We start from the raw sequence: 144,179 nt of genomic DNA on the forward strand, positions 1-144,179 counted from the left end.
GCGAGCTTGGGATTGGTAGTGTTTGAACACACACACACACACACTTGGGCAGGGAAGGCAAGCAGCCAATCGAGCATGATTTCGAGCAGCCAAGTATGTCGAGTAGAGAAAAGCCAGTGATGATCGAGCAAGACAGTCGGCAATTGGAGCTTTGGAACAGTTGGGCATGGGGGCTTGGGGCTCTACACAAAATCATGTGATGGTGTGTACACACACACACACACACACAGTGTGCTTGCAGCTTTTTGGCTAGTGCTGGGAGCAAAGTGGCAAGGCATTTCGAGCATAGACAGTGTCGAGCATAGCGAGTTGCAATCGGGTGCACGACATAACTCGGCTACAACACCGGGCAACAATTGGGCAATTAGCGAGCTTGCATACACACACACACACACACACACACACACACACACACACACATACACACACACACACACACACACACTAAATTGCAACCTCGGGCAATCGGGGCAGTATAAAGTGATTGCAAAGCTTCGAAATCAGGGAGCGACAGCGGAGACAGGCAATTTCGAGCAGCTTGCAGTTGAAAGCATGGCAAGGAATGAGCGGGTAGCGCTGCAATGCAGAGTCGAAAGCCAAGCAAATACGATGTGGTGGTGGTGTTGAGCGCACACACACACACTCGCCTGGTCGGCCCTCTACAATCGACATGTTTTCGCCAGAAGACAGAATCGACAAAAGTTTTTTAAAAAAACTTTACACAGTGACTTTGTGTGGCCCCCCAAGGGAGTTGTCCCACCGAGCCTTTCAACGCGGCGACTAAGCCCGGACATCACTCGACATCGGCCCATTTCTTCGGCATTTCTCGCCATCGGAGCCACTTCCGCTCGGCGGCGAAAAGCGACATCGGCATCGACACCGCTCATGCGCACCGGCTCGACTCGACACTACTTATTCGGAGGATCTCCGACATCCGACCTAGACACCGGGCGCTTTCCCACACGAGCGCGTTCCCACGATCGACGACCGTGCTTGCGACATGCACGGGTGAGGTACCTCTATCATAGAGGAGTGACACCCGGCATCGGCACCGAGCGCCCTACACGACACAATTTACGGATACGACACCTTTGGCGGCTATTCGACTAGCATATTTCTGCCCGACGGCAGAAATTGGCACATAGCGACACTGACACGCAGGTTAAAGGCTACAGGGGGGTTTCTCAGCCCATTCACTCACAGATTCTCCAGGTTACCAGACATAGCGCTTTCACAGGCGATTTGGCAGTCATTTTGACAGTAGATTCTCTGCAGACACATACGTTGACATATGCATTTTGTTGTGAGCACACATAGTGCTACTGAGCTCTTTTGAGAGCAGATATCCCCGCAGGGATCACTTACACTGCATGCAGCAGTTCTTGGCGCCTGTTTGAGCGCGATTTTACTCATGTACGTTGAGTTGCGGACACTGCCCACTGTACTATGTGTGGAGCCATTTTTGGCTATTTTGGCAGTTTTTCCCGGCCGTTTCTGAGACTCGGACCGGAAGAGCCCTTTCTGAGACTATGGCTAGTCCATTTGTGTCTGCATTAGCCTTTTGGAGGGTCGATAGCGTGATGTTTTCTTTGAGCTGGGGTGTGCTCGAATGTTGAGACACCTTCGGTGATACAGGTAGCTGGAGTTCCCCTTTACGGTACCCTCGCCATAGGATATGTATCTGGACGGTTATTTATGCTTTTGACACCGAGTTGGCACTCACATAGCAGTTGTTTTGTGCAGCAGATGCCCAGTTAGTGCAATTGGCACATTTATATGCATTTTGAGTTGAGTTTTGACTCCTCATACAAAGGAGACTTTGCCGGATTTACTTCCCGCGAGTCGTACCTTCCATAGTTGGCACTTTTGAGTCTATTTCGGTTGAGATTTTACTCCCGATACAAAGGTTACTCTGCCCAAATTTCTACAGCATCACGCCATAGTTTGGCACCTCTCAAACCCTCTTATCAAGGATGGCTTCTTCTTCAGAAAAGGAGGAGTATTTCATTCGGAAGTTCGATGGCAACAACTTCACCATGTGGAAAGAGCACATGAAAGATGTTTTGATAAACAAAGGCCTCTCAGAACCGTTGAAAGAGCGCGCAGAGGATGATGATTATACACAAGCTCAATGGGAGCTTTTAGATGCAAAAGCCATGGCTACAATACGTCTACATCTAGCCGAGTCAGTCTTCTTCACTATCATTGGGAAGAAAACAACCAAGGAACTTTGGGATAGCTTATGTTCAGCATGGGAGAGCAAAAGTGCATCCAACAAAGTTTTTCTCATGAAAAAGCTTATGAAGCTCAACATGAAAGAAGGTAGCACAGTTTCCAGTCATTTAAATGAGTTCAACTCCTTGTTCAGTCAGCTGCCATCTCAGGGCTTTAAGGAGTTTGACGATGAACTCAAGTCTATCTTCTTATTATGCTCTCTACCCAGTTCATGGGATATCTTTTGCACATCCATTAGCAATTCGGCTCCGAATGGCAAGTTAGAATTCAATGCTGTCACAGATGCGTTGCTCACTGAAGAGATTAGTTGTAAATATCTCGATAATGCTAGTCATGGAGATGCATATATGGCTGGCAGTTCAACAAAGCCAAGAGGCCGTGACAGGAACAAATACAAAAGCAAAAGTAGAGAGCGGAATCCTCGTAGTCCTAGCAGACACAGGAACCAAAGTAAAGACCGCAATGCCAAAAATGTCGAGTGTTACTATTGCCACAAGAAGGGTCATTACAAAAAGGATTGTCGCAGTTTCCTAAGAGATCAGAAAAACATGCAAAAGGATAATTCTGGAAAAGGAAAAAGTACAGCAGTAGAGGAGGCTCCTCCTCCAGTGATGCTCATTATGCCCACAAAGATTCATGCCGAGGTGACAACAGATGCCTCAGATGTTCTCATTTTCACTTCAGATCTCACCCCAGATGCTTTGGTTGCACAGGATGAGGGTTATGCACAGAATTGGATCCTTGATTCTGGTGCAAGTTTTCATGTCACACCGCATAGAGAGTGGTTTTCCTCTTATGCATCCATGCATGTAATTGTTAAGCTTGGTAATTCCTATGAGCTTGACATTATTGGCATTGGTGATGTGAAACTTCACATGCATAATGGCACTACTTTTGTGCTACAAAATGTCAGACATGTGCCCAAACTTACGAAAAGCTTGCTTTCTATAGGGCAATTGGATGACATTGGCTACACTACAGTTTTTGGTAATCGTTCTTGGATGATCCGCAAGAACAACCTTATCATGATGAAAGGCAATAAAAACGGATCCCTGTACTCTTTGTTTTTTTCGAGTGTCAACGAACACTCTATCTATGTTGCCGAGCTGTCGTCTCCTGAGTTGTGGCATAGCCGGCTAGGGCATATTAGCCTAAAGGGAATGAAAACACTTCAGCGTTTTGGCTACTTACCTGTGTTAGATTACACGGACTTTCCATTGTATGAGCATTGTCTGTATGGCAAACAGATTAGATTGACAACTTCGCCATTGAATAAGAAACTAGGCGAACCTCTAGACTTGGTGCACAGTGATTTGTGTGGTCCAATGCCACATAAAACTCTAGGGGGGGCAAACTACTTTCTCACGTTCATAGATGATTCTACCAGAAAGGTGTGGGTGTATCTCCCTGAGCGTAAGGAAGAAGTTTTTTCAACATTCCAAAAATTCCTCGCCATGGTTGAGAACCAATCAAGAACAAATCTCAAAGCTTTTTGCACGGACAATGGTGGAGAATACGTCTCCACAGAGTTCAAGGATTTTTGCAATAGAAGAGGCATTAGGCGGCAGTTTACTGCTCCATACACACCTGCACAAAATGGGATAGCTGAAAGAATGAATCGTACGATTCAAGAGCGAGTTGTCTCTATGATGTCTATGGCGAAGCTTACTCCCGAATTTTGGGGGGAAGTTGTTCTGACAGCAGTGCACATCATCAACAGGTCACCTAGTTCTCCTTTGAATTTCAAAATTCCAGAGGAATTATGGACTGGCAAAAGGCCAAGCTATGAGCATTTACGTGTATTTGGATGTGAAGCATATGCACATGTGCCCAAAGAACTTCGTCGGAAGTTTGATCCCAGATCACACAAATGCATCTTTATTGGCTATGGTGCAAACGGAGAGATGGGATATCGTCTCTGGCACCCAGAATCAAACAAAGTCATTCGTAGCTCACATGTGATTTTCAATGAATCAAAAATGCACAAGAAGCCCATCAAAGATGTTGAGTACAGACGTGTTCGTTTTGAGGATGTAGCCTCCGAACCAACTCAGTTCAGTAGTGTTGCACCCACTCCTCAAGTGCAAGATACTACTATTGCTCCGGAGAGAGCGGAGTCCAGAAGTCAGGCACTGAGACGCTCTGAGAGAGTATCACGTGCGCCCGAGCGGTTTGAGCCGGGTATACACCACATTTTGGTCACTGACAGTGGAGAGCCAACCTGCTATAAAGAAGCTATACAAATGTAGGATAGAGTTAAGTGGGAGCAGGCTATGCAATCAGAATACAATTCGATTGTGGCTAATGAGACATGGGATTTGGTTGAATTACCAAAAAGCAAAAATGCTTTACCTTGCAAGTGGGTATACAAAAAGAAGTATACAACGGAAGATCCCGAGCCTAGATACAAGGCTCGTCTAGTTGCCAAGGGTTTCAAGCAGCAAAAAGGTGTGGATTTTGATGAGATTTTCTCTCCAGTAGTCAAGATGACTACACTTCGCACCGTGCTTGGTTTGGTTGCTATCCAGGACATGGAACTTGTCCAAATGGATGTGAACACAGCATTTCTTCACGGGAATCTAGATGAAGATGTCTACATGAAACAACCAGAGGGCTTCGTATGTGAAACCCAAAAACCCGCGAGGACAGAATTGGTTTGTAGACTGAAAAAGGCACTCTATGGCCTCAAGCAAGGTTCAAGGCAATGGTATTGAAAATTCGACAAATTCATGCAGTCTCAGGGTTACATTAGAAGTCAAGAGGATCACTGCTTATACACAAAAAGGTTGAACGATGTATCTTTAATCATCTTGATCTTGTATGTAGATGATATGCTTATCGCACGCAAATCAATTGATGAAATCAATCAGTTGAAAAAGATGCTAAGCACTCAGTTTTCCATGAAGGATTTGGGAGATGCCAATCACTTTCTTGGTATGCACATCAAGAGAGACAGGCAACGTGGAATTCTTGAATTATCTCAAGAAAAGTACATTCACAAAGTCTTGCAACGTTTTAGTATGCAGGGGGGGAAGTCATTGAGTACCCCAATGCAAGCATACTCCAAACTTAGCAAGGAAGACTCTCCCAAGACAGTGGCTGAAAAAGAGGAAATGGCGAAAGTACCATATTCTTCAGCAGTTGGCAATTTGATGTACGCTATGGTAGCCACAAGACCAGACATTGCACATGCAGTGGGAGTGGTTAGTAGGTACATGGAAAACCCTAGCAAGAAGCATTGGGAAGCAGTGAAGAAAATCCTCAGATATTTGAAAGGTATAGCTAGCAAGTGTTTACGCTTCGCAAACAGTGATGCATCTATTGTAGGTTACATGGATGCGGATTATGCGGGTTGCGTGGATCGTAGAAGATCCACATCTGGCTATGTGTTCATGTTTGTTGGAGCAGCTATCTCTTGGAGATCGTGTCTCCAAGATTGCACGTCTTCATCTACCACTGAGGCAGAATATGTTGCTGCGTCTGACGCTAGCAAGGAAGCCATATGGTTGGCTCGTCTAGTGGGAGATTTGGACATTCACGAGGTTCCAGTACAACATTGTGATAGTCAGAGAGCCATTGCTTTGGCAAAGAATCCAGTGTTTCACTCAAAGTCGAAACACATAGAGGTCAGATACCATGTCATACGAGATGCATTGGCTGGCAAGCGTATCGAGCTTGTCAAGGTTCACACTGACGACAACCCCGCAGATTCTCTCACAAAGAGCCTAGCTTCGGAGCGATTTACACATTGTATAGAACTTATGGGTGTAGGATGAAGCCTCGGCAATGCTTCATCAATTTTGTATAGACTAACTATACTAATGTCAGTATTGGCCACCATGACCTTCAAGTGGGAGGTTGTTGGGGTGTAGGCCAGGTGGCCGTGGGAAACCACCCTTGTACACTTGATTTCCCCTATTCAATATAGGGAGAGAAAGAGGAAGTGTTGACCCTCTCTTTCTTCTCCACTAACCTACACAGTGGCTGCCTGTGTATCTTCCCCTTCCCCATTTTCTCTTCTTCCACTCTCTTGCACACACTGTGTACACGCACACGCGCACTCATCAGCCGCTGTCTGCTCATCCTCCCTGATATGCAGCCACGTCTCGTGTGGGATGCCCGAAGGCTTCGGCGAGCCGGTCCTGAAAGCCTTCCGAGCTGCATCTCGTCGATGTTTCAAGGTGTCCCGTGCAACACCCTTGATCCACCGCACCGGAACAACGGAAGAACCCGGAGCAGGCTGGTACTCTCTCAGGATGGTCTCCACTATGTAAGTGACTTTTTCCTTTTCTTGCTGATCCCAAGACGTCAGAATGCTGGTCAAAAATTACAGCTCCATGAGCTGGTGAATCCGCTGTCGCATCTCAGTCCCGACTCTATCCATGTCAACAGAACCATCTCCCCGTACAGTATAGAGCTTGGAGACACTAGGATCGTGTGCCCCCCAAGGTGTCCGAGGTGTGCCAAGAGGTGTGTCGAGAGGTGTGCCTGGGTAGGACGAGGGTCGTGAGCGAGGAGGGGTCAAAGCATCTGTGGACCCTCCTCCACAACAACCACCACCTCCACCTGATGATCGCCGAGATCGGCGAGTGCGCCTGTGCTGCGAAGATGAGGACGTACCCGCCTCTGCCCCACCCCTAGGTGTCGAAGCGGCCGTGATGGGAGAAGAAGGCGTTGTACCCATAGGCATCCTGAACCCCTTAGGCGTCCCCCCCCTAGGCGTCGGACCCTCGGGTGTGAAGCCCGGAGGCGTAGTACCTGTGCCTCTGGCTACCCAGTACTGAGAAGCCTCTACCATCTGAGCAGGCATCATCTGTGTAACGAAGCCCATGAATGCATCTGCACTCATGGAAGCGGGATCTGGAATCTCGTCTGCCATACTAAAGTCCTGCACAAAGAAAGTAAAAGAAAGCGTCAGAACACAGTTGTTTAAATTAACTTTAAGCTTAATTTTAAATCAAAGTCTTCACACAAACACTTACAGGCCTAGGCCTCGACGAGTGAGGTATCATCGATAAGATCTTGTACCGTATCATCGTCTATCTCTAATTGCAAACATAACTCTGCCCCAACTCGTTCTGGCAGATTGTCTTCATCCATTGCATCTTCATCTACAAGTGTCAATTCTGGCTCGTCTGCGTCATCCCTCGTATATTTGTTAGCTTCCTCTACCATACCTTCGTCCATCTCATCTAATGTCACAGTAGTATGGACGTCGTCTGTCTGACTTTCCTCCAGGAGATCTTGTCCTTCAAATACTTGTTTATTTCTTGGAGCAACCTGAACCACAAACCACCATTGTCTCTCTCGAGGGTCCGGTACAAAGACCACTTGCTCGCAATGTTTGGGGAGAGCAAATGTGTGGCTCGCATCTGTCCAAATCTTTGTAGAATCTATTTGCACAAGTTTGTTTCCATCTCTGCATACCGTTGCATTGCGACCAGAAGTAATCACCTTGAACCACTTCACATCCAACAAAAACATCTCAAACCACCTGAAGCTTACTTTCAGGATATCTGACACCAGACCACAGTAATCCAGGTTGCTAGTGCTCTCATTCGTGTCTCTAGCACTGGCCCTGCTCTTCTGCATGAAACTAACCATTACCCCACTGTCAAATGTGTTTCTTCTGCTGTCAATTTGTTGTGTTCTGAAATGCTTTCCATGCGACCACAGTGCCATGTATGTATGATACTTCCAGTCACATCCAATAGCCAGCTCTTCCTCTTCTAGAGATATGGGTTCTCCGATCTGTTGAGCTGCTCTCACTGTCTTGTCCAACCATGCCATTGTAGGGAATTCAGGTAGAGGAGCGAGATAGTCTGGCAAGGGTAAGCCTCTAGTCGTTCGACTTCGCCTGAAATCCTGTCGCTCTAGATTGCGTCTCTCTTTCTCTTCTTCGTACCTTTCAAGCCATTTTTGCATCGGTGCTGAATTTCGTATACAGAACTTCATGATCTTTTCTCGCATGGCCAGGTTCATTTTCTTCGGCACCCCTTGCCCTTGCGGCTCCTCTCCCACCAGTCTTGCATCCTCCTCATCGCTCCACAGTCGAGGCATTTCTGGGTCAGAAACGGATAGAAATTCAGTCGTCAATACAAGAGACTCTTGCACCAGCCATCCTTTTGCCATGCTCCCCTCTGGACGCGCTTTTTGGCGAACAAAACCCTTAAGTGTTTTCATGAACCGCTCTAGAAAGAACAAACGGTTGTGGACTGTACCTGCCAATGCAACCTCATCTACTACATGGACGAGCAAGTGCATTTGGATAGTTAGGCAGCTCGTGGGTAGATACTTCTCAATCATGCAAAGTGCCTCAATGGAGTTAGCCCTTGCGACTGCAATAGATTCCTCTCGTATCTCCTTGGAAGAGATCCACCGCACTAGCTCTGAAATCTTGTATATGCAGGTCCACACTTCCTCCGTTAAACACCCCTTGATCGCAATTGGAAGAATGAATTGCAAGAACTTATGCCAGTCGTGCGATTTCAACCCTGACAGTTGATCGTCACGGGTGAATGCTGTCTTGAGACATCGCATATATCCTGTTGGCGTCCTGAACTCTGAAATTACCCTTTTCACTTGTCGCTCTTCGTTTTTTAGCAATACCCATGGCGCTCTTGGAAGTTTTGTTTGACCAGCTGCATTGGTGAAAGGCCACAGCTATGGCATCTTTCCAACCGTCTGCAAATCATCTCGTGAAGCTCGATTGTCTTTCATTCCCATGATTGTCTTCCAGAGGAGCTCTCCCACATTCTTGAATATATGCATTGGATCCAGCAAATGGTTAATTAGTAGATCACCCCAGTACGGCAACGTATGGAGAATGGACAAACGTTTCATTCCTGGAACAGGTTGCCCCTCATGTTACTCCCATCGGCGACGCCACTCTTGTACATGCATAGGATGACATTCGACGCGACCAAGCTGGCCTTCGCGCAAGTGATGGCCATCTGGAAGATAACGGTGGTGGCCTTGATAAATTGTCTTTCGAAGAGAGGTAGAATAGCGCACATCCAAAGACTGCCCGCAAATTGGACATGCATTGTATCCCGAAGTTGTTAGTCCTGCATATATCAAAGCATGAATCAGGCCAAGGCAAAGGGCTTACGAATAGCGAGAATTTTGTAAATCAATAACCATTACCAGAAGCTTCTCCGTATCCTGGCCAATCATGCATAGTCCACATAAGAAGTCCATGGATCCTTGCATACTATTGTCCTACTGGTTCAACCGCATCTGCTATGTCGATCCCATGCCATAACTCCTGGAGCTCGTCAACTAGTGGAGATAGATAAACATCCATGTTTTTTGCCTTGAACTTACCAGGTACAATCAAGCTTAAAATCAAATGACCCTTCTTGATAGCAAGCCACGGCGGGAGGTTGTAATTGATAAGGCACACAGGCCAAGTGCTCCATGACGAGCTTCTCAAGCCAAATGGATTGACTCCATCCATTGCCATGCCCAAACGCAAATTGCGTGGTTCACTCTTAAAATGTGGCCAGGTATCTTCAATGTGCCTCCAAGACTTTGAATCAGCAGGCACCCTAAATGTTGCGCCAGTGGATCTATTCGTAGAATGCCACCGCATCAACTTTGCAATGGAACCACAACGAAACATGTTTTTTATCCTAGGAATAATAGGGAAATGCCGCAACACTTTAGCTGGCACTGTCTCGCCAACTGCATCTTGTTTGTAGCGCATTGCTCCGCACTTAGGATACGACAGACAATCTGCGAATTCATTGTGAAAAAGAATGCAATCATTTGGACATGCATGAATCTTGTTGTAGTCCAAGCCAACTGAGGTCAGAAGTTTCTTTGCGTCTGGCCTGGAGGGGGGCATTTCATTGCCAGCCGGGAGAAGTTGCTCCCGCAATAACCTGTTTAAGCCACATTAAATTAAAAAGCTCTCCGAGCACTTCACCGTTGCAATCGGAAAATCTCTTTTGTAAATTACGTACCTAAACAAAGCAGTGACGCTTGCATCTGACCACCCGTACACTGACTGAAGATTCAAAAACTCCAGACAAGCATGAAGCACAGATATTTTGGCGCCTTCATAGATTGGTTGACGTGCCAACTTCCTTAACATGTCTTCAGGAGATAAGCGCACGGCTTCTGGTGCTGCTTCGTTCGCGTTCTCCTCGCTTGTCTGGAAGAAGGCATCCAGCATCTCCTCCATGCCGTCGTCTTCTATCTGTAAGCCCTTTTCTGCTTCCATCCGTGGCTCTATATTGGTCGGACCTTCACGCATAATCTTTTTTCTCTCTCTCTCAGATGTAGGTGCTATGTCGCGGAAATCAATGCCCGTTCCGTAGGAGTCGTATTGTAGATTCTGTACCGTTTCTCTAGCAAACTCTCCATACTTGTGCACATGCTCATTACATATCCTACGCTTGCGTAGGATTTGATACTTGCAGAGCGTGCACGAGCATGCAATCTTTTCCTCCATGTTAGTTGATGACGTTGCCATCTACAATGATTATGAATGTTTTTTTAATATATATATATATATATATATATACTCCTCACAATGTAAACTACCTCGCATTCTCTAGTCTTGCCCAATCTCCGTACACCTCGGTCCAGAGGTATACGGAGATCAGGACCACCGGGTCAAAATCTCGTCTTTATTGGTCAAATCCTATATGGGTAGACACATACGTGCACTCCCAGGTGTACATGGCAATGCATGTAGCAGGCAAAACCCCTTGCCTCTTTTAGTTCCATAGTTTCTTCTCTGTCTACGTACCCTATCTCTCGTTCTTTCTCTCTCGATCTCGCTCTCGCTATCTCTCTTTCTCTCTCTCTCTCTCGATCTCGCTCTCGCTATCTCTCTTTCTCTCTCTATTTTCCTATTTCTCTGCCATAACTCCTGGAGCTCCACTTCTCTATCTCTCTCTCTCTCTCTCTCTCTCTCTCTCTCTCTCTCTCTCTATATATATATATATATATATATATATAACTCTCTTTCTCTATCTCTCTCTCTCTCTCTCTCTCTCTCTCTCTCTCTCTCTCTCTCTCTCTCTACTTCCCTATCTCTCTAATGATCGAATGAGCGACTGATCTAGGGAGATCTAGACGCCCACGACTACGGAGGACTACACAACATCGACAGAGGCTGCATCAGAGGATCTAGCTAGGTCACTTTGGCTCGACATGCACAACGCCCGATCAGAGTACTGACCATGGAGGAGATCTACCTATCCCAACTAGCTCGTTTAGCCGTTTAGTCCACACCCAGCAGTTTAGGATTTCATAATATTTTATTTTGTCATCTTCTTACTTTAACTTTGTATCAGATCCATCACATTGTAACTTTCTTGTCTCATGTCTCATAGGTCACTTTGGCCTTTTGAAGACGTTAATATAACATTTCATTTCATTTCTCTCTTTAATTTTTTTTCTTTAATTTTAATTTTCTAAGCATACATTAATTCTCTCTCTCTCTCTTTCTCTCTCTCTCTCTCTCTCTCTCTCTTTCCTACACACACACACCTCTCTCTCTCTCTCTCTTTCCTACACACACACACACCGCTCTCTCTCTCTCTCTCTCTCTCTCTCTCTCTCTCTCTCTCTCTCTCTCTCTCTCTCTCTCTCTCTCTCTCTTTCCTATACACACACACACACACGATGTAGAGGTAGAGAGAGAGAGAGAGAGAGAGGGGTTGGGGAGGGTGGAGATGGACATAATACCTGCGCAGCAGGTTTCGGCCAAGACCCGAGCAGGTGAAAATGGCCCCTGCGCGGGTTTCGCTTTTTTCCCCCAATTTTTTTTGCGTCGCTATATGCGCGGCAAATAAAAGCCTTTCCACGCGTATATTGACGTACACTACGACGTGTATAGCGACGCCCGCTAATGTCGTCGATATACGCGTGAAAAAGCATGGCCGTCGATATATACGCGTCGATATCTTCATTTAGTGTTGTAGTGATTCAATGCAGCTTACATCATCACTAGAACTTGAAATGTCACAAGCTGTCAAATGTGATAGATTTTGAAGCTTTTGACACCACCAATGCGTCCGAAACGCCAAAATACCCTCGAAACGAATGTCTACTTGTCTCGTTCCGACATCCGGAGAGGTAAAAAATATCAAAAAACCCCAAAAAATGGGCTTTTTACTTAAGGCGCGCGAGGAGACATTCTAAAATTCTAGAATGCCCCCCTATGTGCCGTTAGTACAAAGCTTCTTTTAGTGGTTTTTGAACACTTATCTTTCAAGAAAGCCCCTTTTCAGAGGTTTTTTGACATTTTTCTCTCAAAAAGCTCCCTAAAAAGAGGAGAAAAGAGGCTTTTTACTAACGGTGCGCGAGGAGGCATTCCAAAATTTTGGAATGCCCCCTCGCGCGCCGTTAGTAAAATGTTGTTTTAGAGGTTTTTGATATTTTTTGCCTCTTTGGATGTCGGAGCGAGGCAATTAGACATTCATTTTTAGGATATTTGGGCGTTCCAGATGCATTAACATTATCAAAAGTTTCAAAATCTTCCACCACTTGATAGTTTTGTGACTTTTTGAGTTCCAGTGATGACGTAAGCCGTATTAAATGCACCGCATCTACCTTCTGAAAAAGGTGCTCGCATTAAATGAAAGAGAGTGATCGTCTTCAAGGACCACTAGATTATTAAATGAGGAGAGGGACACCTTTTATATTTTTGTTAATATCAATCTATTTTTCTACGTAACGTAGGCTCTTCTCTCATTGGAGGAGCTTATTTTCCTCTCTCTTCCAAAAGACCCTCCAAAAGACCTCTGAAATCTCCTAATGAATTGGATAGTGGTACTACTCGCTCGGTATTGATCCATGTCTTTGCTGCAGTCGTCAAGTTTTTCTTTATAATGGCTCACTACCGTTAAGACATGGGTCAATACCAAGCGAGTCAGTGGCGGATGGAATTCGATAGCTGCCCCACTCGCTCGGTATTGACTCACGGGTTTGTGGCAGTGATGACAGCCCGCTGAAATACCTCAAGTTTAATCTGTGCCATTTATTTATGTTAGCTACGCTGTCTCGCTTCTGCCCCCTGAGGTTCAAGACAAAGTATACGTAATAGATCCGCTGATATCGCCTTATCTGCAGAACAACTCAGTTTCCTTTTTGAGTCTGATGAACTGGTTTACCAGAGTCAACTTTGATCTAGCGCGCTTTCTAGTCACTGCATACAATCAATCGTGAGTTTTTTCTTGCCTTGTAAAAAACATGTTGCATTTAGAATCTCTCATCATCTTTGATGGTGTCTTTGTAGTGATCATTGGAGTCTAATGTTATTTGACATGGAAGCTAAGATTGTTTACTATGCAAACTCCGAGCAAAGCAGGGCGTTTCACGATCGTGTAAACACATAAGGCCCATTTGGGTACATTTGGAAAGCAGTGTCTCTTTGTAATGTGTTGCTGACTCAAGTGGTTATGTATGTAGTGCCGCGAAAAAACTTGTATGCTGTGTAGAGCATGTTTTGTTAGAACATGATTTAGGAAATACCGTCCGACACGAACGGGTAACCGTGCCCACGCAGACTGATACTATAGCTGTGGCTGGCAAACCTGTTTGAATGCCCTGTTGCTCCTCAGTCAAATTATGGATGTAGCGAATGTAAGTAATCGTGATGTTTCATTGTTTGCTGCAACGTTTGTATGAAGCAACAAATATATCACGCTTCTACAGGAACTTTGATTATATAACTACACCCCCAATGATGTGCAACATTTTTCTGTAATGGCCATCCAGCATATTATAATCTCGGTAAACAGACACACAAGAGAGGAAGCGGCAAGAGCTGAGGAGTTCGAAGAGGCTCGCATTAACGAAATGACGCAACGCCACAATCAGACTCAAGAAGAAGTTTGAAATATGCAAGAAGCAATAAATCAATATTATGCGGACGCCGCAGAAGTAGAGGAATGGGCTACACGTCGACGGCAAGAGGAAGAACAGAGGGAAGCTTCACAGGTGCAAGAAGCATGGGAAGCCATGCAAGAGGCCCATGATTTCGAGCGACGCGAAAGGATGCCTGAGACCAGCGTCCCCAGAGGTAGAAGTAGCAGCAACCGGAGCAGAGGGCAGGGGAGCAACCGGAGCAGAGGGCAAGGGACGAGTGGCACAAACTGGGGGAGAGGACAGGGGACGAGTGGCACAAACCGGGGGAGAGGACAGTAGCAGGGAAAGGAAGCAATTTACTTGTATAAATCTTGATAGAAACAACACAATATGTAAAGTTTTGAAACAATGAAAATTTACATTTTTGAAACATTGTTTGACTGCCACAAAATGTCTCTGCATTAGTCATTTTGAAGAGTACATCATGGTTTGCATGGTATCAAAGCTCTTTGCGTGCACAAGGTATGTGACTTAGCTTCCGGTGGAAGCAATTAAGTGAAGTGTATTTGTTAGTGACTCCTTGCACAATGTTGTTTTCTCCTTGCATCTTGGAATCTAAAAAGAAGAAAAAGTTAGATTATGTCTTAATGTATTAAAAACAATCAAAATTTATTGATTTAGTAAGCACCTCTCTATTGTTGAGACTGAATGCATACAATTCCGGCAAAAGTGGAAGTTCTTCACATGTAATATCTACCCTGAGCTATGCAAGAGTTGTGCTTGACATTGTCTCCATCACAGTAAGTAGGCTGTCTCAAAAGTAGAGCTCCATTGATAAAGGTTTGTTCTCGAGGATGTCCTCTGTATCTTGGTCGAGTGGAATAAGCTGCCCACTAAGAAGATGATATCTAATATAGTAAAACGATACTAAGAAATTTTGAGAGCTTATAATGAACTTGCAAATTATGGACTTCTTTTGCAAAATATAGATTTTGTTCTGTGATTGTTTCCTATCCTAATTATCATCTAAAAAGTCCAAACAGCTCTCATACTTGCAAATGAACATTGTTGCGGTAGTTCTTATTTGCTCATTGAAGAAAAAATCTACAAACACTTCAAGAGCATAAATAGTGCAAGCCGAACTATTTTTGTGGCAATTGAATACTTGAGGGACTTTTGTATATCCTGAAACAACTTATTCCTAAAGCTTTCACTAGTTTGCGAAGCTGGCAAGGACCAATCCTTGCTGTCAAAGGATGGAAGTGACAAAGCAGCTACACGACCCCAACCAATGGAAGTTTTCGGTTCCACATATGACATATCATAAAAGAAAATTCCATTGTCTGCAAGTTCCTTGTGTTGTCTTCCTCGGTACATTTGCTCACCAATAAACGCATGGAAAGCATCAAAAATCCCAACTATACTCTCAATTGGTTGCCAATTTTTCCTATTCGATGGATAAATATCTGATACATACCAAAGATGATATCCACCACTTAACCTTGAATATAATTATGCACTAAGCGAGATGCTGAAAATAACTTACATTGGGTCGATGCCTTGGAAAACTTGGAGGAGATGTTTGCAACCTTAAGTCTACATGCTGGAAAGCATGTTGTATGAGGACCTCTTTCACCCGCTTGCTTTGTGCACACACTTTAAACTCTTAAACTTGTCCCTTGAAAGCCTCCACGAAATCATTGCGTTGCCTCCTCTTCCTCCTCCTAGTTTGCAGTAGAACCCAACTTCCGATAGTTATTCAAGATGGTATCCATGCTTGATCGTCTGTAGTATAACTGTTAAAAATGCTAACAGAGTCAATGGTAGTACTCGGCCTTCGAGAAGTAGACATGGTGTGCAGTAGAATACACAAAAAGGTTAGTGCAAATATGAAAAAGGGAAGAAGTTTTGAGAGGGAAGTAGAGCTACTCAAAGTCATATTTGGGCGGGAACAAAGATACTAGATAGAGTCTTCAATGAAAGTTCTGAAATTCCTCGGTACAAAGTTAGTACGACTTACGGCATTTATGCTTTGAAAGAGTGAAATTGTGTAATTTGATGAACAAAAATAATATTTCCTCCATTTTTAAAAAAGAGCTTGACTCCAAAATGTCGATTTTCAATGTAACGTTAGCCTCTTCCTCATTGGTCGAGCGCCACTCTCTCTCTAGAACTGAAAGGCCCAAAAGTGAGTCCAGCTTTCTCCTAATGTAGCAAGGCATTGAGTGCCATCCTTAGTGAATATTTACTCACTCTTAATGCCAAAAAATGCATCCAAGGGGATCACGAGGCTGCCCTATACGTCTTTGCATGCATGCACCCTAGGTCCGTCTTATCCCATTGTGTCCCAAGCTTAAGTCAAGGGGTGAACAACTCTACAAAAATTATAAAAACCCTTAGCATGAGCCTTGCATTTTGTTCCCTCTAGCTAGTGTAATTCACAAAGTGATACACACTCCCTGATGTAATTGCAACTACAAAATAAATAATTTTGTGGTGTATTATCTTGCTTCATCTTGTACTATATATTTTTCAAATTTTTAATAGAGTGGTTTGTACGAACACATGCAAGAGTGAGTGGGCCAAGAAAGGACGTTCTTAAAAACTTTCAACCGCAATGGTCAAGTCTATGTATTGGGACGGCCCGATGGGCCATTATTTGTTGAAATCAAGCCACGGGGGGCCATGCGACAAGGATAGGGACCGAGTGGGCCATGTGACACTCGAAAATAGCTTGGAAATCTTGGTGATGGCCATACAAGAGACTCCATCATAAAATACATGAACCAAAATGTCCTCCACCACATCCTGCAAAGCCATTAGTGCAATGCCTTGTATTCTCGTCATTGTATTGCTATATTTTTCCATTATTTGTCCTAAACCCTTCTTTCCTCTTCCTCCCTACCCCTCTTCATCTGGAGCTCTTCTTCTATTTAAAGTATATAAGAGGGGGAAGGCCGGGGACGGGGGGGGGGGGGGGGGGGGGGGGGGGGGGGGGGGGGGGACGGGGGGCGTAGCGGTGAGAGAGATTTTTTGGTCTCTATTCTTCTATTGGTGGAGGTGGTGGGACTTCAAGAGCTTGTTCTCAAAGAGGTGGAGGCTACGGGTCCTCTATTGTAGATTCCACATGAGGTGGAGGTTGTGGGGCTTCTGGGGGTTCTTCTCAATTGGTGGTAGTTATTGGCTCTTTGAGGTGGATTCCACTTAAGGTAGAGGTTATGTATTGTCGATGGATTTTACATGCGATAAAGGTTGTGGTTTTTTTTGTTGTGGATTGCATACGAAATGGTGGTTGTGGAATTTTGGTGGTATGGTGGGTGGAAATGCCATCGGTGTGTGTATTACTTTGGTGCTCTATGTTGGCCATGGTGTGCAAGACATGAGTGCATGCTGGTACATGCTTGAGAGGATGGCTTAGAACTCACTTGTCATTCTAAACTCACAAATGACAAATGAAATAAAAGCTAATAGTTTTGACTTATATAGCACATAAAACATTCTCAAACGTAAAACTATTAAACATCCAAAAAACTTAGAAAAAACAAAGCTTCATGCACAAAACCACAACTTGTGTCACAAAAAGATTTCTTGGTATTACTATGTATGTTTACAATAGAGATGACAAAGTTGCCAAAAATTTGTCACTTTTTTCACCCAACGCTTGTCATTTTGTTAGCTAATTTCCAACCACTATCGGAGATGATCTTTTGCATTTGAGGCTTGATACATTGTGATCGCTTCATGTTTATTACTTTAGTGATCTTGTATCTAAAAGTTATTTTGACCCAACTTCTTCCTCTCTCTTCCCGCTAAAACTCTACGAGCAATTGAACATCTCATGTAGGGTATTGCTCCTTTTCCTCCCACCTCTTGGATGTGTATTCTTAAAACAGACTGCTTTTGTTGGATAGTGTGAGTGCTCCATTCCTTGGCTAGTCCAAATGCCCAATGAATCATATGTGTCAAGGACGAATGCACCGTGTGCAATGAGTATGTACCGCAAATATATAGAGGCGCCTTTAGTTCAAATCCACAAACAATTCCACTATAAAGAATAGGTGTTATGTCCACCATGTAATGTGTTATGTGTGTTTCCCCTAGGCATCAACTATTTGGGCTATGAAAGTGTTGATTGCAAACTTCAAGTGGAGAGCTCATCAAAGGTCAGTTTTGCTTTTTCAAGAAACCTAACTAATTTGTTAACAAATTGCCACACGTAAGCACACTTAAGTCCAAGGGCTACTTCGTTATCTTTGTAAGTGGTTATGTCACACAGCTTTTTTATAACTAAAATTCAAGGGGATTTTGAGAGTCATAATAGTTTGAAAGCAAATGCTTTGCTTTACTCCACCCCTACAAATTTTATTGGACCTATCTTGTGTACTTCTTAATGCCTTTTTATCCTTTGTTAGTTCAACAACATCGCCATGGAGATCGACACTTTATAGGATGTCTTCAAGTTCTCTTATGCACTCTTCTTTTCTTCTGCAGGCTCCATATTTCAAGAATAATTAAATGTGGAGCATTAGCAACTTGTCAAGAATTTTTGAACATGCATAAAGGGTGCACACCACATTTATATTGGCTAGTGAAATTTTGTACAATAGGATCCCAATAAGGTCTTCCATATCTTGATTGGGGGTATACTTTGGTCACAACTAAGGATATCTTAAAACCATTGTTGTAGTGATTTACTCATTGTTTGCATAGTGGGCACACATTTCACTAAGCTGGCTCTACCTTTGCCACCCTTTCCCTTTCTCGCCCACTTTCCATCCTTTGACTTGCTATCCCTTGCACCCTTGCCTTCAATGGTCGTTGTTGACACTTTATTGTGGCAAAAATAAATGCATGGTAAGAGGGTCATAACACCTCTTTTGCACCCTAACTATAAGTCCATGGGCTAGTATGAAACCAGGCTCGGGGTTGCCTATAAAAGAGGTAGAGGGAAGACGTGGTCCCTGCTTGCTTGCATGTTCATGCAAACCGTGGAGAAGATGGTGGGGTTTATTGGTAGTAGAGTGGGTATGATCCCTTGTTGAAGGGGGAGGGCAGAATTGACATGTGGCAAAACACACGCTCTTTTCCTCTTTGCACTCGTGCGGACCTTTGGAGCAATTCACGTCACAAGAACTCGTCTGGGCGAGCTCTGTGTTGGGTGCTCCGTCTCTCTCTCTCTCTCTCTCTCTCTCTCTCCCTCTGCCTTCATGACGCCATAGCTTGTTGAAGCTCTTAATACACACCAAGGCACCCAAGGGTTGGGCATCTTGACCAAAAAATTAACCCCTAAGGTTGCATGCACACCCAAGGGTCTTTGATTGATTGAGTGGGCATACGAGGAAGGGCTTCTCCGTCTCTATGTACCGACCATCACGGGGCGATAAGTTGATGGCAAGTTTTGCAAATTCTGTAGATCCTCCGACAAGGCCTACTGGTATTCAACAACTTTATTTCAAAAAAAATTTCAAGTACGACAATTTGATAAACGTCTTGCCACAACTCAAGTTACTACAAATTATCCACCAACCTCTTCTCCTTATCCTACAAAAATCAATAGCTAGCGGATTTCAAAAGCCCTAACTGACGTTAAAAGCAAGTTCAACAAGCTATCTGAAGGTTTTGGTGGGAAGCAATTTTGTTTTGGGCATTCATACTTGTCATCGGCAATTTCCATTGAACTTGCAGCTTCGATTTGGGCATTTATAATCGTCATTGGCAATTTCCATTGAACTTGCAGCTTCTATTTGGTATGACTAATCGATATCGCTTTGGTGGTTGTTTATTGGCAATTATTCTAGCAATTTGGAAAGGATTAGCAAGGTGGTTTTTGTTCAAGGTATTTATTTATTTATTTTTAGCCCAACATGCACTACTTCATGAACTCTGTGTTTAGCTCGCTAAACATTGATCTTCCTGAAAATCAAGTTTTTGATTTTGAGCTCTCTCCATGGATATACATTCTTTCCCCCCAAAGTGTGTTGGATATTCTCGAGGATGACAATAAGAGGAATTTCAAACTCTGAGCAAAACTTTTCGAGCAATCATAAAACCGAGCGAGCGAAACCTAACAAAATGCATATAAATAACAAACCATAAAAGGTAACACCTAGCATATCAAACATATTGATTATATATCATTGTCCTTAAACACGTCTAGCATTCCTCTTCAACACCTCAAGCGTCATCTCATATGTTAAATACCTATTTTGTCTGAAGGTTATGTCTAAAGAGGGAGGGAGGGATGGAGGCAATAAGAATCTCTTAGTGCACACTATCATGGCAAGTGCATATAGGAAGAGCCCGCTACTCTTTTAATTATTTTTGGCTACTCTCTTAATTATTTTTTGGCAAAGAATGCCTAATTTTGGAAGGAGGGAGAAGAAATAGATTTTGCATTGAGCCTATCGTTAGGTTGGATTCAACATAAACATTGTGTTGGCCTTCATGATCTTTGATTTTGAATTGAGAATACCTCCCCCCCCCCCCCCCCCCCCCCCCCCCCTCTCTCTCTCTCTCTCTCTCTCTCTCTCTCCCCGCCCCCCCAACCCCAAATAGTAAGAATTTAAAAAGTTAAATAGCATGATATAAGGTAATTCCATGTCAATTGCCCACCATTTTTAATCAATCTGAGGTATCTCTAGCAGCGTCATGTAGCCATCTTTGCACCCACTCTGCTTAGTCATCCCACCTCTAATTTGTTCCACTCAGTTTGCCTTTGTTATTCTGCTCAAGAGTTGCTCTTGGATCACCATCCACGATCATGATCACTAGTTTAACTGGTAGTAGTGGTGGCTCACTAGACACCGATGATCTCAAAAACTTTGATCGAACTTGCACTAGCACCTCAATGACCTCTCGTTTTGCATGGCTTTTCCTAACATGGCTATGGATCCAGCCCTTGTCATGTCTAGTGCTTTATTCAACATTGAGTTCACTAAGTAGTCCTAGGTCCCGTCCAATGGAAATATGTGTAAAGAGAATCTATCGCAAGCCCAAGTTAGACCTATTGGCAGTAGCACACTAGGTAGGGCAACCATTGAAAGAGAAGAGTGGGTTGGTGATGAGCATCAAGATGGCAAGCAGCTTAGTGAGCATGACGAAAGCGGAGGAGAAGGCTGGGAAGAAGGCATCATGTGACCACCCTTTCTGCATAACCTTTGAAAGGTCCACGTAGCACACTCGTACTGTGATTGGTAACGTCCGTCAATAACGCGTATGCATCACCTTCAACAATGTGAACGACAGAATTGGTTTTACGCCAAATTCTTGCTAACATATAATACAGATTAATGTGGTATATATGCAGAATGATGCGCCTGTTTGAATTAAAAGGCTTGTTGTAGACGTAGTCCAAAAAATAATAATTCTAACAAAACCACTCTAAACCAGTCTGCGCCGGCATGAACTGGTTCAAACAAGATTTAGGAGGGTCAGAAGGTTTGGCAATGAGTAGCGAGATGGCAAGCTTCGTAGTTCAAGGTGCGATATGTGAGACCCAAGTTAGGCAACCATTGAAAGAGAATAGTGGGTTGGTGATTAGCAGCAAGATTGCAAGCAGCTTGTCTGATCATGTCGTAGTATACAAAACCACTCTAAACCAGTCTACACCGGCGCATACTGGTTTAGACAGGGTTTAGAAGGGTGATCTCTAAGGTCTTTTTGATGCGCGGGGCCTAGAGAGAGAGAGAGAGAGAGAGAGAGATCCTTTTTGGCGACTTTGTGAGCCGAGATGGGCACGTGTACAGGAAGCTTTGGTAAGAGCAGGAACATGTCGCACACACTGTGCTGCAGATGTGGGCGCACCAGCTTCCATATCCAGAAGAGTTGGTGTGCTCCTCGTGCCTATCCTGCCAAGCACAATTGTCATTATAACTGGAGTGTAAAAGCAATTAGGAGAAAACCCAGAAGAATTGGAAGGATGCACCATTTACGACATCTATCATAGTTTTTTAAAAACAGCTTTAGAGAGGGGACGATCGCTTAGGAGTGTTTGATGTCATTGAGGAAGATGAACAGAGATCCTTTATCCGGGGAGGTGCATTCGAGCTAAACCTTCTTGAGAGGATAGAATGCCATCAGAATTTCTACCTTTGCAGCTATGGAACGTGTTTGTTTTAATTGGCCTCTTGTTATTAAGATGGTAAATTTTGAGTTTTCTACAAGCCAAGTTTTGTTATTAGCAAGCTCTAGTGGTGGTTTCTAAGTGTATTAAGTGACGATGTAGATGTCTATTGTGATCTTTGTCAGCTTCTTATGTATTTTCTTGGGTGACTCTTTAGAGAGAGAGAGAGAGAGAGAGAGAGAGAGATCAGATAAGTAATTTTTTTGGCCATGTCAAGTGAACGAAAGCACTAGTGAAGTAGTTTCTTTGTAACACCATGTTGCATGGTCCATTGTGTGTTCTACAAATTATCTTTTCGAGGTCACTTGTAGTGCAAAAAAAAAAACTAGGTTTAGTGTAGTCCTACCTACAAATTTTGGATTTATCTCTACATTTTAAATGAGAAAAACCCACAAAATTTAGAGACATTTAGTGTAAAAATCTTCAACATTAGTCAATTTACCTCTCCAATTTCTCATATGCAGGTTTGCCAAGTTTTTCGGAAAAAAAAAGTTCAAGTACTGGATTGAGCCTAACGATATTCCAATATTAAACTCTATAGTGGAGACTGTGACGTCAAAGCATGGTCTTTTGCTAATGATGGTGTTGATCAGTGTGCATAATTCACTCGGATAAGTTTGCTTGGTTTTGGGTTTGCTCGGATAACTTTGCTCGTTGTTTCGTAGAACTCGACAATAATTTGTTTGAAGCAAAGGACTATGTTACACGACATGATTTTCAAAATATTGAAGACCGTTTTTGTAAGTTGGCAGTACATGTCTAATTACTAGCCACTCAAGCAGACACTTACTGAGTTATTAAAATATTTTACCCCAAAGGAGGCACCAAATACTATATTGCATGTTACCCAAGGGGTCATGTTCTCCAACATACAATCCACTCTAGTGATGAAGCAACGAGCAGAAATGGTCTTTGCCAATGTGGCCAAGAAGAAACTATTGACCACAGTTTTCAAAGAGCAAAGTGCAAAAAATTGTTACCATATATGTGGTAGTGATGTGTGTGAACACACTTATGACCGTTGGGGTATCTTTTTCCTCAAAGGTTTTTCCCCCATTGCATTGTATATATGCCAATCATTCTAGGGCTAACTTATCTTTCTATTGTGCAGAAAGCAATATACTCTCTGTTGTGTTCCTTGAGCTTCTTCATCTTCTCCAAGGTGTGTGTGCATCCCTGCAACCCTAATTCCAACAATTGGTACCAAAGCAAGTTGCATCCTCTCGAGCATATTCGCCAGCATTGCCAACACCCACCTCCTCACTTTCTCCAATTTTGGTGAGCTTTGATGACCTCAGAATTTTGATTCGGACTCATTTTGGCCTCCATTTCCACTGCATGTAGTACTGCACATGCAAGTACGTTCTTTTATGCAGAATTTTTGTGAGTACAATTTTGTCTAGAACAAGTTCCTTGCAATACTCTTTGGGTTGGGCTATAAAGTGCATGTGAGTCCTACTTTGTTTTCCTCTTTTCGGGAAATCTTCACAATAGGTGAAGTCACTCGCCATGGCTGGCAAAAACGCAAATGTTTTCAAGATATTCACTCCCAAGGATAAACTAGATGGGGATAAATACCCAATCTTCACATTAGGTGAAGTCACTCGCCATGGCTGGCAACAACACAAATGTTTTCAAGATATTCACTCCCAAGGATAAACTAGATGGGGATAAATACCCAATGTGGGATTACATGATGACACGTGTTCTTGTGTCAAAGGGTGTTTGGAATGTTGTGTAGGGCATTGATGTACGTCTGACTTCTATGGATACATGCTCTGTTGAGGATGTTGCAGGTTCTAGTAGGTCTATTGTTTGCAGCTAAAGTTGCTTTACCTACGGCTAAGCATTCTCGTTGGGATGTTAGAGATGCACATACTCATGCCTTGATTGCATTATCCTATGAATTGCATCATTACTCCTCACATTCACTTAGCAGAATCAGCAAAACAGGCTTGGGATACTCTGGCTAATCTTTATGCAAGTTGAAATGAGGCTAAAATTGCATTGATGTATAAAGATCTGGAGTCAAAGATTATGCAAGAGGAAGATGACATAGACACTTTCCTTCCTGGTATTAAGGATATTAATGAGCAACTCATTTTCGTAGGGGGTCATTTTTTAGATTTCACTTGTGCAAATTATTCTCGATGCATTGCTAGACTCTTACTAGACTTTTGCTAGTACTTTGAGATTTATGACCTAAGGAAACACTCAAGGTATCAAGTTTGATGCATTATGCACATTGATGTTGCAAAAAAGAATAGGGCTAAATAGCGTGTCTTTCAACAGGCTTTTGGTGATGTTCAAAGAAAATGTGATAGTAGAAATGTAGCAACTTCTCATGGTCCTTTAGTGAGTAGTAGATCACATGTTTCTAATGCTTCTATTGATAGCACCTCATTTGGAAATTCTAGTAAAAAAGTCAAGAAGATGATGTTTTGCCATTATTGCAAGGCTAATGATCACTTGTCGATAAATCAATGTCCTAAGTTGAAGGCAAAATAGGCCAAGAAGAAAGAGGTTGGATCCACTATTGTAGAATCTTCTAGGAATGGAGATTGTGATGCTGATGTAGATGTAGAGTGGGCATTTAGTGTAGAGTGTACTTATGATCCTTTTGTCCATGATGCATGTATGTCAGTTGTTGTGGATTCATATGTGTGGTATTTTAATATTGGTGCTACAAAGCACATTACTTCACATCGTGACTTGTTTACCTCTCTTGAGTTTGTCGAGTCCTACCGAATGGCGAACAAATATTTTTGAGCAAGGCAATAACCAAGCAAGTTCCTCCAAAACAAGGTCAACATACCCTCTCCCAATGTTTGGAAAAAATTAAATGGCCAAGAATCTTCTATATTCACAACAGTCACCTTGGGTATCAGATGAGTGAAACCTTGGACTGTTGTGTAACAACATCATTTTGTATAATTCACTAACGTAGTCGGGAAGCATTGCTGATTCGGGGCCCCATACACCGTTACATCGCGTTCTCTCCCCCACTTGCCTCTTGTCTTTGTAGGAGCTAGCCGGTAGACCACGACTCTCACAATTGACCAGTCACATGTGAAATAAAGACATATACACACCAACTTTTTGGAAAAAACACCTGTCTTCAGCGTGCTTACTCTCCCTCTCTTTGGCCTATTTTGTTGCTATGCATGGTCACGACTTGTTGGTCGTGCTCGTTGTTGTTGAACCCACCCAAGCACCAACCACCTATCACTATGGTTCCCCACCTTCACCGGTATCACAATCCACTTGTTGATTCACTCACTTTGTAGCCACGGAAGTCGAGCCTACTATTGTATCTTGGCCATGCCCACCATCCTTGTGTTATCAACGACCTATGAGATACTCATTATGACTCCCCAGCTTCCCAGGCTGCTCACTTGACTAGTTGACCCCACTTGTGTGACGGCCTTAGCCCATACAACTCCTCACTCTCTAGTGGTAGGCTCTTACTTTACCTCGTCAAACAAACGTTGAGCGATCGCCGAGAGAGAGAGAGAGAGAGAGAGAGAGAGAGAGAGAGAGAGAGAGAGAGATATCAACTAAGATTTCTAGCACAGGGAAAGACTCTAGCCTCTTTAACTACCTGTAGCCATCCGCATTTAGGAAATCTGGCAAGCTATAGGCAATATTCAAGGGGCTCCCATGCACACAATGTTCATGTGTCTAATAATAGCATGTAGCCATGTATTCGTTGTACTACACTTGTTTGAAGGAGTTTTACACGGGACTTGGTTATGGTTAACTAGCAACCTTCCCCCCGCCCCCCCAAATTCAAGACCCGTACCACTTTTGTGTTTGTCCCCCGCCATTTGACTAGAAATTTTAGGTTTTCAAACCGCCATGTGTAAGCTAGCTAGGTACGATTGCAAACTCATCAGTGGGAGGTGTGGGAGTTGCCTCCGAGCTATACACTGCTTCATAGTGCAAGCCGTAGCGTGGCATTAGCGTAGCAACACCAAGAGAGAAATGCTCACCATAGAATGGCTGTGGCGTGTAGCAGTACATGTAGCCACGCGGTGATCATAGTGGTGACCATGGAAATGCTTATGCAGTGCAGAGGCTATACAACTGCAGCGTGGGGCATTTGAAGCGCCGTGGTTGCGTATGCAGCTGAAACAAAGTATGTGCATACTTCCAGGCAAAGGCAACTACGTTAGTTTCCTTGTGATTGGTTACTAGAGTCATGATCAACGGCACGGTTGAGGGGCTTGGTTGCTGGGCCCTGAGCATCCTCAAACGGTATGGTAAGCTAAACTCCGGCGCGAAACACACATTGACAAACATTGGCGCCGCAACAGGAAGAAAGCAAGCTGCCTTGCAACAGCTCAAATCCAGATACTTAGCAGAGATTGAAGAGTGGGAAAAAGATTTTTCAAAAGCTAGATAAGCCCTCTGAAAGTAAGGGTTTTCAAAAGGAGTTTTCAAACTTCATAGTCGCAGAAAGCCCAATTGTGGATTTGTCAAAACAGAGGTTCAAAAATATGGTTGAGAAGATGTCTTACCAGGTGATACAGTTGGAAAAGGTCTTGGAGGACCTAAGGATCCTGTGCTCTGATGTTGAAGCGGCCAGATGGTTACAAGGAGTTGATTAAAAGCTCTCGAGTGCTTGTAGATGGCCTTAACGCTTCTCCTGACGCGCCTTGTGATGAAGAACAACACTCTCTCTGAGATTTTGCTGGTTCTTTTGTGGCTCTTTCCCCTGCTTGTTACTGGCGCCTCATTGTCTTGCCTCGTTTGTCCCCCTGTTCAATGGCCTCTGCATCGCATCAACTGAGATTCCCGTTTCCAAGCCAAACTAAAAATACCACTTGGGTAATAACAAAGTCAATGTGGGGTCAATTAATGGGTGGCTAGTTAAAGTGTGTTGTGCCCAATTATTCTTGCATGCAACAACAGGGGTCCTCATGTGTGGATTTTTGAAATCTTCAAATCAATTGGTGTTGAGCGAGTTAACATGACTAAAATAACCCTTGACAAAACGAAACCCAAAACAAAGTGAAACCAAAATATTTATGTGTGGATTCTTTATGTGGACCTTTTTAAATCTTTGCACCAAACCCTAGATCCGCCATTTTGTCTATTGTAAGCTATAATTGTTGTACGTATGGAGAGCAATGTGTATCGGATTGATGTCTATGAACCTTACCATGGTCGGAAGCTTGTGTTTATCTTGGTAGCATGTCCTTATATTTTTCTCTTTGTTGGCTCAGATTATTGTTTGCTTGGAAATGTTCGCTCAAGGATCAGGATCCCTCAAGTTTGTCCCTCATGGGAATACAGTCACTTATGCCAACAATGTCTCTTATCCGGTCAAGGGAGTTAGAAAGATTGTGCTAACTACTGCGAATGGGAGTTCTTTCACACTTGTTAATACACTTTATGTACCAAGTATAAAAAAGAACCTTTTGTTTGTATCTGCACTTGCAAGACTTGGTCTTGTTGTCAAATTTGTGGATGACAAATATACAGTTCATGATCTCAGTTTTGGTGATGAAAAAGTTGCATTTAGCATTTTGTGTTGTGGGTTATGTAAGATCGCTTTGTATGACAAGTGTGGGTAGAATTTAGCAAACGCAATTGTGGATTCAAAGGCTGTTTCAGATGCAAAACTTTGGCATGCACGTTTTGGGCATCTAGATTTTGCTAGTTTGCTGCGTTTGCGAAAATCTCATATGGTTGCTTCTTTGCCACCTCTTGAAGCAACTTGTAAGCATGTTTCTGAAGGCTGTATTTGGAATAAGATACAGCATTCGAGGTTTCCAAAGGATGGCTCATTAAGGGCTACATGAAGGTTGCAACTTGTGCATAGTGATGTTTGTGGGTCTATGCAAACTCCATCCTTAGACAATTATCTATACTTCATGATTTCCATTGATGATTACTCCGGGCATACATGGGTGTATTCGCTTAAAGCTCTAAAGGGTTCATGTGCTTCAAGAAATTTTTGGCTATGACTAAAAATGTCTCAAAATGTAATATGGGTATCCTCCGCTCAAATCAAGGGGGGTAGTATATGTCTCATGCATTCAATCATTTCTAGCTAATCGTGGGATAAAACACCAATGAATTTCTCATGATTTTAATGCATTTTTGGCTAATCATGGGATAAAACACCAATGTATAGTGCCATCTACACCTTAACAAAATGGTGTTGCTAAAAAAGAAAAAATAGGCTGCTTACAGAGATGGCATGATGTATGGTCAAGAGTCAAGCTTTTCCACATTTGTTTTGGCTTGAGGCTATTATGTATGCTACTTGTATACTTAACAAGTGTCCTACCAAATCCTTGCAGTCTATGACTCCATGTGAAGCACGGCATGATAAAAAGCCATATATTGATCACATGTGCGTTTTTTGTTGTTTACCTTATTCTTTAGTGTCAAACATGGAGCATGGAAAATTGGAAGACAAGGTTGTTAAATACATTCTTTTTTGTTACATTACTAAAAGCAAAGGTTACATGTTATACCATCCACACAAAAATGTATCTTGGTTGCACAAGATGTTGTGTTTGTGGAAGATTATATTCAACCTTTGTTATCATGTACCATAGGCAATAATGTAAGCTCAGATGACATTTTTGACAATTTCTTGCATGTTTTTAATGGTGGAAACTTGAATGTAAATTCCAATGAGGCACATGTACAGCCTATGGGGGTTTCTAAAAATGTTACGGACCAGCCAATTATTGATGCAGATGGACATGATGTACTTGACATGGAAAGGGTTGAGAATCAGGAGGCTAGAGGAAGCCAAAACGAGTGGTGCATATTTTTCGTGATAGATGCACCTATGTCTACTTTTATTCCTTTAGGTTCTGGCCATGCATCTTATACATCGGATTGTTATGTTTTGGTTGTTTTTAGTTTATGTGATGAGGAGGAATCTCTTTCTTTTGATGAAGCACAGAATTCAAAAAATTGGATAGCTACCATGCAATCAAAATATGCTGCACTTTAGAAAATGACACTTGAAATTTATGTGATTTGCCTCCTTGCAAAAGGCCATTGGTGGTGCAACATTGTTGTCCAAATGATTTTTGATGCAACTGATCTCGCTACATGGTAGCAGTTATGGGGAAAGTTAAGAAGGTGGCAGATTTGTTCCTATCCTTTAGGGAATGTATGGGTCCACTCTATGTATTTTATACTCTTTCATGGCTACCTCTATTATGACGGTCATAGGCCTCCAAGGTCATGATCGTTTTTTGGCACATGTTTTTAGTCACAAGGTGTACAACATGGTTTAAGAACTCATGGATTTTGGTTTATCCAGTGCGGAGCAAGGGTTATGAGGGTCCCTCTCACTCATGTGGCCGAATGTTTCTAGTTATCTCCATACACAGATACATCTTGGATGTCATTTTTTTTAACATCATTATATGAAACATATTCAACATGTGGAGAATACGAGTCTCTAGGACTAACATTGGCACTTGTTTCTCCAATTATGTGTTGTACACAGTCCCTAGGTGCTAGTCAAATCTGTTTATTAGATCATTTTGAGCACGTAGTATCATGAACAATTTTAGTGGCTAGAAATTGTTGAATACCCAGTAAGACTTGTTAAGGTTACAAATAATGCATGGTTGGTTATGCATATAGCTAGGCTATGTCCTATTGATGAAAATGTTTTATTGTTTGTACTTAGATGTGATTTACTTTTCACATTCTATAATGGTCCAAATGTTTTAGCAAGGCTTTTAAGTAATTGAAGTGGGAAGTACTTAGTTTTCTTTCATAGAGCTATTTACACATTTTATTCCCTCCTCTTCCATGTGTGCTATGAGCATAACATCTGTCATAAGCATTGGCAACTCTAGTCATGAAAATGCAAGTTCACATTAGTTTTGCTAAATGCATGTACACTAGGTGTTATGAGCACTAGTGTTTAGCAAAGGCATATTTGGAACGACATGAAAATTTATGAATTTGATAGCTTATGAAGATTTCCGCACCACAAGTGCAATATCTCTATGGGATTTATTGTGGGTCTACCAACCACGTACCATATGAGCTAGTGGCTCGGTATGGATCTGTAGATATACTGTTTAAACTTTGTAAGTTTATTCCAATCAAGTCCACTTTGTAACCAAGTTGGTTGTTCGCAATCTATAACACAAATTCATATATGTACTCTCAATCATCCAGAGGTAGATGGGCAGCTTGCAAGTGTTAATCTAGTGCTAGAGGATATATTGAGATGTGTCTTGCAAGTGTTAATCTAGTGCTAGAGGATATACTGAGATGTGTCTTGCACATGCTAATCTAGTGCTATAGGATATGCTAAGAGCATACATTAGCAAAAAAGCAATCTGATTGGGAAGATCATCTCCCTATTCTAGAGTTTTTTTTATAATAGTGCAGAGCATGTGACGATTGGATTTAGCCCTTTCATGTTCATGTATGGTTTTTAACCTAGATCACTAGTTATGGTGGGTTGGTAATTGAAAAATTGAAGCAGGTCAAGGATTTTCTCCAAGATCATATGGATATGATGAAACTTGCTCATCAAAATATTTGACAAGCACAAGATAGATACAAAAAGTATGCTAATGAGAAATGTTGGCAAGTAACCTTCATGGAAGGGATAGAGGTATTTTTATGTGTGCTAGAATATTCCGAAATTCTAAACATTGGGCCAACACCTTAATTATTTATGAGCTATTGTGGGCCTTTTAAGATACTCAAGTGACCTCGAGATATGGATTACAAACTCTCTTTACCTGCACACTCTCGATCATTCGATTTTCCATGTAAGTCTTTTACATAAACACTTACAAGGACAACATTGCTATTGAACAATAGATTTTGGTCGATATTTGGTCGATTTCATTGAACCTCCAACCCAGTCACATAAACCCAAGCACATTTTAGACTATAATGATTTACGTACTAATTATCATGCACGTCATCAAGCATTAGTTAAGTGGAAAAACCGATATGAAAACGGCGACACTTGGAAAAACATTAGTATTCTTAAGCATAAATTTTTCACTTTGGTTTTTGAGGATTAATGTAAGACCATGGACTAGTTTGAAACTACGATCTCTCACTTATGAATGTATACAAAGGCAAGATCTTGAAGATAAATTATTTCATTCTGCACACATAGAATCTGCACCGACAACCAATCAAAACAAAATTAGGAGAAAAGCCTTCACTTTCAAGGATTTTGATGGCACTAAAGATGCTACCATGGTTCTAACATGGTTTAGTCAATTAGATGACTATTTTCATGATGAAGACTTTCCTGAACGTGAAATATTAAAGTGTGCAGCAAATCATCTCACCAGTAGCGTTGCATTGTGGTGGAACACCATCAAACAGCATGGTAAAAGACCACGTACCTGGCATGCATTCAAAAATTTGTTTTTACCTCAATTTTTTGCCCACACAATATAAAGCTAAAGCATGATGCTAGTGGGATTTAATTCGACAAGGTCAAAATGAAGATGTACATGGCTACACTGATCATTTTTGGAACTCTTTAATTTAATTGCAAGCTATTGAACATGTCACTCGCAAGAAATTAAAGCGTAAGTATATCTCTGGCTTAGCACTACAAATGGGTGCTGAGGTAGATATGTTTAAACTGGATTCACTTTCAAAGGCTATTAATTTGGCCCTTAATGTGGAGAAGAAGAAAGGTGTACAACCCTCTCACACCAAAAAAACTGCTAATACTAACCGTAACAAGAGAGCTTCTTTCTCTCCTAACTTTGATAGGAACAAACGTCAAAGCCATACCTTTTTCAAGAGATGCAGTTTTGACAACTCTACTACAACTTTTCAACGTTATGGCAACAACAATAGCAACACACAACAGCGGGGCAACCAAAATTCTTCCAATCAATGTCCTGCTCAAAACTCTAATGGTAATAAAAATATGAAGCGTTTCAAATATGGTCACTATGCAAATAAGTTCCCAAAGGTCCTGCTAAGAGTAATGGCCAACCAATGGCCAAACTCATGGAGTCACCTGAAATCCAAACCAAAGACCCTTCAACAACAACTGCCCCAACCGTGCTACTGTTAACCTCATCGAAGATGCTAATCCCAATGACATTGAAGTGGAAGCTAATTACGGTGAGGGATATGATCCTGAGTATGATCACAATGACAACTCATCTTCAAATACTCCTATATCTCCTCACACTTTGTTTAAAGTGCAAGGCATAGTCAAGGATGAAAGTGTCACCATTCTTTTAGATGACGACAGTAGCCATGATTTTATTTCTGCACGGTTGGCACAACAACTCTCTCTCTCTGAAATTTCTTCACCTCACAAAGTTAAAATTGTTTTTTATAATCAATTTTTTAATTGAAAAACCCAAGTCACTGCTGAAGTTTACATTGGTGAATTTACACAACCACGTACATTTTTGGTAGCACCATTGCTTGTCTTGGTATGATTTTGGGAATGCCCTTCCATCATGAATTTGATCTGTTGATTAATTATAGAACACGTACCATGTCTCTCACTCATAATAATCAAAATTTCTCCATCCAAGCAATACTAGCACATCAAAAATTTCCACTTCTCTCTCACACTCAAGCCAAAAGATCAATTTGAAAACAAGGGAAAACATATGTGGTGCTGGTAAATCAAATCTCCGTTGAAACCAAAACCTCACATAACTCCTCACATGATGATTTCCTTTCACAATTTAAGAATTGTTTCATGCATGCTCTACCACCTGGAATTCCACCTTCACGCCTAGAAGACCACAAAATAGATATTATATCGGGTAGTGAACCTCCTTGTAGAGCACCTTACTGTGTAAATTCGACTACACACAAGGAGATACAAACTCAAATCACTGACTTGCTTGATCAGGACTTATAAGGCCTAGTGGTTCACTTTATGGAGCTCCAATACTTCTTGTTAAGATGAAAAGTGAAACTTTTCGCATGTGTATTGACTATAGGGCTTTAAACAAGATCACCATCAAGAACATATCTTTAGCAAAATTGACCTCAAATCAAGGTATCACCAAGTAAAAATGTTTGACCAAGATGTCTACAAAACTTCTTTTAGAACACAAATGGGACATTATGAATTTCTTGTCATGCCATTTGGTCTAACAAATGTACCACCCACATTCATACGCATGATGAATAGTATTTTCAATGACCATCAGGATTTTGTGATCGTATTCTCTGATGACATTCTTGTATTAAGTAAATTTAAACAAGAACATAAAGAGCACTTAACATGTGTATTTGAACTGCTTGCACACGACCACTTGTATCTGAATCCTAAAAAGAGTTCATTTTTCCAATCTAAAATTGAATATTTGGGACACATTGTATCGGGCAAGGGAATACATGTAGACCCCAAGAAAATTAAAGCCATTCAGTCATGGTCTAGACCCAAAAATTTGCATGAACTTCATTCTTTTATTGTTCTATGCAGTTATCACAAGAAGTTTGTACGTAACTTTGCTTACAAATCTCATTACCTCACTCTCCTGTTAAAGAAAAATTCTCCTTATATATGATCTGATTTGCAAGAAAGTTCCTTTAATGCACTCAAGAATGCTTTGCTAAATGCATTAGTATTGCAATTGCCTGATTTTGATAGACCATTCTTTGTCGTAGACTGATGCTAGTGGAAAAGGTATCCGTATAGTCCTTATGCAAGATAACCATCCACTCAAATTTGAAAGTCGTAAGTTTAAACCGTTTGAAGTAAAATTTAGTACATATGACAAAGAGTTGATTGTTGTTGTACATGCTTTAAAAATTTGGAAACACTATTTAATGGGTGTTGATTTAGTCATTAAAATTGATCAACAAAGTATCAAGTACTTACTGACTCAACCTTTAATAGATATAGACATATTAAGTGGGCTACCTTCATTTAAAGTTTTCAACCCAACACTCAATACCAACCTGGTTAAGAAAATGTTGTTAGCTAATTCTTTGAGTCGAAGACCCTCTCTTCATAATCTATCAACCATTACGGGTACTTCATATGTCTGACACTTATGCACAAGATGATGATTTCAAAACCACACGGTTGCATATGATTGAGAATTTTGTGCACACATTTTTGGAATACACTATTCAAGAAAACTTTCTTTATTTGAAACAAAAATTGTGTGTAACTAAACTTCTATTAGCCTACTATGAAAACTGATGTTAAACAATATGTTTTAACTTGTTTGATTTGTCAAACGGTCAAAAATTTACCATGAAAGAAATTGGGACTTTCACACCCTCTCCCTATTCCTGAAAAGCCTTGGGAGCATATTTCAATGGATTTTGTTACTGGATTTTCACTCACTGTTCACAAGCATGATATGGTTTGGATTGTAATTGATCATTTTTCTAAACGATCAAGCATACTTCATTCCTTGTAAGAAAACACTCACAACACATCAAGCTGCACTTCTATTTCTTAAAGTTGTCTTTCCACATCATGGTTTGCCTAAAGTCATAATATCTAACCGCAATTCTAAATTTTGCAGTGCTTTTTGGACTACCGTTTTTGAAAATCTTGGAACTACACTTGATTTTACTTTCACATTTCATCATGAGTTTAGTGGTCGAATGGAAGTTACTAATCGCACTATCATTGACTTGTTATGTTTCTTCTCAACCCAAATGGGATGATTACCTGCATATTCTACACTTTTCATATAACAACACCACTCACACTGCCACATATAAATCTCCATTTGAAGTCGGTATGGTCATTCTCTGCCTACTCCTACTTCACATCTTTCTAATATTGTGCCTGTCGTTGATGATTTTACTGCTAATTTTCATGATATTTATGCAACTATGCATTCTGCCATTAAACACTCATAAGAACTTTACACTAAGCATGCTAATAAGCACTCCAAAGGCACACCATTTTAAGAAAGTGATTATGTTATGCTTCGCATTCAAAAATGAAGGATCAAAGTGTTTTGATACTAATGTTTTTGTTAAACTTGCTCTTCATTTTTACGGCCCATTTAAAATTTCCATTGTGATCAATGATGTTTCATTTTGTTTAAACTTACCTTCACATTGGCACATTCACAATAAATTCCACATTAGTTTTTTAAGACCTTTCAAAGGACCCCTACCTACACATCACATTTATGAAGACCCACCTTCACTTGTGGGCCAAGAAGAACAACTCATTCCTACACAAATAGTTGATCATGAGACCACCACCACACGCACTAGCATGGTTTATAACCGCTATCTTTTGACCTTTAAAGGACACCCTAGAGAGGATACCAAATGGATGCCTAAAAAGTTGTTCTGAAACTTCCCAAACCTTCTCCACACTTTCCATCACTCATGGTCTAGTTGATTCTCTACTGAGAAACTGAGGACAGTTGCTATCCCTGGTGGGAGGGATGTTACGAGACTGGGCACCCTCATGTTGCATGTGGTCAACTGCAATTGGGATAGCTAGCTTGATGGTTAATTATGTGATGTCTATTTGATTTTACTAACAGTGAGTGCATGATGATTTGTAAATTGAAATTTTGGGAGTTGAGAAGGAGGCACCAGCAAATATTAATCCTCTCGGTCATCTTATTGTTGCACAGTATTTTAGATCTTTTATTAATAATCCACTATGGGTGCTTTGTAAATAATACAGTAAAAACTCACCCTAAGAGGGTCATGCAATAAGTAATGTGTTCCACTCATAACTAAAGTGGAGCTAAAGTGTAAAAGAAGAGCCTCCAATTTTTGGCACCAACAATAATATCAAATATCAAATACCAAACTCCACAAGAGGTGCCGTGGAGTTTGGGGTTGCAATCTTTAGGCCTTTCTTGTGTAGATGCCCTAAATTTTCCCTTTCGTGTCTTATATACGAAGCTATGTTATTCAGTGTACTCCATGATTATGTCTACATCTCTTACAATCCCTCTTACACTCTCTTACACTCTTTCCTTGTCAATTATTCTCTTGTGTGTGTGTGTGTGTGTGTGATGTCATAGTCTAGGTGTGTGTGTGTGTGTGTGTGATGTCATAGTCTAGGTGTGTGTGTGTGTGTGTGTGTGTACTTGGAAAATTGGAAGAGACGGTGAAAGGTTGACAAGCAGGTGTGCAAGAAAGATTGCAAATTGGAAGCAGCCATTCTCCCCATCTCCCTTTCAACAGGCGCAAAACTTTGGCCATGCTAGCATTGGATAGATCACCTAATAGATCCAAAAACTCCTTTGGCTTAACAATGTGCTACAATAGTGTATGTCATTTGGCTTGAAGATCGCAATCAATTCCATCATTATCTGTACCAAATGCTTGCAAGTTATTATAAATTTTATCAATAGTGTGAAAAAAACAATAGTGTACATGTTGAAAGCGTGCAACCACTGCCCATACCTAATTTCTTGGATATGTTTCTTTTGCCCTTCACCACCTGTAGATATAGTGTAGATAGCACTAACATCACTTGTCTCTTTGCATTTGTGTACATGTAAGCCAAGGGGAATGTGTGGGGGATGATCGATTGGACACCTCATATTACCTACATTGTATTGAAGTTGAATGTAGTTGTCCAAACGCTTCTCTTACTCCTGCTTTTGCTACTTTAATTTCTCTGTGAGCTTTGCCATTTCAACATTGAGCTACTTGGACTTCTCATTGGCATCTTCATGGCCTCTTTAAATGTCATTGACATACTTCTCATAGAGAGAAGAGTGCACAACAAAGAGTTTCTTTCTTGCTTTCATTTCATTGAAGAATATTGAATACAATCTCCTCCAATAACCAAGTAGGCCTTCTTGTCCATCTGCTACAAAATGCAATAGCTTAGTGATATTTCAAAAAAGTGGTGATGCATTGGTTAGTGGATTTATCAAGTAAATACGACCATCAATTCATAGATTGATGGCTTTGCACCCAATGCTCCATAGTTGATTAGTAGCATTGGGATTGGATGTACTGCCTCACATGGTTATATAATTTTGCTCGAAATTAGCATTAACATGATACCATTTTGGCTCGTTGTTGGTAATGTCTTAAAATGGAAGCGGATTGGATGACATTTAGAGTGCTCTTAATCACACAAAGAGATCTTTCAAGCTAATGAGAGAGACAAGGTGTAATGGTGATTCACAATGCAGCAGCTCACTACTAGAAGCGTTTGTACATAGGGACACTTTAAAGTGTTGCTTGATGTAAAAGCATCGCTATAGGAACATTGCATAAGTTATGCCTTTAGTGGTGCAAATGCATTGCATAAGAAACGAATAAAGCGTCGCTTAAGCGATGCCCGTCATTGCATATGTGATGGCTAAAATTTCAATTTAAAGAGTGATGCCTCAAAAAATGATGTTGCTTAAGTGATGATAATTCCTTTTTAGGGGGAGCTCTCGATCGTGGGAGCTCCTCAACTGTATAAGTTCTCTCTCTATCTACAGACATAAGGCTCCTCTCTCTCTCTCTCTCTCTCTCTCTCTCTCTCTCTCTCTCTCTTCACAATCTCTCTCCTGCGCGCACAATTGAAACACATTCTACACACATCATACATGCATACAATACATACACATATATATTGCTCATAGGTAGATACATGCACACACATAAATCATGCACAACAATGATTGGAAGTGGATAGTGTACACTTGGAAGCATTCTACATACACTATAACAAAAGAAAATCGATGACCAAAGTGTTTATGTGCAAACAAGATCGAAAGTATGGATGATCACCATATGTTTTCTTTTAAAGAACTTGACACCATGTGAATAGACAAAAACAATTGAAACAAACTAAATATGTATGACCAAATCTTAAATAAACTTGACGCTATACAAATAGATAAGAATTAACTGAAGCTGACTGAATATATAGATCTACATTGTATGTATATATATAGTGTCAATGTTGTACTTGACCAGTCTGTCAAAAATACAACAAAATGCTACTATCAACTATACATCAATTTTAACCCACCATCATGTTGTCTCTTAGTACGTGGAGGTGTCTACTATGAGGGTGCATTGCATGTATGCTCCTGACAAGGTTGAGATCTCTCTTGTTGTGTGCCTCTTGCATTAATAAGAGTTGGGTTAGATTGATCAACAATTTAAAGATATTTCAAGAATTATTTAGCTTGAAAAGATAACTCGGTCAGTACAATACTCACAAAAGTATATGCCGATGAAGTGTACTTCGTAGGGCTCTATATCATTGGTAGGTGGCTATCTCAATCTCTACTATTGTCAGGGCCCGACTGTAATTTTTGGTATGTACAAAAAAAGACCCAAAGTTTTAGGTCTCATCATCTTAGATTGAATGCTATGAGAAGTTGTAAGTATATACTTACAAATGTGGCTATGAAGACGTGACTATCGACGGGACCCAAGTGAAACATGTGGTCGCTTCCCACCCTTGCTTCTGTTGGAACCTAAATCAAATTCGTTGAAAATAAAATGATATTAAAGTTTATTAGATGCGAATACATATGAGTGATTTAATATGAGAATCAAGCTATACAATAAGTCATTGGAGCAACAAAAAACCTTCTTTTTACTGCCATTTGTAACCGCAACTTGCATCAAAAGTGAGTCTATGACTCATGGAATTTTGTATGTCTCTTATTTTTAGGACCATATCATAGTTGTTGTTTGTGTTCACAACAAGAAGAAACAATGTAATATATTAGTTTTATATTAATTAACATATGTTTTATATTAATAAGAAGAAATAATATACTAGGTTGGTTTTATATTACTCAATAATTTACATTGTTTACTCAACTCAACTTTGATCTCTTTTTTTTAGTGTGCGATGAGACATAGAGAAGAGCCATTTGCACCTCTAGAATGTGTCAACTCATGTGAATGTGAGCCTTCATATTATGAGGAGAAGAAGATTCCATGTTGGTGCTATAGATGTCGAGGCTTACATCAAAGGCCACAATGCCAGTGTCGTTCACATGAGTCGGGTTTGGGTGTTTATGCTCATGCACCAATGCCCACACACTGAGATCAACGTATGGTTAGTGTTCTTTATTTCAATCTTTATTTCTTTGATTTTTATAGATGGTATGTCAATAGTATAACTAATGTTTCACACATAGGGATACACTAGTTGATGATGGGGATACCATCTATGGGTCAATTGCTTGTAATTCTCACACATGGTACGATCATGAAATCCAAGAGCTATAAATAGATTTCTTGATAATCTTTGCCTCTCGGCCTTGAGAGAAAAACTCGTGTGGTGATTGTGCATTGCCCTATCATCTATAGTCTCTAGTGCAAACATATAATCGCAGACACTATGGAGCATGGGATGAACGATCTCTTCTTAAAGATGAAGAGGTTTTAGCTTTAAGGTGCTTGTTATATGATAGCTCGTTCTAGTTTGTCGAAGGGAGGAGGTGGCCTATTCATTACACAGCCTACAAGTCCCACCACATCTAGAGGTGACCCTTATGTGCTTTTGTGAACTCATATATGAATGGGGGTCCCTAGCATTAGCTAGCACGCTATATCCATAGCATGACCACTTATGGTTTGCATCTCAAAGTAACTTCCCTTTCACAGAGAGGCATTACTCATGTGGAGAGCCAAAGATTTTGTAGAAGGTATGCCATAAACACGAAAACATGCTAGGCTCAATTAATAGTAGTCAAAGAAGGAGCACGGGAACTAATTGCACATTTGTGGAATGCAAAAATGGCCATGAATTACGATATATGAGTAAAGATGTTTTAAAATACATTCTTGTAAATGTCATTAAATTATTACATGTCGATGATGAACTATTAGTGAAATACGAATTTTGTAGACTAAGAAATAGCACCTTCACCCTTGAAGTGCAATTTCCCATGTTCTTTTCTCTCAGGATGGTCTTATTTTAGAACGTTCTAGATATGTAAACATGAAATGTGCACATTTAGATTATCTATCAAATTTCTAAAACTTAAATCTATATCTAACGATAACTAGTTCTTTGTTTAAGTATTTGTTACAAACTATTGAGTTTGTTTCTTGCATGTTTAATAATTATAATCATGCCAACGTGATAGGTTTCAAATTACAATATTGAGAACGATGTGTGTCTATCCTCTTATGGAATCTCTCGTATGCCAATTGAGAATATGGCCTCCTTCACAAGAGTGATCCAAGAAATTTTGACATATTAAAGAAACAATATGATTTGCATTTTGACAAAAAAAATAATTTCTTTGATGGCAATGATGGTATGTATGATTTTATTAACGATTGGCTTGAAGAAAGTGATGCTTGTGATAAAGAAATTCTTAGAGTTGAAGTGCTTGGAGAAAATCTACAAAGGCTCAAATTTGTCACGGTTAAGCGCGAGTTTACTTATTCTAAATCTTCAAAATTGTTATGCTTGGAGTAATGTACCTATTTTGGCACTAGTAAAGCAAGTGAATTTTTGATTGTCAATGTTAATTGCATTATTTTCAAACGTTTTGATAATCCACATGTGGTGTTTGCTCAAAATGTTGTAGCCTACTATCGCAAAAGTTTTTACTTTCAAATAACGTTCTTTCTACATTAAGAGATGAGGTGAAGAAGATGTTGAGTGAGCTTAAATTAGACTACAACACAATACACGCATGTTCCAACGATTGTATTTTGTATAGAGGTGAATACGAGAGCAAAAAGAGATGCCTAATATGTAAAATATTTTGTTATAATGATATAAGAGAAAAGATCTCTCGTAAGCTGTTCCATTGGCTCTTTGTATACTACATATATTTCAGACCCTTGATTTAGCAAGACTTATGGACTGGGGAACAAAGAATGCAGTACAAATTGAATTATGAGATTGTTTTGTTTTCAAGCATATCACTGCAAAATTGTAAGAGCCATGCCACATTAAGAAGGGCGTTGGCTTGGATGGTGTGAATCCATTTTCTATGCACTCAAGTAAATGGTCTACTTGGCCAATAGTTCTAGTTAACTATAACCTGCCACTCTTTATTTGTTTTAAGAAAGTGCACTTAATTTTGTCTCTCATGATCTCAAGAAAGCACCATGTTAAAAACATTAACGTATATTTAGAACCTCTAATTGATGATCCCCAAGAGTTGTGGAGAGGCATGGATGTGCTTGATATGTCAAGACCGAAAGATAAAAAAAGATATGAAAGATTGTTTTTGGCTACTCAAGTTAGAAGCAATGTAGATATGTAAGGGCACACAGTTTCAAACTGAGGGATGTAAGTGCAGTTCTTGTGCAACCATGATTAGACACAGTGCAACATCCATCATATTAAAGTTAACCTTGATCATATCTAAGATCATGTTTGGCTACTCAAGTTTGAAGCAATATACATCCGTACATGCACATAGTTTTATATTGAGGGATGTAGGTACAGTTCTTGTGCAAACATGATTAGGCACACTGCAACATCCATCAGATTGTGGAGCTAAGAAGAATCAGTGATCCCATTACATTATGCCGAGATACCTCATAGAAGGCTCTTTTTTTTAAACAAATAATATCATTAGTTTGGGATTTACTTTACATGTGGAGGGTAAATGTACCCATGGACTTAAACACAAGGTACAAACCTTTTGTTATGTGTCATAGGCAAGTCCAAATGCTCATCAATCACATTAGTAAGAAGCATTCTAGGTTTCAAAATAAATTTTTAAAGAGAAATGAGCAATAAGTTCTAAGTCCATTCTTGTAAACCTTGAACAAATAACTCCCAAATATCATTACAACCTTTTTGAGTTTACACCAAACTTGAAGCAATAAACAAGACCATTAACAAGTAAAACTCACGTCTTTGGTTGGGATGACTCAAATTGAAGAAATCATGACAAAAACACAAAAAATTATCTCTCTTCAAGGCTCATTTGCATAGCACCAAAGAGGCAAATGGTCTCAGAGCTGATAGTAGCTTTGAGAAGCACACTCGTGGCGATGACTGATGATGAGAGGACATAGGGAATGACATCTAAATGTCCACCCATTCAACACCTATGTAGCCCCTTCTATCATAGGTGCCCTGCCATGCCATGTGGACTCACAACCCCTTGCCCTTGCCCTGCCCAGGAGCCTTGTCCTCGCACTATATTGTTTAAAAAGAGAGTGTCATAATGATTCTCCTAGAGCAAGAGTGATTAGCATTTTAGGACCCATTTTGACACATATATAAATATGGCGCCCAGTTCATACTCTATGAGAACTTATACTCTCCACATGTGGAATATGTCTCAAATTGATGTTGATCCCTCAACCATCCATGTCACTCTCCTTTGCAACTCTCCTTTGCAAAAATGAATTTGTTTTTATTTGGCTAAACCAAACTGCGTGAGATCCTAGACCATGTTATACCTCATTGTGATTGATGACAAATGCCACGGAAAAGATCGCTACCAGTGTAGTCATAAGACCTTTCATAATCCAATTTTGCTTTTAAGATTTTGGAAACATAAAAGTGTCAATTGTTCACTTGGTTACTACTTTTGTAGCTATGCTTGACATTGTCATAAATAAAAAACCTCCCTTAATGAACCTGAGAGCCAAAACCGTATGAGCCTTGCTATATTTGTAGCTATGTCTAACATTTTCATTTATGATATCATAAATGAAAAAGCATCCTTTATGTGAGACCTTAATGGAGCAAAAACTGTAGGACCTTGTCCCTAGGTTTTGTCATCTTAACAACTTAAATAATTTTATGATGAGTTGAAATCCTTGTGACTTACCAAGACCCTTGTCCTTAATGTCAATCATTAACATTTGGTATGTCATTACTTTATTGAGATACATGCCATGCACGTGACATATAGCATCCTAGCCTTGAGAGAGTATCGTGTGTTGTAATGGAAGTGTAAAAAAGTTTTCTTGTGCATATTTTTACATTGACTGTGGTTGTGTGCTTTGTTTGAGCCATGCTCAAACTTGTAAGCCCAATGGTCTTTCAATTTTCATTGCCCCTTGTATTCATCATATCAGTTTGCACCACTGTGGTTAGATACATGCCCCCTTGTCTAAGTCTTGGATTTGGAGACATGCCTTACATGTAAATCAAGAATTAAAAAAAGATGCCTCTGTGAATATATATATATGTCTTTAAAGCAAAATCCTTAGAGAAATGACCATCCAAAAATAGATGTATGTCAAATATATGCTCCTTGAGCAAGTCAATTGGCTAAAACTTAATAGAAGTGTAAGTGAGTCTTACTCACACTTGGAAAGACGTTCGCTGTATGGCGAGAAACCTTTAGGTAGAATCATTGGCTTGCTTGAATAACCAACTTGGTTGTTGGAGCCTACCATAAATTGGAGCCATGCTCCTTAAAATGGATGTAATTTTCGTGAAATATATGGCTATCTTATTTACTTAGATTTTTTTTGTCAAATATAGGGCCTTGCTCCTTTAAATGAGCACAAAAGAAGAGCCTTAGAGGCTAAGCTTGCTATGATAGATCCTATAAGTCAGGCACATGGGCATGCGTGCAAGAGATCTAGGGGTCGTACCTCAAGTGGGAACCTCTTCTTAAAGTTTGAATGAGGTTAGGGATGATCTATTGTTGAACCCTTGCCCATGCAGATATGTCGCCTACCCACTAGCTTTGAGAAAGGGGTGACGAGGTGCTCTTGGTGTGTGTGTGTGTGTGTGGGGGGGGGGGGGGGGGGGGGGGAGCTTCAAAGCTCTACATAGCCTTGCTTCCATTACATTGGTATTAGAGCCCTTTGCTCTTGGGCTCACCCCAGCTTGAAAGCTTACCGTTGCTTACCACTTCATGCTCCCTATCTCTCTCTTGCACAATTCGAAGCTTCATGTTGTTGTGTGCTACTTAGGTTGCCATCCTCACTTCAAGTTTTTATGGCACTAGCCCATTAATTTTTAGCAAGGTGAGGATTATATATGGGTTTGATGACTTTCTACCCCAATAACCCTCTTGCGTTGTTGCCCAATAAGGTTATTGACAACTTGTAGTTGCTGACAAATTGTTGACGTCAAGGAATTTCCCACATTAGCTATCATCAACACTTGAAAATTGGCAGCGTATGAAAGGCAGCCCTGTGATTTTCTTGCCTTGAGCTTGTCAACTAGCACTCCGGTACCAGTAGTAGCATTAGGAGCCCTTGTTCCCCCCGTGCCCCTCCAAAGCACTGGTTGTAAGATTCTTGGACTAGGTCTCTTTGCATAGAGTCATCAATTAAGCAGACTATTGTGTATTCTTCATATTAGTAGTGGTGTTTCACACCTACCCAACCTTTACACCAATCCCCCTTATATGTTTCACTCCCATGGCATGTACAAGTTAGAGAAGCCCCAAAAGCTATTGTTTGGAATGATAAAGCATAAAAGGAAGATGAGTTGGCAATCAAAGTAAAACATTAAATTTTCTATGAAGGCAAGTAGCCATTTTCATCAAGGACATGACAGCATCACTCGTCTTTGGCATCAAATCTTTCAAGAAAGTTTAGGTACATTGTGTAATACTTTGAATCTTAGGTTTATGTTTTTTTTCAAGCTTCAATGAGTTTATTAACACCTGAAAACACACAAGAAAAAGAGAATAGAGTAAACCCAAAATGGAATGGATTTTGATTATGAGCTTAGATATCAAAAGTGGAAAGACAACATGGTAGCAGATTCCCATAGTAAAATGCTTATGATTAACGAGTTGAATTTTACTCATTTGCAAGTGATTTACTTGAATCAATCAAAGAAAAATGTTAGTTTGATCTTGCATATTCCAAGATATAGGAAACCATTGATAAAAGGGATCCAAATGAAGAGGTTTCCAATGAAATTCAAGCATTTATGGATGCTCAGCATGGATTCTAGTGGAAGAATTTTTCCATAGATGATGGCTATCTACTCTACAAGGGTAGGGTATGTGTTCCAAGGGATCAAGATTTAAGCTGATAGCCCAAGTGAGGGACACCCGTGTTAATAAGACTTAGTCTTATTAAAGGATACTTTTGTTGGTAACGAATGCTTAAGGAAGTCCTTGACTATGTTACAAAGTGTGACAAGTGTCATATCAATAAAGCTAAAAGGTAAAAGATTGGAGGACTTCTTCTCCAAGGAAGTGGGAACGCATCTCTATGTGTGTTATCATGAAATTACCTAGGATACAAAGGGACACGTCTCTGTGTGGATAAATATTGATAGATTAACCAAGATGGCTAGGTTTATTTCTACCACTTCATATGTAAAGGAACATGAATTGGCTAGATTATTTGTTGAGCATCTATACTGACTTTATGGTGTGCTTGCAGACATTGTTTCTGAGTCAAGATAGAAAATTTAATAGCCAGTGCTGTGGAGAGCTGTCTTTGCTAAACTTGAGACCAAGCTTAGCATGAGTACAGCTGAGCATCCATAAATAGACGGTCAGACTTAAAAGGTGAACCAAATCCTTGAAGATATGCTAAGATCATATGTAAGTAAAAAGTCAACTAATTGGGAAGACGACTTACCCATATGAGAGTTTGCATATAATAGTGCCAAGCACTCTTCCACATGATATAATCCATATATTCATGTTAATGTATGGATTTTAACCAAGAGATCCATATGCAATAGAACTACAAAAGGAGAAAGGTTAGGTAGCAAAGGACTTTTTATAATATATGAATGGAATGCTTAAACTTGCAAAACATTAGGGAAGCTCAAGATAGAGCTAGATCCTATGCGGACCCTCATAGGAGATCTCTCACCTTTGAGGAAGGAGAAAAAGTTTAACACAAAGTGTATGAAAAATAAAAAACTATGAAAAGTGAAGTATGTTCATAATTATCTCTTAGGTTTTGTGGTCCTTACACAATACTTAAGAAGATAGGGGAGAGAGCTTACAAACTCCAACTACCAGAGACAAGTGGACTCCACCCAATTTTTCATGTTAGTATGCTTAAGAAAAGACTTGGGGATTCTAATAATTTGGTCTAGATGATCAGATTGTAAAGCCTATAGACACTCACTCCTTTTCTCAAGAGCTTGAGAAAATATACTAGACACTAGAGAAAAGAGAACTAGACAATACTTTATAAAGAGTGTTTGGTAAGATGGAACGACTCTTTTGAAGAGAGTTCTACATGGGAGCGAGTAAGCACTCTCCAAAAAAGATTCCCCCACTTTAGAATTGTTCCTTTCAATGAAATTATCGAGGACAAAAATATGTTTAAGGGGAAAGGAGAATTATATCCTATAAGTCGCGCACATCAACATGCATGCAAGAGAGCTAGGGGTCATAGCTCAAGTGGGTACCGCTTCTTAGACTTTGAATGAGGTTAGGGCAATAATCAAGTCTCATGGAGAGACAAAGACTACCCACGAGCTTTGAGAAAGGGGCGATGAGGTGCTCTTGGTGTGTGTGTGTGTGTGTGCGTGTGTGTGCGTGTGTGGGAGCTTCAAGCTTTGCATAGTCTTTCTTTCGTTACACTTGGATTGAAATTTCCCCCGGTGGCCAAGTGGAATGCTAATGTTAGGGCCACCATTGAGAGCAACATCATCCCTTGCCACTAGCACTACAATCTCAACACAAAACACTAATGTTGCACACTAACTCTAGTTGAGCTTTTAATAGCTGGACCTTTCAATCTATCAGTTAAATCCAGCTTCCTCATACAAAGAAAGTAGTTGATTTTGTTTCTATTTATGCATTGGTCCCTCTCTCCAATGATTATAGAACCATTATAACCTTGTAAGCTACAACACCCATTGGTCCCTCTCTCCAACAATTATAGATCCATTATAACCTTGTAAGCTACAACACCATTTATCACACACAATGCTCATGCTCATAACAGGCAATGTACTCACAAAGAAAAAGAATTGCACCATGTAGGTCTATTGTATTTATCATATGCCAATGCTCATAACGGGCAATGTACTCACATAGACAAAGCATGCCAGCATGTGCAAACAAGCTAAGATAGAGACAAATTTACATTTACTAGGCACTTCTAAAACAAGAGGCGCCGATGATTGTCGTAATTGAAGTCAATGACCATTAAGGTCTTCCGCAAGGAAGACTTGCTGATACTCTTAACTCTAGGGCATGTGCTTGCGAGGACCTACCTCTTCAGAAGTGAAACATTGTAGTCTATTTTGGACACTTGTGTGTTAGAACCCTCCATTTAAGAGCTCATATGACTGCCTTTTTATGTTTTTGTTTCAGAATGCCCACACAACCCTTCACATTGTTAGCTTACATTGAAGGAGATGTGCCTTGTACAAGTGCAACTGGCAAAAGTGATTCAACGCTACCAAAATATCCACTGAATACATTTGGCATCAAAATAAATCAAATTCAAAGCAAGTCGGTAAAAGAGGCAAATGAAGCAGCAAGCTTGCTTCCTCTTCATGTGATTAATGGGCACTCTTACGACACTCCCTTTGTTTGGCATCTTAACCACAACATCTCCATTTATGCGTGCTCCCTGGCCTTCCTCTGTCCCCAACCCAATTCCCTCATCTTCACCTTCTACCTAAAAGTCTAATAAATTAGCAATTCCACCGCTGCTTGCAATTCTTTGTCTTCATCTTCCCTTGCTTCTTCCAATCTTCTACCCCACTACTTGCCCCTCACTATGTATCTTCTTTTTGAACGATTGGAGTTGCCCTTTTAAAAATTTCAAAATGTATGAAACATTTTGTAAGTCGTTCTCTCTCTCTCTCTCTCTCTCTGACACATTGTAAGTAGCGAACTGTGGCCTTGCCTCTGAACTGCAGCACCGCGCGTAACAGGTAAGATTCTGCTCGGCCATTTTGTGTGTGTGTGTGTGTGTGTGTGTGTGAGAGAGAGAGAGAGAGAGAGAGAGAGAGAGAGAGAGAGAGAGAGAGAGAGAGAGAGAGAGATTTAATAAGTAACAATCCCAAGAGACCTCAAAGACCTGAAAGATCTATCCGAAGAGTATGGATATGGCCATGGGAATGTTGAAAACGGGGTGTCCAGAACGAGGTGGGTACTGGCTTTTGTAAAGAATTGAGACTGGTTCTCATGTTTGTGGTAGAATATTCTATGGGTATTGAATTGGGTGAAGTATTTAGGGCGGTTCCACATTCAGATGTGCTATACAATTGCATCATAACTTTATTTCAATTAGGGTTACCCAATCACGGTCACCTTGTGCTTGGAGAAAGAGAGCATATATCTGTTGGTTGGAAATAAATTACGTCTAGTGATATCCCACATACAAATATTGGATTATACCTCATTGAATGGTTGGAAATTAGGGGAAGTCAATGCAATAATTTTCAAATTATAGTCAATTTATTTGTAAATTTTCTAAAACTTTACTTCTCGAGCGTTACATGTATGGCTGACTGTCATGGCCTTGGAATTCATCAAATCCTCTCCCTTAGGTACCTGTGGATTTTCTTGGACAAAGTTGCATCTATTTATTGCAAGGGCAATCACTTGCTTCTGCCACCTTTTACAATCCTTTTATGTAATGTTAAAGTGGCAAGGAGGGGCTCTTTGGACACTTCAACAAAGGGTTAATCTCATGGTCACACACCTATTATGCTTTCATAGGTGCCGTATGCAGACATACATGCATAGAGTATTAAAGTGTTGGGTTCAAGCCCAATTGCCCGTGGAGACACTCCTCTATTGCACGTAGAGGAAAGTCCAATGTGCATGGAAAGTCTCTTTTATATTGTAAGGCTCTTTTTTCAGTTAATAAAGCAATAGCATAGCGTGAGTTTTGGTGTGTCGACTCTCTCTCAATCTGCCTTCTCTCTCTCACCATGTTTGCACGCCATCCCCTGCCATAGCCCACACAAGCCTAACATTGGTATCGGAGCTTGAAGATCTTGGAAGCCTCGACTTGAAACGCTGCGGGAACCGTCGCTTGCAGAGGGGAAAGCCCGTGGGTCGACCTGCATCAATTTGCTCATAACCGGCATCAAACGGTTCGCCTGAGCATGCAAGTGAAAAATCGACATGCTGTTGCCTGCTACTACGCGCTCCTCAGCCCACGGTGAGCAAATTTCTTTCAGTGCCGTCGGCCTGCGTCATTTGTGCTGTTGCTCCATTACAGAAGATCGATTTTTAGTTAATTTTCACACTGTCTTCCAATTGGCCGTGTTATTTGAGCCTTTTGGCTTTCACCAAAATCTTATTCACACCCTCATTCACACACTCGGTGCTTGTCAACTAGCAAGTGATCTTGGAAGCTGTCTTTCAAGCTCAAAGAATTGTCAATTTCTAGATTGGCAGCATATTGGCCAACTTTTGCTCAGAATTTACAAGCTACAATCCCAACGGCATAAAAATAAAACTCGCAGTTTTGAAAAGCGAAGGTGTGGCAAATTGTTGCCGGTTCAAGAACATCTTGAGATTCTTCCAACGGTAATTGTACCCAACAAAAGGCGCTTCAGTATGGCATTGAAAGTGGATAAGTTGAATGGATCCGGCTTCCACACCTAGCAAGTTAAAGTGAAGGGATATCTGATGCGGAAGAACCTTTGGAGTGTCGTGAAACCCTTACCAACCGACGAAGCCGGCACATCCGCTGCAGTTACCAGGGCATTATTTGCAGAGCAACAACGCAAGGACGAGCAAGCATTAGGTATTATGTCACAAGACGGGCACCACGTGCCAATAGAAAAGAACAGATTGAACAAACTTTTAGCACTTCAATAACAACTGAATTGAGAGAGAGAGAGAGAGAGAGAGAGAGAGAGAGAGAGAGAGAGAGAGAGAGAGAGAGAGAGAGAGAGAGAGAGAGAGAGAGAGAGAGAGAGAGAGAGAGAGAGACGGAATGGCGGAATTCCACCCCATAGAGTATTGGCCCCAAACCTTGGCGCCCCTTTCTGTATTTCTTTATATTGCATCAACACAGTACAAGTCGGTACTCGAGACTCTGTACCTTTTCCAGGAAGCCACTGTCACAAGGCAGGCACCACGTGCCAATAGAAAAGAATGGACTGAACAGATTTTTAGCACTTCAATAACAACTGAACTGAGAGAGAGAGAGACGACACGCGACACGGAGTGGCGGAATTCCACCCTAGAGAGTATTGGTCCCAAACCTTGGCGCCCCTTTCGGTATTTCTTTATATTGCATCAACACAGTACAAGTTGGTGCTCCAGACTCTGCACCTTCTCCAGGAAGCATGCCAGAGAATGAGCCCTAACCTCATATTTAAAGGCCCTTGGCCTAAAAAGCAATTACAGTGAAAAGCCTTCAAACTCAAAAGCATCTAGTCCAAAAGCAAAGCCAAAAAGTTGCCAGTATAAATCACGGAATTCCGTACAGCAGCTAGCGCAAAACGCGAAATCCGTACAACATGCCACGTCATCATGCCAGCGCAATTTTCAGAAATCTGCCACGTCATCAGTTTGCGTGTGTGTGCGTGTCCTGCCTTATTTTATCCTTTATGTCATTTGGGGCCCCATCGGACGGGGTCCCCATAAGTTGGTAGGACTTCTTCTTCTGTTACTTGTTCTTCGCAACTTTCGGAAAAGCAGATGCGGTGGACTAACATCTTGTCACAGTTTCACTTCCAAATTGTCCGTGTTCAGGGACAGAAGAACTTGGTCGTAGATGCTTTGTCTCGGAAGCCACTAGTCTTGGCTATTTCCGCGATTCATCATAGAAGCTTCAACGACACGATTCATCAGTATGCCACAAATCCCGATTTTTCCGATGTATTCACTTGAGTACAGAATGGGGAGGTAGTAGCGGGATATTCCATACGGATGGCTACTTGATGAAGAAAATGATGTTGTGCATCACATTGCCGTTGAGGGAAAAGGTTCTGACTCAGTGCCGTTGTCCACCTTCTACGGGTCACCGCGGCATCGACACCACCTTGAAAGGTGTGGAGTGTTACTTCTTTTGGCCGAGACTCAAGAAAGATGTGGACGACTTTGTACGCAGTTGCCTGGTATGCCAAAAGGTCAAATTTGACAGGCATAAAGCACATGGATTGTTACAGCCTTTACCCATTTCCACCCGCCCCTGGGAAAGTATTGCAATGGACTTCATTTTTGATCTCCCGAAGACATAGAGTGAGCATGATGGCATTTGGATTGTCATCCGACAGATTTAGCAAGCAAGCTCACTTCGTTCCAGTGAAGAAAACAGTCAAGCCGGATCATTTAGCGAGACTGTTCATTGCAGACTACATGGCATGCCTGCGACAATAGTCTCCGACAGAGATCCCTGATGCACGAGTTTATTTTGGAGGCGCACGGTTGTAGTCTTTATCATCATTCCACCCGCCGACAGATGGGCAATTTGATATTGCAAATTCAGTTGTACTGGATTTATTGAAGTCTTACATTTCTGATAAGAAGACTCGATGGGATTTTTTTTTACCCTTGGTGGAATTTGCCTACAATAACACGATCCACTCTTTGACGGGGAAGGCACCATTTGAGATTATTGAAAGTGCTCCAAAGGTTCCACCCTTCCTTAGCATTAAGGATAAGATTTTTGAAGCCGACCAGTACACGAGGGACTTGGACACTGCATTTGCCAAGGTTCGGGAGGCTTTACAGAAATCTCAAGAACGACATAAAAAGGCAGCAGATCGACATCCACGAGATTTGAAATTAGAGGAAGACGATTGGGTGCTCTTATGTTTTGAGAAGGCACGCCTAAGAAAGAAAAATGAAAAGGAGCGGCTTTTTCCAAAACTTAGCATGAGGTATTATGGCCCTTTCCAGATAAAGGAATAGATAAATGATGTCTCCTTTAGATAAGCTGCTTGACACTTGGAAGATTCACAATGCATTTCATGTGAGTCTATTGAAGCCTTTTAAAGGCAATGTGCCCGATGATGGGAAGCTTGATGAGCAACCCGAAGTGGAGGAAAGCGAGGAGATACTCGTTCCAGAACAGATTTTGGCCACAAAGACAGAATGATAAAAGGTAAAGTGATTAGGCGGTTCTCTCAAGAACTATCTTGCATTGGATGCGAAGTGGATGGAGGAGGAGTACCTAGCAGATACTCTTCAGATTTTGGAAGCATTCGATTTAGCATAGTCTACTCCGATAGAACCCCGAATTCAGCGAGGGTGAATCTAGTGGAGCGGGTTTGCATAAGAGGGGAGTCACTCCGCTCCTTTGTCAACGGATTACCCCGATTTTGAATTGAGTCACTGATGTCCCCTTTGGGTTTCAGGGATACTCATGGGCTGAGTAGTATTCTGTTGTACGACTTTATGACAGGAATTCCCAAAAATGAATATGATTGATTTGTACTTGACTTGTTTGAGTGCAGGAACTGAAAGACGAAATGACTACAGCATTTCGGTAACATCTCTATAGACATGATTGCAATAAGGATTAGTTAATCGGGCATCTGTGAGGTCCGGAATGGATCTAGATGCAATTACTAAATATGTAACAAATTGCTGACGTGTCAAAGCCATTGAAGAACGGAGCCAACCTGCAGATCTCAGCCGAGAAGCCAAAACCCTAAGAAGAAGCAGCAGCAGCAGAAGAAGTTTTACAGACTTACAAAGTCTTGACGAGTGGCCTATTTTTACAGAAGAGTTCCCACCAACTTACGAGACCCCGTCCGATGGGGCCCAAGTGACATAAAGGCTTAAAAAATAAAGTAGAACACACTCAAAAGACTTTGCACATCAAAATATGATGACGTGGCACCTGTACGGACGTTCCGGAATTCGCGGTGGATTTTTAGGGAAATCTTGAAATTTTAGGAAAGTGATTTTTTGGGGTCAGCTTTTCATATTTGATGCTTTAGGCTTTGGGCCTTTAAATATGAGCCTTGGGGGCCCTCTCTAGCACTTTTTAGCGCGCAGATTGCAGAGCAGGTGCTCCTCGGCTGTTGTATTTTTCTAATCAGCAGTAGTATAAAGAAATACCGAAAGGGGCACCAAGGTTTGGGGCCAATACTCTCTGGGGTGGAATTCCGCCACTCCGTGTCGCGTGTCGTCTCTCTCTCTCTCTCTCTCTCTCAGTTCAGTTGTTATTGAAGTGCTAAAAGTCTGTTCAGTCTGTTCTTTTCTATTGGCACGTGGTGCCCATCTTGTGACAGTGGTATCAGAGCATCAGGCATGTGCTTTTCTGAAAGCATACCGGTCTTACAAAAGAGCAGACAAAGCTATTGGAATTTTATTTGAGGTATCTTTGCACTCCAACCCGGACTTATTAGGCACTCCCACCCATATTTCATCGCGCATCGGACGCGCTCCCGTCTTCACCGCTCATGTCTTACAGGGTATAAGCCAATTAAGATCACTTGCAAGAGAAGGATCTAGATTTGTTTCAAGTCACTGTTTTTCTCAGAAGCAGTGCCATGCAGATGTTGATGTCTACAGCTATCAAGCAGCATACTCCAAGTACTTGGCAAGCTTTTAAGAAAAAAAAAAAAACTGCCCGAATTTATATGGTTTCTGACATCTTCCTTGGGAGTGCAACTTCTGGCAGAGTGGGGTATCCTGAAATGCTTGCCATGGAAACCCTAGCAGATTATAACTTGAAATTTCTCGACATCTCTCAGTAGATGTCTCTTCACGAGCAGATGACCTTGGAGGTCCAGTGCGATTGCTATCTTGGGACTACCATCGCCGTCAAAGAAACACTATTTGTCCAAGAGCTGATGGACCATGCTGTGCTCGGCTACGACTTCATGGAAGGAACCTAACCCTAATTTTTGGTGCAGGTTTGAGGATGGAAAGTCAGTCGACTTTTCGAGCTCGATTGATGTCGAGATTGCTTTTTGAGTTTGACTTCTGTTTGAGAACTTGTTTGGTGATCTTGTTTGAAATTTGTTTGAAATGGATGGTATCTGTTTTGAACCTGTTTTGGTGCCGATTTGAATTGCTTGACTCTGGTTTAATACTGGTTTCATTAATTGGTGATTTTACTCCGGGTGGAGTAGTGAAAAATGATATTTGAGAATGCTTGTTCATACTCATGGCCCAGACCCTTGTGGTTATTTGCGGGGGGAGTATTGAATGATTGAAAAGTGCTGTTTTTTTACTCATGGCCCGGACCCTTGTGGTTATTTACGGGGGGAGTATTGTTGTTGTTACTCATGGCCCGAACCTGGATGGTTATGCGGGAGGAGTATTAAGAAGTCTGAGCAGTGGTTACTCTTAGCACCTCCAAATGACGCAGACTGCGGTATGGGAGGCGTTTGGTTGTAAAAGGCTCTATATCTCCCGGTCCGGACCTTTTTAGGTTATGTGGGAGGAGTGATGAGGGAGTCGTTGAATATCTCCCGGCCCGGACCTTGTTAGGTTATGCGGGAGGAGTGTTCATTGGCAAGTTTATGTTTCTACGTCTTGTAACATGCATATGTGAGCATTTGTGTTGCATTGTGATGTGCCAATTACTGAATATTCCTAATTGGATGAGATTGCCTGGGTATGTAATTTTTAGTGCATCAAGACATTCGTGGAAGATCAGTACAGTCTGGGTATGATGGCTAATTTTAATACGCTGGAATATCAAGAGTTCCGATCTGGACGACAATTCTTTCAAGAGGGGGGTATGCCACAAACTAGTGACGTGGTAGACCCCCGGACAACACGACAGGCTGACGTGGCAGATTCCTGCAAAACGCGCCGACAGGCTGACGTGGCAGATCTCCGCAAAACGCGTCGACAGGCTGACGTGGCAGCGGACGGATCCCCATCTAAAGCGCTTACAGCATCCGTAAATTGCGTTGGCTGTTTTTAGCAGCTTTTGTTACAGTTGTTTTTGATTTTGGAGTTAAACTGATTTTGGGGCTCTGGTTTTGGGCATCCCTTGTAAGAATAAATAAGCCCAAGGGCCTCACTTCTCAGGGCATCTGGACGCAGAGATTGAGAGTGAGCACCCGCGGGCTCTTTGTACTTTGCACACAGATTAATATAAAAATAAATACCGAAAGGGGCGCCAGTCTTTGGGGCCAATACCTCTTGGCACGGAACTACGTCGGGCCATGTCGTCTCTTGTGAACTGTTTATCTCTGCTGCGTCGCGGTAGAATCTTGACTTGGGGTGTCCAAGTTTGTTACATGGAACCACACCACCGAACCGGCCACATTATCGTGTGAGCCGAGCCCAAAATGAAGAAATCATGAACCAAGTGAAAGACCTTCTTGAAAAGGGTCTCATCCAGCCTAGTACTTCACCCTACCGTTCTCCGGTTTTATTGGTACTAAAGAAAGACGGATCTCGGAGGATGTGCATTGACTATAGAGCTCTCAATAAAATCACTATCAAGAACAGATTTCCGATTCCAAGGATTGATGACATTCTTGACCGACTTGAGGGATCCTCTTGTTTCAGCAAGATTGATTTGAAAAGTGGATATCATCAGATTAGAATCATTGCGGGAGACGTCTACAAGACAACCTTTCGGACAAGCTTTGGTTTATACGAATTTTTGGTGATGCCTTTTGGACTTACCAACGCTCCAGTGACTTTCAACCGAATGATGGATAGGATTTTCCGTGAGCATCGATCTCTTGTTTCCTTGATGATACCATAGTTTTCTCCAAGGATGAAGCAGAGCATCGACACCATTTGCTACAGGTCTTTCAGGCATTCCGTGATCACATATTGGTTATCAATGCCAAAAAGAGCGACGTTTTCTTGCCGGAGATACACTTTCTGGGACACGTCGTCTCAGCAGCAGCAAGAGTACTGATGGATCCGGTCAAGATTGAGATTATCCGCGATTGGCCAAAGCTGAAGAATGTTCATGAAGTTAGAAGCTTTTTGGGCTTGTGTTCTTACTACCGGTGGTTCATCCAGAAGTTTGCAGAGGTAGCTTCGCCTTTACACTTATTGACTCAGAAAGAAATCACTTTCTCGTGGGGACCGACAGAGGTGACTGCCTTTCAGACACTTTAGGAAAAACTGACTATTGGACCAGTGTTGGCTTTGCCAGACTTGCAAAAGCCATTCGAAGTTTATTGTGATGCTTGTGGTCGTAGTCTGGGAGCGGTCTTGATGCAAGAAGGCCATGTGATTGCTTATGAAAGCAAAATGTTTCCAAGGCGAGAATTGGTAGCACAAATTTATGAGAAAGAGCTATTGGCAGTGATCCATGCTCTTAGTCCGTGGCGACATTATCTACTCGGAGCCGATTTCATTGTTTTACTGATCATCAGAGTCTATGCTACCTCTTGTCGCAGAAGCAGCTTTCGGAAAAGCAAATGCGGTGGGCTAACATCTTGTGAGAGTTTCACTTCCAGATTGTCCATGTTCAGGGACAAAAAAACTTAGTGGCAGATGCATTGCCTCGAAAGCCCCTCGTCTTGTATTTCCGCGATCCATCATAGAAGCTTCGAGGATATGGTTCACCAGTATGCCACTGATCTAGATTTTTCTGATGTGTTTACTCGGATACAGAATGGGGAGATAGTGCCAGGGTATTCCATACGAGATGGCTACTTGATGAAGAAAACAATGTTGTGTGTTACACAACTGTTGAGGGAAAAGGTTTTGATTGAGTGCCATTATCCACCTTTTACGGGTCACCACGGCATTGATACCACCTTGAAAGGTGTGGATGTTATTTCTTTTGGGCGAGGCTCAAGAAGGATGTGGACAACTTTGTTTGCAGTTGTTTAGTATTCCAGAAGGTCAAGTTTGACAGGCATAAGGCACAAGGTGTCACAAACTGGTGACGTGGCTGCCCATTACACACACACACACAGTCATTGCTTACGTGGCAGGCAGTCCCAGATTTTCTGCTAAATGTTGACTGCACTGCCGTACGGATAGTTCCGGAATTTACGGCGCGTTTTGCGGAATGCTAACGTGGCAACAACATATGGAAATTCTTGCTTTATTCTAAACATGGGCTGAAAATTTCCTACGCTGGGCTTTTTGGGAGTTGCTTTAATTCCCCAAGAGGGCTTGTGAGAGGAACTTGTTTTCTTTTTGAAAGCTTTTGGGGCTCTGCTTTTGGCATCCCTTGTAACTCTTTATAAGTGTTGTTGTTCTCAGAGCATCTGGACGCAGAGTTTGAGAGTGAGACCCAACCACTCCCGTGTACTTTGTGCAACAGATTAATACAAGAAGAAATACGGAAAGGGGCGTCAGTCTTTGGGGCCAATATCTCTAGGCACGGAACTTCACCGGCCAGGCCGTGTCGAATCAATTGTGAACTGTTTTGAAGTGAATTCGTGTTGTATCGCGGTAGAATCTTGACTTGGTGTGTCCAAGTATGTTACAGTGGTATCAGAGCACAACCGATTTCTCTTCTACCAGGAAATCCATTCCTTTTTACGCGATACTTATGGATTCAGACAGAGATTAGTTGACTTCCTCTGCATCTGGAGATGCGGGAAGAGATCACGAAGAAGATTCACGCGAGGAGTACGGCCCGCCTTGGCCTACTCAGGTGGAGCTTGAAGAAATGGAGCGTCGACGATTGATCGACGATGCAACAAAGATGATGCTAAATTTTGCGAAGGACCCGAGATTTGCAAAATTTATGACCCAGACGTCCTTCGATGAGGTGCATTCACAGTGGCAGCAAACCACTGAACCACCCCTCAAACCGGCACTCAAGAAACCTCCTACTCCAAGGATGTTTACAGAGCAAGAATTAGAAGAGGTGGTTGATACACGGATCTCTCAGCTCTTTGATGTGCAGAACAAAGCCTGAAAGCACGACAAAAAGCAAAAGAAAGGCACTGACTTCCCGGTTATTTGGGTCATCAGTCTACATTTGCCTCGGCAAGAAAGCAGAAAAAGCACGTCAGATTTGAAGGAGTATCCAGTTCTTCTTCTTCTTCTTCTTACAGTTCTTCTAGCTCTTCCGACTCGAGCGAAGAAGACAGAAAAGGGAAAAAGCGAAGCAAAAAGCAAAGCTTCGGAAAGGGCAAGAAAAAGGCAAAGAAGCCGAGATTTCGCCCAGTTTCTGACAGTTCTATAGAGGACTCTTCTTCAGACAGTTCGGACTCCGATGATCACAGATTCTATGCAAAGAAGAAGAATTTTTATAAAGCCAACCAGTATGACTTTTTGGAGGATCAAAGCAAGAAAGTTTGAGAGTTTAAAGAAGGTGACAGCCACTTAAATTTGACACGTTTTCTGGATATCGCGACGCTTCGAAGGCTTTGGCCTTCATACAACAGTTTGACATAGATTTCTCTGGAGGGCGTTACTCAGAGTACTCCAAGATTCGGAGGGCTACTTGTTACTTCAAGGGAAATGCTCGAACTTGGTGGTCCACGCTTCTTTTGAACAAGACAGTGCCAGTTAAATGGCTGAAATTTAAAGGCTATTTATTTCTTCTTAATTGACTTGGGAGTACGAATGCGACATACGAACTGCTTGGAACTATCTTTGGATGACCAAGAAGGATACATTGGACGCATATTGCGAGAGATTTTGGAGCTCTCTTCTACTAGCCTCTTCAATTTAAACTGTTTGTGGCCCAGATCTTCAGATTACATGGCATGCCTGAGACGATTGTCTCCGACAGGGACCCAGATTCACGAGTTTGTTTTGGAAGGCAATTTGGGAGAACATTGGTACGCTGTTGTTGTTCTTGTCATCTTTCCACCCGCAGACTGACGGGCAGTCAGAGATTGCTAATTCAGTGGTATTAGATTTATTGAAGTCTTACATCTCGGATCAGAAGACTCAATGGGAAAACTATTTACCTTTGGTGGAATTTGCCTACAATAACATGATACACTCTTCGACGGGGAAGGCGCCATTTGAGATTATTGAAGGTGCTACGAAGGTTCCACCCTTCCTAAGCACGAAAGATAAGATTTTTGAAGCCGATGAGTACACGCGTGACTTGGACGCGGCTTTTGCCAAGGTCCACGAGGCTTTGCAGAAATCTCAAGAAAGACAATAAAAGGCAGTAGATCGCCATCGTCGTGATTGGAAATTGAAGGAGAACGATTGGGTGCTCTTACGTTTTGAGAAGGCATGCCCGAGAAAGAAAAAGGGAAAGGAGAGGCTTTTTCCAAAGCTTAGTATGCGATACTACGGACCTTTCTAGATTTCCAAAAAAATAAATGATGTCTCCTTTCGATTGAAGCTACTCGATACTTGGAGGATTCACAATGCTTTTCATGTGAGTCTCTTGAAGTCTTTTAAAGGCGATGTGCTCGAAGATGGGGAGCCTGATGAGCAACCCGAAGTGGAAGAAAACGAGGAGATCCTTGTTCCAGAGCAGATATCGGCACATAAAGACAGAAAGATTAAGGGTAAAGTGATAAGGCGGTTCTTGGTTAAATTCAAGAACTATCCTGCATTGGATTCGAAGTGGATGTAGGAGGACCTAGCAGACACTCCTCAAATTGTGAATCTTTACCTTGAAGCATTTGGATTAGCATAGTCTATCCTAAATGGAACCCCGAACTCAGCTTGGGCGGAATCTGGTGCAGCGGGTATGCACAAGAGGGGAGTCGCTCCACTCCTTTGTCAACAGATTGCCTCGATTTTTGATACTAAAGTCACTGATGTCTCTTTGAGTTTCAGGGAACTGTGAGCTGACAATATTCTGCTGTATGACTTTATGAACTAGAATTCCCGATAATATGAAATTAATTTGTTCTCGACTTGTTTAAGTGCAGGAACTGATAGACGAAATGTTTGCAGCATTTTGGTCTGAAAGATCTCGTTAGACATGGTTGCAATAAGGATTAGTCAATCGGGCATCTGTGAGGTCCCGACTGGATCTAGATGCGATTGCTAAATACGTTGCCGATAAATCATGGTCTGAGATCCGAATGAATTTGTGAATGTGATTTGTCATGTGATGTCCTGTGATGTCAAGTGATGTCCTGTGATGTGACTGACGATTGGTACATGTGCTAGATGTGTGTTCCTAGTGCGTCGGTACTAACAGTCAGTGTCTGCTAAGACAGTTTACAATGCTTTCAAGAGGGGGGTTATGTCACAAACTGGTGACGTGGCTGCCCAATACACACACACACGTGGTCATTGCTTACGTGGCAGGCAGTCCCAGATTTTCTGCTAAATGTTGATATGGCACTGCTGTGCGGACGGTTCCGGAATTTACGACGTGTTTTTGGAATGCTGACGTGGCAGCAACGTACAGAAATTCCTGCTTTATTCTACGCATGGGCTGAAAATTTCTTACGCTGGGCTTTTTGGGAGTGCTTTAATTCCCCAAGAGGGCTTGTGAGAGGAACTTGCTTTATTTTTGAAAGCTTTTGGGGCTCTGCTTTTGGCATCCCTTGTAACTCTTTATAAGTGTTGTTGGGCTCCCACTTCTCAGAGCATCTGGATGCAAAGTCTGAGAGTGAGACCCAACGACTCCTGTGTACTTTGTGCAACGGATTAATACAAAAAGAAATACTGAAAGGGGCGCCAGTCTTTGGGGCCAACATCACAAGGCACGGAACTCCGCCGGGCCGTGTCGAACCAATTGTGAACCGTGAACTGTTTTGAAGCAAATTCCTGTTGTGTCGCGGTAGAACCTTGACTTGGTGTGTCCAAGTTTGTTACACAAGGATTACTACAGCCTTTACCCATTCCCACTTGCCCCTGGGAAAGTATTGCAATGGATTTCATCTTTGATCTCCCGAAGACACAGAGTGGGCATGATGGACTGTCATTGACGGATTTAGCTCCAGTAAAGAAAACAGGCAAGCCGGACCATTTAGCGAGACTGTTCATTACACAGATATTTCGATTACATGGCATGCTTGAGACAATAGTCTCCGATAGAGATCCTTGATTCACGAGTTTGTTTTAGAGGGCTATTTGGGAGAACATTGGCATGTGATTGCAGTTCTCGTCATCGTTCCACCCGCAGACAGATGGGCAATCTGAGATTGCAAATTCAGTTGTTCTGGATTTATTGAAGTCTTACATCTTTGATCAAAAGACTCAGTGGGAATTTTGTTTGCCTTTGGTGGAATTTGCCTACAACAACACGGTTCACTCTTCGACGAGGAAGACACCATTTGAGATAATTGAAGGTGCTCAGAAGGTTCCACCCTTTCTCACCACTAAAGACAAGATTTTTGAAGCCGACCAATACACGAGGGACTTAGACACTGCTCAACAACATAAACCAAGCGTGCGAGACTTTTCAAGGCAACTACAACTCGGGAAGAGAGATTGTATTAGGTATGGCCAATGCGTTTCGACCTCAAAAGGGTCTCATCAGGGCAAGTTACAATCTCTTTGTGTAGTGCTTAAATAGGGTGAGGGTGGTAGCTCCGGTTAAGAGAGTTAACTTGAGTTGAGTTTTCATGGAGTTTTAAAAATGTTGGAGTTTGAGCTTAGACAGGAATTAGGACAAGTACATTTTTGACTCTTCCCAAGAGTGTAGAGGGAAAAGGGCTCATTGAATGTTGACAAGATTGAGCTATTTAAAACTTGTACCCTCGATAGAATTGAAAAGGACTAGAATTGGGATTTGCAGCTAGAGAGATATGTGAGATGAAGGAACTTGGAAGATGTGCTTTATGTCAAAAAAGGAGAGTCCACAGCAGTAGGTGGTTGTAGCACATCAAAAAGCCCTTTAAATACTCTTACAAGGATATTATCGAGGCACTCGGAGAGGGTCGAGGAGGGGGGATGAAATGTATATGGTGGGATAGAAGTCAAAAGGTACAAGTAGAGGTTTAGTTAGGTCAAGGCCACCTATATCAGAAGGGTTGTTAAAGATTAAAGGGAATATTTTCAAATATAGTTAAGAGTGTGATACATATAGTATTTGGGTCAATACTATAAGGTTTTGGTTTTGAGGTGAATAAAAAGTAGTGTTAGGGTTTCCTCTAGGATAGAAAATGTTTACAGAGAACTTTGTGAATTAAGGTTTAGGTTAGTCTAAGGCTGCCAAGGGTAAGGGCTAAATCTAGAGTAAAGAAAGGATTTTGGTTAAAACAAAGTTTTGTTGGAGGGGGGGTTAAGTGATAAGGGTCCATTCAACTTTATAATGATTTTCGTAAGGATTGGTGTCAAGAAAACTCATGAAGTGGACGTGGGTGCAATCAAGGGCTTACCAAAAGTTTCTTGCAATTTGGTTGGGTACAACGGTTATACTAGGGTAATATAATAGGTGGTACTGGAGGTGAAGTATAGTGGGGCATTAAGATCCCTAGAATTGGGATTTGTGTTACCAATGAGGAGCTTAGTTTTTCCTCTAGGGTGAAGATGGTTTCCAACTTGCTTGAGCATCAATGGTAAAAATATGCTAATACATAGCACTTAAATTTAAGCATAAGGTAAAGGGGTTAAGGATGGGGTTAGGTTAAGGGTTGAGAGAGGAACCAACTTAGTCTGGCCAGCAAGATTTGGGCTACGCATCATTACTCAAGCATAGAAGGGGACGAGTGATAACTTCATAAGAGAGGAGGAGAGGGTGGTCTCAAGGTTTAGGAACAATAGCTGCACTGGGCCAACAAGAATATTTGGGCTACACATCAATACTCAAGCATTGAAGGAGACACGTGGTAATTGAATAAAAGAGGAAGGGAGTGTGCTCTCAAGGTTTAGCAACAACCGATGCACGTGGTTTCTACTGCAATCTTGGAGAAGAGGAGAAGATGAGTGGACAAGAGTTCTTCATAGTCCTTTTAACGCATCATTACTCAAGCATAGAAGGGGACGAGTGATAACTTCATAAGAGAGGAGGAGAGGGTGGTCTCAAGGTTTAGGAACAATAGCTGCACTGGGCCAACAAGAATATTTGGGCTACACATCAATACTCAAGCATTGAAGGAGACCCTTTTGAGGTCGAAACGCGTTGGCCATACCTAATACAATCTCTCTTCCCGAGTTGTAGTTGCCTTGAAAAGTCTTGCACGCTTGGTTTATGTTGTTGACAATGCGGACCGTTCCGGAATTTACGGCGTGTTTTTGGAATGCTGACGTGGCAGCAACGTCAGCAACGTTGCTGACGTGGCAGCAACGTACAGAAATTCCTGCTTTATTCTACGCATGGGCTGAAAATTTCTTACGTTGGGCTTTTTGGGAGCTGCTTTAATTCCCCAAGAGGGCTTGTGAGAGGAACTTGCTTTATTTTTGAAAGCTTTTGGGGCTCTGCTTTTGGCATCCCTTGTAACTCTTTATAAGTGTTGTTGGGCTCCCACTTCTCAGAGCATCTGGATGCAAAGTATGAGAGTGAGACCCAACGACTCCTGTGTACTTTGTGCAACGGATTAATACAAAAAGAAATACTGAAAGGGGCGCCAGTCTTTGGGGCCAACATCACTAGGCACGGAACTCCGCCGGGCCGTGTCGAACCAATTGTGAACCGTGAACTGTTTTGAAGCGAATTCCTGTTGTGTCGCGGTAGAATCTTGACTTGGTGTGTCCAAGTTTGTTACACAAGGATTACTACAGCCTTTACCCATTCCCACCTGCCCCTGGGAAAGTATTGCAATGGATTTCATCTTTGATCTCCCGAAGACACAGAGTGGGCATGATGGACTCTCATTGACGGATTTAGCTCTAGTAAAGAAAACAGGCAAGCCGGACCATTTAGCGAGACTGTTTATTACACAGATATTTCGATTACATGGCATGCCTGAGACAATAGTCTCCGATAGAGATCCTTGATTCACGAGTTTGTTTTAGAGGGCTATTTGGGAGAACATTGGCACGTGATTGCAGTTCTCGTCATCGTTCCACCCGCAGACAGATGGGCAATCTGAGATTGCAAATTCAGTTGTTCTGGATTTATTGAAGTCTTACATCTTTGATCAAAAGACTCAGTGGGAATTTTGTTTGCCTTTGGTGGAATTTGCCTACAACAACACGGTTCACTCTTCGACGAGGAAGGCACCATTTGAGATAATTGAAGGTGCTGAGAAGGTTCCACCCTTTCTCACCACTAAAGACAAGATTTTTGAAGCCGACCAATACACGAGGGACTTGGACACTGCTTTTGCCAAGGTCCGCGGGGCTTTAGAGAAGTCTCAAGAACGACATAAGAAGGCAACATATCGACATCGACGAGATTTGAAAGTAAAGGAAGACGATTGGGTGCTCGCCTAAGGAAACGAAAGGGAAAGGAGCGGCTTTTTCTAAAGTTTAGCATGAGATACTATGGCCCTTTCCAGATTAAAGAAAAGATAAATGATGTCTCCTTTCGACTCAAGTTGCCCGATACTTGGAAGATTCACAATGCATTCCATGTGAGTCTCTTGAAACCTTTTAAAGGTGAGGTGCCAGTTGATGGGGAGCTTGATGAGCAACCCGAAGTGGAAGAGAGCGAGGAGATACTCATTCTTGAACAGATTTTGGCACACAAGGAAAGAAAGATGAAAGGTAAAGTGATTCGGCGGTTCTTGGTTAAATTCAAGAACTATTCGGCATTAGATGCGAAGTGGATGGAGGAGGAGGACCTAGCAGATACTCCTTAGATTTTGGAACTTTATCTTGAAGCATTCAATTTAGCATCGTCTACTCCGATAGATCCTACAGATCAGTAAGGTTGAATCTGGTGCAGAGGGATTGCACAAGAGGGGAGTCACTCCGCTTCTTTGTCAATAGATTACCTCAATCGAATAAGGTCATTGATGTCCGCTTTGGGTTTCAAGGATACTATTCTGCTTCATGACTTTCTGAAACGGATTTCCCGAAATTTAATATAATTGATTTGTACTCTCTCATTTGACTTGTTTGAGTGTAGGAACTGAAAGAGAATATGACTGCAGCATTTCGGTCTTATAAATCTCTATAGACATGATCGTAATAAGGATTAGTTAATCCGGCATCAGTAGGGTCCGAGATGTATGGTTACTAAATATGTTGCTGACAGTCCTGGTCTTAGATTTGAAATGAATTTTTCTGTGATTCATTTGTCTTGTGATGTCCTCTGATGTTGTATGATGTGACTGTCGTCTTTGTACAAGGGCTAGATGTGTCGTGTCTAGTGCGTCGGTACTTAGAGTCAATGTCTACTGAAACAATTTATGGCCTCTGTTTGTTTTGCAGGCGTAATCGAGGGTGATTACAATTCTTTCAAGAGGGGGGTATGTCACAAATTGATGGTGTGGCATGACCCTATGAACGCGACATGCTGACATGCAGCATACAAACTTGTTGATGTGGCACTGTACGGAGCTCCGTTTACTCGCTGACCTGTTGACGTGGCAGCGTACGGTACATGCTGACGTGGCACTGTGCGGACACCCACTTTTTTGCGTTGACAGTGCTGACGTGGCAGCCTGTACGAAATTTTTTGCTTTTGGCGCTGCTGTTTTTACTAGCAGCTTTTGGGATTGAATTGCTTTTGAGATTACTTGCTTTTCGGGCTCTACTTTGAGCACCCCTTGTAATGTTTATAAGTGACCCAAGGGGGGCTCACTTCTCAGAGCATCTGGACGCAGAGTTTAAGAGCACCCGCGGGAGTTGTATCTTGCTCAAAGATTAATATAAAAGAAATACCGAAAGGGACGCCAGTCTTTGGGGCCAATCTCTCTTGGCACGGAACTACGCCGGACCGTGTCGACTCTTGAATTGTGAATTGTTTTGAAGTGAATCTCTATTGTGTCGCAACCGAATCTAGACTTGGGGTGTCCAAGTTTGTTTCAGGTAACTCTCAAGGCAAAGAGTTCGAAAAACCATCAGTGAACCACTCAAGAAAGTTGTCTTTATCTAAAGTAGACAAATTAGATACATCTTTAGGTACTTCTTTCACAAAGATCAAGTACGCATACAGACGATGTAACAAACTTGGCCACCCCAAGTCAAGATTCTACCGCGACACAGCAGAGATTTACTTCAAAACAATTCACAAGAGACGACATGGCACGGCGTAGTTCCATGCCAAGAGGCATTGGCCCCAAAAACTGGCGCCCCTTTCGGTATTTATTTTTATATTAATCTTTGAGCAAAGTACAATGAGCTCGCATGTGCTCACTCTCAGACTCTGCGTCCAGATGCCTTGAGAAGCGAGGCCCTTGGGCGTATTTTACAAGGGATGCCCAAAAGCAGAGCCCCAAAAGCTTTCAAACTCAAAAGCAATTGATCTTCAAAAGCTTTAACCTTAAAAAGGTCCAAAAGCAACTCGTTCCCAAAATCTGCCAAAAGCAATCAGCGCAAATTATGGAAATTCCGTAGAGCTGCCACGTTAGCATGTCAGCGCGAATTGCGAAAATTTGCCACATGAACAGTTCAGCACCATTTTCGGAAATTTGCAACGTCAGCCTGTTGGCTCGTTTTTCGGGGCTGCCAGCAGTGTAAGAGTGTCTAGGGGCCAACCATGTCACCAGTTTGTGACAGACGATTGTTTATCACAGATGAAATAATAGAAGCAGATACAAGTGGAACAAACTCGCCTCTAAGCTTTACATCAAGAACATGAGTCTTTCCTCTATGTACAAGGGTAATCTTTTTATTGTAAGTATCCACCATAGCATGCAACCTGTAACACCTTGGTGAAGAACAGAGCCCACCTGTAGATCCTGGCCGAGGGGCCTAAACCCTAAGAAGCAGCAACAAAAGAAGTTTTAGCAACTTACAAAACCTTCCCGAGTGGCCTAATTTTAAAGAAGTTCCCACCAACTTATGGGACCCCGTTCAATGGGGCCCCAAATGCCTAGAGCTCATAAATAAAGCATACCCGGGAGTATTTTTCCGATCCCTGTTGGTATTTTTCCCTATAGCCCACTGCGTCTGGGTCCCCAAGTGCCTAGAGCTCATAAATCTTTGTGCAAGTGTTGGATTTGTGTCATCTAGTGCGTCGGTACTTACAGTCAGTGTCTATTGAATTGGTTTATGGCTGATGTTTGATTTTGCATTGTAATCGAGGGCGATTACAATTCTTTCAAGAGGGGGTATGTCACAAATTGATGACGTGGCAGAACCGTATGAAAATCCGCATTTCGCGTTGACATGCTGACGTGGTAGGCCGTACGAAATCCCGAAAAATGCGTTGACTGGTGCTGACGTAGCAGCATACGGATTTTCGTGTTTTTCACTGGCAGCTTTTGGGCCATTAGCTTTTGAGTTTGAAGCTTTTTGATGTGCAGCTTTTGAGAGGCCATGGGCCTTTAAATATGAACCCAGGGCCACTCTTTCACTCAGTTTGCCGACGAGCAGCTGAGCAAAAAGGATCCTCATAGTCTGTAATTTTGTTCAAGCATTAATATAAAAATAAATACCGAAAGGGGCGCCAGATTTTTGGGCCAATACCTCTGGGCATAGAACTATACCAGGCTGTGTCAACTCAAGTGAATTGTGATTAAGTTGGTGAAGTGTTTTTAAGTGATTCTCTAGTGTGTCGTGTTATATTTACGACTTGGGGTGTCCAAGTCCGTTACATGTCCTATCTCTTTCTACCTCAATGATCTCTCTTCTCCACAGGTGTGCCTTGTTCATGTGTTAGGCATTGCAGGTGTTCTAGATCGGAGTCGAGGTACCCACCGGATCACGAGCTAGTTCTTGTCTTCATTGCATCTTCCCTTGCCACTTTTGACAAGGCAAAGGGCTAAAAAGAGGGGGTTTGGCTCTACCTCTGGCACTCAACCGAGAAGGTGAAGTAGAGCAGAGTGCCAGAGTCCTGCAGAGTTGTACTGAGTTCAAGCAATATAAAGAAATACCGAAAGGGGCGCCAGGGGTTGGGGCTAGTGCTCTCTTGGGGTGGAGCTCCGCCACTCCCCGTCTTGTGTGTCGTGCACTCTCTCAGTTTAGTTGTTTTAAAGTGTTTAAAGTTGTCTCGTCTATTCTTTTCCATTGGTACTTGGTGTTCGTGTCGTTACAGTGGCATGAAAGCTTCATGCGTGTGCTTCTCTTAAAGCATACAGGTCCTAGCAAAGACTAGACAAAGCATTATGGCGCTTCCAGATTTCACAAGAAATTTTTCTCGCTTTTTGGGGGAGGAAGATCCAAGGAAAGCTCTACAATTTTTGCAACAATTTTACACCATCTATGCTATGGGGAATCACTCAGAAGAGTCAAAGAATTTTGGTGTCCCCTCTCATATTTTTTATCAAAGAATCTTCGTGTCCTTGCCCTGGACTTACTAGCCACTCCCACCCTTAGTCCATCATGCATTGGACGCGTTCCCGTCTTCATCGCTCTGTCTTAGGGGCATAAGCCATAAAGAGTCCAAGACCACTTGCAAGAGGAGTTCGTATCGGCGAACCCTACAGATTTTGATTCCGACAATGTTGAACCCTAGAAAGTGACAACTTGAAAACTTGGAAAATCTCTCAACAGGTGTCTCTTCTCAAGCTGATAACCTTGGAGGTCCAACGTGATTGCTATGTCTTGGGGCTACCATCACCGCCACAAGAACATTGTTTGTCCAAGCCAGTTTTGACCATTCAAGAGCTCTAACCCTGATTTTTGGTGCAAGTTTCAGGATGGAAAGCCAGACGTTTCGAGTAATGTCAAGAATGCTTTTTCAGTTTGATATAGCAATTTTTTGAATTTTGCTTGATAAATTGTTTGGAGATTCTGATTGAAATTTGTTTGAAATGGATGGTATTTGTTGTTTACCTATCTTGGTGCTGATTTGAATTGTCCGACTTTGGTTTTAATACTGGTTTCAATGATTTTTGATTCACTCCTAAGAGGAGTATTGAAGAGAATTAATGTTTGAGAATGCTTGCACATACTCATGGCCTAGACCCTTGTGGTTATTTGTAGGGGGGGAGTATTGAATATTTAAAAAGTGATGCTTTTACTCATAGCCCGGACCCTTGTGGGATTTACGGGGGGGAGTATTGTTTGTGCTGATGTTACTCATGGCCTGGGTATGGATGGTTATTTAAGGAGGGAGTATTAAGAAGTCCGAGCAGTGGTCACTCTCAGCACCTCCAAGCGATACAGACTGCGGTCTGGAGAGCATTTGGTGGTAAGAGGCCTCTGTATCTCATGGCCCGGACCACTTTAGGTTATTTGTGAGAGGAGTGATGAGGGAGTTGTTGAACAACTCATGGCCCATACCGAGATGGCTATTTGCGGAGGGAGTGTTCATCGGCGGCTATATGTTTCTATATCTTGTAACATGCATATGTGAGCATTCGTGTTGCATTGTGATGTGCCAACCACTGAATATTCCTAATTGGGTGAGATTGCCTGTGTATGTAATTATTAGTGCATCAAGACATCCGTTATAGATCAACGCGGTCTGGGTGTGATGGCTAATTTTGCTGCTCCGGAATATTGAGAGCTCTTATCTGGAATGAGAAAACTGATTGTCCCTCGGAATGACCCTCAATTTTTTGAGCTAATTTGAGTTGTTTTGCAGATATACGATAATCGCGGACGATTACTCTTCTTTCAAAGAGGAGGGATGTTATCAAGCCACCGAAGAACAGAGCCAACGTGGAGAGCTTGGTCGAGGGGCCTAAACCCTAAGAAGCAACAACAAAAGAAGTAGAGAAGTTTTACCAACTTACAGAACCTCGCCGAGTGGCTCAATTTTAAAGAAGTTCCCACCAACTTATGGGACCCCGTCTGATGGGGACCCAAGTGCCTAGAGCTCATAAATTAAGTAGACCCACGCACACTCAGAAACTTACGCGTTGGCAGCTGATGATGTGGCACTGTTGTAAGGATGGCCCGGTTTTTGTGCTAGCATGTTGACGTGGCAGACTGTATGGATAGCTCTGTGATTTACGTTGCAGGCTGCTTATGTGGCATGCTGTACGGATTTTTGGAATTTACACGCTACCAGCTTTTGGGGAGTTCAAATGCTTTAGAGTTAATGCTTTTCATGTACTTTTTTAGAGAGGCCAAGGGCCTTTAAAAAGAGGGGGACTGGCTCTTCCTCTGGCATTCAAACGGGAAGGTGAAGCAGAGCAGAGTGCCAGAGTCCCGCAGAGTTGTGCCGAGTTCAAGAAATACCAAAAGGGGCACCAGGGTTTGGGGCCAGTGCTCTCTTGGGGTGGAACTGCACCACTTCCCATCTCGTGTGTCATGCACTTTCTCTTAGTTCAGTTTCTTTAAAGTGTTTAAAGTTGTCTCATCTGTTATTTTCGTTGGTACGTGGTGCGTGTTCCGTTACAAAATACCCAATAACACATCTATAAAAGACTTGGACACTCCAAGGCAAAGATCTACAGCAACACACATGAGAAAGTGGAAACAACAAAACAGAATTGAAAATAGAGGGAGAGAGAAGAGGAGAGACGACACGGCACGGCGGAGTTCCGCACCTAGACGCATTGGCCACAAAGACTGGCGCCCCTTCTTGGTATTTCTTTATTATTATGCTTCTCAAAGTGCAACGTCCGAGGGCCGGTTAGGGTTAGAATGATTAGTATTAGGGTTAGGCTATGCCAAGGGCAAGAGCATTAGGGTTGAGTATAGACACATGCCACATCCTCACTTTGTGACATACCCCCTTCTTGAAAGAGCATTAGGGTTGAGTATAGACACATGCCACATCCTCTCTTTGTGACATACCCCCTTCTTGAAAGAATTGTAATCGTCCTCAATTAGGCTTGCAAAACAGACATAGGACAAAAACTAGTTCAATAGACACTGAGTCTTAAGTACCGACGTACTAGACCACATATCCAACACTTGCACAAAGACGACAGCTATCGAACATTCACATCACATTTACATCACTGTTCGCGTCGAGATCTTAGATGAGAATCATGATCACTGTAACGTATTTAGCAATCACATCTAGACAGCAGTGATCTTTTGACAAATGTCTTGCCATGCGGAGGTAAAAACACGTTTGAACTTTAATGCAAAAACAAGGTAGACCACCAAGTGTCACGGAACGGCATCACGTGCCAACGGAAAAAAATAAATTGAACAGAATCTAGACGCTTCAAAACAACTGAACTAAAAGAGATACACTGTACACGAGACATGGAGTGGCGGAATTCCACCCCAAGAGAACACTGGCCCCAAACTGTGGCGCCCCTTTCGTATTTCTTTATGGTGCTTCAACTCAGTATAACACCGGCAACACAACTTTGCATCTCTCGCGGGAAGGATGCCAGAGAGTGAGCGTGCATTTCATTTTTAAAGGCCATTGGCCATCAAAAGCAGTTTACATGAAAAGCATCAGCTCTAGAAGCATCTGGTCCCAAAAGCTAGCATCCCTTGACTTTCAGTGCAATTCTCGAGAATCCGTACAACGGCCATGTCAGCAGGTAGCGCAAAACGTGGGCGTTCGTACAACTGCCATGTCATCCTCTTTTGACGCAAGTCTTTTGTGTGTGTGTGTGTGTGTGTGTGTGACCCCATAGGTCAGGGTCCCATAAGTTGTTGGGGGTTGAGATTTTATTCCTAACCCTACTTTAATAAATCAGCCACTGTGCGAGGATCTGTAAGTTGGTAAGTCCTGCTTCTTCTGCTTTTGTTAGGGTTTAGGCCCCTCGGCCAAGATTTGCAGGTTGGCTAGGGCTAGGGTGCCCAACCCTCTAGGTCTTCAGTGGCTTGACACTCTGTGACACCAAGTTTGGGCGTTGCCTTTCAAATGGGAAGACGCTTCCTATACTTTGGAGTGTTCTAACAAGCGCCCTCCCGAGAAAAGGATGTCGAACTGTTGAATGAAGGCAAGAGCTTTGTGGGTGTCCTTATATCCTGTAAAGGGGTCGAATTTAAGTGCATGTCCACCCTCTTTAAAATCCTTGGTCTTCCACCCTTCTATTCAAGATGGTCAAATTGACTCAGTCTGTAGCCTCCTCTCCGTCTTTTTCCAAACATTGACTCCAGCGTTACGGGGGAAGGCCACCCCATGGGCAGGGAATGTGGGAATGACGTTCCGGGTGGGGGGTGGGGTACGTGGCCTAGGACGGCCCGGAACGGCCAGACGTTTCGGATAGGCATCTGATACCGGGACGGCCAGCCCGGAACGGCTGGGAATGGGCAGATTTTCAGATTTGGGTGTTTTATCTTGTGAGCCTCCCCCTTATTAAATGCCCCTTCCCCCACCCCTTACCTTCACAATGCACACAAGCTTTCAAGGGCCAAAGCTCAAGCACTACCCTCGCGAGTCTTGACTCTCAAAATCTCTAGCCTCTTTCAAGCTTTCAAGTCTAGACTCTACAAGGCTAAAAGCTCTCTTCCTCTCTCTCTCTCAACTTTCAAGCTCTCTCTTTCCCCCCCCCCCGCCCGCCCCTCCCTCCCTCTCTCTCCCTCTTAAGCTCTCAAGTCTACACGACACACGTTTGCCATAGTAAGGTCGAATGGTCTTCAAATCAAATGTTTTGTGAGTGTTGAGTCAAAGGACTCTGATACTACTTCTATTCAATCACACACAACTATGAGGAATCCTCTGCCATCCCCGTCTTCGCCTTGATGAAGTCCTCTATGGAGGCTATGATGGAGTCCATGATAGAGATGATGCGACACAATGCACACAAGCTTTCAAGGGCCAAAGCTCAAGCACTACCCTCGCGAGTTTCGACTCTCAATCTCTAGCCTCTTTCAAGCTTTCAAGTCTAGACTCTACAAGGCTAAAAGATCTCTCCCTCTACCCCTCTCTCTCTCAACTTTCAAGCTCTCTCTCTCTCTCCCCCCCCCCCCCCCCCCCCACCTTCTCTATCCCCCCCCCTCCCTCTCTCCCCCTCTCAAGCTCTCAAGCCTACACGACACACTTTGCCATAGTAAGGTCGAATGGTCTTCAAATCAAGCGTTTTGCGAGTGTTAGAGTCAAAGGACTCTGATACTACTTCTATTCAATCACACATAACTATGAGGAATCCTCTGCCACAGGTTGTCTCTACGCATGCGGGCCAATTGTGTGGAGTTTTACTGTTTTTGTACATAGAAGTGTCGAGACCTCAAAGAGTGAGTAAGAGCATTAAATATATGAAGAAACTTGAGTTTTTATTGATGTTTAGTACTAAAGAAGTGCAAGCCTATATCGGTAATTATTTCCCTGAGATGTAAACGTTTTTGACATAATATCCCTATCTTCGCCATGATGAAGTCCATGATGAAGTCCTCTATGGAGGCTATGATGAAATCCATGATGAAGTCCTCTATGGAGCCTATGATGAAGTCCATAGAGATGATGCGACAGCAGGATGCTCAATGGGCCGCGGTCAAAAGGAAAGAATGGCTCTAGAGAGGGAATGCGAATGTCACTAACTGCTAACATATCAAGCCACTGAAGACCTCCTAGGTTAAGGATCCCCGAACCTAACCCTAGCCAACCTGCAGATCCTGGTTGAGGGGGCCAAACCCTAGCAGAAGCAGAAGAAGGAGAAGTCTTTACCAACTTACAGATCCTCGCTGAAGGGCCCAAGCATTAAAGTTGGGTTAGGATTAATAAATCTAATCCCCAGTAAACTTATGAGACCCCATCTGACGGGGCCAGCACCCACACACATAACTGGCGTAAAAATATGATGACGTGGCTGTTGTATGGATGATCCGTTAATTGCGTCGATAGGCTAATGACGTGGCAGCTATACGGATGCCTGCGTTTTACATTGCTGATGTGGTAGGCTGTATGGATTTCCGGATTTTGCGCTGGCAGCTTTTTGGGGCTAGTCTTTGGACTAGATGCTGATACTTTTTATGTAAACTTCTTTTCATGGCCAAGGGGCCTTCAAATATGTGCCAAGGGCTCACTCTTTGGCATGCTTCCGCGTGGAGATGCAGAGCAGGGGTGTCGACGTTGTAGCAATATAAAGAAATACCGAAAGGGGCTCCATGGTTTCGGGCCAGTACTCTCTTGGGGTGTAACTCCGCCACTCCGTGTCTCATGTGCAGTGTTTCTCTATTAGCTCAGTTGTTTTGAGGCGTGTATAGTCCGTTCCCTCTCTCTCTTTTGTCATGAAGTGCAAGATATCTTTTCAACATCCATAAGCGTAGCATCTAAGCTTGTTTTCCACTGACCCTAACCCAAATCTCTTTAGTTACAAGTTGCCAAGCTAGCTGGATTCTCATAATGTGCCAGGTTTTGTAGCATGTGGCTCTTAGGATCTAGGCTTTAACTTAGAGTTCTCCCCAACCCCTCTCCAACTCTCCTTTGTTGCTTTTTCTGTTACAGTTCTGGTTGTGGGTTCCAGGTGTCCAGGAAGCAATTGTAAAGAGAGCATTTTTGCACCTCAGAGAAGCGTGTACGGTTTGTATGCATGCAGCTGTGAAGGAGCATGCTGGGCAACAAAAAGCCTTTTAAGCATGTTTGGGGTAAAACCCATCTCTTTTGCGTATGTTACCAAGAAAGCTCTGGATTTCAGGTCTGGTGAGTTGTCTGTATGGAATCTGTGGACGGACAGTCTGACGCAGACTATTTGGAAGTTCAACTTCTGACAGATCCGGTTGAAAATGCTGATAGTGGAAAGATCTTGCACACAGCAACATTCTCAGATTTTGAAGAAAGATTTGTAAATTATGAAACTTTGCAATGGATTGTAATCTCCTTGCTCCTGATTCCTGCTTGGGGAGTGGGTGTTGTCCTGCTACTCTACACCCCTATAAGACGATACATAATGCGGCGAGATTTCCGATTGCGCAAGCTGTACGTGACATCGGATGCAATTGTTTACAAGGTAACCTGTTTCTCAAAATCCAACCAGGCAAGTAAATAGCTTCTCACATGCATGTGTACCAAAGCATGCAGGTGCTTACAAACATGTGCAGAATAATTGATGCGTGGGTATAAACTTTTTGCAGGCAACCAGGCCAGCCTTCATACCGTGGTTGGGTGTTTCGAAAATTGACAAGTGCATTTTGCTCCCTTTAATTACAGATATAGTGCTTGAACAAGGTATTGGATTTGACAGCGAAGGTTTTCAAGGGTTTATTGTATCCTAAATTGTGCACAGGTTGTTTGCAGTCAATTTTTGGTTTACATTCTCTACGAATTGAGACCCTTGGCCAAGGCCCATTAGATGCATATGGTATATCTGTTTGTGGTATGACCAATCCACGACAGTTCAGGAAGGTCGGGCAGTGCTATCCCCCATGGCTCTTTTGGCTTTAAGGCCTTCATTTTAACCTCAGTATATATTTAGTCATCACAGTTATATTTATGCAACACACAGGTTGTGCTCATGGCTGCCAGTATAGTTAGGAAGGACGGATCCTTGCCAGAGCAGTCTCCTATTCATGAAGGTGATGTTGTCCTTGGCCTGTCTAAGCTCCACTTTCCGGGCGGCTCTCAGTCACACTCATTCTCTTCACCACGAGCCACCATGGACACACCTCGGCAGGCAAGCTCAAACTCATGTTTTTCTATCCAGCTGATTTGATTTTGCTGTGCCACTATTAAGTTGTTTAGATAGATTATAGATTTTCTAATTCAATTGATCCTGTATGCTTTTAATTGCCAACACTTTTGTTCATACATGAGAGATGCTTTGGCTACTTTTAATCTCAGTTTAGAGTAAAAAAGCATGATCTCCTCAAGCCTGTGCACGCACTATATTGAGAACCTGTATCAGCTTTCTAGATGTTCATATTTTTGGTTTTGTGCCTGCTCACGGATTTCCGTCAGAAGATCGCCTCGTCTTGAGCATCTCCAGGGATTTTATGTAGAAGTACACTGCCCTGTTTCTCGAGTACAAAAAAAGGAGGGAGGATCGTCTTGAGCATATTGGGGATTTTATGTACAGATAACTGATATCTGCGCATGGGAGAGAGTAAAATAGGCTTGCTAAACATGAGATTCGCGGACCTTGGTATATTGGTTGAAACCTTACTAACATTATTGCACTGAATAACAAGTGTGCATGCACATTAGAGAGAGACGGAGAGAGAGTTCTTTTGTCCTGATGATGTATGCAAAAACTTACTCTCCCGTCTCATTTTGATAGGTGTTGTCTCCTCGCTATGCTGACGTACATGATCGTTACCAGTCGACAAGTGGGGAAGTAGTTCTCAGAAAGCTTGAGGATGTTAGACTTCATGCCAAGGTAAGGTCTATTACAACCGAATTAGGATGTTCAGAATAACAAAGACGTGCAGCAAGCTGAACAATTTTGGCGACTGCATTCTTTCAGAAACTTGAGGCGTTAATACTGAGACAACAAGGGCAGGCATTAGAGATTCTTTCAGATGTATCAGACCCTGAAGGTTAAATTGGGTGTGCCTTTGTGAAGTTTAATGCAGGTTAAGATTGGGAAATGAGGTCAAGGTACTGAAGTACATGTGTGTATTTCTATGCAAAGCACGCTCGTAGCAACAGATTTTATCTGATGCTGCTACAATGCCTGTATCAGAAGAAGCGTATATTTTGTAATTTGTAATTTTGTATGGTTGAAGTGCCTCTTACTCACTGGATTGGTCAAAACTTCTTTGTTCATTATATTCTATTGTTGAGCTTAGTCATTCATCTGCTTATGAGGGGGTTGCATTTGAGAGCCCTTACCTAATGTGACTCAGTGCGTGTGTGTGACAAAGAGAGAAAAAAATTTGGGATGAAATGTTATATTAAATGTCTTCAAAAGGCCATAATGACCTATGAGACCAAACTAATACAATCTTGGTGGATCTAATACAATGTCTGTGAGAGAGAGAGAGAGAGAGAGAGAGAGAGAGAGAGAGAGAGAGAGAGAGATGAAATGATATATTAACGTCTCCAAAGAGGCCAATCTGTTACATACTGGTGATTCCTACACCATGTCTGAGTACAAAAAAGAGATACTAAATTGAATCTAGAAGTGTGTTAGCTGGAGGCGTGTGGGGTATGTGCAAACATTGATACCATGGGTGCCCAATACAAGAGAGAGATACAATGGGTGATGAATCCAACCTCATTTGTACTCTGAATGTTGAGAAAGTATGGCTCAAATCCTTTGTTGTAGTCTCTGTCGATGCTATGAAGCTCCTCTCCTCAATTGTGGTTGTCTCGATCTCCCTAGCTCCAATGCTCGATCAATGAGAGTTCCGCAGGTGTGAGTATGAGTTGAGTTTTGCAATGGTGGCTGCTCCTCTATGTGTCCAGTGTTTGGTGTGCAGAAATCAGTAATTTGTCTCTGGGATTGTCTCTCTCCAGATCTCCTCTGTAAACTATCTCTATGTCTATGTAACTCAAGTAGATACAATCCAAGACATCTCTGGTCTTGATAGCTCATGGCTCCAGAGTCCGAAGCCTTCTTTGAATTGACATTCATATCTCTTAATACATTGTGCAATGACATATATAATGCATTTTCGTCTTTGCATAGGCGACATATCCTGTTAGCTGTCGGTATCCTTCTAAAGCTACCAGTCTCTATCTCAAGCTGGTGTGAAGGTGTTTGTATCTGACCAATGGCACACTGTAACCCATGAGATAGATGTGTATCCATATACTTGGGTTGAATCACAAACCCATCCCTTGTAAGTTGGAGAAGATGCTCTCTATAGATAACCATCTTCGTGTCCACCTCCTTTGTCGGCTCTATCCATGTCATCTTGGTGTCCAACAACTGGTTAGGTCTTGGCGACTGAGTCTAGTGATCTCCACTTGTGTAAGAGACAACGATGGTGTATCAAGGGAGTATTGGAAGGGAGGCAAGCTGTCCATACTGAAGCCATGTATCTGAAACCATGATGACATCTGTGCATACCATCATGATGTGTCCTTGTGTAAAGCTAATTGTTTGGAGGACTCAAGGGTGTCCCCTTATAAAGCTAATTGTTTGGAGGACTCAAGGACCAATCTCGCATATTTGTCTCTGGTAGTATCCCATAAGCTGTGTATAAAGGAGATTGGTCTAGTAAGTGTCTCTATCTCCATAGGGGGGGTTGCTAACTCCGCTCTAATCATCTCGTGTGGCACGAAGGCCTTGGCTCTAATCAGCTGAGAGATCATAGATACCAAGGGCCTCTCCATATCTCTCAACCAATCCTGACCCACAGAGGGTCCCCAAACATGAACCCCATAGAGCATAGCTGAAGCTACCAAGGTATCAAAGAGCGAGAGGTTTGTCCGGGTTCTTGGAATTGAACCTGCGAGCACATCCTCTCCAATCCTCCCAAGGCTGCATACGCTCTGGTCAGTCTCTTCACAGAAAACTTTGGCCCAGTGAAGACTACCCTAAGATAAGTGTATGCATTTGTGTGCTCCACAGTCTCCTCACCATGAGTGAATATAGGTACTGATCTTTCGATCCACTGTGGTGTGGTGTGGTGTTAAACACCATAACCTTGGTTTTACCAAGGTTTCAGACAATCCTATCCTCCGCAAAGTTATGTAATGCATCCAAATATCGTTGCATACCCTCCGGTGAGTCAGAGATCGACACAATATCATTAACATATAACAACAATGGAATCCATGTCCCTGCTGCACCTCTGTCACCCTCTCTATTAATGTGATCAGAAACGTCATCTATATACACACCAAATAGAGGAAGAGGCAATGGATAACCTTGTTTCACTCAATAGTGGAGTAAACTAAATTAGATATCCCCTATGGAGTGCGTACATGCCCACCACTGATCTGTATAGAGCCATGATCCCCCAAATCAATTCAATGAGCATCCCATCTCCTGTAGTCTGCGCATCAATGTGGCTCAGGGCACCATGTCAAATGCTTTGTAGAAATCCACAAAGCTACAATAATGTGTCTCCCATGTGCCCTACCCTCCTCAATGATGGCTCTGAGTGTCAGAATATGGTCAAGAGTGGAGAAGCCTCTCCTAAAACTGGCATATCTCGCTACCCATATGCCCTCACTCTCTGCCCATTTGCTCAAGGATAGATGAATACAACCGTGCCAATGTGTGTGTCCAATCATAATAGTACGGTAGTTGTCTGCTTCGTAGGATCACCTGCCATGCACAATAGTAGACATTCTCCAAGTCTTAGGTAGACCCTCACACATGACACGATTGAACAGATTTGCAAGAATGTCTGCCACCATATCTCTAGCATGTATAAAGTGCTATGCTACTAGATCATCATGATCATATGCCCTCCTTGTTCTCATCTGTCAATGGACGTCTTTACCATCTCAGTGGTAAAGAAGGTACTCGTAGATGGGCATGGCTCAGGAGGATCTGGAAGGGGTGCTTGTCCACGGACCCTATATAAGGATTTTGCATACTTACCCCACACATCAGGAGAAGTAATCACTCAGGGAGGAGAGTGCTCATGAAAGAAACGCCATGCCTCTCCTGAGTCTCTACTCAAGAACAACTAGTATAAATTTTGTTCCATTTGAGCTAGGAATGCTCGTTTCTTCCGTCGCACAAGGCGCCTAAAGGCTATCCGAGAGTGTATGTGATTGATGACCCCTAGGAGAAGATCCTTTGAAGCTGTGCTCTTGTCTCTCTACACTCCTCATCATACCAATTGTCCTGAGGCATGGCCCCAGAACAATGTCTCTGATTAGGTTGTGTGTGGGTAACCTTCTGTTGCTGCATCATGCAGTGTCTCAATCAGTAAAGTGGTGATCTCCTCCACTGAGAGTCCTGGCATGGCTACTGTACATAGACGACTATATATCTCCTCTGTATAAACACAATCACAGTCTTTGGTGATATGTCCTCCCTCTTGACACTTGGGCTGTACTGTATTGAAAGGAGATGGAAAGTGTCAAGAGAGCATGATCCATTGCTACACTCACTGGTCTTGGTCCTACTTTGAAATCCTGAATGCAGGGGATGAAGCTCGGATGTGCCATGACATAGTCCATTGTGCTGGTCCCATGCCTGTGTGGAAAGCATGTGAAATCGGCTGCTCTAGGAAAACGTTGTAGGCCATTAAGTATCGCCAGACCATGTGTAGTCGCCATCTCTGTGAGATGTCTCCCATACTCTGTCTGCTCTCTATCTTGCGAATGTCTATCAAGCCCCAAATCTCCTACATCTAGCTCTCTCAGCATCTCCTCTGAAGTGTCATAGAAGACTGTTTGAGCATTGCCTGTCCGGGCATTGAAGTCCCCTAGGAGGATGATGTCACCATCCTTGGGAAACTCCCATATGTCATTGTCTAGGATTGAGAAAGGTGACCGGCCTCTAGGCTCATCATAGATTGATGTACTCGGGGGAAGGTATCATATGGCAATGTATAAAAATTTGCTTGTGTCCTGCCCTCAGCCTCACCCACATGTATCTAGAATGATTGTCTCTTCATACAATGTGTATAAGTGACTGTAGCTCCTCTTTGAATAATACTGCTACTCCCCTCGATCCTCTGCTCCCATCCTCAAATCTTGTGTTAGTCCAACAAGCTTTCTCCCATCTATATCCTGTCACATGTGGCATCATCAGCCCATGGGCTTGATGGGGTTGAAGAGGAGAGTATGCAAGTTTAGGTCATGTCTATAAATGTGAGGGAAGCAAGCTCGAATGTGATCAAAAGTTGAGCACTCTAGTAGTGTATGATACTTACTCGCATAACTTGCAGTAACATATTGTGCATAATCATTGGGACTCTTCTCCATTGTCCAACGCGCGCGCGCGTGTGTGTGTGTGTGTGTGCGTGACCTCTTGCAAATGTAAATTTAGCTGGGCACTTGCCATGTCTTGAGATTTGGAAAACCATGACCTTGGTCTTTCAAAGGTTGACTCTATGGCCCCTCTATTTGTAAAAGTTTAGTGTTTGGAGATGTGCTGTAATTGTCCTCGTGACTTGAAAACAAAAATGATTTCATCAACATATTTCATGAGTCAATCTTGTCAATACTATCACGGACTATGAAGTGGGCCACCTCATCGATATATAGCCCGAGTAGTGCGGGGGAGAGTAAGCACCCTTGCTTCACACAAATGGTGTTATAATTTTGTGACATTCCTCTTGGGCATCAATTGAACCAAATATCTACTCATGCAAAGCATAAATGCAGTATGTCATCTCTCATGGTAAGCGCAATGATTGTAGCTCTTGGAACAACCTCTCGTGATACCATGTCAAAAGCTTTGTAGAAATCCACAAAGCGGTAATATAAGCGCTTTTTCACACCTTGGCTTGAGCAAACAGACTTCGCAAATGAAAACACTGTTTATCGTGAGAAGGTTCTCCTAAAGCTTGCTTGTCCTAGTGCTCTTCTAAGTTGCGTTATATGTTAAACATATTATACGCATTTAATGCTCGTATAATACGTTAGGGAGTATAAAACGGTCGTATTTACAACGACATGTCACGGAATTCGGCCCTCTGTATTGACTCTCTGTACTTCGATCGAAGAAAATATTTGATCAAAGTGCTTAGTATATATATGCAACCAGCAGTGCCCCTTCAACATCATTTCACACAACAAAATATTGAGCTATTTGAGAAAAGCAATCCTCTCCTCCTCGATTTTTTTTTTAAAAATACAACAAACACTATTTAGGTTTTTTTTTTAAATTTTACTTTTAATTATATAATTAAATTTTAATTTTATAATTTATTGAAGAGTTTTCTTTTGTCTTTAAATTTTAAATTGAGTAGTTTTGAATCAAAGTAAAAATTAGAACTGTGCTCTTTTTGTGTTGAAGTCTTTTCACACTTAAAGAGAAGAAAATTAGGTTTGTAACCATCTATCATTGTGTTGGAGTACACTTGAAGATGGGTATGTATCGTAAATGGTAATTTTTTACTTTTGTGCTAGAGTAAAAGTGTTTACTCGCACTAGAGATAATCAATTGTTTCACTTAGATTAAGATTTAAGAATTAAGAATTTCTTTGAGTCTTTGTGTTAGAGTGATATACTCACACATGGCAAAATTTTGACGAAGTTTCTAATTGAGGCTTTTTGACCGTACTTGATGCTTGTCTTGTACGGTTAGAAGTGCTTCAACTACGATAATGTTATCACTTTGTTGTGTTAGAGCAGCTGCTCACACTGTTGTTCAATTGAAGTTTTTTGGCCGTACTTGATGTTTATCTTGTACCGCTAGAAGTGCTTCAATTACAATGATGTTTTCACCTTGTTGTGTTAGAGTAGTTGCTCACACTTCTAGGAGGATATGCAATGATCAATTTAGATTGTTTTTGCAAATGTGATTTGTAAAAAAATCAAGATAATTTAGCTACAATCCAAAATTGATCATTGGTAACCATCACGTTGAGTTAGAGTATTATGCTCACACTTTGAGATGATCCAATGCAACCAAATATTGTTTAGGGTACAATTCTTATCATTTGTAGGTGTAAAGTATTCAAAATTTTTTGCAAACACCTAAACAGTGAATTGTATTCTCTTTTGGATATATGTGTACAATGCAAAACTGTTGTTAGATACGATTGACTATGTACTTTTAATTTCTTGACATATTTAATTAGTAGATTGTATACTTCATGTGTGATTAATAAAAGGATCAATTTACAAATATAGTTGTCTTTTTTTTCATAGATCTCTTTCATGCATCATGGTTCGTGGTCATGAGTGGACATACGTACATGAAATAGTACCAGGACGAACTGCATCTCGCTTGAAGTGCAAGTCTGGTCACCATGTGTTCAGTGGCATAATACAAAGATCAAAGAGCATTTGTTGAAAGTGCCACACAATATCGGGCCTTGTACCATGCTTCCACGAGACATATATGAAAGGCATTCTGTAGAGACCCATAAATAGTTTGTTGCTCTTTTCTTCCTAACCTTTATGGAGAGACTGGTCAGCTTCAAAAGTGCTTCTCAATGGGAAGTCATTGTAGCTTGGTGCCAATCACTGATGCCTACATAGACTCTCCTCTCTCCAAAATGTACCATGATGTTTTGTAGTGTGAGTTGTTATCTACAAAGTTGTGGTGCAAGAGCTGATCGTGTGCAAATGATCATTAATAATCTATAAGAATTTAACATGAAATATATCAAAATCTCCTACCACCTCATTGATGTCTTTGTTGAATGGTTTGCTATTGTTTGCCTTTCTTGCCAACTTGATCCACTGTTCTCAATGGCTTCCATTCCAAAATCTCCAAGCAATCATTGATTGGTAGGCAAAGTATGCAATCCCTAGATATTATATCATTCTATGAGGTTGAATGTTCATGGTATTGGTAGCTTTGAGGACATGCTTAAGTTTGTATTGGAAGCACTAGCTTCATGCGAAAATCTCTTGAACATGTTAAATTTCATCTGGGAAAGATGGTTGTGCACTTTGCCTTATGACGTGATGGCTACACTTTGCCTTATGACACGGTCGCAAATTGGCCTTCTCCTAGGGTCCAAGCCTCCAAAAGTAAAATACTATGTGCAAATAGAAGATGTACAAGTGGAGCATGGCTTTTATCTAAAGCCACAACCAATGCAAGATAGACTGGAGCTTGAGCACTAGTAGGTAGGTTGCACGATACGTTATTTGCAAAATGTTTTAAAAGTGAATAATGGCCGTATAATAAATTCAATTATATTATTCAAATGTATTGTATAGTGAACGTCATTGTTTTTTAAAATCTTGTATTTATTCTTACATATCGATCAATAAGTTAATCAATTGCTATAATATTCAATTGATAATATATTATTTGAATAACTTATCAGTTATTAAATTGCATTGCACTTTTACAAGAAATACATGCACTTGATTAATTATAGCACTTTTTTAGTAAAAATATCAATTGTACGGACCATACACATTGTAGGAAGTGCTAGCAAAGCTCAAAGCAATATTAAAGCTCAAAGAATGTGGTGAGAGCAGAGGAGTGGGATGTGTATAAGAGCTTCACCATGTCAAAACTCTATCTAGGCTTAAATGAAACACCTATGGTCATGTCTTCAATGGCAATGCAAGAGTGTTTTTTTAGTGTTGGCACAAATGCGGCGGATTTCACTACACCGCGTGCTGCTGGTATTTGTGTTCACTTTGTAGTCTACCTAAAGTAGTGCAATGAGAAAGGACATATTCCTTAAAAACACAAGGTTGGATTCAAATGGGCCCTCTAATGGAGCTTCGATGAAAGTTTGTGAGGACGTTGAATGTAAGAACATAGATACGCCAATGCAATGAGGCCAATGATCGGAGTTTCCTAGGACAAGTGTCATAGGTTCAACACAAGTGAGTCCGAGTGCAAGGAGTATGCCCACCACCCCGCAAACTATGCAAATAGCTTTCCACATGACATGTACACATTGCACCTGAAGTGGACAAAAGCTTTCATGGCATGTGGAATTTCATTCAATGTCATTAGAAATCCAATTTTAAGGATGTCTTGGTGTCTACTACAAAAAAAGGGGTTTGTCTTACCTGACTATAACAACATACGTACAGAATATGTTGATAAAGTTAAGCGTGCCACGGAGGAGAAAGGAGAAGACAGAGAGGTTGAAGGTGATTATTGTGGTTTGAGATCTATTGGCTTAAACTAGCCTCATTCAATTATCTAAATCATATGTGCTTGTATGAAGTCCACATACTTGATTGACAAACCAAATGTGGTTGATGTGTTATGCCGTTGCACACATTGACCACATTTGATTTGACAGGCAAGTATGTGGACTTTCTACAAGCTCAATTGGTGTGATCAATTGTATGGGGTGAGCTTAAACCAAGGGAGAGTAAGCCCCAATAATATCATATTGAGCAATGATCAAGAGATCTTCAAAAGAGCTCTCATCTTGCTACTACCCAAATAAGTTTTGACTCTTCTTATCAATAACAAATCACTTATCACTACAATTGTCATTTGCTGCGAAATGTTTCTTTACTATCTTAGTTCAATTTCATCACCAAAATTGAGATCATGAACTGTACATCTGTCATCCACAAATTTGACAACAAGACCAAGTCTAGTAAGTGCAGAAACAAACAGAAGGTTTATCTTGTTCGCAGGTATATAAAGTGTACAAGTGTGAAAGAACTACCATTCATAGCAGTCAACACAAACTCCCTTGACCAGATAAGAGGCATTGTTGGCACAAGTGACTGAATTCCCATGAGGGACATCCTTAAGAGAGGTAAACAAGTCACAATGAGAGATAATGTGCTTTGTAGCACCATTGTCAAAGTACCACACGCATGAGCATCTACAGCAACTGACATACATGCATCATGGATAGAAGGATCAAAAGTGCACTCTGTACTTAAAGCCCATTCTGCATCTACATCAGCGTCACAAATCTCCTTTCACAAAGGCTCTACAATAGCTACACTTTCAAGTGATCATTAACTTTACAATAATGACAATGTATCTTCTTTTTTCCTTTTCACCAGAATTCCCATACGAAGTGTTGCCAGCAGAAGCACTAGGAACAGGCAATTTACCGCTTGCACAAGAACCATGAGAAGTGGCTACATTATTGTTACCACTTTTCCTCTGAGAAGCAATAAAGGCCTCTATTTAGCCCTATTTTTTCTTGAAAGTGACTCTTGCAGTAGCAATGTGCACAATGCATCCACCTTGACAACTTCCGGATTTCCTTGGGTCATAAGTCTCCAACTACTAGAAAAAGTTTGGTAAGAATCTAGCAAAGCATCAAGAACAGTCTGCACAAGGGAACTGTCACAAATGACTTCAACTGCAAAAATAAGTTTCTCATTAATATCCTTGATACCAGCAAGGAAATTTTCCATTTCATCTTCCTCATTCATAATCTTTGACTCCAGCTCCTTACGTAGCATTGCAAGTTTTGCCTCATTTTGCGACGTGCATAAAGACTAGCCAAAATATCCCAAAACTATTTTGGAGATTTAGCTAAATGAATGTGAGGAGTAATAGTGTGCTTCATAGACAATGCAATCAATGCATGAGCTTGCGCATCTCTAATATCCAAATGAGCCTACTCAGTCATAGGCAAAACAACTATGCCAGCAGCAACCCTGCCACCAAAACTTGCAACATCCTCAGCATCGCATGTATCCTCAGAAATAGGGAGTACATCAATGCCCTACACAACATTCCAAACCCCCTTTGACACAAGAACATGTTGCATCATTTAAGACCACATGTGCGAGTTACAAGCTTTTAAGGCTTGACAAAACGCTCCTTCCCACCACATCTTGTAGTCGCAAATTTTTCAACATATGTGTGTGTGTGTGTGCGCGCACGCGGTGCATGCGTGTGTGTGTATGTGTGTGTGTGTGTGTGTGTGCGTGTGTCCATTTTAACATAAATATAAGACATAATTGAACTTTTACATTCAAAAGACATGTGGCTCCAGAGAAAGGGATTCCTGTATACAGATATCAGTCTTAGAATTATCTTTGTACAATGTTTATAAGAATGAAGCCTCATTCCAGTATACAGATATCAGAAGTACTTCCCTTGCAGTAGGTGTAAGTGTAATCATGTGTAGACAACTGCTTCAAGCCAAAAAAACCTCCAAGATAAGATAGAGTCCTTACCTGCATCAACCCAAATAAGACAACGTATACGTTAGCCTTGGATGTATTTTACAGGTACCAATGGACTATACCAGCTATTATCCATGTCCATCTTACAACTTTTGTAACTTACAAGCTTAGTCCAAAGTATTTATGTGTTCCATATATAAAAAACGTTTTATTACCCCAAAGTTTATGTTTTAGCATAAATATTATTCTGATTAGAAGGCCATAACACCTCCATAAAAGAAGCCTTTAAAAATTCCATTGATAGTTCAAGGATATCAAAATTTGTTTTGTTTATTTAGGACAGATACAATTTATGCCCATTAGGGTTCGTCGAATCCAATCCTTCCCAAGTTTGTATGTCACTTACATTAATTATACATCTCTTAGCAAACCAAGTGGCAGAGAACCATTGCGGTATCCAGTCGGACCGAATGTCAAACCATGAAGTAAAAGGAATAGATGCCTTTATGGGTTTTTTTCCAAACTATACCCGACCATGTGAATGCAAAAAAATGTATTGTATCATCTCATCAAAACAACCAGTAACGAACAAGTCCAGCATCAGTATGCAGCTGGGGCATACCCCCCAAAAAACCCCCAACAACTATATATAAAACAAAATCCAACATTAGTACGCAATCGGGCCAAACCCCAATATTCAATCAACCACTATTTTTCACGACCTGTAACTACTACAAGTAACAAGTCCAAAACCAGTAAACACCCGGGGTATACCCTCCATCCCAAAAGATTTTTTTGAACAGTATGCACCATCAGTACGTCAGGTGACCATCAACAAAGTATTATATTGTCAAGCCAAGCGTCAACAATCACTATAACATACCCCAATAGTTTTAATTTAAGCCAATGAACAATTTACGCAGAGCAACCGAAAATCAAAATTTTATAAAGTCAAGCAGCAACAACCATTCTGCCACACCCCAATATTTAAGGAGCACCTTTAATCAAACCAATGAACTGTATACATAGAGATACTCAAAACCGAAACCCAGATGCGAGACATAGCTTGCCAACAAGTGTTTAAATCATTCAACCTTTTGTCACATACTGTCAAGTATAGCCAACCCATATAGTGGGTCTTACCAGGCTTAAGCGACAATGATCAAGATACCATAGCCCTCTTTTTTACATTATCCTAAGACAACCAAAAAGGAAAGAAAACCATAACATCAAGCTCAATAATCATTGGCCAACCTGTATCGGTTGAGTTGCAAGCTCCATCTTTGGTATAGCAGAGAGTAAACAAACACACACAGTCCTAACTCTTTATGCAAGTAGAATACACACAAGACTAAGTGAGGGGCAGAATGCGCCCTCACCTTTTTAAATAGAAGAAGGTAGACCACCATCACTCATGGCGTGTAGCACGCAGAATCGTTAACATTCCAAGCATTGAGTAGAGCGTGCTATTCCTCCTGGGGAATCCAAAACGTGTAGCTGCCTCTGATGTGGTCCGACAAAGTAGAGCAGAGCCACCATTGCGCTTCAAAAGGTAGGGTAGGTGAGGCCCAGCAAGAAAATTTTAACCACATTATTAGTTGCCAGTTAAGGTCTTGCAACCATCATAACCCTATAGGGGCTCCATCCCATGTTGGATACCGACTTAGTGTAGCTAGGAAAGATGTAAGGCTATAGTGGATACCGACTTAGTGTAGCTAGGAAAGATGTAAGGCTATAGTGGAGATACATAGCCAAGATGACATCATTAGGGGGTAGTATAGCTTTTTATTGTGATGAAGTAACAAAGTGTATGTGTGTGTGTGTGTGCACGTGTGTGTGTTATACAAAAACCATCATGCTTTTTCTATGCCTTGACTTGAAACGTTTCAAAACCTTGAATTGACTGGAACTATAGAATGATTCTTTTGACACTTAGAGGAGAGCATGCTAGATCCAATGCCATGCCCTAAGAAAAAAGGAACTATATACATGACTCCAAACATAGCAATAGTCTGGCCTATGTAAAACTCAATAGATAGAGATATTCCAATCTTCTTTAGTAGAGATAGCCATGCCTCATGGAGAAGCTTTAAAGAGCGTCACTTGTATTATGTGCCGCAACAACCACCTATACCACAACCTTAAGAAGCATGTATCATGTGTTACACCAACCACCTATACCACAACCATAAGAATCTCAACCTCGTGAGGACCTCATTTGTTATGGGTCTATTAGAAGTCATGTATATCACAAAGCAAGGTTTAGAGGATATTACCAAACTATCCCATTTCTTCTTGAGCGCTCCATCTTCTATTTTTTCTTGAGCACCGGATAGGCCTATCTCATGGAGGACCTTTCAAGAGCCCAAAGCATCACAACATATTGAGGATCCACATTTTATCACACATATGCCAAGAGCTTGTATCATGTATCGCAAAATTTTCAGAGCCGGGGATTATGGTGCATTACTCACCCTTGCAAAGTTTTATGGCCTTCTAAAACCTCTAACAAGCCCAAGATTGCGTAGCCTCAAGAGCCTCAACCTATTACAAACAACTTCTTTATCCCATCGATGATAAAGGGAGGCCTCCTACAACTACATCCTCGAGGAGCAACAAGCCCTCAAACCTACAAGGTGAGCACCTCATTTATCTTCTTGATTCACCAACTCTTATTTTTAGCTAATTTGTGCAAGAGGGCATTAGGAGAGGGCATATCCACGGAGCAGCCAATGCACACCATTGTGCCAATTCACAAAGTGGGTATGATTAATCCCAGCAAGTATAGGACTATTATAATCAATTCACAAAGTGGGAGCTATGATTGATCCATCAAATGTTAGGACTATTATGGTTGGCCATTACTTGCCCAAATTGTATGGGATAGTGCTTAAAATAGAGCTCACTTTGTATGCCGAGGGATAGGACATAAGAGCACCTGGATTGCATTTATATGGCAGTATAAGGAGAAATATACGTATTATTCAAATTATACACTATTTTTTCGATTAATACACTGTACAATTCTTTGATCGAAGAAATATTTGATCAAAGACACATATAGTATATATGAGGAATCCCAATCCTCGAGCGAGTACTTCCGAGCGCACAAGAAATCGAGCGAGCGCATTCAATGAAAAAGACTTGATCAAGACATCAATCATTACTCTAAAGAGGATAGTGTAGCAAAGTAAATAAAAAACCCAACATAACCCTAGCACACCCCCCCTAAGATTCAACCAGGATGATGCGGGGTATTTTTTGCAGCCCCAAAAACATGGTGCGAAAACCCCATGCATAATATCATGTGAGCCATCATTAATGAATCATACATACTTGGTTCAATTTTTCTAATTGCCCATACCGTGTTTGTTGCAACCTCTACTTCGGGCTAATATTCTGTGTATCCCTATGTGCAGATGCATATCCTCTCCCACCAATGGGTTCAATGACTGTAACGGACTCATGCTTATAGCTATCCTCCTCCAATACCACACTTACGTCCACAAAGATTAGCTATCCTCCTCCAATATCACACTTACCTCCACAAAGATTAGCCTCTTCTTCTTCACAACTTTCTCTCTTATATTTGACATATTCATCTCTTGACTTTGCAAATCCATTTTTTCCATCGTGATAAGTTTTCACTAGTTTTGTGAAAATCTAAGCGGGACTTTTCCTTCTCCTCTTGCTCTCAAGCGGCAATTTTTTCTTCAAGGACTTCCCACATGTGTGTGTGTGTGTGTGTGTGTGTGTGTGTGTGTGTGTGTGAGAGAGAGAGAGAGAGAGAGAGAGAGAGAGAGAGAGAGAGAGAGAGAGAGAGAGAGATAGATAGATTTTATTATCGTCCTCGGAGGTCAAATATGACCTATGGGACCAAAGTTACATGTGATGTAGTATGTGTATGGCTGATGAGTGACTCTCGATGCTCCAAAATTGTAGTGATGAGAGTCGCAATGGAGAGCCCACACTTTGGCTGGGAGAGGAAAGTGTGTAGGTCTAAGTTATGGCTGAAAATGTGAGAGAAGCAAGTTCGGATGTGATCAAAAGCTAAGCACTCTAGTAGTGTGTGGTACTCAGACTCTCGAACTTGCAATGAGCATAATGTGCACAATCGACTTGACTCTTCTCCATTGCCCCAACGCCCTATCTCGCATCGAAGGAAATGGGAGCTAAGCCGAATTGCTGCGATAGTGCGTATCGCGGACAAGGGAATAGTCTCAAGCATGTAAGTGTGAGTACGGTTTCCTCTCTCAGCGAAGAACATGGTTTTGTAGTTGGGGGCAATATAGGTGGTGTAATGTATGAAGCGTGACCCACCGGATTTCTCCCAAGCCGTAATACATTGGCGTTGTAGAAAAGCTTCATTCACTTGAGAGTCAATTGAAGCATCATGTAGCAAGTGTAATGCATCCCATCTCCCAAACCACTTCTTTATGTCTTGCATCCATCCCGTGCTCAAGATCTTGCTTTTATGCGTCTTTTGAACTTTTTTGCTTGCTTCCCATGCAATTGTAGGAAGTCGATGTGAGGGGTTTTGACGCATCTTTATCATGTACTCCACAACCCTTTCCATGCCCATAACCTCAATTGGAAGAGATCCCGACTCAAGAAGTAGGAGCATATATGGTGTTTGTGTCTTAACTTGGAGAAAGTTTGTAAGAAAACGCTTTTGGACATTCTCAAACTCTTTCCAAGTAGACTTTGAGATGCTCCCGCCCCACACTTCAACTCCATAAAGAAGAACCGGTGTCACCAATGCATCAAAAAGATACTTCTTGAGAACCCAACACTTGATGTTTCCCGCATTACACATGTTCTCAAATGCATAATATGCTCTCTTTCCCGCTTCCAAACGACGCATAGCACATTCATGCCACTTGTGATTGGATGGAACCTCAAGGCCAAGGTACTTAAAGCTCTCAACAACTTCAAGTGTCTCCTTGTTGTACACAATGCATGGCTTCTCCTTATGGTTGGTTTTCACAAGCATAACCTTTGTTTTGGATTCATTTACAATCAGCCCACTATGCAAGCAAAAGTTCTCAAGGACAACCATAAGCTTTTGTGCATCTTCTAAAGTGTGTGCTAGAAGCACTACATCATCCGCATACAACAAAAGCATGATTACCGCATTGCAAATAGTGACCTCTTCAATGCCTTCTTCTTGCATAAAGTCAAGTACCATTTGTTCCAATTGATCGATGCATAGACCAAAGAGAGTTGGTGACAATGGACATCCTTGTTTAACCCCAATAGTGCTTACAAAAATTTCTGAAATTTCTCTTCCCATGCGCAATTGACAAATCACCTTCTCATAGATTCGAGAAACCGCAAGCATAAACTCACTTGGCACTTGGAGTTCTTCCATCCTTCTCCACAAATTGTTACGTGGAATCATATCAAAGGCTTTCTTAAAGTCCACAAAACAACAATACAATCGCTTGCCTTTCAACCGACTTTCCTCCATGAGAACACGAAGAGTGACAAGATGATCAATGGTGCTATGGCATCGACGAAAACCCGCTTGTCCCTTTGCACGCTTGTCATTCTCTTCAGCCCAATCACTCAATTTCATCTCCATTATGCACCCAAACAACTTTGCCATAAGAGACCCAATCATTATAGTCCGGTAGTTGCTTACATTCTTTACATCCCCTCCTTTATGCAAAGGCTTAACCCAATTAGTACTCCAATCATAAGGCATACCATGTTGAAGTGCAAGGTTGAACATATCACACATCCACTCATGGGTAAAATCTCCCGTCCATTTGATCATCTCCGGCTTGATACCTTGAAGATCTCCCGCTTTGCGAGTGGCCAACTTTTCAAGCCCACCGCATACATCCTCAATAGTAAAAAAAGACGGCATACATGGGAGTGAACCATAAAATGGCATTTTTTCAGTATTTTCTTGCTCATATAATTGCCTACAATGTGTGTACATATCCACTAGACTCAAGTTACCAAAATTCTCAACCCGCTTGCCTCTCAAGTTTCTCCAAAATCTTCTACATGCATGTGCCTTTTCTTGGACTTGAAATTCTTGTTGCTTTACTTCCCATCTTCTTCTCTTCTTTTGAATCAATCCCTTGTATGTATGCAAATGACTTTGATAGTTGTCTTTGTCCATAGTTGCATCAAGCTTTATCAAGGACTTTCGAGCATCTTGACATTCTTTATCAAACCACCTTTTGCGTGATCTATCTTTGTTGATACCATGGAGATGCTTTATGGCAAAGCATTCTTCCGCACAAGAACAAATAGCTTTCTTGAAAGCTTCCCATTTAGTTTCCAATGGTGCATCACATTGAAGCTTTGTCATCCATAATTTTTGCTCAACCATTTCAATGTACATTGGTGCCCGTTTGAAATCCATACATAGTGATAACTTCTCTTTCCTTTGGCTAAGATTATCATGCTTAGTTGCTTCTCCACATGAAAGGTCAATACATAAGGTGCGATGGTCGGACTCCGGGGTCCATTGACCAAACATAAAACTCTTTATGCGATACATGATGGCTTCAGAGAGTAGCATATAGTCAATCACACTATCCCCATTATGTCTTCTACATGTAAATCCATTGGTTCCACTCCACAAAGATACACCATTGGCAATGAGCATACCGGTGCTATTACACATGTGTAAAAGTAACTTTCCATAGTGATCCGGCTCTTTCTCATCCATTGAAGTACGATCATACAAGTGAACTTCCTCCAACTCCCTTGAAATGTATGGCATATCAAATTGTTGAGTATCATGTTGCAATGTTTTTGTACGAGCATTCATATCCCCAAATACAATAACATCACCTTCACCTTTGAAATAAGCAATGTCCTCTTCCAAATCAGAAAATGGTTGATCTCTATCCATGCAAGCATAAAAGGGAGAATCATGATGAGGAATGTATCAACCGGCTACAAAAATGGGTGCTCTTTTTGGTGTCATAATTTTCAGCCATACATAACGTTTGTACTTGTCATCTTTCACAATTGATACAAAATCTTCCAATCCTTTCTTAACCATACATGCTAACCCTCCTTGTCCTCTTCGTTGCTTGAGATTCTTTGACCACATCAATGAATGTACATTGTAATCCTCCAAGCCGTTAATCCTTTGTGTATCATGCTCCCAAGTTTCAACAAGAAGTACAACATCGGCTTTGCTTGTTAGTTCATCAATGCCAACCCCCGCATTCCATGGGTATCCATTACAATTCCAAAAGCCTATTTTCAATTGTAACTCGGTCTCATAGGTCACGCATCCCTATTTGCTTGAGAGACTTGCCTCCTCCTTGGGCACATTTTCTTCATGAGAGATCTCCTTGTTTTTATTATTCTTTTCCTCATATGCCTTGCGACACATATTTTGTTGCTTAATAGTGCGATCTTCACATACAAAACATTTTGTATCCCTCAAATAGATCCAACTATTATCAAGGATAATATTTCGCTTGGTCTCATCCGGCATGGTGCATACAATTGGCCGTTCTCCCGAGCGAGGAGATCCTTGCTTCCCCAGTCTATGTGCTCCATAGACCATAACTCCGGACATGCCATTGTTACATTGAATCGTTAGGACATATTTCGCAACATTTAGAAGTTATTCCTTTTTTCCCTAAGATTCTTTGGAATCTAAGATGCAAACCACTTCACCACTCTAATCCTGAATAGAATCACATCATGAGATTTATACTCACCTTGTTGTGCCTCATAGTCTCTCTCTCTCTCTCTCTCTCTCTCTCTCTTTGGTCGATGTATGCAGAGCGACAGAACCCAGTACTAGTTGCAAAGGGTATGCCTTTCTCTAGATCAGTGTTCAAGAAAAATCATTTTTCCAAACATACAAAATTCCTTACCTTGAATTTAGCACGAGAAGACTTTAGAAAATTAGGTTTATTTTGCGGCCTTTTACATTGTCCCTCAACTGGCATTTTTTACTAAGTAGATATTGTTGTATCATAGTCACACTCAAGTAGTACAACTTTTGGAATATTAAGGGGACAAGACCTACTGGACATACCCTCAGTCCAATGTTCGGGAAAAATCATTTTCACAAACATACAAAAATCCCTCCAAGACAGATCTGAACCGGAAATTTTACAATACTAGCCAATATTTTTGCAAAATTACACTATTTTCCATGTATTTTAAACAGAATTTTCTCCTTCTTGCCCTCCCCTCAACCGGCTACTTTGATTTTGCAACCGGCTCAAGGCTAAGTTGAGGCACACTTTTCCCAAACACTACCTCAGTCCATCCGTTTTTATTACACAAAATTAAGTGGATAAGACCTACTGGACATACCCTGAGTCCATCCGTTTTTATTACACAAATTCTTGATAAATTCCAATTGCATGGTTGAATTGATGCAAAGCTCCCCTGCAGCAATGGAGTTCGATCTTGATACCTCACGCCACGGAACGGCTCTTCGGACACTCCAGAGCTAAGCTAGTCGAGCGCAAAGCCGCAGCTACTGTATACAGTACGCGCTCAATCAAAGAAAAACTCGTCGCAAGTCACTTGCAGCCTTGCTGCACATCGTCCAGCATATGGCACATGCCACCATGCTTCATATCCTCGGTCGCTAGCTTTGCCAGATTTCTCCACGTGCCCCAACTCGCCATCCTGTAGCCTCCCCTTCTTCACTATAGTCTGCGTTTGGGGTTGCGTATCCAATCGGCAACAACTCTAGGCTCTCTCTCATGGTAGAGAGAGAGACAATATCGTTCAAATCAGTAAGCTCAGTGTCACGAGAGAGAGAGAGAGAGAGAGAGAGAGAGAGAGAGAGAGAGAGAGAGAGAGAGAGAGAGAGAGAGAGAGAGAGAGAGAGAGAGAGAGAGAGAGAGAGAGATTCATTCTAGACTCCCTTGCAACCTTGTTCTCACACATCCATCTACAACACTCCTGTTGCGAGCGCCAATCTGCAGCACTCCATTTGATCTCTAAGCTCTCACAATCAAGCAGAGAAGAGCCTTGCATCCAAGTCGCGTAACCTGCTTCCCAACCCACTGCATACTTCCCCTTGCTGCACTCCTCTCAACCTGCCTCCCAAGCCATTGCATGCTTCGCCCTTCCTGCGATTGTGATTCCACTGAGCTCCCATCTCCGTCTCCTTCCCGCCCTAAGGAAAACACACAGACGTGCGCGCACACAGACACACTCAGCTTTCAGCGCGATGAGCTTGCTTCATATATAGATATCGGCATCACGACAGGGCTTATTGTTGCAAGGGGTGGTGTATGACAGGATTAGGCAAGGAGGGCAGAAGATGCAGAGGGCGACTATAGATGGATTAAGAGAGTCGACAACGACGAAGCAGGCAATGATGTAGAAACAAAAAGTCTTGTCAAGTTTTTGAAAAAACGTTTCTTGGGAGACTCTATACGACCGCGCGCTGGCGCGTGCTCCTTGCAGCAGTAAAAGTTTGATCTCGGCCCTTTTTTAGTGTTCGGGAAAATGTGTCTCAGCTAATACGCTTGAATTTCAAAAATGCCGGTTGAAGGCAAGGAAAAGGGAGAAATTCTGCCCCAAAATAGAGAAAATTTCAAAAATGCCGGTTGAAGGCAAGGAAAGGAGAAATTCCGACCCATAATAGAGAAAATTAGTGTAAAACCCGAAAAATAAACCTAATTTTCTAAGATTTCCTCTTGGAAAATTCAAGAAAGGAAAATTTGTATGTTTGGAAAAATGATTTCTCCTTTACACTGTACCAAAACAACACATTCCCCAAAATGTAACACCTAAAAGGTTTGAATATACCTACTTTTGTTGGAGGGCCGTGTGCACGCCGGTGTGCGGTCCATGCAGCAAGTAATGACGTATGACAAATTTTGATTCTTGCCCTTGCTATAGAATACTTGGTTCAAAGTTTGACATCGACGAGCTCATCCATCCTCATTGTAGGTTGTTTTCTCTCTCTCTCTCTCTCTCTCTCTCTCTCTCTCTCTCTCTCTCTCTCTCTCTCTCTCTCTCTCTCTCTCTCTCTCTCTCTCTCACAGCCCACTTCAATCCAAATGGATGCTAAGAGCTCAACGAAGAGAAAGAGCCCGTGGAAAATGCCACTACAGAGGAAGATGATGATGCAAGACCTGCAATTGAGGAGGAAGACACAGGTCCCGCATCATCAAGCTTGATGCCCTTGCTGTCAGTACCGGCAAGGAGAATGAGAATGTTCTTATTGACCTAAAGTTTGCACAATTGTTTATGCTTTCATTTTACGTATCCAACTCACCTAAGCAATACTACCAGATAGTGAGTGCTAAGTTGAAGCTTTGCTTCCCTTTTCATCAATGTTTACTACTCGCTCGCAATAGGTGAGTAAAGATTTACTCTCTATGTGTTCTTTGTAACTATGACAGGTAACTTTTTTCTAAATGTGATGATATTTGGTTTCATTGTTGCATTGTCTTAGAGATTTTTCACACTTCAAGAGTGACCAGATTGATTATTTAATCTTTCAATCAGTTAAATAATAGTGACCACTCTTGTGTTAGAGCTATTAGCTCACACAGCTGGGCTATTAGTGTGTATTGTACACTTTTTGTAGGCTAATAGACTACTTTCATGTGATGTAAAATTCTAATGTTTTGAATTTAGTAGTATCCACACTTGTGTTAGAGTTTTTAACTCAAACAATTGGACTACTTTTTTATAACGTTAACTTTTAGTGATCTGTTTTTTTAAATTTTATCTTCCATGCCATTACAGTTAAATTTATTTTACATCTATTCGATTATTGATGATAAAAGTTTATTCAAAGATCATAATCATTATAAATTGTATATATTTCATTTGTTGTAACAAATTTGAATTTGTATAAATATTGAGCATTGATATTATACATTTTTATATGCTAGCATGTTTGAATTATTCTCTTTTTGTTAATATATCATTGTTTGTGTTAATAGCCATGTCAGAGACGAAGGTATCACGAGCACATCGAAAAACCATCGTTTGAAGCTATTGTTTGCTATGTATATGGTGTTGAAGAGAAGCGATTACGTCGATGTTTTGGAACTACAAAGCCTTCTAGTTTCAATTATTTGGTCAATATGTTAACAAAAAATTTCTTTGAGCGCTTACAACAATCATTCCCCACAATATCATTTGATATTGCAATTTTTAGTGGCGGTCAAATATGGGGACTTGTCAAGCAAGTCTTGAGTCAAATTTTGGTTGCTTTTGATGCTCTGCAAAACCCTGAAGTTCACTCTCTCCCTCTAGTTCGTGAAAGAATGCAATTGGTTCATCAATTGCATGCAGAAATGAAAGGAAAGATCAAGCTAGAAGGCTCTAGCAAAAGACCGAGAGTGGCTGATCCTACAGAGCCAGCCACTGAGATAGAAGTGGAAACTCCCAATTAGCCTACCAATTTGGGAGCAATAGGCCAAGGTGATGATCCACTAGTGTTGCACCTCCTACAGGACCGACATGTTTTCCACTTGCAAGCACCCTAGCTCGGAGAAGGCAGAAGGGCATATGTCAAGCAAGTTCATGTACTACATCCTGCCTTCTTATACCTTGTGTATGCAGCTAAAGTATTCAAGATCCAACCACACGGGCCAACTGCTGCACAACAAGCTATGAAAGAAGCCACCACTTTAAATATCTAATACTAAGGTATAAAATGCCATGTGGAATACTTCAAAACTCCCCATGGCCAATGCTTATCTTCAAATATTGGAATGGAGGCCATGTGAAGCAGTGGATACAAGCATGTCACTTGAATGGAAGCAAGCTTGCCATCAAAGAGTTTTTGCAGACAGCCAACAATATAGAGCACTTCCAAGACAATAGTTTAAAAATTTTCAATGCTCTACTACAAACGTTGAAGTACTTACATCACCATGATTTTTTGCACAACATTATGTTGCATTTTGTTGATAAGGGTGTTTATTGCCGCATTAGATTGGGGTACTTCTAGCTTGTTTCCAACTACAAAGACATTTTCAAAGCTTACTGATTTGTCTTTGGAGTGTCGAAACAATCACCTTCAAGACTATCCTTGGGTTGCCTCCGAGTGTATCTCCACCAACCTTCCTCCTTTTTCTAAAGCCATGGATGAATATTCTCTATGCTGGGTTCAAAAAGGAAACTTAATTGCATGTCAGAGACAAGTGATCCAGATCAAAGAGCCTTTGTAAAAAAATTACATAAAAATCTTGATTAAGGCAAAGATAGAAATCCCCAAAATCGACCTTCAGCTTTTGATTTCTCCCTTTGTATCAATTGAATCCACACAGTTGGCATAAATGTTGTATCTTCTTCTGGTATCCGGCCAAACGATGAATGAATACAAACATCTCTTTTGGGTTGAAATTGTTGTTGTGTTGTTAATATGATGTTAATTTAAGTATCACATCATGATTTAAGTGACAGTTTATGGTAGTGTTCTTGAGTTGAATCTACCATTATATCATTGAAATTGTTTTAAGTGACATTTGTGTCATTGTCTATATATTGATTTGTCAATTTTAACTTGCAGAAGATTTGCCTTGGTTATATGGTTGTTAAATTTTGGTGTTTTGTTTGTAGATATGGCTGATGACCTTGATTAGACGAGGCACAACAAATTATCAGCACGGAGCAAGTTTGATGTGGATAGTCAAACTTATCAGTTCTTGCCAGCATTCAAGAGGATGAATCAAAGGTGGAGGGTGAGCCCTTGAGTCACAGAGAATGCAAAGACTTATGTCCAAACTACTTTGTTTGGAAGACACTTTTCACAACAAGTGGCCACACAAAGGGAAATCCACCAGTAAAGCTCTCTGACTTGCAACATGTGGACTTAGCTCGAGTTCTTCTCCAACAATTTATTCGTCAACACTCTCTAACACAGGTGTTGGGCTTGGCCGCATTGTCGACAAGGTTTCAATGCAGAACAAGCAAAGGCCCCAACCATCATGGAAGTGTCCTGTTGTCTTTTTTTCAGAGGAGCATGAAATCATTGTAGAGATGGAAAGCCACGGAGTTGACCTAGCAAGCCAAGGTGAAACTCTTGCAGCTCTATTGGCTCTGATGAATTTTTCTTGAATGAGATTTGGACAAATCTCACTCAACATGTTGAGTTGTAAAAGATATTATTTCTATTGTTGTAATCCTTCAAGCCAACTTTTTGTAATCATTTTATATAATCAACTCAAATATTTATTGCTTTGTGTCTTTTTCATCCTAGTTATAAATTGTATACAGTAAGTATAAAATCAAAGTGATACACAATAATACAACACAAAGTGACATGGCAAAAAATAGAGAGATAGGATCGATATGGCCAACAAACTCAAGATGATTACAAGTAAGTTGTATTAAAGGTGTATTTAAACAATGTCATCACAGTCAAACACCGGAACCACGTCATCAACTTCTTCCATGCATAAACATTCTGTAGAAGCCTCCCACTCTGACTCACCGTCACTTTGCACATTAGTAGCAACTGTCTCATTGTTTGCTTTATACCAAAGCAATGGATCATGCAACAATCTCATATTACAAAACACATATACCAGACACTCGGCTCGTTCTCGATTTAATCTATTTCTCTTTTTAGTGTGTAGGAAGTCAAATGCAGCAGACCAATTCCTCTCGCCACTACCACTTGAAGTAGCAGCAGATAATACTTTGACAGCTACGTGTTGCAATTCTATCTTTTCTCCACCATATTCTTTCCACCACATAAGTGCGCTGAATTTTTTGATAGCGTCAATGTGCCAAGGATCAACAAACATACCAACCCTATTTGCATAGTCAACACATTGATGAAATGCAGTTGTCCCCTCTTTTGACCCTAGGGGTTGCATGCACACAACTTTGAAACCACGCATCACTTTTGAATTGGAGAATTGTGCATGGAGCTGAAATTTTGGATCCAAAGCAAATGTTGCATTGTGTAACGACGTGTGCATTTGCGTCCATTGAGATTCTATGCATGAAACTAGAAATGTTTTATCTCTACCAATATAGCCTTGAAAGTCCTTGAGCTTTTCAATGGCTTCTGACATATACCAATACACCTTTCCAAAGACAAAAGAGTCTTTATCCACCAAGCATTGCAAGTCCACAAAGGGTTCAGTAACATTGACAACCTTTTTCACATTTCTCCAAAACACTGGAGAAATGATGAGTTGATGAACCCTTAATGTTGTAGCTTGGTAGCTGGGATACTTGCTAAGCCATGCATCCCATCACCTGTCGGCAAGTATCTCCCTAGCACGTGTCGAACATCTTTCCTTGTTGGAAACACATAATATGCAGTAACAAACCGAGTTGCACAAAAGTTTTGTAATGCCTTGTTAGGCGACTTTGTTCAAAATAGAGCATATGAAAATTGATGTTCTCTAGGGAACTTTACTATTGTGTATGCTTCCAACAAAGTAGTCTTTATTTTTGTCAAGTTTTCCAATGTCTTTTAGAAGCAGATTGATAGTACGTGGAGTTTGAATTGCAAGACCTGCACCTTTATAATTTGCAGCATTGTCAATGACGATGGCTGTCACATTCCTTTGCCCTCCAGATTTTGATATGGCACGCTCATAGATCTTTAACAGAAAGCAAATGGTTTTTTCCGTCAAGGATGTGTCGATGGATTCTAAAAATATTGACCCTCGGGGACAAATCACCATCACATTGATAAAAGGCTTCTTTTGACAATTGGTCCATCCATCCAAAGCTATAGTACATCCAAAAGTAAGAGTATATTCCAACACTTCACGTTTGAGCGTGCTTTCTATCTCATCTTTGACATTGTCAACATACTTTGTGTGCATTTTATTATACACTAACACCACAAATCCTTTTTTGGAGGTGCTCATCAATGCATGTTTGAAGATAGGGTTGCACACTACCTTGAATGGAATACCATATGCGAGAAATCCTTGGATCCACTTCAAACGCGGCATCTATAACCTTCTTTTATCAAAATCTCAATGGAGTGTTTGAGCCGTAGATAACCCTCTTCAATACCATCGGTACAATTTCTCTTTAAATTAGATGCATTACTAGATGAACCTACTTCAAAGGATATATTGTACCGTGCACTTCACTCTGGAAACAAGGATTAAAGGAATTTTTCTCTCTATTCTTAGTGCACGTCGGATCCCTCTCCTCATTTGTAATAGGTTCTTCTCCATCCATTGGATCTGGTCTTCCAAGAGTACGACCGCTTTTGCTTACCCCTTTAGAGTTTTACAGTCTTTTTTGGAACATAAACCAACGAGTCTTACCATACACTGAGCGACATTTTTTGAGCAAACCTGAATACGAGAGAATATTTATATGGCATGGGTCTAATTATTGAGCCCTCTTCTCCGAGAGAGAGAGAGAGAGAGAGAGAGAGAGAGAGAGAGAGAGAGAGAGAGAGAGAGAGAGTTCATAGTAGTCTTGAATGAGAAGAGCAATTTGTCTTACGTCCATGTCACATTAGGGTAGGGAAGCAAAGGCCATGCAGAGATGGTAGACAGTCATTTGCAGATGAAAAAGAAATAGTTAGCCTCCACCCCTTATCAAAGGTATGGCCTTGCACCCTCCACCAAGTTCTCAAAGTAGCGGCCAACTGCAAAAAGTACACGTGGAAGTTCATTTAAGAGGCATCGAACCCTAACAGACAACATCTAAGTCGGAGGTTTAATTACCTGGGCTACTCCACTAAGAAAAATGTGCAGCTTTTTGTTTTCAAGTCCTGTGTGACAATAGAGTTAACGACCATTTGCAAAAGCCAGGCCGGATAGGCGCCCTAGTGTGACAAGGGACATAGAAGCCATTCGAAAATACGAAAGTGAAATTGAAAAGAAAGAAGTGAGACTCTCTCTCAATGCTAGAAAAAAACCAGGGTCCAGTGTATTTTAATCGGTTGAAATTATAAAATCCTGGCTAAATACTGGCTCCTAGGAATACTTTGAGATTCTTCCCCATCATCAACAAATTTCACTTGCCTTACATTCCAAGAAGACTGGTAGCATCCCACCATAGATTCATCACCTTCTTTAGCACACACCTGTACTCCTTGTGTCTTCACAATACCGCCTTCAGCTTGTGGGAGAATAGACTCTCCAAGTTTTTGTTTCTCTCTCCTGATGATGTCGATAATTTCTTCATGGAATTCATGCTTAGCTATGCCAAGCACCTCCCCCAAAGTAAACTCAACCTTGCTATGCAAAATCCTCTCCTCTAGAACTTTCTTCAAGTCTGTAGCAAGCTCTTGTAGTTTGTAAGCTGGTCCTTTTGGCTTACCTTTTGTTGGCTCCTTTTTCTTCCCTGTTGATTCCTCCATGGTCACTTCTGGTGAAGGTGCCTCCTGTGTTGGTGGTGCTCACAAAGGTGCTACATCATTCCTCCCTCCAATTCTTGTAGCTCTTTTTTGAAGTCCCTTCATCACCATTTTCACGCCTACGTTTTTCTTCTACAATGGCTTCATGGCTTTGGCAGTTTGTAATGTAGGCATGGATAGACATTGTATCCAATGGATCACTCCACACCCTATTTCTAGACGTATGCAATCACCTACTTCATGTAGAATCTCTTTTGTAAGCTTTCCCTTTTTAGCTAATTGCATGACATTTGACCAAAGTCGACCATGATGGTCACCCACCACTTCATCACTAAGCTGCTCAATTTTTACTCCATAATTAGCTACCTCAACTGAAGAGGTGGCATGGTTATTTGTCATATGTTCAACTAAGGTTTGCATTCCCCCCTTCCCAAAGTTAATTCTCAAGGGCAGACCCGTCTCTCTTAAGTGGATTTTACCATCCTTAAAAAAGACAACATCTTTGTCAAAGCATCACTAAAAATATCACAATCCCTTCATACATGGTCTGTACTATCACACCAAATACATCTATTAACAAAACCTTCTTTGGGTTGTTGTCTTCTTTGCCTAGGAGGTGGCCCTGATGGTTGGCCTTTCTCTTCAAACTTTGCAAGCTTCACCTTCAAGTCATGCATTCCCTTCACAAGCTCATCTAGAATAGACTCATCAAACTTAGGAGCTATAAAAGTAGGCTTTACCATTTTGTCAGAAGTTGAGGTAGAAGGACTTGTAGTGTTTATTACCATCTTATCTCTTCTTCTTTGTCATTTTGCAAGTAGTGAGACAACACCTTCAACCTCATTCCAATCGGTATTTAGTCCTTGCTCAGCATCTTTATCTTCAAGAAGAAGCTCCAATTTATCTTGAAACTCTTTACCTGCAACTTGTAAGAAAATAGTGTGGCCTTTTCTGTCCTGGTGAGCGAGCATACTGCCACTTAAATTTCCTAAGTAGCTTTGTTATTGATAGTCCTTGCTTTGACTTGACTACCCATTCTAAGAATTTCGTTTTGGTCATTCCTCCTAGAGCCCTCCATGAAATTTCCTCCTTTGAAGCTACTTTGAGCTCTTCCTAGTTTCTCCCATGCCCATCTTTAATTGCCCTAACATGTTTCCTAGTTTCTGGAGCAACAACTAGCTCAAAGCTTTGAATCATCTTACCTTCTGACATGCGATGCAATTCCATCTCCTTCACATACTCGTGCAAGTACTTGGTTACATCTTTGCCATTGAACTGATCTATTCTGTTGACAACTGCGTGTATGGCTTTGGTTGCTGAAATTTCCCTTCTTTCAGTGGCATGTTGTTGTTGCATGAACATTGCAAATGCTTGAAACATTTGCATTGTTGCTGGTCAAAATGCATACATGTTGCTCCACATGATCACCCATGGTTACCCACAAACTCTCACCTTGGCAGATTTGCGCCGGGTTCACCAAAAATATGTCAAGAAGTTAGCGATCTTGCCAGAAAAGCATCGCACTTTTGGTTGTGAGAGTTTGTGAGAGAACTCTAAAAACTATATGAAGGAGTTATACCATTAGATGCCATGAAGTCTAGGGTTTGGAACGAAGTGCAATCAAAGAAGCCCCACACTCTCTCTTGCACTCACACACACAAAAGAGAATATCACAACAATACAAAGATAAAAACATCAAGGCTATGGTCGTATCGTATCATGGGTAATATGAAAGGGTTAATAGATGAGTTAATGGAATTCAATCTTTGCTGACCAAACAAGCTATGAATTGTTCTTTGAAATTGTAATTTTGTGCTTAGCTTAATATTTTTTTTTTCTAGTGGTTGGGATTAATTGTGTGTGAAAATCCTCTTGGTTCAAGATAACTACACTTATGTCAAGAGAAAAGTTATAGTCTATAAGGGGTGGTATGATGGGATTCGGTGAAAGAAGTATTTCATTGAGCCTTTTTGGCCAAAAGAGAAACACTATACGTCGTTGAAAGTGTATTTTATGGCTAATCGATACGCTAATTGTAATAGATTGCACAGAGTGGAAGCGATAGAAATTCACATCATGTGTATTATTCATCTAAGATAACTCTAGTATGTGCAAAATGTAGATATGAGAGAAGAGAAGTTTCCCTCCCAAGTCCTATTCTTTCTGGTAGGCAATAAGGATACTTTGGGGAGACATGTACATGTAGCGGGAGGAGATGTACCTTGTGCACTAGTATTTTTTCACAAGAAGGTTGTTGATAGAGCGTTGTTGCTTGAATGCCTTCAAGAGAAAATATTAGGACACAAGAGAGATGGAGATAGAAGTAGAGGTGGAAGTAGTAGAAGACATGGAGGTATAGGTTGGGCTTAGAGATGAAAAACAAAAATCAACAAAATAAAAAAGAAAAACAAACACCTTACTTATCAACCCCTTCAAGAGTGTTTGCCAAGTTTATAATTATGGCAAGAGATAGAAGACTTCGGCTTTGCTTGATCGGAGTTGATGTTTACAAGGATGCTTTCAAGTTTAGCTAGCCTTTCTCAAAGGCAAGTGTAGGGCTAAAGGCTAATTTGACATGAATTCTCTCACTCCCTCTTGAATGAATTTCAAGGAAGAAGAGGTACCCTTTTATAGGTGAAGGGAACCCCCAAGGGTTACAAACGAAAGAGAAGAGCCAGTGTGAAGAGGAACCGGCAAACTTTGAAATAGGATGTCCCTACATGATGTGGGCAGACTGGGGTCCACAATTTTAATCATATCTCCTCAACCGTGGCTCCAAATAAAAAAATAAAAATAGGGGCAAAAAATTCAGCTCATACTCTACTTCTTTATCTTATATACTTTTTTCAATTTGGATTGGAACCTTGTATTAAAAAATCATCAAAATAGGATATATTTTTGGCAACCAAAGTCTTCTTGTGGTCCTCTTAGCCTAGACTTTTATTTGATTCCAACGGACACCTCATGCAATATGAAAGCATGACATTGCTCGTTGACAAAGTTTTGTAATCATCATTGCAATAATGCATTAAAATAAGTGTATCTTTGAAAATCATGCAAGGTAGGGTCCCACTAGGATTTGATTCCTTCCTGGTAGCTATTAAAAAGAAATATAAGAAAAATAAAAAAACACATAGAATATATATATATTGGAAGTTACCCTAAATATAAGATCTAGATAGGGTACGAGATAATAATGAGATAGTAGAAAGAAAGAACCAATGCTTTTTGCCCCAAGTTAAAGAGACGGAGCTATTGACGCTTTTTCTCATAGTACTTTCTAATGGTAAAGGAAGAATATGTTACCCTTGAGATAAAAAATAGGATGAGATAGAAATCTTATTATTATACTTATATATACATATGTGCATTATAGGAAATATATTTATGTATCTAAGAAGTTGTAAGATAGATCTTGTAGCATTCATTCCCACTATGTACGTGTCACATCACGACATCCCGTTATGTTGTCACAGCTCTCCGCGCGTCAGGTGTCCATAGCCCTCCTATTTCCATTTGCGCTTTGCTTCCTCGTTAAGTATCTTCATAGATTGTGTCAAAAGAAATGAATCCAAGATCATATATTGACATATACGTCAATATATTTAGGTCTATCCCACTCCATATTAATCAATTAGGCGTTTAGATTCCTTCTTCCAGTTTTCTCAAAGTAAATGATGTACCCTGGTCCCAGTTCCTACGTGTGCATATGTCCAATCCTTGTCCCCACTCGTGATGACTCTCCCTCTGTGTTGCTTTCCCTTGGGAACTACACCACATCAGATTTGCTGCTTTGCAATCATCACTCAAGGCGAGGCTTTGTAGAGAACACACACCTTGCCATTGCTCGTTCCCCCATTACACACACCCCTTCCCTCTCAAATCCTTCAACAAACCTAAAGCGTCCCTTCTCCCTAGTTCGCGCGTAAAGAACTGCCCCATGTGCTACCTCACCTCCCCTATGCTGGTTTTGCAATGCAAATGCCTTCATCTTTATTTCCATCCACAGAATGGGAGCCCTTGCTCTCACCATCGTCTGGGAGTTTCCCTGTGCTACTATCTTAGACATACATGCACTCCCCCTGTTTCTCCCTTGCAACTGATCACGGCACCAGCGCCTCTTGATTTGCATGCTTTGTCCCTTCATTAGAGCCATCCAAACTTCCGCTTGGTGACACACACACACACACACGCGCGCGCACACACCTTACAAGGCTCCTGCGCATCGGCTGGATCAACCATACGCAAACAGAGGGGACTCAATTGGTGCACCTACAACACGTACAGGGGGAAGAGAGAGAGAGTGTGATAGTGCCACTTGCATACTTCTCGCCTGCCAGATGGCGACCCCTCCCTTTTTTTGTTTGATTAAGAAGTCGGCATCTTCCAAGATTCTCACGAATGTAACCACTTTCCAAATTTTGACAGACATACTTGCATCACCCTATTACAAATGGGTGCAATTGGACACCAATGCTAAGTTTCAATCCTTATCTATGGAATTTTTGTCAACAAATCTAGTTTTCACGAAAGAAAGAATCACAAATTGTTAAGGAAAAAAATAATGTGGATTATTTTAACAGTTCCCAATGGCACAAAAAATAAGAATCATAAGACTTTGAAAAAACGCAATGTCAACATCAGATAAGCATATAAGTTCCACTAGTATGCTGGCTGGCATTGAAAAACCTAAATAATTGAGCTTGTGTGAGAAGTGGGCTATGGTTGATTTGTGGGAGGTGGTCCCCTGGAACAACATGCCTAGGTATACCTACATGAGTCTCTAGTATGCGCGCACCGCATTTAGGCTTGACAGATGCTATTTGCTCTCACCAAGCTGACTGGATCCCATTAATGCTAGAAACGAAGGTGATCTCAACAAAAAGCCTATTGGATCACATGCCCCTACACATTCAACTCAAGCAAGCAAAAGGGGAGGGGAAGAATCTGAAAGGGGAGAAAAAGCTTCTTGTAATAGGGTCACACCTATTCAAAGACCGTCTTTTCAGAAGCCTCACCAAGAAATCATTGGGTAAGATCAAGAAAGATGTGGATCTCAATAAACCTAAGGCTTGGGATCTATTCGCTCAAAGCATTCAAAAAGCCATCAAAAGCTCATGACCTTGGATTAAAAAAGCCAATGAGATGCACCTCAAGCATCTCACAGTGGAGGTGGCTCTGCTAACCTCGAGAAAGTTTGTTGGGCTTGCAATTGAGAATGAGCACAAGCAGTGGCTCGAAGCTAAATCTACTTGGCTAATGAACAACTTGAGAAAATCAAGAAGACAAGATTTCCCTCCAAGGAGACCTTCCTACAACAGGAAGCCTCTAATCAAGCACATTTCTTTAGGGTTGTGAAAGTCAAGAAGATTCGGGGCCGCATCCACTCTCTCTATGATGAGAAAGGGATTGCAGTTAAGAACCAAGATGAGATGGTTGGTCTAACGCTAAAATATCCAAGCCAGATTATTTGGCAGCCAAAGATTCAATCCCAAGAAGTGGATGAAGCCAGAGCGACTTTGCTTGAGTGTGTCGAGAAGAAGGTTCCCCCATTGGAAGCCAACCACCTAGAAGGGGAATTCTCCAAAGACAAATGTTCACTAGCATTGCAAGCTCTTGGCAAGGAAAAGTCCCTCGGTGTACTTCATCCATATGGCTTCAAAGGATTGGTTCTTCCCACTTAACAAGTAGTGGGGCATAAACTCACCAAAGTCAAGATGGGAGACAATTTTGAAGAACATATGATGCCCTCAATGGCCACATGGGATGAAAGTTTTCTTATGGAAGGTGCTTTGGGAACCCATACAAACAGGGGTAAAGGTTCTTTCCAGGGGAATTGGTCGAGATAGATGTTCACAATGCAAAACAACTTGTGAAGACCTCCCTCACCTTTTCAAGCAGTGTTCGACGATCTATAACTTTGCAAGGAAGATTTACAAATGGATTCAAAAGACCTTGAAAATAGCATTCTTCAAGAACGATCTCTTCATGGGAGGGAAGGAGTTCACGAGCCAGGAAATGCTCATCGTTACGCAAGTCATGAGATATTGTTACTTCAAACACATCTGGATGGCAAGGAACTGTCGGATCTTCAAGAATTCCATGAAAATTGGTAAGTTCACAGAGATAGTCCAAGAAAGCAGGGTTACAATCATCGCCATTGGAAAGAAAAAGAACATTGAGAAGTGGAATAGGACTATGGGCATCCCAATTACAGACTTGCATGAGTAAAAGTGTGGGCTTTTCTATTGTCGTGGGGTGGCTCTCCCCTCAGCCGATGTATCTATGATCCTTTGAAGACGAATATGGTAGAAATTTGTAGTTATATGACTTTATCAATATAATCTACTCACCATTGTGAGTTTTTCTATAATAAAAAAATATTTCCACATTCCCGTCCCAAGCAAGGAGACACTTGACATAAAAGAAAATCCCATTTTTTGCAAGGGACCCTTGGGTCCGCCCTCGAGAGAGTTCTTTGCCAACAAATCCATGAAATATATCTTGCATGTCTATCATACATTGCATTGTCAACCGTCTCTCTATGCTTGAGGGGTATAAGTATGTGAAAGTGAGGTACAAACCACAATTTCACTATAGAGAACAAAACAAACAAGCAATCAAGTGGTTTGGTCTAGTGGCAATCACTTGAAGGCACTTACGGTTTGGTCTAGTGGCAAAGGATGATTTCAATTCTCAGAATGTGAATGAAGCTCCTTGTGTAAATTCCTTTGATCGTATTCTTGCTTGCACCACGAAAAAAGCCTTTCACTCTTCCCTTCTAGCAAGACGAGAATTGTCTTTTGTAGGCACTTATTTTCTCTCCTCTCCCACATGAATCCAACTTCCTTTTATTATGGTTTATGGAATCACTTGATTTAGCTCATCAAATATGCTAGAGCACCAAATGAATTGATGCACTAGACCTTTTGGATAGCACAAGTAATTATTCATAGATGGAGGAAAGAAAGTCCCAAAAAATGAAGAAGAGGACGTGCAAAAATGGAGGGAAGAATGTCAACGAGTTCTAACTCAGTTGGAAGAGTCGTAGCCTATGAGTTCATATGTTCTAGCACTTGGAGGAATTTCATGTGTGGTTTGGCCAACTTTATCCGGTATGGGGAACTCACCTTAAGAGTTGGACCGTCTCCACCTATGGGGGTTGTGTGTGTGTGTGTGTGTGTGTGTGTGTTGTAATATCAAAGTTGTAGGTACTTTATTAATTTCTTATCTAGATTCCAAAGAATCTCCTCAATTATGAAGCAAAAAAGCATGCAAGGTTCGTTCCCCCCTCCCCTCCCCCTCCCCCGCGGACTATTTGACACCCCCCTTGTCAGGTGGGATCAATGGTCCACGATCTTAAAACGATCTCAATCGTTTGTTTATTCTTAAGAATAAAAATATTTCGACTAGTTGAGTTGCCACGACTTGAACCTACCACATTGGAGACCAAGGCTCTTCCATTAAGCTATCGTGTGCTACTTGAAATGGAGGTGAGAACGTTTGGTCATATAACAAAAATGACGGGGGGAGGATCACATGGTGTTCACTCGGCGATCACTTTGGGATGCTCGAGGTCACACCATGATCACTTTGAAATAAGTGGGTTCACAAGGTGATCACATCCTGATTGGGATTCACACGAGGACCACTTGGAGGTCACTTGATGTTCACATCAAGTTTACATGACGTTACCTAGAGTTCACTTTAATTGTGATCACATAGTGATCACTTGGGGATTAATCCGCCAACAGACGGTGCAAAACTGATCCCGCCGCCCACAATCAATAGGGACCGTAGATCCCACTTGATAGAGGGGGTGTCAATAAATCACGATGGTTCCCCCCCCCCCCCCCCCCCCCCCCCCCCCCCCCAACTTTTTGCGCTCAAGGTGAGCAGACCTTCCTACGATCTCTTTCATCTGACCATTTACCCTACACGCTCTGGCCCCCCAACATCAGGATGCAATCCTACGACTGTCATCTCCAATCTTTGGCTGTACCCCTTGAGCCTCTATTTCTTTGGCCCATCCGCTCCCTTGCCCTACATTACGACGCACTCTGCCACATTCTTTGAGTCAGAAAAGCACCTCCACCTTGCTTCGAATGCCCAGCGACATTGTTGCTCTTACACTTTCCGTCATGCCTTAGGCTTTGTATTCTAGCAGGTCAACCAATCTCAGCCGTCTGTTGCATTAACGTTCTTACAGTGAATAGGATAGGAACAGTGCAGTCAACACAATTCCACCAATGGCATTCACCTAGAGAGAATTCCAGCCAATCGTATCACACAAACAAGATTCTAACCAATCAAAGCATGACGGATGGGAATCTCCCTCACCCCCACTGTTCCGGAACACGGAACAGGCTCGGCCTCCGCCTCGCCTATTCTGGCCCGGAACAGTGGGGGTGAGGGAGATTCCCCACCTCATCAAGCACCATCAAGAAACAAAGTAGGTTGTGCCTAGAGAGAGAGAGAGAGAGAGAGAGAGAGAGAGAGAGAGAGAGAGAGAGAGAGAGAGAGAGAGAGAGAGAGAGAGAGAGAGAGAGAGAGAGAGAGAGAGAGAGAGAGAGATCTTTGTTGGCCCCTACCGTCCCGCCCTTTTCCTTCCTTGCTGCGTTTACCTGCTCTCTAGGCTTGCCATCTCTCTGGCCTGCTGTTTGTCCATGCACGTATTGGAAACATCACCCAACTTTGTTTCCCACCACCTACCATCTCCGTGGCCTGATGCAAAAATAACATAGCTGTTTGACACACGCACACAACTAGCAGTAGAAGGACCAAGCATTGCGAGCATCGCCCTCCCTCTCTCGCCATGCCATCTCGATCATCTGGTCTCTGCCCTTCTCCAAGCTCAGGTTGTCGCCTTGTATGCAATATGCCTTGCCTAAACTGGAGCGGCTCGATGATCGGCAGGTAATTGATGTCAAAATGTCTAAAGCGTGCATATAATGTAGAGACATAATCAATACATGTCACCGTCCGTCGATCCTCAAAACTTGCATGCTTGAATCCATGGCGAAGTGTCCGTTCCTTGCAATTTTGTGCATGTTGAAGCTTTGAAGCTATGCCGATCGTGTAATTCCTTAGCAAAACTGCCGGCTATGTCCCTTAATGTCTGCAATTTCTTGCAGCTCGTGTTTGGGTATTGACGGCTTCGCTTCCTGCTTATATGCTTGGATTTGCTGTCGTATCTCGTGCATGATCGCACGGGAGTCGGCTCTTAGCAGGGGAGGGTTTCCAACTTAGGACACCCCTTATGTTCAATGATATGAAAAGGGAAAGAAAAAACGATGGTGGCAGCTGCAGGCGATTGCGCAGGGACAAAAGGAGAGAGGACAAGCGCTGCGGTGATTTTCAAGCCATGATCCTGTGACAAACTCCCCTCCTTGACCCAGGACAAACCCAACAAGCTTAACACAGCCCAGTTTTGCGCAAGTCCCTCCCTCATGCAAGTGGCTATTCCCGCATCTTCTCGGTCATGACAAGCCCCGCCTTGGAGAACTTGTCATCAAGCTTCCCATGACCCAACCGAGAGAGAGAGAGAGAGAGAGAGAGAGAGAGAGAGAGAGAGAGAGAGAGAGAGAGAGAGAGAGAGAGAGAAAATGCAACGCCCTCATGCAACTCCCTCATGCAAAGCCTTCGTCCCTCCTCCATAGCTCTCCCCTCTCTTGGCTCTGATACCAATGAGAGGCCGAGGGAACCTAGAGGAAACTGAATACTGGATCCTCCTCCCAACCAACCTTTTATAGGAGGACCCATGGCCCTTTGCCCTAAACGGATCCCTTGTCCACACCTTCAGTCCGGCCCTTGTCCTAGGTCCCTGACCTCCCTAGGTCGGGCCCTGCCCTCTAGCCCTTGGCCTGAAAATCGAAGATATCCCTATGGAATTACCTCCAAAACGAGGGGATGATGACCATCGGATTGAGCCCCTACCAAGAAGCTCATCGGCTAACAAGCCTCCTTATTGAGTTTCCCAAGCTCAATAAGAAGAGATCATGAGGCAAGTACAAGAATTGGTTGACAAAGGGGCGGCGAGGCCTAGCTCCTCTCCCTTTTGTTCACTAGGCCTTTTAGTGCAAAAGAAAGATGGTACATACCGCATGTGTGTGGACTATCAAGCACTAAACCATATCACTATCAAAAACATATTTCCTGTACCACAGGTAGAAGATCTGTTTGTTGATAAGCTACAAGGTTCTACCTACTTCAGTAGGATTGATCATAAAAGTGGCTATCATCAAATAAGGATACTGAATGGAGATATTCTAAAGACCGCGTTACGTACAATGTTTGGTCTTTATGAATATCTAGTCATGTCTTTTGGCTTGACTAATACACCAGCCACGTTCAATCATTTAATGGAGAAAATCTTTAGACCCTACCGCAAATTCATTGAAATGTTCTTTAATGATATCATCATCCACTCCAAGTCCTTGGAGGAACACAAACAACATCTTTAGGTAATTTTTCAAGCTTTGAGGGAGAACAAGCTTCTTATCAATCAAAAGAAGAGTGAATTTTTCCTTCAAGAGATTCAATACTTAGGTCATATTATCTCTCAAGATGGTATCCGTATGGATCCATCAAAGTTTGAGGTAATAAAAGCATGGTCATAGAAAAATTCTCTCAAATAGCAGGACCATTACATGACTTAACAAAGAAGAACATTAAGTACTCATGGACTGCTAAAGAGAAAATGCTTTTGACAAGCTCAAAGAGAAGCTTACCTCCCAACCAGTCCTTATGCTTCCGGATCTCTCAAAGCCATTTGAGGTCCAATGTGATGTTTGTGGTGAATTTCTTAAAGCAATCTTGCTTCAAGAAGGTCATGCCATAGCCTATGAGAGCCGAACGCTCAATGCTGATGGAGTCTTAGGCATATACGAAAAAGAGCTTTTAGCTATTCTACATGCCCTAGACACATGGAAGCACTATCTACTGGTGGGGACTTCATTTACTTTGCAAACGGACCACCAAAGTCTCAAGTACTTCATGATGCAAACCAAGCTTCCCGATAAACAAATGAGGTGGGCAAATTTTCTTTCGCAATTTTATTTTCATATTGCTCACATTGCTGGTAAGAACAATCGAGTGGCCAATGCACTTTCACGATGACCAAAAGTTAATGCGATGTCTATAGCAACTCACAATGATCTATATGCTATGACAGATGAGTATGCTACATACCCTGACTTTAAAGATATAATGTCAGCCCTTGCATTGGGAAAGAAAGAAGAACCATTCACCTTGCAGGATGGTTATCTTCTCCATGGCAATAGGCTATGTATTACCCACTCCCTTTGTGAGAAAGTCATGTATGAATCCCCTGCTCCTCCCTGTGACTCTATGTGGGGCATAGAGGCATTCAACCTACTCTTTGAGGATTAGGGACGTACTTCTATTGGCCTACCATGAAAGTGGGTTTCAAAATGTGTGGTATGCCAAAAAACCAAGTATGATAGAGAGAACCAGCTTGGATTACTCTATCCATTGCCAATCCCTAATTCACCATGGGAGAGTATATCCATGGATTTTATCTTTAAATTACTCAAGTCTATCCATAGGAATATGGACAATAGTTGATAGGTTTAGCAAGCAAGCACATTTTATTCCTATCCATTAGGAAGAGGATGGGGTCTAGGAGGGCCTCTTTATTTTCCATGAGATTATGGAGGTGATTAATATTTTGACAAATAGGTGTATGCCATGTGTGCAAGAATGGTGGGTGTGTAAGAGAGGTGTAAGAGTGGTCAAAGGATGCATTTCTCCCTTTCAAAAAGAAGGTGGATGACTTTCTGATTTTTGGCCTTCCAAAACTCTTACATACGATATTCGATTTGAATAGAAATTATAGATCTAAGATCTACAGCCGAGGGCTTTCCATAGATATGTTACATGATATGGTTTTGTCCACTAGATTTTAAATTTCATTTTGGGAGGAAAATTTGAATTCAAATAAACTAGCAGTTTTGCCTGTTTGAATTCAAAAAATTGTCCTTTGATTGCTTCCTTAATACTAGAGATTTGTCTCCCTTAAACTGCCAAATAAAGAGGCCCTCCTAGACCCCATTCTCTTCCTAATGCAAAAAGACTATTAAGGCACACCAAATGGCAGCTCTCTTCATATCTTAGTTCTTCAAACACCATGGATTGCCAACATCCATCGTGTCAGATAGAGATCTTAGAATGACCAGTATTTTCTAGAAAGGTCTCTTTGAAACTCTAGGTACAAGACTGAATTTTCCTTCGGCCTATCGCCCACAAACGGATGGCCAAAGCAAGATATTTAATCTTACGATACTCGATCTACTAAAGACTTATGTCACAAAAGTGGATCAATGCTCAATGGGAGAAGTACTTACCCCTTGTAGAGTATGCGTACAACAATACTATCCATACTTCTACCGGAAAAGCACCTTTGAGGTCATAGAGGGAAGACCTAAAAGTCCCTTGCTACTTAAATTACATGGGAAGATCTTTGCTACTGATGAGTATAGCCATGACCTACAAGAATCTTTCCAAAAGATTAAGGAGGCTACACCCATCTCTCAACAAAGGAAAAATACTACTGTGGATAAGGACAAAAGAGCCTTAACATTCAAAGAAAATGATTGGGTCTTACTCAAGTTTCCCAAGGCTTGATTGAGGCAAACAACGGGCAAAAATCCTACGGGCCATCAGAAGTATTATGCTAAACTAGCAAAAAGATACTATGGTCCTTTTCAAATCTGCCGATCAATGAGATGGCTTATCAACTCAAGCTGCCCAACCATTGGCTAATACACAATGCTTTTCATGTGATCCTACTTAGGCCCTACAAAGGAGATTCACCAAGTGAACCAATTATTGAAGACCTTCAAGAAATCAAAGACCAAGAAGAGATACTACAACCCAACGCTATCCTTCGGCATGAAGACAAGGTACTACGACATGGTAAGATTATTCGAAGGTATGTTATTAATTTCAAAAATTATCCTTTTGAAGATGGCTAAAAGTATGAAAGGATGGTCGGTTTTAAGGGCTTTTTTTGGTGGTTTTTGAAGTAGTTCTCAGGTTTTATTTGTGACCTTCAAATAATTTATTGGGGACGTGGAAAATTGCAAGAAATGGAAAATGCCGCCACTTCAAGAATGCCATCATTTTTTGAACATCGTTTACGGGTAGAGGGTGACCATGACTTTTGCTACATGCCAGTCTACACAGCAAGAAGCTACCCACACGCTAGTTCATCTTCATGCACCCTGCATGAACAGAGTGAGAAAGAACTGCAGATGCCTGCCCTGTCTGTGAGACCTCAATCTTCACCGGGTACTGTAATCCATCCCCCCCCCCCCCCCCCCCCCCCCCCCCCCCCCTCTCTCTCTCTCTCTCTCTCTCTCTCTCTCTTGTTGTAGTTGAGCAATGTGTTTCATGGATTGTGTTTTTTTGTTTGTACAGTGATATGAAAACTCCACCGCGAAAGTGCACCATGGCAGCAGCTAATGGTGGTTCAACTAGCATGCTTTCATCTAGTAGCAAGCCTAGGAACTCCACAACATTGGGCATAAATTTTGAAACTATCGGCGACAAAAGCATTGGTACATATCAACTCTGTCTCTTCAATTGTAGAAATGTTATTTTCAATGTTTGTTTACTCTGTTAAATGTGGCTTGCAGCAAGATCTTCCTGGAAAATTTATACCCCAAGCAAACTCGATTTTGCTACACACAAGAGGAGTTGCATGAGGAGTTTGGCTTAAGCTTGGAGGGAAAGCTCTACTAGCACCTCGGTGAGGGTGATGTCACATATCAGGATTGGTTTGTCAGTCTTCATGAAGAAAAGGGAGAAGGGCTCTAAAATCTTTCTGCATATGATGGGACCTGAGTTTGTAGACGAATGCAGGTTACTATTTCACAAAGTCTACCAAAGCATGCCAACCTACAAAGAGATCACACACAAGTTTGCAACATTGTTTGTGTACGAGTGATGCCCAATTGCTTGGCAAGATCCTACTGGTTGAAAGGTTGCATGGGCTGCTTTTGGTGAACAGGTTTTGGACCATTGCAAGAAGCTTCCGGGTGGCATTGACAAGAAAGTAAAGAATTGGGTGGAGAACAATGAGAGGACATCACTTCAGCCCCTTCGTCTTGACAATGTCGGGGAAAGTCAAAAAAGTGGGCAAAATGCTTTCTTTTTTGGGAGCACTTCTCTAGTTAGTGCCTCCTTCATAAGCCAGCAAGTAAAAGCACAGGTGGAGAAGATTTGGATGCAAAAAGGGATGCATTAAAGGTTTTGAACACAACATTGGATAATGTGAGAGTAGAGCTACAAGATAGGAACCAAAATATGTGGAAGATACAAGGGACATCTTCAGCCGTGGCAGTGCTTCAGGGGAAATTGCAAGAGCTCCAGATATTGCCATCCAGCATGAAGGGAGCTGTCCATACTGACCCTAATTTTTTGGTGATTGAAGGCAAGGTGGCTGCTCTAAGTAGTGCACTGACAGCTCTTGGGGCCGATGCAAGCAGCTCGAACATAAGAGATGAGGTGGATCGTCTCAAGGTATGTGTCGACCAAGTCAAGGCATGATTTTTGTTTATGTGGTAATGCCCTAGGTACTTGACATGGTACTCTCTTCTATTTAGGTGGTTGTTTTTGTCATGCCAGTTATTTGTGTTTATGTGGTAATGCCCTAGGTACTTGACATGGTACTCTCTTTTATTTAAGTGGTTGTTTTTGTCATGCCAGTTATTTCTGTTATGGTGCTAAGTGCCCAACCTATCTGACAAGGTAGTTTTTTCTATTGTGGGGTTCTTTTGTGACATGGCTATTTTTCTGTTAGGTGGTAGAATCCAAGGTACTTCATATTGTAGTTTTTTTTTAATATACTTTGGTTTTGCACTCCTGTTTAGTTCTATCATGGTAATAGTGCCCAAGGTACTTGGCATGGTAGTTTCTTTTAACATGGCTCTTTTTTTGTTACGGTGACATTGACCAAGTACTTTTCCATGGTGGTCTTTTTTGCTATGGGTATTTGTTTTTTCCATGGAAGTTTGTCTGTTATTGTGGTACTTGTCATGGTAGTTTTTTCTACCATGACAGGTGTAGGGGTCATGGCTATTTTTCTAGGTATCATAAAATGCATGTCATGGCACTTCTTTTGATCATGGTGGTGTTTTTTTCATGGAAATATTTCCTATTATGGTACTTTTCTTTTGCTATGGTTGTAGTGCTGAAGGTACTTTTTTATTTTCCATTGTATATATCATTACCTTAGAGGTTTTTTGGAAAGCCATCTCTGTTATGGTGGCAGTGCCCAAGATAATTTTTCATGGTATTTTTTGCTATGGTTGATTGTTTTTTTAAGGAAGTTTGTTTACGATGGTGGTTGTGTCCAAGGTACTTGTAAAGGTAATTTTTTCTACCAAGGTGGTTGTAGAGTCATTGCTGATTATTGTGTAGTGCCCAAGGTACCTGTCATTGTACTTTGTTTTTTGTCATGGTGGCTTTTTTTTATCATGACAGTATTTCTTGTTATGGTAATAGCCTTTGCCTTGATGTTTTTAATCGAATGGCAATTTTTTATTATGGTGGTAGTGTCCAAGGTACTTTTCTACTTGCCATGGTATTTTTCATTGCCTTGGTGGTTTTTTTGGAGTGCCAGTTATTTTATTACGTGGAAGTGTCCAAAGTACTTTTTTATGGTAGTTTTTTTTGTTAAAGGTACTTGTCATAGTACTTGTTACCATATACATGTGGTAGTGATGTGTGTGAACACACTAGGACCACCGGGGCATTTTTTCCCTCTTTAGGAGGTTTTTTGCCCCGAGCATTGTATATACGCCCATCACTCTAGGGCTATCTATCTTTCCATTGCATACTAAGAAACGCACTCTCTATTGTGTGCCTTGAGCTTCCTTCGTCTTCTCCAAGCTGTGTGTGTTTCTTTCCAACCCTAATTCCAAAAATTGGTATCAGAGCAGGTCACGTCCTCCCGGGCTTAGTCGCCAGCTGCTCCAACACACGCTTGGTCACTTTCTCCGATTTCAGTGAGCTTTGGCGAGCGTTTGCAGGTCGACAAATATTTTGGGAGGACTCGTAGAACTTGGTCTGCTCAGAATTTTGATTTGGGCTCATTTCAGCCTCCGTTTCCACTACATGCAGTACTGCAGAGGCTATTTCGTCATTTTGTGCATAACAGGTGCCTTATAGTCTTCAACGGCTTGTGCTATACAGCACAGGTTGTTCCCGCTATGTTTCTCCTATTTTCAGGCAGTTTTCACATCAGGTGCAGCATTTACCATGGCTGACAACAACAACACAAATGTGTTCAAGATGTTTGCTGCTGAGGACACGTTGAATGGGGACAACTACCCTATGTGGGCTTATATGATGCAACATGTTCTTGTGTCAAAGGGTGTCTGGAACATTGTGCAGGGCATTGATGTACGTCCTAGTTCTGAAGATGTAGGCGATGTTGAGGATGTTGCAGGTCTTGCTGCAAGGATTGCAGTTGTTAGAGTTGTTTTGCCTACGGCAGAACAAGCTCGTTGGGATGTAAAGGATGCGCAGGCTCATGCATTGATTGCGTTGTCTGTGATATGCACCATTGTTCCTCACATCCATTCAACAAAATCTGCAAAACAGGCTTGGGATATTTTGGTTGGTCTTTATGCAAGTCGCAATGAGGCTAAAATTGCTTTGCTGCGTAAAGAGCTGGAGTCAAAGATTATGCATGAGGAAGATGATATGGACACTTTCCTTGCTAGTGTTAAGGATATCAATGAGCAACTTATTTCCGCAGGAGAAGTCATTCCAGAAAGTTCCCTTGTGCAGACTGTTCTTGATGCCTTACCAGATTATTACCAGACTTTTGCTAGTACTTGGAGACTTATGACCCAAGGAAATCCAGAAGTTGTCAAGTTTGTTGCATTATGCACATTGTTGTTGCAAGAGTCACTTTCTAGAAAAAACAGGACTAGACAGCGTGCAGTTAAACAGGCTTTTATTGCTTCTCAAAGAAAGGGTGGTAACAGTAATGCAGCCACTTCTTATGGTTCTGCTGCGAGTGGAAAAAATTATGTTCCTAATGCTTCTGCTGGCAGTAATTCGTCTGGCAATTCTGGTGATAAGGGCAAAAAGAAGATGCGTTGCCATTATTGTAAAGCCAATGATCACTTGATGAAGTCGTGTCCTAAGTTGAAGGCCAAAGAGGCTAAGAAGAAAGAGGGTGGTTCCACTGCAAATGTTGGTTCCACTACAAATGCAGCCATTGTTGAGTCTTCTGTGAAAGGAGACTGTAATGCTGATGTTGATGCAGAATGGGCTTTTAGCGCAGAGTGCACTTACAATCTTGTTGTCCATGATGCATGCTTGTCAGTTTCTGCAGATTCACATGTGTGGTATTTCGACAGTGGTGCTACAAAGCACATTACCTCACATCGTGAATTGTTTACCTCTCTCGAGTCTGTCCCTCATGGGAATTCAGTCACTTGTGCCAACAACGCCTCTTATCCAGTTCAGGGAGTTGGAAACATTGTGTTCACTGCTGCTAATGGCAGTTCCTTCACACTTGTTGATGCACTTTATGTACCTGGGATCAAGAAGAATCTCTTGTCTGTATCCGCACTTGGGATCAAGAAGAATCTATTGTCTGTATCCGCACTTGCTAGACTTGGACTTGTAGTCAAATTTGTGGATGACAGATGTACAATTCATGATCTCAGTTTTGGTGATGAAATTGTTGCATCTGGCCTTTTGTGCTGTGGGATGTATAAGCTCACTTTGTATGACAAGTGTGGACAAAATTTTGCAAATGCTGTTGCAGATTCAAGGGCTATTTCAGATGCAAAACTTTGGCATGCACGTTTTGGTCATTTGAATTTTGCCAGTTTGCTGCGTTTGCAAAAATCTGATATGGTTGCTTCTTTGCCACCTCTTGAAGCACCTGTCAAACATGTTTGTGAAGGTTGTATTTTGGGTAAGATGCAGACTTCTAAGTTTCCAAAGGATGGTTCAGTTCGGGCCACATGTAGGTTGCAGCTTGTGCATAGTGATGTTTGTGGGCCCATGCAAACTCCGTCCTTGGGCAATTACCTGTACTTCGTGACTTTCATTGATGATTACTCCAGACATGCATGGGTATTTCCGCTTAAAGCAAAGTCCGAAGTTTTTATGTGCTTCAAAACATTTCTGGCTATGGCAGAAAATGTCTCAAAATGTACTATGGACACCCTCCGTTCCGATCGAGGGGGGGAGTATATGTCTCATGAATTTAATGCATTTCTGGCTAGTCGTGGGATAAAACACCAATGTACAGTGCCTTATACACCTCAGAAAAATGGTGTTGCTGAGAGGAAAAATAGGTCACTTACAGAAATGGCACGATGTATGGTCAAAAGTCAAGCTTTGCCGCATTCTTTTTGGCTTGAGGCCATCATGTGTGCCACTTATGTACTTAACAGGTGTCCTACGAAAGCTTTGCAGTCTATTACTCCATATGAAGCATGGCATGATAGAAAGCCTTCTATTGAGCACATGCGTGTTTGTGGCTGTTTGATATATGCTTTGGTGCCACAAGTGCAGCGCAGAAAATTGGATGATAAGGTTGTCAAATGTATTTTTGTTGGTTATAGTGCTGAAAGCAAAGGTTACAAGTTGTATCATCCGCAAACAAAACGTATTCTGGTTTCTCGGGATGTAGTGTTTGTGGAAGATTCTATTCAATCCTTGCTATCATGTACTAGAGACAATAATATAAGCTCACAGGAAATTTATGACACTTTGTTGCCTCTTTTCAGTGGTGGAAATACCAATGTAATTTCCAATGAGGCAAATGTACAGCCTATGGGGGTTTCTGAAAATGTTTAAGATCAGCCTATTATTACTGATGCAGATGTACATGATGTACTTGATGAGGAAAGGGCTGAAAATGAGCAGGCTAGAGGTATGCCAAAATGGCTGGTGCACACTTTGCGTGACAGTAAATTGGAAGCACCTTTGTCTAGTCGTACTCGTTCAGGCTCTCGCCATGCATCTTATGCATCAGATTGTTATGCTTTGGCTGTGTCTAGCTTACATGATGTTGAGGAGCCTCTGTCTTTTGATGAAGCACAGAATTCAAAAAATTGGATGGCTGCCATGCAATCAAAATATGATGCACTTATAGAAAATGACACATGGACTTTATGTGATTTGCCTCCTGGCAAAAAGGGCATTGGTACGAAGTGGGTTTACAAGTTGAAACGCAAGCCGAATGGTGAGATTGATCGCCATAAGTCTCCACTTGTTGCAAAGGGTTATGCACAACAAAAAGGCATAGATTATGAAGAGACTTTTGCTCCCACTTGTCGTATGACTATTGTGCATTTTCTATGTGCATTGGCAGCTCATTTTGGTTGGGATGTACATCAATCAGCCATTGTTACTGCTGATATATTTGAGGAAGTTTATGTAACGCAGTGTCATGGCTACGGACTTGCTACGTGTCGTGTGCGAGCCACAAAGGCTCCTAGCATACAGTCATACAACAGACAAGCTCACAAAGAAGAATGGTGTGTCACTCACCTTCCTGCGTAGTTGTGAATGAAGGATTCCCGCGCCGCGAAGAAGAGGGAGACGCCGCTACGCCGCGCTCAACCGCCTCGCCGCCGTCGTGCTGCCGCAACGCTCGATCACACACACACTCTCACACTCTCTCTCACACGTACACACACACACACACACACACACACAAGGAGATGGTGAAGGAGAAGGTGGAGATGGAGCAAGAGCGGCTTCTATTGCACAATGAGAGAATGAGTAAAAATTAGGTTTAGTGGCTTTTATATGAGCTCACCCCATTCACACTTGGGCGCCCATACTTAGCCAACTAACTCCTTGAATATTCCAGTTAGAGTGCGCCTGTCATCGGCGATCACCCTTACCCTGTTCCTATTGGTCCGACAAGCCCGGTACCTGACTCTAAACAATACAACATTTATAGATCATAGGGTGTCCGTGTGCCGTGAGGGTTAACATGCCCCCCTTCCTGATGTAGATTTCGTCCTCGGAAGCTATCCAGTTGAAGCTCGTTCGTCGAGATGGGAGAGCAGTCGACATGGATGTGCGTAGTCTTCTTCAATCACTGCAAAATCAAACAACATTGCCACAGTAATTGCATTCTCATATACAATTAAAAATCATATGCAATAGACAGACAAATTGATTGGTAACAGAATTTTAGACAATTTGTCAGCAATAAACATTAAATTGCAATATAATCAAATGCATAAACATATGTAAAGGTAAAAAATTAAACAAGACCGGGGTCGCTAATTTAACGGTCAAAAGGCACTACAGCTCAACTATTAATACCATGGGTAACTTCTCAATTTTTTCTGGTCAATTAAGTTGTTTAATCGCGAGAGCCAAGTATTTGATGTTCGAGGGCTGACTAGAGGCTATACCTAGAAGACCTTGTAGTTAAGCTACGATAAAAGGAATTTATCATGAAATCATCGCTTGACTGATTACCTTTTCTTTGACCCCCCAAAGTCTTTTCACATTGATTCAATTTTGATGTGTGTGCTTATTTTGTATGCCTTGGGTTTTTTGCTTTTCAAGGAAAAGCGCCCACACTGGGAACCTCTAGGGCTCTATTACCATAGGCGATACATGTGAGTGAAGTATCAATTTAAGCAGGGATTTCTCTTCCAGCTTAAAATTTTACATTGTGGCACTTTGATTTTTTGTTTGTTCATTTTCAGCATTTTAATTTTGTAACTTTGGGGGGTCATATAACACTGTTACCCTCCCTAGGCTCATCACATTAGTAAACTCCCTTTATAATACCTAAGCTAAAGGTCAATAGGGTTAAGCCCACTAGAAAGCCCTAGTGCATTTCACACAATGCTGCCTAAATCGGATTAAGAACCTAAGTAACCATTGCTTATTAGGAAGGCATTCCCCATGGTATTAAGAGAAGATTTCTAATACCTAGCTTGGTCAAACTAGCTTAGTCGGACTGCTTGATTTTTAAACCTAGACAAGTGATTATGACAAAACATTACATTGAATTAAATGTTTGATACTAAGCAAATGCGCTGAATATTATGCTACCAATCACCATCAAAGCAGACAAACATGGATGCAAAAAGATAAGGGCAATGCTAATGGACATAAAACACCTGTTTGTGTTGATGGTCGCGCTTGATTTGAAGTGTGAACGAGAGAAAGGTTCCATGAAGGTCCAAATCCTATCAATAGCAACACGCTCCTGTACAGACTAGGAAACAAAAGGAATACCTCCAGGAGGCACATTAGTGGGAAAAGGTACCAACACTTGTTGAACAAAAACAAAAAACATAAGGAACCCTAACCTAATTATTTGCACTCCCCCTAAAGAGTCAAGGGAATAGGATATTGTAGAGGTTGGGGGGAAACCCTAAGGCTAAACCCCTATCCTCGTCGTCGAGATAAACAAAGTCATCATCCATGAGACCATATGTGCCATCCGTGTAGTCATGTAAATTTTCTTCTTCATCATAGGTGCCCATGTTTACTAAGAAGGTCACTAGACGCCTATAGTCATCTTGGTCAAAAGGGTAGGCTTGTGCAATGGGAGAAACGCTCTCTACTAAGTACGGATCAGACGTGGTCAAGAGACGTATCAGCCATTCTAACTCCTCAAAATTCCTCTCACATGCTAGCGTACCTATCAAATGCCATTCACATGCAAGCACTAGAAAGACCATGTGAAACATTTGTGAAAAGTAACGAGGGTACCTCTCACCCAAGGTAGGAGTGGATGACTCTAGCGTACTAGCCATATCTGTACACGCAAAATAGATGATGGTTAGAGTGCAAATATTACAAGGGTCGTGTTCTTGTGCATAATTTGTTTTTATGATTTGTGTGATGGCTCTTGCTCTTTTACTTTTTTATCTTGTTTTTGTGAGTATAAGGATTTATATATACATTCCCTAAGATCGGAGATTAAGAGGTCATGGAGAAAGGTTGAGAGGGAAGCAAGTGAATGATGGATGTCCACAAACACTCCCCCCTTACTTGGGTAGATCATACCGTTTGAAATGAGCTTGTCACCCTTTGAAACCAATTGTTCCAGTTGGTAATAGGTGAGGAGTTTTGCCAGTAGTTTTCTATTACCCTAGGTGCCTCGTCAAGTTGCAAGGGTGGTAAGGTACTCTCCCAGGATCGAACTTGAAGTGGTTTATCAGGTGATTCTTGAACACTGGGAGGTGTGGATTCTTTTGTAGCTTCATTGAGGTCCATTACTATAGATGGAGGCTGTGTAGAAGCTTTTACCTCTATGGATGTATTACATGAGGAGCTAGAAGCTTCATGCAACTCCCCCCTTTCTGAGCTAGGTGGAATAAATTGGGTTTGCCTCGGAGCCCAAACTAGCTCTGGACTAGGTGTGTAGCATTCTGTGATCTTTCCCTTCCCACGGTCTGCCATTGGCTTTAGCGTTACACTGTTTGACTCATATGGGTTTGTTGTCGATAGGGAAGGACACATTTTACGTTTAGGTACCCAAATTTGCTCATTTCCATCATAGTATCTTTGGGCTTTTAATAGTCGTTTAGGAATCCAGCGCCACGTTTTCTTACATTTCTTGGAGCGAGTGGGACGTTTCTTACGAGGCTTCCGTTTTTTAGCATCAGCCATGGTTACTAAAGAAGCTTTAGAGACCCACTTGTATGCTTTCTTTGTTATATTAGGATGGTTCTTGTGTGTCTCAAGCTTTCTTTCAACTACATCAGTTGAAGATCTAGAGAGTTGGGCTATGGGGACGTATGGTTCAACCTCCTGGACATGCAATGTCTTGGGTTTTATTTCCTTAGGCAATATCTCAGGGACTATGGCTTGAGTGGTAGGGATAAGAGTTGGTTTTTGCGTTGTGACACCCCCAGTCCCCCAATCAATAGTGCATTTGGTGGGTATCATCCACGTGCGTCCTAGGTTTATATTACCCTCCATAGTTCCAGTAGGCATGACCAAAAAGTCTTGAGCTACAATTCCATTGTCATAACTGACAGAAGTGTGCCAGATTCCAAAAACCGTAGTTTTTTTCTTGTTGACACCCTTGACTTGGATAATACTCTCAGATAGAGGTGGCTTCCCTAACTGACACCACACCCCATAGGATAGCAGAATTATATTTAGCACCCGTGTCCAATAAGGCGTTATATAGCACTTTTCCATAGGCACTATTTAACTCAATAGGGTATCGTAGAGGTGTGTCAGAGTCCAACCAATCCCCTTCGATTTCCACGTGGAATGCATTTGTGACTCCAAGGTTAGCCTCTCGTTTTTGTCTTATACATTGTTGTCGCTCCTTAGCCTCAGCTTGAGCTTGTATCTTCTTTAACTCGGTTTGTGCTTTGACGGCCTTCTTTTGATGAATGGCCCGTAGTTCTTCTTGGCTTAAAGGATCATAATATCTTTTGAATTTACTCCCATTGAGGAATCCAATGGTTTCGACTCCATCAAGAGTTTCCACACGAAGGGTACCTTGTGGGGTAATTTCACATACTCTATATGGTCCTTTACCAACATATTTCAAATTTTTCTTCTCTTTACGTACTCCATACATAAGGACTTTATCACCAACTTTGATGTCCTTGTCCTTCACATGGCGATCAAACCACTTCTTTCTCCTATCCTTTTCCACAAGAGCATTTTGCACAGCCAACTGTCTCTCTTCGTCTAGTTTTTCTAAGATATACAAACACTCGGTTAAGGGGTTACCATTCCATCCTTCTTGCGAAGCTACCCTAAGACTAGGAATGACAAACTCCCAAGGCATAACCGCTTCTTGGCCGTATACCATTTTGAATGGCGTACAATTAATAGCCACTTTATAAGCAGTATGATAAGCCCATAGAGCAAATGTCAACTTCAAATCCCAATCAGTGCGATGAGCTTCTACCGTCTTGGTTAAAATAGAGATTAGAGTCTTGTTGGTGCTCTCGACTTGTCCATTAGCTTGCAGGTAATAAGGTGTAGACTTATGGTGGGATATCATAAAGGTCGTGGTAAGCTCTCTTATTACCTCATTTATAAAATGGGTACCAGTATCACTAACAATTTCAAAAGGGCAACCAAATCTTGTGATAATGTTCTCAAAAAGAAACTTAGCTGTTGTCCTCGCGTCAGCTTTTTGTGAAGCCTTAGCTTCAGCCCACTTTGTTACATAGTCCGTAGCAACTAGAATATATCGAGATTGAGTGTTGCGAGCTGCGGGACTAATTGGACATACAAAGTCTAAGCCCCATTTTTCAAATGGTTGGGTTACTTTAATAGGATGTAAGGGCATTCTGTCTTTGCGCTGTGTGGTCTTGTAACGTTGGCACTCATCACACCCTTTTGTAAAAAGTGATGCATCCTTAAATAAAGTTGGCCACCAATAGCCTGATTGCAGCACCTTTCTAGCAGTCAGGTCTCCTGAAAAATGTCCTCCTGCTATGCCCATATGTGCTTCTTGCAAGATATACAAATATTCATCCTCGCGGGCACAACGCCTAAGAATATCGTCTTTGCCTAGTCTATACAGAGTTCCGGCAATCAAACAATAGGGTTCACATTCTTTTACTAGCCTTCGACGATATCCTTATAAAGTTCCTTGGGTGGAAAACCATTAACTAAAAAGTTAACAATGTTCTCACTCCATTCAGGCATAGTCTCAACTATGAATAGGGAAGTATCGGGTAATTCATCATCAACTCCTGTAGGGGATTCACCATTGGGTATGCGAGACAAATGATCAGCCATGACGTGCCTTTTACCGGGTCTCACTACAATCGTGAAATCAAACTCCAGAAGAATTAACAACCATCGTGTGATTCTTCCTATGGAGCATGGCTTGTTTACCAGATACAGCAACACTTGATGATCCACATAAAATACAAACTTGTTTGCCAGAAGGTAGTAGCGAAATTTCTTTACTGCATAAACCATTGCTAAACCTTCTCGCTCTGTAGTGGTGTAGTTCCTTTCAGCATCGTTCAATTGACGGCTTGCAAAGCTAATGGGATAGTCCAATTTATGTTCTCCTGGTTGAGTGAGAACACACCCAATAGCAAAGTTTGATGCATCAATATGCACATGGAAAATGACATCCCAGTTAGGTGTCCTTAAAATCGGAGCACTTGCTAGTGTTTTCTTCAATTGTTCATAGGCCTGGTCACACTCTTCAGTCCATTTAAATTCAATGAGAAGCTTGTACAAAGGACGTGCTATCTCAGCGAAAAATAAAATAAACCGTCGATAATAACCCACGTGTCCCATGAACCTTTGAACTCCCTTGTAATTGGTTGGTGGTGGTAACTCTAGAATCACTTTAATTTTGCTCTCATCGGTTGAGATACCATTCTTAGATACTATATGCCCTAAAATAACTCCATGCTTGACCCAAAATTGGCATTTGAACGGGTTCAATGAGATACGATATAACCTACACTTTTCAAACACCTTCCGCAAACATGATAGATGTTCTTTCCAAGAAGAGTAAACACAAAGGTCGTCTAAGAAAGCTTCACAAAACTCTCTCAAATATTCTTTAAAAGCAGTGTTTATTAATCGTTGGAATGTAGCAGGGGCATTTGTTAAGCCAAAAGCCATCACACGAAATGCAAACACGCCAAATTCTGTGATGAAGGCAGTTTTAGCTTGGTCCTCTAGCGCTATCGTGATTTGGTTGTAGCCTGAGTACCCATCTAGAAATCTATAAGCTTCCTTGCCTGCAACTCTTTCGAGTACATGTTCGGAATATGGTAGGGGGTAATGGTCTCTTCTAGTAGCTGCATTAACTTTTTTGAGGTCCACGCACACCCTGAGTTTCCCATTCTTTTTTGGCACGATAACTATTGGAGACACCCATTCAGAGTGTTCAATAGGATATATGAACCCACATTGGATAAGCTTTTCTAGTTCTTCTTGAATGATCTTTGCGTACTTAGGATTCATCGGGTAGGGTATTTGTTGTACGGGCTTCGCAGTGCTAATCATAGGGATCGTATGTTGGACCACAGAAGGTGAAACACCTTTCATATCATGGTATGTCCAAGCGAATATGTCCTTGAATTCCTTGAGAATCTCTTTGAGGACCGCCTCTTCAACTTCTGTGAGGTCTTGGGCAATAAAAACAGGTATTGATTCTTCACCGGGGTCGGCTAATTCTATTTCTTTAACTATTGCCGGACCATCATAGATTCCATTATTCCCATCGATAGGTATTCTTTGGGCTTTTGTGTACACAACCCTTGCTTCCCTTGTGGTGTAAGATTTGAAATGTTCTGGTGCAGGATGCAAGTCTGTGGATTCTGGTTGTGCTTTGGTCTGTGCTTCCATTTCTGATTTCTTGTGTTGTCGAGCTAACTCTTGGTTTTGACGCCTCCTTGCAGTGCGGCTCAACTTTGGCTTGTCTATGATCTCTAATTGGGCTATGTCATGGGGTCGTGGTCTACACCACATAACATTTTGGAGATATTCACCCCAATCGTCTACCAATTTTTGATGAGCATCACATGCTCCTATATAACTGAGCCATTCTGCTGAGGATCTCTCCTTTTTTATCCTAGCACATACATTGGCTCGATATCGACGCCTCTTAAAGTTTTTCTTTTTCTTATTTGAGACCTGCTTTTGATTTGCATTTAGATCTGGCTCACTAAAGGAGTCCTCGTTGGTGTCCTCTTCACTCTCGGAGGAGCTATCATCAGTTGATGTGCTCGGTCCTTCCGAATGTTTTGACTCTGAACTTGCTCCACTCTCTAATTCATGAGATTCAGAATCCGTTTCACTCTAGGAGTCTGTGTCTGAGTCGTGTTGGTCAAAGTCTTCTATTGAGCTATCGGTGTCACTGTCAAATTGGTCTACAATTGCCTTGCCCTTAGAAGATGCATGTATGGCACTTATCATGTTCAGAGGTGCAATTTGTGGTTCCTCTTCCCCCTCTGGTGTGACCCAAGTGGTTCCTCTATTTCCCCAGGTATCTATGGTTGCAGCTAGGTGTACCCAGTCTACGTTGTCTGATTCCGTCATACCCGGTAACACATCCATGTAAGGAGAATCTTGGCCAATGTCTGTATCCTTCTTACAAGTGTAACAATATTGTAGTGGGGCCGAGTGAACTGTGGTGTCAGAGCGATGATCAATAATGGTTTTACTCCCTAAGGGGTGTACCTTATCAGTCACCAAATCCACTCTAAGGACAGAGTCTTGGAATTGCAAATAGACATGATTTTTAGACCAATCATGAACCATTTGTGCTTCCCTCATGAATGGTCGTCCTAAAATCATTTCATATGACATAAGGTGTTTAGAGAAATCCATTACAATGAACGTATGTCGTACCTTGTGTCCTAGAACTTTGATCTTAAGATCCTTGAGCATCCCCATAGGTTTGTCTATGGTGCCATTTGCCATCTTTACCACAATGTTAGTAACACTGAGGCGGGGTTTTCCCATGGATTCCCAACAATATTTTGTAACGATGCTAACTCCCGCACCACCATCAAGAATTCCCTTTATAGTTAATCCCTTGGTAGTGATGGGTAGGGTCGCATTAGACTCGTCGCCTTCAAAATACTGCCCTAATTCGTTAATGGGTACCTCGATCACAGACTCGTGTCCATCTAAGTCAAGTGATTGCACATGATTTTCCTCATCAATCATAATCGAGTCAGGCCTATTTGGTTGCGCAAACTGCGGTAATCCCGTTTGTAGCTCTCTGTTAAGGAATGCTCAAAGTGCAAAGAATAACTCAGGATCTCCATACAGCTTTGCTATGATCGTGGTTCGGACCTCAGAAGACATGAAGTCCACTAGTTTGGCAACATTCATTGGCATTTTGCAGGGTGTAGGTCCTTGACTAGGAACTGGTGAGGATGGAATCTCATATTCCTCAATGGGATCAGGTATTCCTTCGTTAAACATCCTTTCCAACAAGAAAGGTGTATGCTCACTTTCTGGTGTCCCGTCCTCACTCCCTTCTTGGATGATACTAGATATGGCTAACGGTCTATGGTTCATGTGGGGTGGATGAACTTGCGCGGGAAACACTGTGTCATGAATTTTGACATGCATGGGTTCTGGTTCTAGTTTCCTTTGAGTCTCCTCCACTAAACCTCTTAGATGTTTCACCTGCTCAATCTCGTCTACTGGGTTTGGGTACGTCCCAATCTTCCTTTTACGATTCTTCCCTTTTTGCCCCTGCGGTTTATCTTGGGGGTCTTGGATTGGATTTGGAAACACTTGTGGTGTTTTCAGAGGCTCTTCATGGTTTTCTCTTATTCGGTTTTCATTTGGTTCCATGTTACGGTTTTCTTGGTCGGTCTTTCCCTTTGTGGTATTGGTTCTAGTCTCCATTGTCTCGACTGAATCTGAATCATCCTCGAGGTCATTCATATACACGGGGTCATCTCCTGTTTCTATGTTTGTTTTGGAACTTGGCTTTGAATTTCCCGTATTCTGCGACCTCTTCCTTCGTGTCTTCTTTTTCTTTGCTTGGATAACTGACGCGGTATCTCTCTCTTCGAGGATATGGCCTGGCCCTTGAAGCATGGACCGTGTAATCGCATAAGCGGGTGCGACGGGTGGTATTGGCGATGTCACACTAGCAATTTCGACCAAATTTAGGGGTGTGATTTTAGGCGCATTTGGGTTATAGGGGCATTGGGCAATCAAGTGATCTATGCCACAACGATTACATGTGAGTATTGGCATTGCAGACGTGCTCCCTTGATTCATTTGCATCTGTGCAGCATTCTTTTGCAGCCTAATAGGGCACTCCGCCGCCCAATGTGGTCCACCACACTCGTAGCATTGAAGAGGTGGCCTCCTAGCCTGGGTGTTGATATTTTGACCTCTGGATGCGAGAGCAGCAGCTTGATAAACCGGCTTGACTTGCCCCCAACAATCTTCCATGTAGTATATAGGACACTCTTCCAATGTATCAAGTCCGTAGGCAATACTAGTGTCTATTTCCTCCTCACAGCCATCTGCATAAGCATTAGATGGCTCGCAACCCACTTGGTTCATAGGGGTGACTCTTGGATGCGGGGGCTGCGGTCCTAGCACAGGAGGTGGTAGCGGTGTAGCTTGTACAACATTTTGAGATCTAGGGACCATGTGTTGAGGTAGTTGCTCAATAGGTGGAGCAGGCATCAATACAGGAGCTCGAGGTGCATCCGTCCAGGCTACAGGTGGTCTATTTGCCATCATACGTTTGATCATTAAACAATCCTTAGCTTGGTGACCATACCTACCACATGCGTTGCAAGTTCCATTAAATTTTACTCTAAATGTAGGGCACTCACTAGTGCTATGTGGACCTAAGCAAATGGAACACCATTGTTGCTCCCTTCTTGGATACATGTGACTATTTTGAGGGGGTCGATTATCCTTAAGAGACTCTTGGATTGCCTTGGTGAGGTCTGTCAAGAATGTCTCAAATACCTTTGGCTCATTGGCAATGGGCTTTGCAGGCATGGGTTCATACTCAATGGCTTGTGAGCTAGTGGATCTCGTGTCAGTAGACACCCTCATGCCTGCTATCATCAAGTTGTCCTCTAATTGGATTGCATTGGCAGTGACATCTTCCCAGGTTGTGATACCTCTAATCACTAGTCCATTATAGATTCCTTCATTCCTCAACCCTCGAATGAATCGATCAAGCAGTTGGTTATTGTTGAAGCGCTCATTTACAGGGCAGCGAGAGTTTAAGTGCTTTAGACGACTAATGAAGTCCCTTACTGACTCTCCTTCCTTACGTTCGGCCTTCTGTAGCTGAGATGCTACACACCAAAGCACACCTTCTCGTATGTACTCCTTTAGAAACAACCTTCGAAGGGTAGGGTAGATTGTTTTCACGTCCACCCTTAGGGTTCTATACCAATCTCCAACCTTCCCACTTAATGTCAAGCTTAAGGCATTGCACTTATGTAGTTCATTGCGTTCCCCTAAGGAATCACATACTTGTTCAAACACTTCAATGTGTTTTCTAGCATCTTCGTCCCCATTGAATTTTTGCGTGAGTTTGGCAATTTGTACTACCTTACTTCTAGGCTCTCTATCAGATGCATGACACATATTTTCCGTGATAGATCGACCTATGGTTTGAGCAAACGCTGCCAAGTCACCTATGTGAGGAGGCAGGGCCGATGGAGGTACTCTTGGAATCATATGTGGGAGAGGGACGGGTACCGGTCTTGGCATATGTGTGGATGATGCAGGATATGGAACATAACCGGGCATAGGTCCACTCGGATAAGGGCTAGGGAGCGGCACTCGAGGAGCATAAACAAGTGGTACAATTGGAGGTGTGGGGGCCATGTGTGCATAAGGGGCTAGAGGCACATACGGTCGATGCCCCATATTAGGTACTACGACACTAGGTAGTGGCACTGTGCTAACCGTAGATGTCATCGGTACATTCTCTGTCAGGCTTATCCCTGGAGTGAGCATTGTGTTTTCCTTAATAGAGGGTTGAGCCAAGTTAGGGAAGCTAAAGTTGTCGCTCGGAGGCTCAGATTGCATAGAGACCCCAGGTGAAATGACGTAAGATGGGTCCATGGGACTCATTAGAGGAGTCTCCATTTGTGATAGAGTAGGCTGTTGAGCCTTGCTCGTATCCAGAAAGCTCATGGGGCCAGTTGAGAGTATATTTACCCCTCGGTTTTGCCTTTCTGATTGAATAATGCCATGGATAACATTACATATCATTTTCTGTTGATCTTCGATGCTCGTGGCACTAGAGGTGGATTGTACAATCTCTATCCATCCTACATGGTAGGCGTGGCCAGAGTGTAGATCCGTCAACACCTCAGTGTGGAGGTCGTATGTCCAATGATCATTAATGAACAATCCTTCTAGAGTCGACGTGTTAACGGTTTCTTGTGAGGTAGAAGCAATGTTGCTCCCCGTGGTTTTACTTGTCACCAACGGTACTCTAGAGGGAACTTCTGAAGGAGGCAGCTCAACAGGGACTTCTTGGTAAGAAGTTGGCAGGATATCCACATGGACACTCTTTGGGGGTGTGGGATCCACGTGCGATGTGAAAGGAGAGTCCACTTCCCCACCCCCTTCGTGTGCTTCATTTGCATCAGGTTCTGAGCGAGTAGCTCTACCTAATGTTTCCATGAAACGGCTAAACATACTAGTACTAGGCTGTGGAGCTTCGGGAGGTGCATGGCCTTCTCTCTCAGTGTTTTGGGTAGGGTATGCTTCCATGATTTCTGAGTTGGAGGAGGAATCACTAGCGGCTATTTTAGGGTCTTGGGTGGTGCTACCTTGTGTCCCCGCTGAGGGTCTAGAGCCTATCGTGGATGGGTAATGGGTGTCTGTATGAACAGAGGCACCCTCAATATGCTCGTGTTCTAGCACCCGCCCAAAGCGTAAGTGCATGTTCTTTTGATACCCTAAGGTATCAAAAAGCTGCTCTAGGAGGCCTTGTGACTAGTTTTTTGCATGTTTTTTGTTTGTTTTTTTGCTAGATTTTTTAGAGCGTGTCGTGGAATGGGCCGTGTGATAGCTCGAAACGAGCGTATCGCTAGGAGGGACACGCTGTGCTTTACAGCCCACCGTTTGGTTCTATTTTGCTCCAGAAAAGCCCGAAACAGTCTTTTCCTAGCTGGGGAACTAAGCTCCAAATAGCAAGTCTAAGGGTGCAAGTGGGAAGAGAAGGGAGGAGAGTGGAGGACTTGCCCCACATGCTCTCATTCCCTCTTGAGGGGGTAGGGTATATATATAAGAGTGAGTCTAGTATATATCATAAGACTGAGGACTGAGGCCTGGGCCTGGGCCTGGGCCTGGGCCTGGGCCTGGGCCTGGGCTTGGGCTTGGGGAACCGATCCCAATCAAAATTTTAGTGATCCCCCCAGTCACTCACGCTTAAATATTTTCGATTTTTTCCCGTCCGTTTTTATAACCTTCCCCTCACTCACATTTTTATTTTTCGATTTTTTTTTAATATAAATTTTTATTTTTTTAAAATTTTTAAACTTTTTTTTTTTTGGATACTATTTGGTACGCGTTTTGGTGCGCGTTGACCTCACCTAACTATTTACTATCCCACCTACCTACTGACCTGCTAATCAGTGGTTCACCTGATTACTAACCTACTTAATTAACTAACTGTGCACAAACCAGAAAATGCAGAAAATTGAAACTTGACAGAATTGTGCAGTGCAAACCAAAAAATGCAGAAAGCGCAGAAACGCAAGAAATGCTACCTGTGTAAGCTGAAATCTAAGCTTAATAGAACTAGAAAAACAGAGCTTAACAGAACACAGAAAACTTGAATGCAGTCAACAACATTGTGTCTTTCTCTACTGTTTTTGAATAACAACAATAATCAAACTTAAGCCGCGCCTTTCCTACATAAAAAATAGCTTCAATACAATTTACAGGTCGCCATTGGAGCTTCACGCGTAGCAACTCCCCGGCAACGGCGCCAAAAATGTCACGGCTAGGGACTTGCTACGCGCCGTGTGCGAGCCACAAAGGCTCCTAGCACACAGTCATACAACAGACAAGCTCACAAGGAAGAATGGTGTGTCACTCACCTTCCTGCGTAGTTGCGAATGAAGGATTCCCGCGCCGCGAAGAAGAGGGAGACGCCGCTACGCCGCGCTCAACCGCCTCGCCGCCGTCGTGCCGCCGCAAACGCTCGATCACACACACACTCTCACACTCTCTCTCACACGTACACACACACACACACACACACACACACAAGGAGATGGTGAAGGAGAAGGTGGAGATGGAGCAAGAGCGGCTTCTATTGCACAATGAGAGAATGAGTAAAAATTAGGTTTAGTGGCTTTTATATGAGCTCACCCCATTCACACTTGGGCGCCCATACTTAGCCAACTAACTCCTTGAATATTCCAATTAGAGTGCGCCTGTCATCGGCGATCACCCTTACCCTGTTCCTATTGGTCCGACAAGCCCGGTACCTGACTCTAAACAATACAACGTTTATAGATCATAGGGTGTCCGTGTGCCGTGAGGGTTAACACGCAGCCTCGCGGTTTTGTCATAAAAGGACAAGAGGACAAAGTGTGCAAATGTAACAAGGCTTTGTATGGGTTGAAGCAATCTCCTCGTGCTTGGTATGAGAAAACTGACACTCATTTGGTCAAACAAGGCTTTCGTAACAGTCCAACAGAAAGCACATTGTATGTAAAGCGTGAGGGTGATGTACTTCTGATTGTGGTTCTTTATGTTGATGATTTGTTGATCACTGCACCAAATGAGAGACATATTGCTGAATTTAAGGCTGATTTGAATGCTACTTTCAAGATGAAATATTTGGGGTTGTTGCATCATTACTTGGGTATACAGTTTAAGCAGTGTGATGGTAGTATTGCCTTGTGTCAGAAAAGTTACATAGAGACATTGCTATGTAAGTTTGGACTTGAGGATTGCAAACCTATTACCACTCCCATGGAAACAGGTTTGAAGTTGAGTCTACATGATGCTGGTGATCCTGATGATGTCACTCTTTACCAAACTGCTATTGGCTGCCTCATTTATGTATGCAACACGAGGCTAGATATTTAGTTTGCAGTCTCACAGGTCATCAGATTTATGCATAGCCCAGGGTCTAAGCATTGGAAAGCTGTGAAGAGGATTTTCCGCTACCTTAGTGGCACTTTACATCTTGGTTTGTTTTATCCCAAGGGGGGATCATTGCCGCCAGAATTACATGCTTTTTCTGACTCAGATTGGGCTGGTTGTTTTGACACATGAGTGTCCACAAGTGGTTTTTGTTTCATGTGTTGCAGTTCATGTATATCATGGTTGAGCAAGAAGCAACCTACTGCGGCCACTTCGAGTTGTGAGGCTGAGTACAGGGCAATCTTCATAGCTACGGTTGAGTGTTATGTATGGAGCTTGATTTACCCTTGTATATTTCTGTGGTAAAAGCGCACATTTGTAAGGCCCCCATTATGAGGAGAAGCCATCGTGCGTGAAGGAAAATCACTCACCAGAAACCAAAATTTTCACGGACAAGAATCAGGGGCAACTCTTTTTTCGTCGGAATATTCTTTTTCGCCGGAATATTATGGCCGGACGGCGGCCGGAAAGTTGTCGGAAAACAACCGGTCGGTTGGCCGGTGGCCGGTAGTCAATGGCCGATGGCCGGTGGTCGGAAGTCAATGGCCGGTGGCCGGTGGTCGGAAGTCAATGGCCGGTGGCCGGTGGCCGAATTCAAAAGCGGACTTGTCTTCTCAAGGGCGGCCACACATGGGCGGATTGGAGGGTCCGATTTGGACTTATTCGCACAAGGGCGGCTACACATGGCTGTCTCTCATAAGAGAGGGCAGCCCTTTTGGCCTATAAAAGGAGACCATTTCTACACACATTTCATAGTGTGAAGTTGATGCAACAAGGTGAGTGTGAGGTGGTGAGAGTGAAGCAAGGCGGGAGCTCCATTAAGGGTATAATCCCTTTGTAAACTACTTCTTGTTTTGAAGTACTAAAGCCATTGAGTGGTTGCTTTCCCGTGGACGTAGCCCACATTGGGTGAACCACGTATATCGTGTGTACTCTCTCTCTCTCTCTCTACTCTATAATCTCGTGTATATAAATCTGTCTCTCTCCATTAAGTAATCTACTCAATTATCTATTTAGCTACGTCTTATTTCCTAACATTGAGTGTGTATGGCTCAGACGCCTTATGGCTGATTTGGGTGTTGGACAGGACACTGCCAACACTATCTACACTGACAATCAGAGCGCATTGGCAGTTGCGAGGAACCCAGTTTTTCATGCTCGCACAAAGCACATTGAGGTGCATTACCACTATGTTAGGGAGAGGCTCTCAGCAGGAGAGATCAGCTTGGCTTATGTGCCAACACAGGACAACCTTGCAGATCTTTTCACAAACGCATTGTCTCGTGAGAAGCTTGAAGCTTTCCGCAAAGCTTTGGGCTTACTCCCCTTTGTGGACTGATCATGTCCTCAGGGAATGGCACTTCCCTTTACTCATGTGCCAGCTCTCGTTCACCGCATCACTCCAGGGGGGATTTGTTACCATATACATGTGGTAGTGATGTGTGTGAACACACTAGGACTGCCGGGGCATTTTTTCCCTCTTTAGGAGGTTTTTTCCCTCAAGCATTGTATATACGCCCATCACTCTAGGGCTATCTATCTTTCCATTGCATACTAAGAAACACACTCTCTATTGTGTGCCTTGAGCTTCCTTCGTCTTCTCCAAGCTGTGTGCATTTCTCTGCAACCCTAATTGTGGTAGTGATACCACATACATGTGGTAGTGATGTGTGTGAACACACTAGGATCGCTGGGGCATTTTTTCCCTATTTAGGAGGTTTTTTCCCCCGAGCATTGTATATACACCCATCACTCTAGCGCTATCTATCTTTCCATTTCATACTAAGAAACACACTCTCTATTGTGTGCCTTGAGCTTCCTTCGTCTTCTCCAAGCTGTGTGTGTTTCTTTGCAACCCTAATTCCAACAGTACTTTGGGCTATAATGGTGCTTCTCAGATCTAATCCCTATGGGCGTTTTGTTCTTCATTTTTCATGTAGAAAGAAGTGACTGACTTGGAAGCATCAGCGAGTACGTGTGTGCAACAGATCAACTTTTGTGAGAGCATGTTGGAGCAGGTGAAGAATGGTGACACAATGTTACTTCTTTCGCAGCACGAGCCACTTGCAGGCTACAGTCTCTGTTCCAGGACTATGTGCCGCATGTGGTCTTGCATTTATGGCTTCCCATGTGGTTTGTTTATACATGCTAGCATGCGGTCATGCATACCATGCTCTGTGTTTTGCTATGTGGTTTGGATCAAAGATGGTATGTGCGGACGCCTCTTGCAAGAGGAGTATCACAGATTCACTTAAATCAATGCTCCTGCGTACAGGTTGGTTGTTGTTGCTCCAAATCTCATATAAATCCAAGAACTGTTAAGGTTGCCTTCAAGTATCTGCTGAGACTGCACAAGCCTGAACTTCACTGTTGTGCTTGCAGGTTTTGGCCATATTCCTTGTGTGGCGCCGATACAAGATGACGTGCCAAAGGTTGTGCTACAAGCTACTCTTGAAGCCCATAGTGTGGACTCCAGTGAGGGCACTCCAACTGTGAAGGTAGACCCCCCTATAAGGACAACAATAGTTGAGCCACAACCAAGCGAAAGTAGTCCAAAGGAAGATGCAATGGTTGATGATTTGGACGCAATAGTGCAAGAGGGAGTGGATGCAGTACAGCGTATGATAGCTGGTGATGAGAATCCAAATTCTCCCCCATCTTTTTGAGTGACATGGTGAAGGTGTTAAAGAAGACAAGAAAAACGGCGATGGTAAGTGGTAATGGTATTGTACTTGTCAACTTCTAGGCAATGTCTGCATGGGGCTGCTGTGTTGTTTTATGACATAGGTGGACCTTCTAAAAAGAATAGACCTTCAAAGTCCACATGTTCAAAGTAGCATGCTCAGCATAAAAATGGAGATATGGGAGAGAGGGAAGCACTCAGATCACCTCCTATCGTGAAGAAGACTCCCAAAAAGAGTACTCCACTCCATAATCCTTCTAATGTTTCCCACCCCCCCCAAACCTCGAGTTTGCAAGAAATTGTGACTATTCAATTGTAATACAAGAATATGCGATTCTTGATTTTGAATGCAAAAGAAACTTTTTTGTCGGCCTCTATGTTTTTGTCACTTTTATGTTTCATAAGCGCAGTGTCTATGTTTTTGTCGGCCTCTATGTTTTTGTCGCTTTTATGTCAAATATTGCCTCGTGTTTATTTTTCAATGTTGAATGTTGTCTTTTATAGAGCGTCCAAAGGAAAAGGGGACCCTCAAGCTGCCTGTAGAGGAAACCATTATCATCATAGATCCCCCAAAGTACATTCCCCCAACTATCTCCTCCTTGCCATATGATGATCCAACCTGACTAGCCCTCATATTAGATCTTACATGTACACCTGATCAGTATGACCCTTCGTCTGCCCTAACATTGAGGCTACATCATTTGTCAAGCATGAGGAGGCAGATGGCACATACCTGTTTGTTCTGAAAGATGCACATGATTTTATTGCGTGGGTTGTGACATGGGCAAATGTCTACATATGGAGCTTTGCCACATGCTCAACAGAGTGGGATCAAGAATTTGAAGATGTTTTCCCCAAGCTCACAGCTATATTAGTGGTGGATGGGCTGGACAACGGTTATGTGATGTGGGTAGTTACTGTTTTGGTAGTGGAAGACTAGCATTTTTCAAGGTATTGCAAAATTTTTGGCGAAGTTGTAGTGGTATGATACCTGCCATGTCCTTTTAATTGACAACAGTTCCTATAAATGTCATTATAATCCCCATGGTACTTACATCATAGTGCCTGGTATTGAGCACCACTCCAGCCAATACTTGTCAAAAGATCTAAAGGCTTGGCTGGAAGGGTGGCAGCATGCTACGGATTGCCGTGCCTTGTCGAATACATTCAAAAAATCAAAACATACTGATGACGACAAGTTTGTATTCATAGCAATTGCAAAAGGGTTTGAAAAGACATCGTATGATGCGTACTTATGTGCGTTGCAGCTCATGTCCACAAAGTGCAAGCGACGATGACATCCCTTGCTTTTTTTTGGATGACAGATCCTTTAGGTACCTTTTGTAACTGACCGCGGAGCAGAACCTTGTATATCTATATGCTACTTTCCATGTGGAAACCAATTTTTTGGCTTCATTTTGATTGCCATTGTAACTCATGTATTGACTTGATGTCAAATTGATGAAGATGTAATATATTCCTTTTGGTTGGATGAGTTGTCTTTGTGTCCCAGCATTAAAGTGTTATTTTTCTGATTCAAGTAGTTTAAGACTGTTGAAGTGTCCTAGCATTGAAGTGTTATTTTTTTGATTCTGTTATTGTTTCCTAGTTTAAGATAGTTTCCTACAAAAACCACTTGTGGACTACCTGTAAGGTACTTTGGGTTGGCATACAAAAACGTAACAAATTGTTATGTACAGAAACCACCTAAGGACTACCTATAAGGTACTTTGGGCTGGCATACAAAATTTTTTACAAGTCCTTATTTCCTACATAGTTTAAGATAGTTTCCACTTGTGAACTACCTATAAGGTACTTTGGGTTGGCAGACCTTTAAAGTACCTATAAGGTACTTTGGGCTGGCAGACCAAAACTTTTTCAAGTGATTGTTTCCTACATATTTTAACAGATAGTTTCCTACAAAAACCATCTAAGGACTATCTATAAGGTACTTTGGGGTGGCATATAAATTTTTTTAAGATGTGCCTCTTTCCTTCATAATTTCACAGAGAGATTCCTACAAAAACCACCCGTAGACTTTCTTTAAGGTACTTTGTACTGACAAACCTATAAAGTACCTATGAGGTACTTTGGGATGGAATACAAAAATTATTACAAGTGGTTGTTACCTACATATCTTAACATACAGAAACCACCTGAGGACTACCTTAAAAGTACTTTGGGCTAGTAGACAAACTTTTAGAAGTGCTTGCTTCCTACGTATTTTAACAGAAGTGCTTATGAACTACCAGTAAGGTACTTTAGGCTGGCATACTGGTACTTTGTGTTCCAAAGTTGAAATGCTATTTTTGTTACTCAAGTAGACAAAAACGTTTACAAGTGCTTGTTTGGACTAGCCTACAAGAGGTTTTGAAACCTATGATAGGCTCCTACAAAAACCACCTGTGGAATAGTTGCATGGTACTTTGAAGCTAATTAATGGTTCTTCTACACGTTACTTGGGCAGCAAATTATATCACTATTGGCATACTATTGTACACATTTTTGTATACCACTGCAGTGAGTTTGAATTTATGTGGCTTTCCTTCTAAGGGTTCCAAGGGTATCTTAACCGATCTAACCAAGTGTGATGCTAGAAGCACTTTTGGTTTGACTAGCAGGCATGTAATAGATATGCTCGGCACCTTCCACTAGCTCGTAAAAGTACCCTCAACCAAATAGCTCCCTATAGAAAGTATGTTTCCCCAGGAATCACTCGAGGCTCTTGCTATTTTGTATTTCTCCTCTGGGCACCTCAAAAGGTAGAAGTCAGCTCCATCTTCATTGGCATTGGTGGAAAAGGTATCAATGATGCATAGAGCATCACTAATTGTGTCACGGTGCCCACCATACATTGGCAGATCCGATCCTTTGTCATCGCTGAAATCTTAACTTTCTACATTGTCACCATCCAATGCCTCAAGGGTTAGATACTCCGAGTTCTCAACATGTGTGTTGTTCAAGCATCTCCTCCAACGCTTGGACATACAAAATTCACAAAAACAAGAGAGAAGTTTGCAACAGAGTGCACTCTTGTTAGTCTTGGAGTATCCATTGACATAGTGTATTGATCGTGAGCCTTCAACTCGCTTGCACGTCCACTTCTTCTCCCTTGGCACCTCAGTAGCTTGGACCTCCCAAAAAATCCGATTCAGCCCTGTGTGACCACTTTCATCATTAAATTTATGCTTCAAGAAGCCAACAACATCCTTGGCACACTTCATGTGCCATACATTAGGCTTTAATTGCTCATGTGTTAAAGCCCTCTTAACAACTGCCCCTGTCCCATCATGGCTCCCCTTTGCTGTGGCCCACGGCAAAGAAACTCCATAGCATTTCAATGCCAGTAAAATTGTAGTACCTAAAACAATGACCCACCTTCAATGCTGGGCGAAAACAAATTTTTGGAAACTTTTCATCAGAGGTGGAATAAAACTTGGCATACCTTGACACATAGAAGAACGGTGTAGATGACTTGAATTGAGCATCACATCCATCTAACCACACCCAGTTCTGCTTCAAGAAGTTAAATTCCTGATTTTGAATCCAAACACTATGCAGTTGCAAGCAATGTTTCACAAAGAGCATGTCATGATCTTTGTCATTGAAAATGTAAAAATGTGTATATTTTAACACCTGGTATTGATGTGCACCAAGATGGTGACTTGTGAAGAGTACCAATGCATTTAGTGGGTTTCATTTTTCTCCTTAAATGAATAATTTTCCGCAAAGTCAATAACAAAAACCACTACATCTCTAGGAAACCTATGAATGCAATATTTGAACTGCTGAGATTGCCATCGGGCAATAAAATTGTGTCGGATGTAAGTGGTCAAATGCTTTTGAAGAAAAGATGTGAAATCCTTGCATCCCATTTCCTTCACTAGAAGATCCTTGCACTTCTCTCCTTGAGAATGGGTTGAGGCAACGTCTTCAAACACTTTAACAGAAATTTGGACTGCACTTTCAAGTGTTTTGTTTGGACAAAGCATTAATCTCTTTGACCCACATTGAGGACATTCTCCCTTCAAGCAAGGCAATTTATGAAATGCGGAGTCCATTGGTTTTGCACATGTGACACACTTTCAGTCAATGTGCTTACGCTAGTATATGTGTATGTGGAAGCTTCAAACTTACTTGGAGCCTCTTTTGGCAAGCATATAGCACACATGCAACCACACCCATCGCCGTGCATGCCTGTCTTACTCTGTCTCATGTGGTTGAATGCTTCCTTGAGATATATCATCTGAATATGAGAAATACAGTAGCATGTGTAACGGTCCTTCAACTTACGAACAAACCAAGGTTTCAATCCCTCAAAACATCTGAGTGAGATCTTGATGTGTGAATATTGCATTTGGACCTCTTCTAAAGCTCTCCTTGTACAAGAAAAAATAAAATCCATTAGAGGCTGAGACTTTTTTCAAAGTAAAAACCATCAAAGTAAAAGCTCTGTGAGGTATTCAAAGACTTTTTTCTACCTCCAAAGTACCTAGAGAACCTCTTTACTGTCATGGTACTTCCATGACTACCTTTGAAAAGAACTCTATGGTACTTTCAAGACTACCTTTGCGAGGTATTCGAGACTCTTTCAAAGATCGAGAGTACCTAAAGAGCCTCTCTACGGTCATGGTACTTCCATGACTACCTTTGAAAGGAACTCTATGAAGTTTTTCTACCTCCAAAGTACCTAGAGAACCCATTTAAACTCGCATGGTACTTTCAAGACTAACTTTGCGGGGTATTCTAGACTCTTTCAAAGATCCAAAGTAGCTAAAGAGCCTTATACTATCATGATACTTCCATGGCTACCTTTGAAAGGAACTCTATGACTTTTCTCTACCTCCAAAGTTCCTAGAGAACCTCTTCACTCTCATGGTAAATATAGTACTTTGAAAAGAACTCTATGGTACTTTGAAGACTACCTTTGCGAGGTATTCTAGACTCTTTCAAAGATTGAGAGTACCTAATGAGCCTCTTTACTGTCATGGTACTTCCATGACTACCCTTTTAAAAGAACTCTATGAACTTTCTCTACCTCCAAAGTACCTAGAGAGTCCATTTAGACTCGCATGGTACTTTCAAGACTACCTTTGCGAGGTATTAGACTCTTTCAAAAATCCAGAGTACCCAAAGAGCCTTTTTATTATCATGGTACTTCCATGACTACCTTTTAAAGGAACTCTATGACTTTTCTCCACATCCAAAGTTCATACTTGTGAAACTTTAGGAGCATACCTATGAATCATCAAGCAAATGTATTGGATGCTTTATGTAAGATTTTTGCCCAATCATTTTCGACACACATCTTTTTTGTTTGGAGACACTCTTATCTCTGTCTGCCAAAAGGAAAAAACAAGGTCTTTTTGTCGCATGTGTGATGGTGGAACTTTGAGGTAGTGTTGGCTACATAATTGCAAAGGAAATGCGCCAGCCTCAGCCTGTTTTAATCGCAAATTGGCTGCTGCAAATTTTCGTCGATGCAATCCGGTAAATCTCACCATCTTGAAGTTGCTAATAGACCTTAATGGATCTCCTTCACTATTCACCAA

At 41.9% G+C, this 144,179-nt stretch overlaps 2 protein-coding genes across 4 annotated transcripts; one reads left to right on the top strand and one right to left on the bottom strand.

Annotated features, from left to right (window-relative positions):
- Positions 1-47,712: 47,712 nt before the first annotated feature.
- On the top strand, positions 47,713-76,231 carry LOC147441938 (uncharacterized). Of its 3 annotated transcripts, none has more exons than XM_086528329.1 (8): positions 47,767-47,867; positions 73,992-74,042; positions 74,163-74,474; positions 74,599-74,692; positions 74,751-74,869; positions 74,970-75,137; positions 75,741-75,839; positions 75,927-76,231. In XM_086528329.1, exons 3-8 carry the CDS (start codon positions 74,181-74,183, stop codon positions 76,002-76,004), a joined length of 852 nt encoding a protein of 283 aa, XP_086384455.1. In that variant the 5' UTR covers positions 47,767-47,867; positions 73,992-74,042; positions 74,163-74,180; the 3' UTR covers positions 76,005-76,231. The 3 variants fall into 3 exon arrangements, with proteins under 3 accessions (XP_086384453.1, XP_086384455.1, XP_086384456.1); XM_086528330.1 differs by having other exon boundaries at positions 47,788-47,867; positions 73,973-74,042; XM_086528327.1 differs by lacking the exon at positions 73,992-74,042 and having other exon boundaries at positions 47,713-47,867.
- Positions 76,232-99,393: 23,162 nt separating this feature from the next.
- Positions 99,394-100,839, bottom strand: LOC147441939 (uncharacterized). Its single transcript, XM_086529313.1, has 2 exons — positions 100,425-100,839; positions 99,394-100,181 (listed from the first exon to the last, which is right to left on the bottom strand). The coding sequence occupies exons 1-2, from the start codon at positions 100,837-100,839 to the stop codon at positions 99,394-99,396; spliced, it is 1,203 nt and encodes a 400-aa protein (XP_086385439.1).
- Positions 100,840-144,179: the final 43,340 nt, after the last annotated feature.

This window comes from Adiantum capillus-veneris, chromosome 14 (assembly GCF_014529385.1).
Source record: "Adiantum capillus-veneris isolate H3 chromosome 14, ASM1452938v2, whole genome shotgun sequence".
In the NCBI taxonomy this organism is placed as follows: domain Eukaryota; kingdom Viridiplantae; phylum Streptophyta; class Polypodiopsida; order Polypodiales; family Pteridaceae; genus Adiantum; species Adiantum capillus-veneris.

Excerpts from the sequence above, each read along its gene's own strand:
- LOC147441938 (XM_086528327.1), top strand. The coding sequence starts at position 74,181 with ATGGAATCTGTGGACGGACAGTCTGACGCAGACTATTTGGAAGTTCAA. Across the intron at positions 75,138-75,740 it reads CCATGGACACACCTCGGCAG|GTGTTGTCTCCTCGCTATGC; the intron begins GCAAGCTCAAAC and ends TCATTTTGATAG. Across the intron at positions 75,840-75,926 it reads ATGTTAGACTTCATGCCAAG|AAACTTGAGGCGTTAATACT; the intron begins GTAAGGTCTATT and ends GCATTCTTTCAG.
- LOC147441939 (XM_086529313.1), bottom strand. The coding sequence starts at position 100,839 with ATGCACACAAAGTATGTTGACAATGTCAAAGATGAGATAGAAAGCACG. Across the intron at positions 100,182-100,424 it reads TGTTGGAAGCATACACAATA|TGTTTTGGAGAAATGTGAAA; the intron begins GTAAAGTTCCCT and ends TCATTTCTCCAG.